We start from the raw sequence: 141569 nt of genomic DNA, 5'->3' as shown, positions 1-141569 counted from the left end.
TTTCTCTATCTCTCTCCCCAATGACCTAGATGAGAAAACACTGTGTCCTGTGAATCACGCAGGCAAGGAGAAAGCTGGGTAGACCTGGCTGGGGCCTGCCTCAGCCACACGCTGCCTCCCCCCTTCTCCCCTCAAGTCCACCACAGCTCCCGGAACAAAACCAGCTGACTCTGTTTCTGGCCCAGAGCACGGGCTGTTCTCTGCCTGGAGTGTCCTTCTCAGGCTCACCTGCCTACAGAAAGCTCTCCTGTTCTTGTTCTGAGACACCGCCTCCCCTGAGGATCCGCCTCGGCGCTGTCCTCCTTCTTTAAGGCTGTTAGACTGGAGTGCTCCGGGCCAGGGGCCTGGCGCCCAGGAGCGGAGCTCAGGGACTCTGTACTCACAGAGGCGGAGGCAGAGCTGGATAAGCCAGGGCTCCAGGGCTCTGAAGAAACATTTTGGTGACTCTATTGCATGGAGAATACAAACTGCCGTATATCTCTGTGTGTGTGTGTGTGTGTGTGTGTGTGTGTGTGTGTGTGTGTGCGTGCATGCGTACCCGTGCACCCGTGCGTGTACATGCACAACAAGTTACCTTATGAAGGTTTGGCAAGGCCTCCCTGTCTTTGCATACCCCCCCACGTCCCACCTCACCCCCACAAAGGAGAAGGTTGGTACACGGAGCCCACACTCCTCTTGGCCTCTTGCCTGGTAATTGGAAGAGAAGCATTGACCAAGTGGTATGGGGTGGATTTAATGTGTGTGTGTGTGTGTGTGTGTGTGTGTGTGTATGTGTGTGTCTTGGGGTCTGTTCAGGGACATCTCAGTGCCCAGACCAAGGCAGAAGAAGGTCAAAGCCAGGCACGGTGATGCATGCCTGTAACCTCAGCACTTGGAAGGCTGAAGCAGGAAGATCCAGAATTCAAGGCCAGGCCAAGCTGAACTACATTATCAATGACTGTCTCAAAAACAACCAAAGGTGAGAGGAGGGGGTGGGGAGTGCAATTTCCATCTTTTCCAACCTTAAAGGGAAGAGCCATGTTATGGGTTTCATTTGATTGGGCACACTATTATTATTATTATTTTTTTTTTAAAGACAAGGTTTCCCTATGTAGCCTTGGCTGTCCTAGACTCACTTTGTAGACCAGGCTGGCCTTGAACTCACGGTGATCTGCCTGCCTCTGCCTCCCGAGTGCTGGGATAATAGGCGTGTGCCACCAAGCCCGGCTTTGTGAAGTGCATCTTGCTTCCTCTCTGTTTCCATTCCAAATCCCAGACATGCACATGCTAGCCAGGCAGTGGTGCTAGCCGGGCAGTGGTGGCACACGCCTTTAATCCCAGCACTCAAGAGGCAGAGGCAGGTGGATCTCTGTGGGTTCAAGGGCAGCCTGGTCTACAAAGTGAGTCCAGAACCCTGTCTCAAAAACCCTCCCCCCAAAAAAAGAGCACATGCTAGGCTAAGTCCCCAGCCCCAATGTCACATTACTGATACGGAACGCTAGTGGCAGCTGCCTCCGTGAAGACCTCGCTGTATGGTGCTGTCAATCCTGTGATGTGTGAAAGGTCACCACCTCATAGCACTAGGGTATTCCTAGCCTTGTCTAATTCAATCCCTGACCAAGCCACCTCCATCTTCCCTTTTAGAGTTTTGTTTTACGACATTGTCTCATTTTGTAGCCCTGGCTGGCAGGCCTGGGACCCACTATGTAGATAAGGCTGGTCTTGAACCCACGGAAACCAAGTGCTAGCTAGGACTGCAGGTGTGGCTGTTGAGAATGGTCCTCCCCGGTTGACAGATGCGGAAACTAAGGTTTGGCAGGCCTTGGCCCATGCATCTAGCCTAAGTGGCTAAAATGATACTGACTGGGTGTGAATGCTGCCCCTGGTGGTGAGTAGTTGCAAGTACTTAAGTAAAAACAAGCTGCAGTTCTTGATGCTGGCTCCTCGTTCTAGCCCCGAGGAACCCCCAGCTGGGGTCACACAGACGGTAGGAGCATGATGGGGGCCCCAAGTGCCCGAATTCTGCACCCACTGACCCTCCTCTTCCAGGTACCCAAAAGGCTGTAGGGCACCAGACACTGTCCTCTGAGCTTCCGGAGCGTCTTTTTTTCTGCCTGAAGGGGAGCTAACAAAGCTAACCAAGGAAGGGGTGTTGGAGGGAAACCGGCGTCGTTTGCTTTGTGTCTAGAGCTAGGGGATAGCCCCTCTGATTTTGAAACGTCTCACAAAAGAAAAGGGACATTTACCCAGGTACCATGCTCTTCATGAGGCTGCCCACCTGCTGGCCACAAGACTTCACCGGCAGGTGATGATCCAGTAACAGAATTGGTAAAAGCCAACAGCAACAACAAATTAGAACTGACAGAGCAGGGATTCCTTCCTGGAGCCCTGGCTAACTCTGTACCACCCCTTGTATGTGCTAATCCTCCCCTCCATCCCATTTCAGAACCGTGCTTGGGTCTCTATGATAGAGATACCGAGGCTCTAGCCCCACCACTGTGCGGCCCTGGCTGGCCTGCAGTGTTCCTCCTCATCCCTCAGGGTCCTTACCCGCCTCCCCTTGCCACGGTACGAGAAGGATACCTTCTTTTGCCGCACGGTGGCGCCTCTCACGGACCTGGCTCCTGGACTGTAAAAAACGCTAGATCCTGTTGTTTTCCATTCCGCTCTGATGCTGGGTCGGGGGGTCTGGGTGAGGGTGTGGGGAGCACGTGTTCTGGTAAACTGAGCCTAGAACGCTGCCTCCTCAGGAGCCGCGCCAAGTCCGAGTCCTTTCTGCAAATCCTGTCCCACCTGGTGGTTGTGCGTACAGGTGGATGGTACCAGTTAGCAGGATCTCGTGGCTCATCTTTACGGTTAAGAGACTGAGGCAGGAGGATTGCTGCAGGATTCAGAACAGCTTAGGCTACATAATGACTTCGAGGCCAAGGTAGACTACAAAGTAAGACCTTAAATGATGATGGTGATGATGATGCGGTCTGGAGAGATGGCTCAGGGGTTAAGAGCACTTGCTGCTCTTGCAGAAGACCGAGGTTCAATTTCCAGAGCACACAGAGAGGCTCATAACCATTGTAACTCCACCTCCAGGAGAACCAACACCCTCGTCTGACCTTCTCACACGCCCACACCCCTCCTCACACACCAGGCACACCCATGGCACACATATATGCAAGTGGCAAAACACTCATACACATAAAATGAAATACATGCAAAAAACAGATGAATAAAATGTAATCAAATAAATAAAAACCTACAAGTAGTGCTGTGATTACCAACCGTGCATTACAGATAAGAAGCCTGGGCTTGGAGATACTGCATAATAGCCCCAAGGCTGCACAGGCAGCAAGGGGTTTAAACCTGAACTGACTGGTGCTCATGTCCACACTTGCAACAGCCACTGCCGAGAGTTTCATCTGTCCTCAGAGGTGAGCTCACTGTCACCGACCAGTGACCTTAGAAAAGGTGGCTCAATCTCCTTTAAAAATTAATTAAAGGCGCATGCCTGTAATCCCAGCTCTCGGGGGGGCGGGGGGGGGGCGAGGTAGAGGCAGGTGGATCACTGTGAGTTTGAGGCCAGCCTGGTCTACAAAGTGAGCCCAGGACAGCCAAGGCTACACAGAGAAATCCTATCTCAAAAAACCAAAAAAGGAAAAAAACAAAAAACAAAAAACAAAAGAAAGAAAGAAGAAAAAAAAGAGTTATAGGGGTTGGAGAGAGGGCTCAGCACTTAAGTGCACTGACTGCTCTTCCAGAAGATCTGGATTCAATTCCCAGAACCCACATGGCAGCTCAAAACTGTGTGTAAGAGTCGGGCGTGGTGGCGCACGCCTTTAATCCCAGCACTTGGGAGGCAGAGGCAGGAGGATCGCTGTGAGTTCGAGGCCAGCCTAGTCTACAAAGTGAGTCCAGGATGGCCAAGGCTACACAGAGAAACCTGTCTCAAAAAACCAAAAAACTGTCTGTAAGTCTAAAATCTGACACCCGCACACAGACATACATGCAGGCAAAAAAATCAATGCACATAAAGTGAAAATATTTTTTTTCCAAGACAGGGTTTCTCTGTGTAGCCTTGGCTGTCCTGGACTCCCTTTGCAGACCTCGAACTAACAGAGATCCACCTGCCTCTGCCTCGAGTGTTGGGATTAAAGGTGTGGGCCATCACACCTGGCTACATAAATATTTTTTTAAATAATTTTTTAAACCTGGCTCAGTGGTGCACACCTGGAGTCCCAGCACTCAGTGAAGCAAAGGCAGGCAGATCTTTATGAGTTCAAGGCCAGCCTGGTCTACAAAGTGAATCTAGGACAGCTGGGACTACAAGAGAAACCTCCTCTCAAAAAATAAAAAATAAAAAAAAAATCAAAGCAATAAAAATGCATGTATGTTTTGTTTTTTGAGACAGGGTCTCTCTGTGTAGCCTTGGCTCTCCTAGACTCACTTTGTAGACCAGGCTGGCTGGGAACTCACAGCGATTCTCCTGCCTCTGCCTCCCGAGTGCTGGGACTAAAGGCGTGCGCCACCATGCCCGGCCAAAATGTATGTATGTACATATGTATTTTGGGGTGTGAAGGAAAACATGTGCCATGGCACATATATGGAGTTTATAGACCAACTTGCAGCAATCGGCTCTCTTTCCATCATGTGTCCTCTGGGTACTGAACTTAGGTTGTCAGGCTTGGCAGCAGTTACCCTAACTAGCTGAGCCACCTTAATGGCCCTTTTCCATCTTACAGAGGAAGAAGTAACTAAGGTGAAGTGAAGTGATAGAGGGTTTCGGGCACAAAGAGCTGAAATGACATCTCTAAGCTAGATTTTGTGGCTCTCACAGCCTTCCACCCCATCTGCTAAAAGCCCTAACCTTCATATTAGTCACAGCCCAGCGCATGAAAGGACCCCGAGGATTCTGCCTCCCTAATATGCTTTCAGGCTCACAGGCAGGCAGCTTGGCAGAGGAGGGGGGCCGGCTTTGCACCCACACTTCCTGCCTCCTGGCTTTACCTTAGAGGAAAGAAGAAAAGCCGAGTTGCTGCCCAGAGCCTGCTGATAGATGGGTGCTACCGCGAGGAAGCTACTTTCTGGCTGGCTGAAGGCTGGCTTTTTATAATCTTGTTGGATCCCCTCCACCCTGCCCCAGGCAACCAATCCCCACCAGAGTTTCCATTTCCTGCACTATGCAGAGTTTTCTGGTCTCCTCTCTTCCAGCATCTGTGCCCTGCCTGCTGGCAGAAGATTGTAATTCAAGCCGGGGACCTTGGGAACAGCCAAGAATATTCAAAGCATGTCATACCACTGTGGGAGCCACCGCCCTACTGGGCTTAGCGGAGTTGACCACCAGCTTCCCTTAGGGCAGAAAGAGCTTTCAAAACCCTGACCCAATTAGCACTAAGAGCACTTATTGAGCGCTTGCTGCATGACAGACCTGCACAGAATGCTCTGTGTACACTGAGGCCTTTCCAGTTCCTCGGTGGTATGTAGGCTGTTTGTAAACCATGCAAAGCTTTGGGAATGAAGTCACTCTCTTCCGTTGTTTTCTGGTTACTTCTGATAGGCACATGGTAAAAATGTGAAGTCCAATGCCAGGGGTAGTGGCGCATGCCTTAATCCCAGCACTTGGGAGGCAGAGGCTGGTTGATCTGTGTGAGTTCGAGGCCAGCCTGGTGTGCGAAGTGAGTCCAGGACAGCCAAGGCTACACAGAGAGACCCTGTCTCAAAAAAAAAGAAAAAAGCAAAGTCCCTGTTCATATGACCACTTATATGCATATATAATATTTACTTGCATATATAAAAATATAATAGATATTTCTCCTGAAATGGACCCCTGGCTTTATTTGTTTACTTATTTATTCAGGAAGGCAGAGTCTCCCGCATGCCAGGCTGGCCTTGCATTGCTTTTGTAGCTGAGAATGACCTTGAACTTCTGCTGCTCCTGCCTCCACTTCCTGAGGCGTGCACCGCTGTGCCTGGTTTCAACTGGGGCAGGGGGTGGGGGATGGGGTGGGGGTGGGTTCTGAAGCTCAAACTTGGGTATTAAGCTTAGGGGCAAATACATTTACCCACTGAGCTGTCTCTCTGGTCCAGGTAGAGCATTCTCAGAAGCCTTTGGATGGTGCTACTTGCAGAAGCACTGTGGGTAATTTATTTTGGGGGTGAGGGGAGGGGAGAACATAGCAGTTCCTGAAAGTCAGAATCATTACTGACCCCAAAGTAGAAAGGTTCTGATGCAGCCACCCCACCACCAGGTGGCTGGCTGTTGTCTCCCAGCAACAGGGCCATAGCGCTGTTGCCGGAAGTTGGCTCTTTATTGGCAGTTGCTAGTTCAGCCTCTGGAAGAGAGAGCCTAAGCTGCTCCATCGTTGCCTCCAGAGATACTCTTTTGGTTTTTCTTTTCTATTTATTTATTTATTTTATTTATTTATTTTTTTGGTTTTTCGAGATAGGGTTTCTCTGTGTAGCCTTGGCTGTCTTTGGACTTCCTTTGTAGACCAGGCTGGCCTCGAACTCAACAGGGATCCGCCTGCCTCTGCCTCCCGAGTGCTGGGATTAAAGGCGTGCGCCACCACGCCCGGCCCATGGATACTCTTTACAAAGTCTATTGCAAAGGCGAAGGGGTGAGATGGAGAGGCTAGCTAGCATGCATGGTGGTGGTGGCGCTGGCTGGCTGGCTGGCTGGCTGGCTGGCTGGCTGGCTGTGCAACTTCTTCTGCACTTACTCTCTGTTCAGCACTCATGTGCATATGTGACAGGAGGCCACGTGCTTTGTGCCCACTCTGTGGACACATGGATATGCGCCTACATGCACTCCCTTTCCCCAATCTTCCTGTTCAGTCTGTACCCTTGACCGACTAGCCAGGACGCATGTTGCGGTTGTGTGTACGCTCACTCCCATCCGTCTCTCTCTGTGCAGAGGATGGGGAAGCACACTTCCCACTGGGCGGACTCCCACAGTCTGTGCTAGGGTGGTCCATGTCTGTCTGACTTACCTGTGAACTGGATTCAACTCTCCCCTTCCTTTATGAGTGGGTGGCCAAGATCCTTCCTTGTGGCCATCAGGGCCAGTCAAGGGTGAGCTGTGCGGGGTTGACAGCTTCGAGAGGGCCTGATTTCCTGGCGTTCAACTTTGCTCACATCTTCTGGACTCCGTTGACCCAGCTGTGAATGTACCGCCTCCATCAAATGCTAGGAATGTTACAGTGGATGTCTGGCGACATCTAGGTTGGCATGTAGCCTTAGGTGTTTAGTCACTCCTGGGGCCCAGTGGCACATCAGGCCCCTTTGTCCAAATGCACCGCAGTGAACATGGCTGAGCTCCAGGAGTCCCAGGAGTCTTTGTGGCAGATCTCATACTTAGGCTTTCAGAGACTTCCCCCAGAATTCTTAGCTCTTACAGAGACCCCCCAAAGGACCTTATAATCCTAGCCATTGGCTTGTCTTGTGATCTGAACCTCTCTGGCAGCCTTCTCTTGGCTTGAGTACTGCTCATAATTGGCACCTTCCAGGCCACCTCATTAAATGTAGGAGAAATACTTCTATGTTGTAAAAATTTTGTCTCCTGGGCTGGAGAGAGGGCTCAGGGGTTAAGAGCATATACTGCTCTTGCACAGAACCGGGGTTCAATTCCCAGCACCCGTATCAGGTGGCTCACAACTTCCTGCACCTCTAGTTCCGGGGGATCTGATGACCTCTTCTGGCCTCTGTGAAGACCTGCACTCACTCATGCACACACATACACACATGTATATCATTCAAAATAAAATACACTTAAAAAAGAAAATTCAGTCTTCAGCCAGGCATGGTGTCGAATGCTTTTAACAGGAACACTTGGGAGGCAGAGGCAGCTGAATCTCTGTGAGTTCGAGATCAGCCTGTTCTACAAAGCAAGTCCAGGACAGCCATGGCTACACAGAGAAACCCTGTCTCTGTCTCTCTCTCTCTTGGGTTTTGGTTTTTGGAGACAGGGTTTCTCTGTGCAGCCCTGGCTGTCCTAGACTCACTTTGTAGACCAGGCTGGCCTCGAACTCACAGTGATCCACCTACCTCTGCCTCCCAAGTGCTGGGATTAAAGGCGTGTGCCACCATGCCTGGCTGTAAGCTTACATCTTAATCCACAAGCACAAAACAGAGATAGTCTAGCCAACCGGGAATTGATACCTCAAACCCAGGACATCTCTCCTCCAACAAAGCCGTACATCCTAACTTTTCCCAAACAGTTCAAACCAAATATGAGGCTGTGGGAGCCGTTCTCATCCAAACAGCCATAGCTTCTCTGTTTTCACAGACCTTGACAGTTCTGCGTGTTCTTTTTCCAGCCACAGTGACCCTAGCACATGGCACAGATCATCCCATTGGGAACAGAGTGGTATTTATTGTCTATAAATGTGGCAGTACTGCACATGGTGGCTCAGGTTTGTAATCCCAGCTCTTGGGAGACATAGCAGGAAGGCTTCAAATTTAAGAATGGCCTATTTAAAAAAAGGGAGTGGGTGGGTGGGTGGGATGTGGTTCAGTTGTCAGAATTCTTGCCTACATGTATGTATAAAGCCCTGGATTTGATCCTCAGCAGCAAATAAAGCAACTGTGGTACATGTGCCTATGAAGGCAACACCCAGGAGGTGTAGACAGAGGATTAGAAATCTTCTGCATCATAGGGATTTGTTTTTTTGGTTTTTCCAGACAGGGTTTCTTTGTGTAGCCTTGGATGTCCTAGACTTGCTTTGTAGACCAAGCTGGCCTCAAACTCACAGCGATCCGCTTGCCTCTGCCTCCCGAGTGCTGGGATTAAAAGCATGCACCACCATGCCTGGCCTCCTCATAGGGATTTAAAAAAAAAAAAAAAAAAAAAAACCACTGGATCTCAGCATGATGACGTGTACCTTCAATTCCAGCACTCGTGAAGCAAGAGACAGGAGGCTTTCTCTGTAAGTTCGAGGCCAGCCTGGTCTACAGAGTGAGTCCCAGGAAAGCCAGGGCTACACAGAGAAACCCTGTCTCAAAAAAAACCAAGCCAAAGGGCTGGAGAGATGGCTCAGCAGTTAAGAACACTGACTGCTCTTCTAGAGGTCCTGAGTTCAATTCCCAGCAACCACGTGGTGGCTCACAACCATCTATAGTGAGATCTGGTGCAGGAGTACATGCAGGCAGAGAGCTGTATAGGTAATAAATAAATAAATCTTCAAACAAACCAACAACAAAGCTAACCTGGAACTGGAGCAGTGTTGTTTCTACTGCCTTTTGTTGGTAAGGGCAAGTCACAAGGCCAGTCTAGGCACAAGGACAAAGAGAAATAGACTACGAGGTTCCATCACTCTGTGTGTGTGTGTGTGTGTGTGTGTGTGTGTAAACGTGTGTGGGTGTGCTTATCTAGACATACATGGAAGTCAGAGATTGATTTTGAGTTGTTGAGGTATCTCTTTTTTTCTGGAAATAGGGGTGGCATACTGGGGACTAAACCTAGGACTTCATGTGTGCTAGCCAAGTACTGTACCACTGAGCTACATCCTGCCCCTACAGGACATCTCTTGGTGTGAGGTGTGGCATGTGCGTGAAAGGGAAAGACTTGCCCATCTTTGGAAAGTTCCTCTGAGAGGCCAGCTCTAGGCTTCTGCAAGTCCCAGAGGAGCTGTCCAAGCCAGTCCCCGTTAGCCTTATCATGTGACCTGACTGCTCTTGTCACTCTCACTGCCGTGTCCCCAAGATCAGAAGCTACCTCATCCAGGCCCTCTGACATGCAGCTTACTTTCCCAGGTTGTGTCTTCATCTGCTCCGCTCACGAGTTGCTAGGATGCCAGGATCTGAGTGTGACAGAAATAGATCTGAAGAAAGACAAATGTCCCTGCTTTGCACTAGACCATGCGTACTCTTGGGTAAGTGGAAACTGCTTTTCCCTGGAACTAGGGGAGGAGCTGCCTCCACCACCCAGAAGCCATGAGTCTGGGAGAGACTTAGGTTTACCCACATCAAAGTCCTTATCTCTGGCCTGCTAAAACCCAGACTTGGAAATGGGAGATTGCTTTAAAAAAAAAAAAAAGTCTATTCAGAGTCCTCTGCGATTCTACCTCTTAGAATCTTGTCCTGGAGTTTGTTTGTTTTGGGGTTTGGTTTGGTTGGTTTAGTTTGGTTTTTCAAGACAGAGTTTCTCTGTGTTGCCTTGGCTGTCCTGAAACTCATACTGTACACCAGGCTGACCTAGAACTCACAGAGTTCTGCCTGCCTCTGCCTCCCAAGTGCACCACTGTGCCCGGCTGGGGTTGACTTCTTGACATAAACTTTAAAATGATTCAATAAGCAGGATGTCCACTGAAGGCCATGGCTGTTCTCGCTCCTTCCATCAGCTGTGGGGTTCTTATTTGCTTTCAAGTTGCTTTTCACCACGCTCAAGTCACACCCATAAGATCTCTTTTGTGATGCCAAATGTCAGCGTAAGTTCCCTAGGAAGCAGACCCTGAGAGGAAAGGAAAGGTGGGGCTGGATGCTTTCCGGATGCTGCAATCCTTAGGGAGCAAAAGCCTGCGCTTTGGGATGGTGTTAGCTCATTCCGCTGGACTGTTGCTTGGAAACCAGAGCCTCCTCCTAGGTTCAGCTGGGTCAAACTCCAGTGTTGAAGCTGCTTCGGCCCCCATTATCACAGGCTTGATGGACAAAGCCTATAACACGACTCCCAGTGAGGCTTGATGCAGCCTGTGATGCTTGGAGTGTAGGCAGTGACGCTGAGTACTGAGTTGGAGTCACATGTGCAATCCTTGTTTATAACCCCAACCCTAAGAAGGCTGAGGCAGGAGGATTGCTGAGAGTTTAAGGATAGCCTGGGCTCCACAGTACAATCAGGCCAACCTGGAATCCATAGTAAGATCCAGTCTCAAACAACAAACAAACAAACAAATCTCAGCCTAGCTTAGTCTAGGTATGTAATTGGGCATTTACCTACAATATGAGAGGACAATGGGAGACAGGGAGACGCCTCAGTTAGTAAAGTGTGCGCAGCACAAGCATAAGGATATGAGTTCGATCCTCACTGCTCATGTGAGAAGCTGGCATACCTGCAACCATGCACTGCAGATGTTGGGACAGAGACAGGAAGACCCTCGCCTCCATGGGCTTGATGGCCAGCCAGTCTGGGCTGGCTATTGAGCTCCAGATTCAAGGAGAGGCTCTTCTCAAAAACTAACAAAGGCACTTTATAGACAGAAGAGTTTTGGGGGGGGAGAGTGCTTACAGTTTCAGAGGGTAGGTAGTCCATGGCCACCATAGCAGAGAGCATGGCAGCAGGCAGTCAGGCATGGTGTTCACACCTTGATCCACAGACACAAGGCAGAAACAGCGACACTAGAAATGGCCTGGGTTTTTGAATCCTCCAAGTCTACCTCTTCCCCCAGCGACATGACACACCTCCTCCAGATCCTAGGAAGGAGACCTACAACCCAACAGCGAAAACCAACCAACCACGGGGCATGGTGGTGCATCCCTTTAATCCCAGCACTGGGGAGGTGGAGGCAGAGGCAGATGCAGGTGGATTACTGTGAATTTGAAGTTTACACAGAGACACAGAAAGTTCTAGAACAGCCAGGGCTACATAGAGAGACCTTGTCTCAAAGAAGAGAGAAAGGGGCTGGAGAGATGCCTGAGCAGTTAAGAGCACTGACTGCTCTTCCAGAGGACCTGAGTTCAATTCCCAGCAACCACATGGTGGCTCACAACCATCTATAAAGTGATCTAATGTCCTTTTCTGGGCTACACATGTACATGCAGGCAAAAAGAGAGAGAGAGAGAGAGAGAAAGAGAGAGAGAGAGAAAAGAAAAAGCAACCAATCCACTAATAAAAATAGGACAAAGGAGTTTCGCTTGATATTTCTCCAAAGATATTCTAATGAAAATGACCACCCAGCAAACACACAAAAATGTTATATGACTGCCAGGATTATATGACCCTTTCTGAGGGGGAGGAGTTTAGAGACAGAGTCTCTCTGTGTAGTCTTGACTGTCCTAGACTTGCTTTGTAGACCAGGCTGGCCTCGAACTCACAGAGGTCCACCTGCCTCTGCCTCCCAAGTGCTGGGATTAAAGGCGTGCGCCACCACGTCCGGCTCCCGTATTATATGACTTTTAGGTGACTTTTAAATAAAGTCACAATGCCACACCACTTCACAATAAAGTGAATATTGCCAAGGGGGAAAAGGAGATATAAATGTAAGAAGGCTTGTTAGTGGAAACGTAAGAACAATGCCATGGCTATGAAAAAAGTCTGACATTCCTCAAAAAATGTACATGTTGCGGGCTCTGCTTAAATCCAACATAACTCAAACATCAGGTCAATGCACATAACAAAAATGCATCATAACCAAGCTGCTACTCATGGATCAAGGCCACAGAACAGACTCGGGAGCTGAACTGCGACACTGAGGGGATGTTGTACAGTATATTTAAAGGATGAGATCATAAACTGAGGGGGAGCACCGTGGGCTGTAGCCCTGTCCAGTCATATCTGACATAAGGGGTTGAGCAAGGGAGTATCCATCACTCAGGACAGGAGTGGGTTCCTGGGCCTGGGAACATGAACTTAATTGACCCTGCCAGCAAGATGGAGAAGTTGTCCCTGAGATGGCTGGACTCAGACAACTGTCCCCTTACAACAGAAGCTGTCAGCTACTGGGAAGTCCCTGGGACCTTGAACTTTGGTTCTCCCTATGATTTAAATGGAGTCTGCAAATGAAATATTAGTACGTAGAATAAGTTTCTTTCGCTTGTTCCTGACATACAGGAGCTAGCAAGACAGCTTAGTGGTTAAAGTGCTTGTCCTGTGGGCCTGTCCACCTGGGTCTGATCCCCAGAACTCACAATGGAAGGACAGAAGAGACCTCTCAAGGTTTTCCTCTGACCTCCACCCACCCAGACACACACCAATCATAGGGAAAGTAAATTCAACTGGGCTTGATGGCACACACCTGGAATGCCAGCACTCAGGGAGCAGCAGGCTGATCTCTGTGAGTTCGAGGCCAGCCTGGTCTACAGAGAAGATCTGATTGATTCCTTGCACAAAGAAGACCCACAAATACAAGAATCATTTGTATTTTAGAAATAGAAGGCTGGTGGTGGTGGCTCACACTCAGGAGGCAGAGGCAAGTGGATTTCTGTGAGTTTGAGGCTAGCCTGGTCTTCACAGCATATTTCTCAGAACTCAGCTCAGCTAGAGTTCTATCCTCAGGCATGTCTCAACAAACAAACAAACAAACAATAAAATGGAAAGGTTTTGGGAGACTTTCACAACATTCATAACAGCATTACTCATAATCACCAGAAGATGGTGCTGTTGCCAAATGTGTTCCTTCCAAAAGTCAGATGTAGAAACAATTTACTAGTATTAAAATGGGGGCACTGGGGTTGGAGAGATGGCTCAGCTATTTAGAGCACTGGCTGTTCTTCCAGAGGTCCTGAGTTCAATTCCCAGCAACCACATGGTGACTCATAACCATCTACAATGTGATCTGAAGTCCTCTTCTGGACTACAGATAAAGCACTCGTATACATAATAAATAAATAAATAAAGCCGGGCATGGTGGTACATGCCTGTAGTCCCAACACTCAGAAGGCAGAGGCAGGTGGATCAATGTGAGTTCGAGGTCAGCCTGGTCTACAAAGCGAGTCCAGGACAGCCAAGGCTACACAGAGAAAGGCTGCCTCGGAAAAAAAAAAAACAAAAACCCAAACAAACAAACAAACGAAAAAAACCCAAACAAATAAACAAATAAAACAACAACAATAACAACAAAAGAGATGGGCCACTGTTAAGAAGCCATGAGGTCCTGAGGGCTCTGTTCTTGTTCTCTTCAGTTAAATTAAGGATTTTATTATGAAAGAGGCTTTAGCTCTCTGTTGCCTTTTGACCTTCTTCTGTTGTGTGATGACACAGTTTTGTGTTTGTTTGCTTGGTTGGTTCATTGGTTTTTTTTTGTTTTTCAAGACAAGGTTTCTCTGTGTAGCCTTGGCTGTCCTGGACTCGCTTTGTAGACCAGGCTGGCCTCGAGCTCACAGCGATCCACCTGCCTCTGTCTCCCGAGTGCTGGGATTAAAGGCGTGCACCACCACTGCCTGGCCTCTTCATCTTTGATTAAACAAATGTCTGTTCTCTATATAAGCTACCCAGTATTAGATGTTTTGTGGTAGCAGCACAAAGTGATCTAAGACAGGTGGAAACAACTCAGAAGTTCAACAGATAAACTAAATACAGTGTATTCAATGGAATAGTAGTCACCCAAAAAAAGGAAGGGAGGTTGGACACATGTTCTGATACAGGTGAATCTTAGAAACTATGTTAAATTTGGGCCAGTGAGATGACAAGGTGGGCAAGGGCTCTTAACCCCAGCTTCAGGTAACTCCACATGACCCCACAGAGAAAGGGGATGATCAACCCTTCAAGTTGAGCTCTGATCTTCACATACATGCCATAACATGCACAGCATGCATGTGTGCTTGAAAACACAAGTGTGGCCGAGAGTGGTGGCCCATACTTGGAATCCCAGTGCTCGGGAGGCAGAGGCAGGTGGATCTCTGTGAGTTCGAAGCCAGCCTGATCTACAAAGCGAGTCTAGGACAGCCAAGGCTACACAGAGAAACCCTGTCTTGGAAAAAAAAAAAAAAAAGGAAAAGAAAGCACAAGTCTGTGCATGCACATAAGTGAATGTATTAAAATGACTTAAGCGGCTGGAGAGATGGCTCAGCAGTAAAGAGCAGTTATTGATCTTGCCGAGGACCTGGGTTCGGTTCCCAGCACTGGTATTAGGCAGTGTTGTAACTCAGTTTCATGGGCTGACCTATGTGTCTGCATGCAGCAGACAAGTTACCAGAGGACACCTTCTGCCCTTCCACCTTATTAAAATGGGATCTTCTTTCTCAGCATATTCTAGGCTTGCTGGCCCGAGAGCTTCTAGCTCATTCTTCTGTTTCCACCTCCCCCATCCCCACAGGAATGCTGGGATCACAGATGCAGGTGGTATGTGCGGGAGGCAGAGATGGTGGATCTCCGTGAGTTTGAGGCCAACCTGGTCTACGAAGTGAGTCTAGGACAGCCAAGGCTACACAGAGAAAGCCTGTTGTGAATTCCAACAGCTCAAAACCCATCAATGACCTCCTCCTCTAACTCAGAAATCCGAACTCTGTATTGTAGCCCATAGGCCTTAGAGCCTTTTTGCCTTCTGCCTGCCTCATGACCTACAGCCTACCTCCTTCCCTCCTCTAGGCTACCTACACTGCTACTGTTATGCCTCAGAAACATCTGGCTCTCCCAGCCTCAGGCCCTTCGCACTCCCCCATAGGCTCCATTTAGCCACCAGCCCCTCAGGGAAGGCCTTTCCGATAATTCTGTGTGACAGAACCTCTCTCACTGGGTTTTCTTTTCCCCCTTTATTTTTTGTCTCAGCACTTTGGATTATCTGAGAGTGAATTATACTTTTTTTTTTTTTTTCTGGTGGTTGTTGTTTTTTGTTTGTTTTTCTTTTTCCTTTTGTTTTTTGTTTTTTGAGACATTGTTTCTCTGTATAGTCCTGGCTGTCCTGGACTCACTTTGTAGACCAGGCTGGCCTCAAACTCACAGCGATCTGCCTGCCTCGGCCTCCTGAGTGCTGGGATTAAAAGTGTGCACCTCCATGCCTGGTTTTTTTTTTAATTAAATTTTTAAATTTTTATTTTATGTGCATTTGTGTTTTGTCTGCATGTACATCTGTGTCTGTGTGATGTGTCGGATCTTTGTTGTTGCTGTTTTTGTTTTTCGAGACAGGGTTTCTCTGTGTAGTCCTGGCTGTCCTCGACTCACTTTGTAGACCAGGCTGTCCTCCAGTTCACAGAGATCCACCTGCCTCTGCCACGCCTGGCGACATGTCAGATCTTGAAGTTACAGACAGGGTTTCTCTGAGTAGCCTTGGCTGTCCTGGACTCAATTTATAGACCAGGCTGGCCTCTGCCTCCCTGAGTGCTAGGATTACAGGCATGTGTCACTATGCCCAGCTAGTATTTGCTTTTTGTAAAAAAAAAAAATCCTTTTATTTTGTTTCTAAGAAAAAAAAAAACTGATAGAAACATTTTTTTTCCAGTTTTCTCAAAGTTACACCCAAGCCAATGTTGCTTAAAGACCAAGAGGCTGGATACAGCGAACGCCTTTAGTCCCAGTCCACAAGAGGAGAAGGAAGTGGAGGCAGGCAGATAGATCTCTGTGAGTTTGAGGCCATCCTGGCTTACATAGCAAGTTTCAGGCCTTGGTGAAACCCTGCCTCTAGATAAAACAAAGCACAAGGAAAGGCTTGATGGGTAAAGGCCAAGCTCTGACAGCCTGGACATTGAGCAGACACGGGAAACGCCAGCCACTATCTCAGTTCTGCTCGCTCCTTTGGCTGGTATCTTTCGACCCTGAAGCAGGCAGGGTCTAATGTCTCCAGGGTTCTGCAAAAGCAACTACCATTTCTTTCTGCACCTTCTTTCTCATGACTCTTCTGTGGGTGATCTCCTCCCTAGCTAGACTTCTGTTTGAGTTTCCTTTGCCTCAAAAAGGGCATTAAATTCTACCTGCAGATTGATGATCCTCTCAACACTCTATCTTTCAGGGCTTAGTGAGATGGCTCAGCAGGCTATAGTACTCATTGGTTTGGCAAATGGCCCATGTTTGATTCCTAGCACCCGCATGGCAGCTTACAAATGTCTGTCACGCGCCAGGTGTGGTGGTGCATGCCTTTAATCCCAGCGCTCGGGAGGCAGAGGCAGGTAGAATGCTGTGAGTTCGAGGCCAGCCTGGTCTACAAATCGAGTTCAGGACAGCTAAGGCTTCACAGAGAGACCCTGTCTCAAAAAACCAAAAAAAACAAAAACAAAACATCAAAAACAAATGTCTGTCACTTCAGGGGAGTCAACACCCTCTTCTGGCCTCCAAGGGCACCAGGCAAAGCATGTGGTGCATAGACATGCAAATGTGCAGGCAAAAAAACAAAAACAAAACCAAAAAAAAACCATACACATTAAAAACAAAAACAAAGGCTGGCCATGTAGCTTGGCAGTGAAATGCTTGCCTAACAGGCATGAAGCACTAGGTTTGATCCTGGCCACCAAATAAATTGAGCCCAGTGACTAAGGCCTAAGAGCGCAGTACTTAGGAGGTAACGGCAGGGGAATCAGAGGTCATCTTCCAGTATGTAGAGAGTTGTAAACATATTCTATTAGTAGAGGCCCTTTCTAGCACCCAGCCTAGCTCTCAGATAATGACATTGAGACCTATTACATTTATTAGTAAGCTTTAAAGCACTATAGCTGGACAGGTTATTCACCTATTGAGACTATTTCTCATGACTCCTGGTGACCCTCCTCTCCTCTCAACCTTTTCTCTTCTGGTTCCTATCTGAGACCCCCTAGACCAGAAACGGAAGTCTCACCTACTGTCTCCTCTGCCCAGTCATTGGCTCTTCGGCTTCTTTATTAACTAATCAGAGATAATTGGGGAGCAAATTTTTACACGACACTGAGACAGGAGATTGATTCTTCCCAAAAATGACAGCGCCGGGCCGGGCGTGGTGGCATGCGCCTTTAATCCCAGCACTTGGGAGGCAGAGGCAGGTGGATCGCTGTGAGTTCAAGGCCAGCCTGGTCTACAAAGTGAGTCTAGGACAGCCAAGGCTACACAGAGAAACCTTGTCTCAAAAAAAAAAAAAAAAAAAAAAAGACAGCGCCCATGACGGCAACCAGATCTTGGGGCAAGAAATCAGCATCAGAATACACAGTGCACAAGGTCATTTTCCAACAGAGAATTTGAACCTGGAATACATGAGACCCTGTCTACACAGACACACACACACACACACACACACACACACACACACACACACAACCTGTCTTCTCTGGTGAGTGGATATGTACTAAAGGGGCTGAGGATATGATTGCTAGGCAGAAGCAGAAGTGAAAAGGAGAAAAGGAGATAAACATGTTTTTGTTATGATCCCAAGTGTGGGATGGGGAACGGACTTGTGAGAGAACAGGTGAGGTTTATCCAACTAGAAAACTAACCACCTTGTGCGAGAGCTTGATTGTTACCAGCTGAAAAACATCCTTGAACAGACTCTGGGAGGAGATGTATATATGAGGCCAAAACAGGAGGCGGGGTTTTATTGGATCTTGGTATTGTTTGGCTGTTCATCGCTCTGCTTTGAGATGCTCCTTGAGAGAACCACTCCAGGGAAGCCTTCAGGGCTCCGGGCCTCGGGCCTCGGTTGCTGCTCTGGGCCTCGTAGGCTGCTCTGGGTTTCCGGCTACTGTTCCAGGTTCCAGCAGCAACTTTCATTGAGTTGCTGGTCTGTTGAAATCCTGCTAACTACGCCAGGAGAATCGTTCCTAGGAACTGATACCCAGAAGGTTTTATTCTTGTTTTCTTTAATCTCCTTTTCCTTTTATTTAGGCTAGTCGGCTTATAAGGGAGGTACGCTCATTTGATAAGTTCATAATAAAGCATAATTGTTAAGGAAATTGAGCCAACATAGAAGGTATTGGGGTTTGGTCCACAACACTGTAGAAAGCAAAACCAACCCCTTTTGTCTTCATCTCACTTTTTTTGTTGTTCTTGTTTGTTTGTTTGTTTGTTTGTTTTGAGACAGGCTTTCTCCGTGTAGCCTTGGCTGTCCTGGACTTGCTTTGTTAGACCAGTCTCAGTCTGGCCTGGAACTCCTGATGATCTGCCTGCCTCTGCCTCCAGAAGTGCTAGGTTTACAGGCCTATGCTGCTACACTTGGCTCACTTGTAAGAGCTATAAAGAGCCCATGAACTGGAACTGGAGAGATGGCTCAGTAGTTAAGAGTGCTTGTTGCTTTAGCAGAGAATGCAGGTTCAGGTCCCAGAACCCCTGTGGTGGCTCATAGATTATTGTAATTCTGGTTCCAGGGATCCAACATCCTCCTATGGCCTCCTTGGGGACCAGGCTCACTCATGATGCACCGACATACATGCAAGCAAAACACTCATATACATATGAAGAAAATAATATTTTTTTAAAAAATATTTATTTATGTATTATTATGTACAGTGCTCTGTCAGCATGTACACCTGCACTCCAGAAGAGGGCGAGCCACCATGTGGTTGCTGGGAATTGAACTCAAGACTTCTGGAAGAGCAGTCAGTCAGTGCTCTTCACCTCTGAGCCATCTCTCCAGCCTGAAAATAATATCTTTAAGGGTGAGGACTGGAGAGATGGCTCAGCAGTTAAGAGCGCTGACTACTTTTCCAGAGGTCATGAGTTCAATTCCCAGCCACCACATGGTGCCTCACAACCATCTATAATGTGATCTGATGCATACTGTATACATAATAAATGAATCTAAAGAGAGAGAGAGAGAGAGAGAGAGAGAGAGAGAGAGAGAGAGAGAGAGAGAACTTACTAACTAGATGTTCTGTCCCTATAGATGTCCCATGTGGATCAAGAACTTAACATGGCAAAACAACCCTTTTTGGTTTTGACAGTCACCTTTCTAATCTTCCCTTTGCCCCAAGTGCCACCCACTTATAGCCGGGCATATGGACTATTATATCTTCGCCTTCACTCACTGTGTCCCCGATGGAATCCATTGTATAGCCTGCCTATTCTTACCACTACGTGCGTCTTGTGTCCTTCACTTTTCTCCACTGTAACCTTTAACCCACCACCTCTAGCCTAGAAAACTGCAAGAGACTCCTAGGCATCTATTCCAACCTGGGGCAATTGCTCTCTTCCCAGACAGCAGCTGAAGGAAACCAAACCAGCCTTGACGTCACCGCGTCCAGGGGGACCCCTTAAATTTCTAATTCTCTTGTCTCCACCTCCTGAGTTCTGGGATTATAAGTGGGCACCACTGTGCCTAGTTTATGCCCAGCTGTAGACCGGAACCCAGGGCATCCTGGGTGTTGTACAAACACTTGACCAACGCAGCTATACCTCTGACATCCTGTTTTGTTTTGAAAACTCAGTCTCATATGTAACCTGTGGAACTAGTTATGTAGACCAGAGCAGCCTCAAACCTGTATCAATTCTGCCTCTATCTCAGAGAAATCTTTTTTTAAAAAAAATTCCAGGCTTAAAAAAATACCAAAAAAAAAAAAAAAAAAAAAAAAAATTCCAGGCTTACTTTGTATGTATTGAATGTTTCGCCTGCCTGCATGTATATGTCCCACTTGTATGCCTGTTGAATTCCCTGGAACTGGGGTTACAGATGGTTACAACACCATGAATATGCTGGGAATGGAATCTAGGAATCCAAATCAAGTGCTCATTGAGCCATCAGTGTGGCCCCTCAGCTAAATCTTCCAAAAATAAAAAAGATAAGGTCAATCACGTTAATTGCTTAAAACCTGCCAATAACTTCTTTCCCACTGTCTTTTGATGTTTCACTTTGATAAGAATCTGTGTGGGACCAGGTGGTGGTAGTACACACCTTTTAAGCCCAGCACGTGGGAGACAGAGGCAGGAGGATCTCTGTGATTTAGAGGCCAGCCTGGTTTATAGAGAGTTCCAGGGCAACCAGGGATACACAGAGAAACAATGTCTCAAAAGCCAAAAAAAAAAAAAAAAAATCTGGGGTCTGCCCTGCTGCACACCTGTCCTCTGCTGACTCTGCAGGCCTCTCTTCTCTCCCTCTTCTCCGATAAGGCCCTGAAGGCTGGGTCTTTTTTTCTTGGTCATACCAAGCTCTATCCCATCTCAGGGTCTTCCTGACCCTCACATCAGAACGTTTCCCCGTTTCATCATTCCACCTTCTCTAGTCCCTCATCACGGTCCTGTCCCTCATCCCTGCAAGATTTTTCTTTCTTTCTTTTTCGTTCTCTCTGTAGCCCTGGCTGCCTTGGAACTTGCTCTGTAGACCAGGCTGGCCTCCAACACAGCGATCCGCCTGTCTCTGCCTCCCAAGTGCTGGGATTAAAAGTATGCGCCACCACGGCCTGACTTGTTTGTTTTTCATAGTCAACAATGTATCTTACTGTACATCTCTGGTTTATACATTTCACATATGCTTTTAAAGCTTCATTAACAGTCCAGTACAAAATGAATATATATATATATATATATATACAAATATATATATATATATATATATATATATATATATATATATATATATATATATATATATACACACATACATACACACACAGCTGTGGTTCTCAGGCACAGGATGTAGGAGGAGGACGGAGGCCTCTTTCCTCGGCACGTACTGAACACTGTCAACCATGATAGTGGAATGTGTCCTTCTGACTTAGCAGCCTTGATTGCATTTTACTATGGCAAACAGTTGGGACAGGCATGCTATTGCTCATTGGCATGATGAGATTTGAAATTTATAGGCTGTGTTTTCATGAAGTCCTTAGGACCTAAACAATTACTTTCCCCCTAATAGAGCTCCAAGATGATCCTGTGAAAACAATGTGTCCACAAATTGTCTGGAACATCTGCCTGAGAACCACTGCCTATGGCTATTCAATGTCCTCGGGCCTCACAGGATGAGGTAATGGGATGATGGATTTCTTCCCAGTGTTCCTGGAAGAGTGCTTTCCTCATACCATAGGCACCCTCATCAGGCTCCTCATGGCTGGCTGAGTAGCACTCTATGGCTGTCCTGTAGACACTGTAAACCAGCCCTTATACATGTTGTACATGTTGACTGCGACTTGATTGGATACTCTTACGAAGAGATTAAAAAAAAAATCCACCTTTTCTTTCTGACATTTCCTCTAGTTACTCCATAAGTTGAGCAGCCAGGCTAAGATGGCAGAATTCAGGGGCGACAGAGGAAGCCGTGACATATTTGAGCCACTCCTCCCTAGCTACTGAGCCTTCTGCTTTGCCCATAATATAACCTGCTGGTTCTCCACCAGGTGCCTCCGCAACGACGAAATACTCTGGCCGCGGTGGGCAAGGTACTGTAAGTAAAAAGGAATCCCATAAGTTTCTATAAGTGGATCCAAGTTAATGTTGTTGAAGCCGAACAGGTCGTCTCCGGTGACGGCCCAGAAGTGTGGTCATCCCTCCCTTGTTTGTTTGTTTGTTTGTTTGTTTGGTTTTTCGAGACAGGGTTTCTCTGTGTAGCCTTGGCCATCCTGGACTCACTTTGTAGACCAGGCTGGCCTCGAACTCACAGCGATCCGCCTGCTTCTGCCTCCCGAGTGCTGGGATTAAAGGCGTGCGCCACCACGCCCGGCTGTTTGTTTGTTTTTAAAGACAGGGTCAGGTATAGCTTAAATTAGCCTCAAACTTGGTATTAATCCAAAGACAACTTTGAACTGCTGATCCTTCTGCCGCCAATTCCCATGTATTGGGATTACAGACATTGCGACAATGCTCAATTTACAGTTTGTCTTTTAATTTGTCAGAGCCCTTTTCGGCTGACTTGCTAAACAAAGGCAGACATCATGTCTGTCTTATTGACTGTGTGCCTAAGCCGGAATCATCACATAGTAAATACTCAATAAATGCTTATCCAACGAGGGACTGGAAAGAAGGCTCAGTGGTTAAGAGTGCATAGTTTTCTTGCAGAGGACCCTTATTCAGGTACTCAGCACCCACATCAGGCTGCTTAACAACTGCCTGGAGCCTGGCGTGGTGGCACACGCCTTTAATCCCAGCACTCGGGAGGCAGAGGCAGGCGGATCGCTGTGAGTTCGAGGCCAGCCTGGTCTACAAAGTGAGTCGAGGATGGCCAAGGCTACACAGAGAAACCCTGTCTCGAAAAACCAAAACCAAAACCAAACCAAAACAAAACAAAAAACAAACAACTGCCTGGAACTGAAGATCCAGGGGACTCCGTGTGGCTTCGATAGGCACTGCACTCATTGCACATATACACATATATTTAAAAGTAAAAATAACTTAAAAAAAGAAATAACGGTTTATTGTAGGAACGATTATAGATATTTTCTTTTCCTTTCCTTCTTCTCTCTTCCTATGCCCTACCCCCTTTTTCTTTCTCCAGTGCTGGAGATCAGTTAGCTCTGTAATGAGGGAGAGACAGATGACTCAGACAGACATGGCCAGGGGAAACTATTAAAAGGCACAGCCTAATGAAAACGGTGGACAATTGTAAAATGGCTAAACAGGAGATCTGGAACTTGAATTAGAGGCAATAGGAACACGGAGGCACCGTGATAACTGGTCTGGAGAAGGGTGTGCATGGGTGCCATGTTTACGTGACTCAAAATCTTTTCCTATTAATTTTATTTGTATTTGTGGTGTGTGTGGGAAGGTATACGCGAGTGCAGGTGCCTGCAGAGCTCACCCCTGCAGCTGGTATTAGAGGCGGTTTGAGCCTTCGTGTGGGTGGGGCAGTCACTGCGGGGGGGAGGGGCATCTCTCCAGCCCTGTTTTTCCCTTTTAGAGGGCTGAGCAGACCCTCCAGCCCCGGGGATAGGATTTCCTCCTTGGATGCCCAACGGGTTCAAACTCAGGGTGGCCTTGGAGTTCGAATCCTACGTGGCCCCCACTGTCACCCCAATCCCGCCCTCCTTCACCTAGCATGAAGGCTCCATAGTAACCCAAAGCATCACAACCCCACCAATTATCGCGAGAAGCGCTACTGCATCCGAGGCCCCCCGCGGAGAGGCGGGGCGAGGGCGTGGTCGCAGAGGGGAAGTGGGCGGGGCCATAGAGCTTCCGCGATCCCATTCGGAAGCCGCTCTCTTCAGGCGGCATCCCCGCGTGACTGCGCTTTACATAATCGCGGCCCCGAGCGTCATAGTGGCGTAGTCCAACCCAGACCGAATCAGAGCGGTCGGGACCTCCACGTTCCGCCCCCTCCCGCTTGATCGACGTCCGCTAGAACCAGCGAACGGCCTCTGGGCACCAGAGAGCCCGCCCCCGCGTCCGCGGCCCGCCCTCGCCCGCCCGCCCTCCGCAGCCCGCGGCCGCCCGCCGCCGCCAGGTTGTGCCTGAGACTGTCAGATAAAGCGGCGGGCCGGCGGGCGGGGAGGCGGTGAGCACGGCCCGGGCCGGACATGGCGGCGCTCTACGCCTGCACCAAGTGCCACCAGCGCTTCCCCTTCGAGGCGCTGTCTCAGGGGCAGCAGCTGTGCAAGGTGCGCGGGCTGGGGCGGCGGCCGGGAGCTGGGGACGCTCCGGGCGCGGCTTGGAACTCTCGGTCCTTTGATGACTCCTGCCGGGGTCCCCGCGGGCAGGGTGTGGCCGGCCCGCTTCTCCGAGGAGCGGCGCACGGCCAGCTAGAGGACTGCAGGGCTCGTAGGGGAGCCCCTGGCCGAGTCCAGGCCCTGGCAGCCGGCGTGTCCCGGTGCTTAGCAACGGCGGGGGTTTCTACTTGGACCTGGTTAGGTCGCGGGAGGGGACGGCGAGTCTCCTGTTTGTCCCTGACTGGCCCTCCCGGAAGATTCCCTTGGACCGCCTTCTCTCCTGCCCTGGTCACCCTGGGTGCCTAGGGACCCCCCTGTCCCGGCTGAGATTGAGCCTCGGAATCAGGTGCCGCCTGTGAGGAGTATTTCGGACTCGGACACTTTCTGGGTGCTTTTCAGCTAATCTCTCAGAGTCGGAGGTGGCAAGGCTTTATTAGGGAAAATGAAAAGAGTATCCAAATGTAGGCCTTGGAGCACACAAAACAAATGACTTTAGCACCTAGTTGGTAGCCTTCTGCCTTGCCCTAACCATTTTTTAACCCCTGAAATGCCAGCGTTTTTATTTGTTCCTTTGTCCCGCTTTGTCTATTCCAGCGAATGTAGGTAGCAACAATTAAGTCACCAAGCTCATGTGAAATTGCCTTTGTCAAACTATCAGCTGTTTCAGGATGTGTGTCCAGTGTGTGTAGCGCGCACACACATACACACGCGAACATGCCAACATCTTTTCCTTTGACCCACTGAGTCTGAAACAGTGTTTCAGTGCCCATTTAGACATAAAAACTATTATTATTATTTATTTTTCGAGACAGGGTTTTCTCATTTGTAGCTCTGGCTGTCTGGAACTCTGAGGGAGAGAGCTGATTGCCTCTGCCTCCCAAGTGAGTGGATTAAAGTGCGGTGCTGCTATGCTGAGCCTAAGACTGTGTGGTTATTATTGTTTCAGGAAGTTCTGTAAATAAATAAAAAGGCTTTAATGTGTTGCCTTCATTTCACAAGTAAGCCTTGTGATCCCACAATGGCAGACCTGGGCTTTAAGGACTCTGGATCGTCTAACTTCTTAGAGTTTATTCGTGCATATATTTGTTTTACAATTTATGAGTAGTTCATACAAATTCCTACTCCCACACCAACAGCAGGGAAGTGATGCAGGTATTACAGTGGAGGAAAATAAGATCCAGAGAGGTGCGTGACTCACTCACGCACAGTGGCTGTGCCGGAAGTCCTTAGTACCCTGGTCTGCTCCTTCCTCCGAAGGCTATTTCCACTTCCCAGTGCCTTTTCAAATACTGTCCTTTCCTTTCAGGAATGCCGGATTGCTCACCCTGTTGTGAAGTGCACCTACTGCAGGACTGAGTACCAGCAGGAGAGGTAGAGTTCTGGTTGGCCATGAAAGAGGTTTTTGTTTTCCTTGCTGCTTTATATCTAGGTTTCTTTGTTTGTTTTGAAGACTGTAGCCCAGTCTCAGTTTGAGACAGTCTTTATCTTCAGCTTCCCCAAGTCTGGGATTAAAAGTGTGAGCCACCACAGTTGACTTGAGAAGTGTAAATGAGTCTGGGTGTGGTGGGTCACGTCTTTAATACCCACAATCCTGTTGGCTAGAGAGATGGCTAAGAGCATGCACCACTCCTCCAGAGGACCAGACAACTCAAGACACTCCTGTCAGATTTCTGACAACCAGTAAAGCCAGTTCCAGGGGATCCAACTCCTCTGGCCTCTGTGGGCAGCTGCATAGACATGGACATACTTAGAGAACACATTAAAATAATAGTAACATTAAAAAAATATGCCAGGGCCGGGCATGGTGCTGCACACCTTTAATCCCAGCACTCAAGAGGCAGAGGTAGGTGAATCTGTGAGTTCGAGGCAAGCCTGGTCTACAAAGCAAGTCCAGACCAAGGCTACACAGAGAAATCCTGTCTCAGGGAGGGGTGAGAGAGGAATATGCCAGGCATTGTGGCTCAGGTCTTTAATCCTGGTACTCAGGAGGCATAGGCAGGAAGATCTCTAAGTTCAAGGCCAGCCTTGTCAACATAGCCAGGTCCAGGACAGCCAGGACTATCTGTATATGTAGAGAGACTGTCTTTTTTTTTTTTTTTTTGGTTTTTTCGAGACAGGGTTCCTCTGTAGCTCTGGCTGTCCTGGAACTTACTATGTAGACCAGGCTGTCCTGAAACAGATCTGCCTCTGACCCTCAGTACTGGCATTAATGGCTTATTCCACTAAACTGGTTACTTAGGCTCTATTTATTTATTTAGGTTTTTTGAGACAGAGTCTCTCTGTGTTAGTCTTGGCTGTCCTGGACTCACTTTGTAGACCAGGCTGGCCTCGAACTCACAGCAATCCACCAGCCTCTGCCTCCCGAGTGCTGGGATTAAAGGTGGGCGCACCACGCCTGCCTATGTAGGCTTTATATGAAGATGAATTTTCCGTAAACAGCTTGCTTAGTTCAAGCATTTTAGTCATATTGTGACGTTAGATCTTCACAAGGCAAAGGAAGTGTTTGTTTTGGTCAGTGGCTAACTTAGAGGAATCACAGATACTAAGTATCCACAACATCCGTGTCTGATTTCCCTGCGGAACAGAACAGAGCATGGAGGTAAGATAATGTGGTTAGTCTCATGTCTCAGACACACACCTTATACTCACCTTCAATTTCCCAGATAGTCAACTGAAGCCAAGAAAATTAACTTTCCTCGATTTTGTTTCAGTTTAATACCACATTCTGAGGGCCTTTTCTATCCATGATAATTTGATTTGGGGATACTTAAAGATATCATAATTGGGGCTGGAGAGATGGCTCAGCGGTTAAGAGCACTGACTGCTCTTCCAAAGGACCCGGGTTCAATTCCCAGCACCCACATGGCAGCTCACAACTGTCTGTAACTACAAGATCTGACACCTTCACAAAGACATACATGAAGGCAAAACACTGATGCACATAAAATAAAAATAAATTATTTTAAAAAAAAAGTCATAATTTAGCTGGGCATGGTGGGCTCACATCTGTAGCCCTAGCATTCAGGAGGCAGAAATCGTAGGCCACAGCCGTTCTCAACTGCACAGTGAGTTTGAGGCCAGATTGGGCTATAGGAGTGAAGTGCCAGCCCTGGGGTGGAGCCTGGGAGGTGGCCTGAGCTGAAGCAATTGAGTCTCTATTTACACCAGGCTGTTACCACTAGTTACTAACTGTCCAGACTCTACGTCAGCTGACCCCTAGCACCTTAGCAATGACAAGTTCCGTGGACCTTCTAGAAACGTTTTCAGATGTTCTAAGACTCCTGTGTTTTGTTTTTTCTTTAACAGCAAAACCAATACAATATGCAAGAAGTGTGCTCAGAATGTGCAGTTGTACGGAACGGTAAGGAAGATTCCTCTGCACTAAAACCCTAAAGGAGTGAGTTGTAGGTCTTGAACTTAGCCTTCCAGGGCTAGAGCAGCGGCTCCTGGCTTCAGAGTGCTTGTTGCTCGTAGAGGACCACAGGGAGTTGCTGACAACCATCTGTAACTCCATTTCCAGGGGATCTGATGCCCCCTTCTGGCATCTGCAGACAATGTACTCATGTAATGCACACATAGACATGCAAGTACCCACATACAAATAAAACATTTCAAAACCATATATATATATATATATATATATATATATATATATATATATATATATATATATATATAACTACATTTATAATATATATTTCCTTCCTTTGATTTCCATCCCCTCTCTCTCCTCCCTCTCTCCCTGCCTTTTGGAGTACTTGTTTGCTGTCACAGCATGCATATGAAGGTCAGAGGTCAGGTCTTTGGACTTAGTTTTTTCCTTTCTTCCTGAGTCCTAGGATTGGGAAGCACCTTTGCTTACTGAGTTATCTCTGGTTGTTTTTTTGTGGTTTGCTTTATTTTGAGTCAAGGTCTCACTCTGTGGCCCTGGCTGTTATGGACTCACTTTATAGACCAGGCTAGCCTCAAACTCACAGAGATCCATCCGTGTCTGCCTCCTGAGTGCTGGGGTTAAAGACATTCACCACCTACTTGGCCTGTTTTGTTCTGAGACAGTTTCTCATGTGGCCCAAGTTGGCCTCAGACTCAACTGTGTCCTATGGGGTTTTTGTTGAAGACTCATCATGGACACTAGTGGGTTTCGGTTATTTGGGTTTTGTTTTGGTTGGTTGGTTTTTTGGTTTTTTGGAGACAGGGTTTCTCTGTGTGTAGTCCTGGTTATCTTGGACTCACTTTGTAGACCAGGCTGGCCTCCACTTTCAGAGATCCTCCTGCCTCTGCCTCTCGAGTGCTGGGATTACAGGTGTGTGCCAGCACGCCCACCTATAAGGGATGTTACTAGTGCTAAGAATTGGGCTTCAGTTGAGCACTGTAGGATCAAACGCATGATGTTGGGAGCACATGTTTACCATGCATCCTGGAGTACCATGTAGGAATTATTACTGTTAAAAGTGGACAAGTGAGCCGGCGTGGTAGTGCACACCTTTAATCCCAGCACTCGGGAGGCAGAGGCAGGCGGATCGCTTTGAGTTTGAGGCCAGCCTGGTCTACAAAGCGAGACCAGGACAGCCAAGGCTACACAGAAAGACCCTGTCTCAAAAAAAAAAAAAAAAAAAAAAAATGTGGGCAAGTAGTTTATGATATACTTACTTGATCTTTTTCCCCCTTTAAGCCTAAACCTTGTCAGTATTGCAACATAATTGCAGCATTTATTGGGAATAAATGCCAGCGCTGCACGAATTCAGAGAAGAAGTATGGCCCCCCGTATTCCTGTGAGCAGTGCAAGCAGCAGTGTGCATTTGACAGGAAAGATGATCGAAAGAAGGTAAATTGCTGCATTTTTTTTTCTTCCTCTTCCTCCTCTTTCTTTTTTTTGGTGGTGGGGGTGGGAGGGTTAAATTGGGCCCAAATCAGTTAGGTTCAGTTCTGAGATTCTTTCCTGCTTCTGTTACTGACCTTAAAAAATTAGGCCTTGTTTGTTTGTTTCTTTTTTTTTTTTTTATTTGTCAGACTGTTTAGACTTGGATCATACTATTCTTCTCTTTCTGCTTGAAACCCTCTGATGGCTTCCATTCCTGCCTGCCAGGTCTTACCCAACATGCAGTTTCCTCTTGTATTCTTGGCTCACCTGTGACCATGCTGACCACCTCTCTTTTTTTTTTTTTTTTTTTTTGTTTTGTTTGTTTTTTGGGGGCAGGGTTTCTCTGTGTGGCCTTGACTATCCTGGACTTGCTTTGTAGACCAGGCTGGCCTCAAACATATGCCTGCCTCTGACTCCCGAGTGCTGGGATTAAAGGCGTGTGCCGCCACCGCCCGGTCTGACCACCTCTCAATCCCTAGGGATCCCAGCTTCTTTCCCTCTGTCTTTGTACCAGATGTTCTTTGCTTTTATGCAGCCTTTTCCAGAAAGTTCTGATTAGTTTCTTTGGTCTTAATTTGGACGACACCTCTTTAAAGAGACCTTTGGGGGCGGGTGGGATGATGACACACTACACTCAGGAGAGGAGGTGAGACAGGGTCTCATATAGCCTATGCTGGCTTTGAACTCCTGATCCTCTTGCCTCTGCCTCCCCAAGTGCTTGTTTTGTTTGCTGACACGGCTCTCACTGTGTAGCTCTGGATGACCTGGAACTCACAGCTATCTGCCTATTTCTGCCTCTTGAGTGCTGGTGTTAAGGTTGGAGCCACCACACATGACTTTTGTTTGTTCTTGAGATAAAGTTTCTTGTAACCCAGCTAGCCTTGGACTCAATAAATAAGGTTGGCCTGAATTGGTCCTCTTGGCTGTACCTTCTGAGTGCTAGGATTATAAGAATGTATCATTATACTGAGATAAATTTTTTTAATTCAGTTTTTATTTTTTATTTAAAAAGTATTTTAAATAGATCTGGGTATGGTAGCACATGCATTTAATCCCAGCACTTGGGAGGCAGAGGCAGGCCTGGTGTACAAAGCAAGTCCAGGCGAGCCAGGGCTACACAGAGAAACCCTAGGTGGGGGGGGGGGGTCGCATGCCTTTAATCCCAGCACTCTGGAGGCAGAGACAGGCATATGACTGTGAATTCGAGGCCAGCCTGGTCTACAAAGCGAGTTCAGGATAGACAAGGCTATACAGAAAAACCCTGTTTCAAAAAAAAAAAATTTTTTTTTTTTTTAAATTAGGCTAGGCAGTGGTGGAGTACACATTTAATCCAAACACTCAGGAGGCAAGAGGTAGGTGGATCGCTGAGTTTGAGACCAGCCTTGTTTACAGAATGAGTTCCAGCACAGCCAGGGCTACACAGAGAAACCTTGTCTCAGAAAAAACAAAACATTTAAACTAAAATATGCTTACATCCTTCCCCTCTTACCTTTCCCCCCTTTAGCCTCTCCCATCTCCCCTCCTGCCTTCCTCCCTCTCAAGTTTCAGGTCTCTTCTTTGTTACTGTTACAAGTATACTTATAAACACATGTGTGCATCAAAGCAACCTGCTCAGTCCATTTTGTGTTATTTTTATGTATATGATTTCAGAACTGACCACGTGGTATTGGATAACCAGTTAGCCAGTCATCCTTGGTGGACATTATTTCTCCTGTGCTCAGCATTCCTTAGTTACCCGTAGTCTAGGTAGAATTCTTTTTTGTTTGTTTGTTTGTTTGTTTTTCTGAGACAGGGTTTCTCTGTGTAGCATTGGCTGTCCTAGACTCACTTTGTAGACCAGGCTGGCCTGGAACGCATAGAGATCTGCCTGCATCTGTCTTCCGAGTGCTGGGATTAAAAGCGTGGGCCACCGCCACTCAGCTTTGAGACATATCTTAACCTGACTTGGAACTTACTTTGTAACGCAGCCTGGCCTGAACCACCACACCTGTCTTGAGTTTTGTTTTGTTTAATTAATTAAGTTATTTTTTAAGACAGGGTTTCCCTTTCTTTTTAAGCAGAGTTAAAGGGGTTTTGAGACAGGGTTTCTCTGTGTCACGCTGCCTGTCCTGGACTCTCTTTGTAGACCAGACTGGTCTCGAACTCACAAAGATCCGCCTGCCTCTGCCTCCTAAGTGCTGGGATTAAAGTTGTGTGCCACCACGCCTGGCTGAGTTAGGGTTTAATAAGAAAAGGTGTTGGGGCTTGGAGAGATAGCTCAGGGGTTAAGAATTCAAGCTGCTCATAGAGAGGACCTGGATTCAGTTCCTGGCACCCTCGTGAAAGCTCTCAGCCACCTGTAACTGCAAAGGCACCAGCCATGCATGTGATATAGAGAGCACCCATACACATAAAATAAGATAAATCTAAAACATTATTTTAAAGGTGTTAGGTCAGGTATGGTGACACATGTCTTTAATCCCAGCACAGAGGCGGAGAAGGCGGCAGGAGGCTCTCTGTGGACTACATAGTGAGTTTTTGGAGAACCAGGGATACTTGGTGAGACCTATCTGAAAAGAAAAAAAAAAGTTTCTCCATGTAGAACTCATTCTGTAGATCAGGTTGTCCTCAGACTCAGATCCGCCTGCCTCTGCCTCTTGAGTGCTGGGATTAAAGCACGAGGATGAGTTAATTTTTATGTGTGTGGCACCACATTAAGTGGCTTAAGTACACTGTCACTGAGTCCACTGTGACTTGCCCCAGGTCACACCGCTCACCAGAGGCAGGCCTGGAACTTAACCCTCGGTTCTAGCCGACTGTGCTCATGGTCTCAGCTCTCGGCCTCACCGCCTCCTCCTCATCTTGTCTCGTTTTCCAGGTAGATGGGAAACTGCTGTGCTGGCTGTGCACACTGTCCTATAAGCGCGTCCTTCAGAAGACCAAAGAGCAAAGGAAGCACCTGAGCAGCTCTTCTCGAGCCAGCCATCAGGAGAAGGAGCAGTTCAGCCGCCTGAGTAGTAGTGGCAGCCATTACAACAGGTAACCCCAGAGGACTGCGGAGGGCAATTGCTGCGTTTCTGTAGCCAGTTAAGGGTGCCATGTCAGACAGGCTTTCCTGTTGTTACCAGCCTTTAGGGAGTCTCTTGCTTGCCATATTTTATAGTTCCTGTGTCTCCAGGGCCAAGGAGGTTTCTCTATCATATCTTTAAGGTTTGTGGAACTTCTAAATGCAGTTCTGAACTTTATCATGCATAGTCTCTTAGGAATTGGACATTTTGTTTTCTAGCTAGAGACAGCATTTTTAATATATATTTGGACAAATAGTTGAAAGATACTCTACACGTTCAGGGTGGGAGCCAATCCAAAGATGTCCTTTTGATGGCTGAAGCTCCGTTTTAGAGTATGTACATAACATTGAGAATTGAGGCTTTCGGTTTAATCCTTCTGTAGCAAGTTTTCTCATGGACAATGAAGAAGAGAACAGTGTTACCTCATGGGGTTGTTGTGAAGGCAAATTACATGGTACATGAATAGCAGTGTGTTTCCTAATGACAGTATTGGGCGGTTTTAGCTGTTTTTGTTATTACTGTCATTATGGGTTTGTTTGTTCTCTAGGCATTATTAAGTACTCTCATGGGCCAGGGACTCTGCTGGGAACACAGATGAATAAAAACCATGCTGCTCTCAACAGTATGCCTTCTGGTAGAGAAGACAGACTTGTAATCAGATCATTGCAGTCTAATGCGATGGGCACCACTTTAAAAACTTGTCAAGATTCAGGCAGGAAAGGCGGTTTTAATTAACTGCCTAGGAAGTCAGGAAGACTGGCTTAGAGAAGAGCCTGCTGGGACTGCCCCAGAGGGATTGGTCTTGTCAGAAGAGGATGAGGCAGGGGCATCCTTGTAGAGGGACTAGTGCTTGCAGAGGACTGGAGGACGTGAGACCACACAGAGCCATAGAGGATGTCAGACCATTGTGTTACTGGAAACTGGAGGAGGAGGAGGAACAGGCCCTGCACGCCTCACTAGCGGCCAGTGGGCAGCCATTGAGCGTTCGTATGAGGGAGGAGCCAGCCTTTGCTCGCAGTAATCTCCTTGATTGTAGAGAAGGTACTGAAAAGAAAAGGCGGCCACAGACCGGGAATGCAGCTCAGTGGAGGGTGTGCCTGATGTCGTCAAGGCCTTGCGTTCATACCTCTTCGTACTGGAGCTGCTCCTTTCATGTAATTATAGGTGAGCTTAGAAATGTTACAGGAACCCCATCTCAGCCTGGAAGGTGTGGTGCATGCCTGTAACCCTAGCAGAAGGATCAGGAGTTCAAGGCCAGCCACAGCTACATAGGAGGTGCTAAGCCAGCCTGAGCTATATGAAACCCTGTCTTACCTGGACATACCCCAACTTCTTCCTCCCTTACCCCCACTACAGCTCGTACAAAAAACCATCCTGAGGTGATGTCTTGAGACAGTAAGAAAGTACGTTGTCAGCCGGGCGTGGTGGCGCACACCTTTAATCCCAGCACTCGGGAGGCAGAGGCAGGCGGATCGCTGTGATTTTGAGGACAGCCTCTTCTACAAAGGGAGTTCCATAACAGGCCAGGGCTGCAGAGAAACACTGTTTTGAAAAGAACCAAAGTAAATAAATAATAAAATAAAAATAGTTCTCAGGCTTCTCATGTGGATTGTAGCATAAAGAAAAACCAAGAAGTGAGAAAGAACTTCAGTTTTTGAAATGCTTTCTTTGAAGTTCTAGCAGAATTGATTATAATTGAGCCTGGAACTGAGATAATTCAGCCATGAGTCAGTAGCAGTGCGTTAAAAAAAAAATCACGTAAAAAAAAAAAATCACAGAGGCAGGTGGATCTTTGTGAGTTAGAGGCCAGCCTGGTCTACAAAGCGAGTCCAGGACAGCAAAGACACACAGAGAAACCCTGTCTCAAAAACAAAATATCACTTAAGAGTCTGGCAGTGGTAGTACGTGACTTTAATCCCAGCATTCGAGTAGCAGAGGCAGGTGGATCTCTGAATTTGAGATCAGCGTAGTCTACAGAGTGAATTCCAGGAAAGCCAGGGCTACACACAGAGAAACCCTGTCTCAGAAAACAAAAAACAGCCGGGCGTGGTGGCGCACGCCTTTAATCCCAGCACTCAGGAGGCAGAGGCAGGCGGATCACTGTGAGTTCGAGGCCAGCCTGGTCTACAAAGTGAGTCCAGGATGGCCAAGGCTACACAGAGAAACCCTGTCTCGAAAAACCAAAAAAAAAAAAAAACCAAACAAAAAAGAGGGAAAAGAAAAGAAAAAAATCACTAAGCATGGAAATGATTTTACAGGAGGAGTCCTGCAGCCCCATGCACATTTAATTCAGCAGGATGTCAAGTACCATCTAGTGTGTGCACTGTGGTCCTGTGGCTCACGACTCAGGAGGTGATCCCAGGAAGCAGCTTTCCGTCCCCTGTTAAAGCCATGCTGAGCAATGGATAACTTAAGAGCAGAGACTGGGGAATCAAAACTTCTAAGAGGGACCAAGCAGCCACTGGAGTCACAAAACTGAAGAGGGGTCAAGTAAGTGTAGTGGCTGGGGAAGTGGCCCAGCAGTTAAGAGCACTTCCAGAGGCCCTGGCTTCATTTCCCAGCACCCACAGGGTGGCTATGGTCCTGTAGTTTTTGAGCCTCTGGAAACTGGCTACCTGTGCATCCAAGTATCCAAACCTATCAAACTACCCTGGTAGATTTTACTGATCAAAAATAGTAAGCTGTTGCAGCCAGGCGTGGTAGCGCTCATCTTTAATTCTAGCACTCAGGAAGCAGGCAGGCCGTTTGCTGTGAGTTCAAGGCCAGCCTGGCCTATAGTTTGAGTCCAGGACAGCCAAGGCTAACACAGAGAAACCCTGTCTTGAAAAACCAAAACAAGGAAAAAAAAAAAAAAGTAAGCTGTTGCACAGAACAAATTATTGGTCCATTTGATAGAATTTCCTTGGAGTGCTTTATTAATCTTTGATTTCTAATGTGTGTGTCTCTCTCTTTTTACCATCAAAAGCCAGAAAACACTTTCTACATCTTCAATTCAAAATGAAATCCCAAAGAAAAAGTCCAAGTTTGAGTCAATCACAGCTAACGGAGACAGGTGAGCCAGTTGGAGTATGAGTGCACACACCTGGGATGCATACATAGTTCTTGACTATACTTGAGGGTATACCTTGCAGGTAGCCAGGGTCCCAAGTGGACCAGTTTTTAGTGCTATGCCAGTCACTTTGCAATTGATAGATAAGCAATACTGATAGTTATTTATCAATTGAACATAAGAACTTAGTGGGCATGTTGGCTCATGCTTGTAATCTCAGAATTTGGGAGGCTGAAGCAGGTGGGAGGCCTTGAGTTCAAGGCCAGGCTGAAGTCAATAGATAGTTTCAGGGCACCCTGGATTACACATTGAGAGCCTGACTCAAACAAAACCAAGAGAGTTGGGTGTGATGGCACACGCCTTTAATCCAGCACTAGGGAAGCAGAGGCAGCTGGCTCTCTGACTTGAAGCCTAGCCAGGCAACATAGTGAGACACTGTTCAAAAAAATATATTTAGAACTAGTAACTGAGGGCTGGAGAGATGGCTCAGAGGGTAAGAGCACTGATTGCTCTTCCAGGGGTCATGAGTTCAATTCCCAGCAACCACATGGTGGCTCAAAACCATCTGTAATGTGATCTGATGCCCTCTTCTGGTGTGAAGGTGTACATGCAGGCAGAGCACTTGTATATGTAATAGTAATTAATAAATCTTTAAAAAAAAAAAAAAAAAAAAAAGAACTAGTAACTGGATGAACTGCAGTTAAGTTCTTCAGTCCACTAAGGAAGTCTAGTGAGGTGCTGACCATTCTGTGTAGTCTGTGCCTGTAGCCTTCTCTGGGACGAGGACAGAGCAGAGGTGGGGTGAAGGAAGGCTGCGTGTCTGTGAGGATGTTCTGTGCTTCTTCAGAGCCTTTCTCTGCAGATGCTGGGACAGGCGAGGATGAGGTTCAGTTCAATGTTGTTTCGGTTTTGGTCTGCCTACATGCGTGTTTTCATCCTTGCTCTCCTCTCTCCTCCTCAGCGGTGCTTCCTCTCATGAGCTGCTTTGTCCTAATACCCCGAGCCCGTCTGTGTTGGTGCAGGGGGCTGCTTCCCAGCAGAGCCTTGGAGCCATCCATTTTCCTGTTCCTCCAGGCCCAGGCGTCCTGAAGTGAGACCACCTGACACTTCCCCATGGCCTTGGAATCTTCTCCATTCTGAAAACTGGCATTCACAGCTCTCCCTTCCAGCTGGTGTGGCTGTGGGAGCAACCAGCTGAGAGGGCTTCCCAGGGCTGCCTGTTGCTCTCTCTCAGAATGTAAAGTCTGTGGAGGCTGCTTCTCCTGTTGTTTATTTCCCTGATCTCAGATCCTAGCCAGGTAGCATCTATTGACACTAGTTTAATTGGTCTTCAACTTGTGAGCCTTTTTCAGTTTGTACGTGGGAGGAACCATCACACCAGGCTTCTGGTCCTTCCCCTGCTCTTATGAGCAGCTTGCCTTGCTGTTCTGAAGAAAACAGATGTGGCCATCATCCTTGATGACCCTGTAAAAACTGCTTCAAGGAACAAACTTTTTGAAGCCCTAGAAAGCAGGCCACTAAAGGCCAGACCTGTGCTTTCAGGCCCATCGCTTCCATCTGCTTACTTACAACCCAGGCTATGTCAGTGGTCCGGGAGAGCTCAGCCCCCCCACTCTTGAGCAGCTTTGCCTTTCCCAGCTTGTTTGTTCTTAGGTCCTGCCCTTAGTCTTACTGTCTGTTGCCTTGGGTGCACCAAGCTAAAACCTCAGGCGGGCTGTGCAGATGGCTGAATGCCATCCAGCCACAAGTAAGATTGGATTTCTTGATGGGATGCGAGCTAGTCCTTGCCTTAGCTACATGGTCTTTTATTAAGTCCTCCAGAGAAGACGGACAGGCTGTTTGCCCCATACTGTTCTGCTGTGTGTGATAGGAAAGTGCTCTACCATTAGCCTGAATCTCTAGCCTCATCCTAGTTATAAAAAGTGACTCATTCTTATTTTATTTGTTGTGAAGAGGGGGTTAGAGATAGAGTCTCACTGTACAATTTTGCTTCTCCTGGAACTTAATATGTAGTCCAAGCTGACCTCAAACTTGAGGTAGTCTTCTCGCCCCAGCCCACTGAATACAGGGTATGCACTCTGTTTATCATAGAGTTTGAAATTGTAGATAATTTTTTCTGCTGCTACAGCAACGTTCATTTATAAATACATTCCTTTTGAATGCTTTTAATAATTTAGTCTACTTACTTGAATTTCTTTTAAACTTAAATTCATAACACAACAGTAAGTACATTTTGTTGTCCCTTCTGTTTTTTGTGGGGTTTTCTGGTTCTTTTACTTTGGAAAAAAGCATCCTAAAGCCGAGCTGTGGTACACACCTGTAATTCCAGCACTCAGGAGGTGGAGACAGGAGAATCAGGAGTTCACGGCCATCCTCAGCTACAGAGGGAGCTCAAATCAGCCTCGAGACATGAGACACTCTTTCTTTCTTTTTATTTTTTAAATTATTTATTTTATATTTTATGTGCATTTGTGTTTTGCTTGCATGTATGTCTGTGGGAGGGTGTCGTATCTTGGCGTTACAGCCAGTTGTGAGCTGCTATATGGGTGCTTGAACCCAGGTCTTTTGGAAGAGCAGCCAGTGCTCTTAACTGCTGAGCCATCTCTCCAGTCCCTGAGACACTTTTGTTTTGTTTTTGTTTTTGTTTTTTGAGACAGGGTTTCTCTGTGTAGCCTTGGCTGTCCTAGACTCACATTGTAGACCAGGCTGGCCTTGAACTCACAGCGATCCACCTGCCTCTGCCTCCTGAGTGCTGGGATTAAAGGCATGCGCCACCACTGCCTGGCTGAAACACTCTTAAAAAAAAAAAAAAAACTAAAGAGGCATTTTTACAGTTTTTTGATATTCTTTTTTTAATATTCAAATAATACTTTATTTAAAGATATGGAAAACTCAGGAATTTGCCTGTTATCCTTGGGCAGGGGCCATGCTAATCTGTGTATTGTTTGAATTTTAGTGTGTTGCCAAAGCGAGCACTGCATATACCGTGTGTGCGTGTGTGTGTGTGTAAGTATCCCAGGCTGGTCTCATTCTCTGTGTAGTGGGGGATGACCTTGAGCTTCTGATTGTCTTGTCCCCTCTCTAGCTCCTGAGTTCTGGAACTACAAACATTGCCCCCTCTGCCAGGTTTATGTAGTACTAGTGATCCATCCAGGGCCTGGTGTGCTAGACAAGCGCACTGTCCACTGAGGTGCATCCCGAGCCCCAAGAGTAAATACTCCTATACTTCAGGGGTGGAGCAGCTGCTGAGTAACTGGAGGTGCTTCCTTAGCACATCTAAAGCCCTTAGTTTCAGTTCCAACACTAAATTTTTGCGGGGTTTTGTTTATTTTTTTCAAGACAGGGTTTCTCTGCATAGCCTTGGCTGTCCTGGACTCACTTTTGTAGCCCAGGATGGCCTCAAACTCACAGCGATCTGCCTGCCTCTGCCTCCCCTAGTGCTGGGATTACAGGTGTGTACCACTGTGCCCTACTCACTAATATTTTTTAATTATTTATTTGTATGTGCATTGGTGTTTTGCCTGCACCTATGTCTGTGTGAGAGTGTAAGATCCCCTGGAACTGGAGTTACAGACAGTTGTGAGCTGACATGTGGATGCTGAGAATTGGCCTTTGGTCCTCTTGTAGAGCAACCAATGCTCTTAACTGCTGAGCCATCCCTCCAGCCCCGACTAATTTTTCCCCCCTAAGACAGGGTCTCTGTGCAGCTCTGGCTATATTAGGTTCACTTTGTAGATGAGGCTAGCCTCGAACTCACAGTGATCTACTTGCTTCTGCCTCCCTGTGTGTTGGGATTACAGGCGTGCACCAGTGATTAAAGGTGTGCACCAATGCACCTGGCTTAATTTATTTTATTTTTTTATTTTTCGAGACAGGGTTTCTCTTGTGTAGCTCTGGCTGTCCTATAGTAGCTTTGTAGATCAGGCTGGCTTCAAATTTACAGAGATCCACCTGCCTCTGTCTCCCTGAGTACTGGGATTAAAGGTTTATCCCACCACACCTGACAATTTTTTTGTTTTTGTTTTTGATTTTCAAGACAGGTTTCTCTATGTTATCTTGGCTGTCCTGGACTCGCTTTGTAGACCATGCTGGCCTTGAACTCACAGAGATCCGCCTGCTTCTGCCTCCCCAGTGCTGGGATTAAAGGCGTGTGCCATCATGCCCAGCTGACCTTTTTTTTTTTTAATTTGTGGTTGTACTCTTTAAATGCTATTCCTTATGTTGCTTCATGACAGTTTTATGTTGGTCTTATACTGCTGTAGTCTCCTATATAATATGGAGGCATGTTTGAGTCTCTCTCTCTTTCTCTTGTTTGAGACAGGGTTTCACTGTATAGACCTGCCTGGCCTGGAACTTTTTATTAAATTGATAAGCATTACAATCGATTTTAGCCAAGAGGCTAAGAAGCAGTATTGGAACTTCCTGTGGAGACCCAGGCTTGGAACTCAGGCATCTGCCTGCCTCCATCTCTGTCCCCCAAGGGATCAGGGCCCCGCCTCCCCTCTTATTCATTGTTTTTTAGCTTTCCACATGGTGGACAGAACATGTTATCTTAAGCTTTCTTTTATGCTTTGATACTTACACGGTATTTTATTTTTCATTAGTCTGCAGAATTCACAGCCCCTGCTCAATATTTTCTGATTCACTAGTTAAAACTGTGGCAAAAACTTTATGGTTTCAGAAATATATGAATTAGACAGTATTCCTTTCTTGAGAAAATGCCCCAGTAACTCTTTAATCGCACTGCTAAGTGTTCCATGGGCAGTCCAGGAGCCAACTCAGCAGTGAGTGGCAGCTAGGCACCTATGGTTTGTCATTTCCAATTTTATTTATTTATTTTTATGTTTATTTATATGAGTGTTTTATTTGCATGTATAACAGAAGAAGGCATCAAATCCCATTACAGATGGTCATGAGCCACCATGTGGTTGCTGGGAATTAAACTCAGGACTTCTGGAAGAACAGACAGTACTCATGACTGCTAAGCCATCTCTCCAGCCCCCATTTCCAATTTTAATTTTCTTTTTCTTTTCCTCTGCCCTTGAGCTGTGCCTGTAGTATTGGGTTGCCTTGTGGACTTCGATGATGGGCTCAGGACCAGTGTGCTGTGTCACTGCAGCTCTGTTTTAATTCATCCAAGGAAAATAGTTGTCTTAAGAGTGGGTGTATATAGCACAGGGTGGCCTTGAATTTCCAGTCTCCTTGCCTTATCCTCTTACTACAGAACTTGTTCTTGTTTTAAAAGCTTTCAGAATGGGCGGGAAATGTCCTGAAGAAGCAGTAAGGTCCTTGTGTGTGGAAGTATTTGGAGAGGCCAGCTTCCTGCCTTGCTGTCTAGTTGTTGCTTTTCATTTCTACTGCTGACTAAGCTAGGATCCAGAGAGAGAGGGGTCAGGCCCTGATACAGGGCACACTGGGCTGCAGTTGTCAGCAATTGAGTAATTCCTGAGACTGGCGCGGAAGATCGGTGGTAGAGAGCTCTCCTCTAGTGCGTGAGGAGAGTTCATACCAATAGCAGCAACAACGAAGTGATCTCATAAGCAGGAAGAGCTGAGCATTTGGTGCTTTGGGGGACAATGACAAGTTATACTGGGTCAGGCCGTGTTCTGTGCCCTTGCTTGCAGTAGTAAGAGTTTAAATAGATTGTGATGGGGTGAGGGAAGACATGTTCTGGTGGGTATTGAAACAGATACAACGAAGCTTGTAGCTCTGAACCTGGAGGAGACCGATGGTACTTATCCGGAGTGCCGGTGTAATCGTTCTGCATTGGCGCTCGCTCATCGTGCCCGTGTGCGCAGGCTTCCTCCGATGATTCATGTGCATGGGGTGGGGCAGCGCTGCCATCAGTGGTGGTTGTCTCCCAGTCCCAGCCAGGGGACCATTTGACTTGCTGACTGTGAGGAAGCATGTGCAGTAGAAAGGCTTGCTGCTTGTAGTTTCTTCCTCTGTAGAGAAGTACAGCACATTAGCTGCTATGAAAGATCAGGAAAGAGCCAGGCATGGTGGGGCACTCCTGTAATCACAGTACTTAGGGAGGCAGGGGCAGGGGGGCTGCTGTGAGTTCTAGGCAGCCTGGTCTACAAAGTGAGTCCAGGACAGCAAGGCTACACAGAGAAACCCTGTCTCAAAAAAAAAAAAAAAAAACAAACAAATTTCAGGAAAGAGCAAATGCAGAGGGCCTGTGACTTGTTGCTCATTGACAAAGGGTTAGGATCAGTATCCAGATTTGTATGTTGCTTTAAAGATTCTTTGGGAATTCGCTGGAGAAAGATAAATGGCCTTTTGACAGTGACTGTGTCTAAGAGGCACCTCTGACACCACTGAAAATTTTGCATCCTCACCCACTAAACTTGCTATTGTGCACTCAGAAAAGCTTCTGCCTATAATTTCAGGGCCTTTCAGATTCTCTGAAATGGGAGAAGTTAGGAGGATCTGCTAAAAGGACATGAGAGTCACCAGTACTTTAACAAAGTGGAGAGTTGTAGAAAGCATGTGATATGGCTGGAGTTTGCCATCACAGGAATCTTTTTGTTGTTTGAGACAAGGTCAGCTCAGACTGTCCTCAGACTCATAGCAGTCCTCCTGCCTCCGCATGCTTAATATTGAAATTACTGGTTGTCATTGCAGGACAGAAGCTAGCCTGTTCCTGTGCACCCTGTCTTTTTAGGGGAAACTGGCTGCTGCCAGTGGTGGTGGGGGGCATATTTTCTTAGGAGCTGAACCTCATGATAGGACGTTAGGGCTGAGCATGTGCTCAAACTTGACAGTTTCTCCAGGGTTCTAGGAAAGTTCTCTAATCACAAACAGGCTGTGTCGGCAGTAATGCCCCGGAGAGCTGTAAGGAGCCTGCAGCACTTCCCTTGGCTTTGGGATGTGATGTCTACTTTGGTTCCATATGAGAGGTTGTGGGGTTGTGGTTTGGGTTGGCATCATTTTCTGATGACCACCTTTCCTGTGCAGTACAGGTCCTGCAGACACTGGTGAGTGTGATGTGGATGGAGCAATATGCTTGACGACGGGAATTCAGAGCGTTACTGAAGCCCCTGAGTTTACTGTCACGTGACCTGGAGTTAAGGACCGGACCTTAAGTAGAGGAAAGTTTCTCCATTCAAGTTAAGAAATTTCCCTCTCTGTTCTCTATCCAGCTTTTCCCCAGACCTGGCTCTGGATTCCCCAGGCACTGACCACTTTGTCATCATTGCCCAGCTGAAGGAAGAGGTGGCCACTCTGAAGAAGATGCTACATCAAAAGGACCAGATGATCTTAGAGAAAGAGAAGAAGGTATGACATCACCACTCACGGCTGGAGCACCCTTCCTGATGACTCTTTAGTTCTGTGTGCTTTAGTCCTGACTATCCTAAAACTTTTATAGACCAGATTGGCCTTGAACTCAGGGATCCTGCTGTTTCCTGCTCCCGAGTGCTGGCTACATCTGTTGTGGTTTGGTTTTTTTTTTGTTTTTTTTTTTTGGTTTTTCGAGACAGGGTTTCTCTGTGTAGCCTTGGCCATCCTGGACTCACTTTGTAGACCAGGCTGGCCTCAAACTCACAGCGATCCGCCTGCCTCTGCCTCCCGAGTGCTGGGATTAAAGGCGTGCGCCACCACGCCCGGCCCTGTTGTGGTTTGTTTTAAAGGGAGGAAGGGCTTATTTTTACTAATAGTTGGAGGGGATTATCTGTGGCAGGGAAGACAGGAGATGAAGGCATGATGGCAGGAGTGTGAGCCCAGCTGAGCACAGTGTACTTATTTATTTTTTAATTTATTTATTTTATGTGTATGGGTATTTTACCTATGTATGTCTGCACCGTGGGCAAGCAGTGCCCTCAGAGGCCAGAGAGGGGGTCAGATCATCTGGAGCAGCAGTTACAGGTGGTTGTGAGCCACCATGTGAGGGCTGAGAATCTAACCTAGGTTCTCTTTAAAAGCGACAAATGCTCTCAACCACGGGGCCATCTCTCTAGCCCCTGTTTTGGTTTTTAAGTTTATTATGTTTTTATTCTATGTATGGATATAGAGACTGGCTAGGTAGGTGTGCATGCATGTGGAGGTCAGAGAACAAGTTGCAGGAGTCATCTCCTACTAGGTGGCTCCTGGGGACCAAACTTAGGTCATTGGCTTTGGTGGCAAGCGTCTGTACCCACTGAACCACCTCTGACCCTGTTTTGTTTTGTTTTTTTGAGACAGGGTTTCTCTATGTAGCCTTGGCTGTCCTGGACTCGCATTGTAGACCAGGCTGGCCTCGAACTCACAGGGATCCACCTGCCTCTGCCTCCCGAGTGCTGGCATTAAAGGCGTGCGCCACCACCGCCCGCCGTTGTTCTGTTTTTCAGACAGTCTTGCAGTACAGGCCTCACTTCTTGGAACTTGCCATGTAGACCAGGCTGTACTTGAACTGCAGCAGTCCTGTTTTTGGCTCTGCAGTACTAGGATTACAGGTCCCTGCTAGGCCTGCATAGAGATCAGGCTGGCCTGGAATTTATATGCAGTTCAGGAACACTTTGGACTTCTGATCTTCTGTTTCTCTAGTTCCGGATTATAGGCATGTACCCCCATGCCTGGTTTAAATTTTGTAGACGTTTCGTATGTTCTTGTACGGTTTTCAGGGCATCCTAGAGACTCAAACCAAGGCTTTGTGTATGTTAGGCAAGCACATAACCACTTCGCATCCCCAGTTCTTGGCTTTGTTTGTTTGTTTTTTGTTTTTCAAGACAGGGTTTCTCTATGTTATCTTAGCCATCCTGGACTCACTTTGGAGACCAGACTGGCCTTGAACTCACAGTGATCTGCCTGCCTCTGCCTCCCAAGTGCTGGGATTACAGGCGTGCACCACCATGCCCAGCTCATCCCCAGTTCTTAATACCTGTCTTTTTTCTACACTGCCATGTGACCAGCAGACACTCACATTCCTTGGACCAGATGGGAATGGCGCAGGTGGACTTCTGCACAGTAGGAACCAGATGAGGCTTGCTTCTTCCTTGTTGAACCAGAGCCTTGGAAAGAGCAAGGCAAATACTGCTTGTGTCCGTAGCTTTCAAGACCAAGATCACATTACCCAGTTAGGAGACTGTTTTTGCTGCATTAAGTCTGCCTATCTGTAGCCCCGTCTACGGCTACTCTGAAGTCATCAGCCAGTGAGATAACAGCTCTTGATGGCATCTTTGGCTATGTCCGTCCATACTGTTCCCTTTGTTTGAATGCCGTTCTCTTCCCCTTCCATGCCTCACCTCAGTTTACCAATCCCTGCTCTAGCTGCCCTTCCCTGAACTAACAGTCGGTAGACACGAGATGGACATTAGCTCAGTGTTAACATTTTGGGTCCTTTTGGCTGTTTAAAGATTATTTATTTTATGTATACGAGTGCTTTATCTGCATGTACTCCTACACGCCAGCAGAGGGCATCAGATCTCATTACAGATGGTTGTGAGCCACCATGTGGTTGTGGGGAATTGAACTGAAGAGCAGCCAGTGCTCTTAACCACTGAGCCATCTCTCCAACCCCCTCTTGGCCTTAACCTCTTAAATCTCAGGGTATTATAAAGATAGACCAGAATATGAGTTAATTTTTAGCTTTGGCTGACCTGGACTCACTTTGTAGACCAGGCTGGCCTCAAACTCACAGATGTGCCTGCCTCTGCCTCTCGAGTGCTGGGGTTAAAGGTGTGCACAACCACACCTGGAGTTAAGTTTTTAAAATAATAGTGCCAGCAAGATGGCTCAACAAGTGTACATGTTTGCCATCGAACCCAATGGCCTGAGTTTGATTTCCAGGATTTATATGGTAGAGAGAGTTCTGACGTCTGTTGTACACACACTCACACACATCTAAGTTGTAAGGAACTGTAACTTACAAATGTTTTTAATAAACAAAATAATAGGTGCATTGAGGTGGCTCAGTTGGTAAAATGCTGGCTTCGAAGCCTGGCAGCCTAAATTGGATCTCTGGAACTGATGTAAAGGTGAAAGGAGAGAATCAACTCCATGTAGCTATGCTCTGACCTCCAGGTATGTGCTGTGTGCCCAAACATATGATAGACAAGTAGCATGGGATAAAAAATAGGGATAGAGTAATACATGAAGAGTGAAATAGTAAAACAGCTTTCTGAACCCAGCAGCAGTGATTATTCTCAAAAGTCCTCAAACACAGTCAACTTGTAAGTGAGGGTTGGTGACTCTGTCAAATCTTTTTTTGTTTTTGTTTTTGTTTTTCAAGACAGGGTCTCTCTATGTAGCCTTGGCTGTCCTGGACTCACTTTGTAGACCAGGCTGGCCTCGAACTCACAGCGACCCGCCTGCCTCTGCCTCCCGAGTGCTGGGATTAAAGGCGTGTGCCACCATTGCCTGGTGACTCTGTCACATCTTAAAAGGTATTGGTAGTTTCAGTATGTAAAAGTTTTTGGTGTGTATGTTCTGTTTGTTTTTGAGACCGTCTCACGTCCTACCTTGGCCTTCAACTCAAGGCAGTCCTCCTGCCGTGGCCCCGATTGCTGAGGAGATGACGCTTTTGCAGCACCATCTTGAGCAGCTGCAATGTTGCTCAGAGTCGGGAGGAGCTGTGCAGCTATGACACCTATAACGCATATCTACCTTACTGCCTACAGACCTTAGCACAGAGCGGAGACCAGAAGAACTTAGGAGGCTGAGGCAGGAGGATTCTTGACCCCAGGTTTTGAAGATAGCCTGGGTGATGAAACCTGAAATAAGGAAGAAAGAGGGGAGGGAGAGAGGTGGGAACTCGGGAGTTTATGACCCTTCAGCCTTAAGGAAAGAGTGCTGTGTGCTCTGCTGACGCGTGGATGTGCAGGACAGCCCTGGATTCCAGTGAATTGCAAGATTGTTTAGATTTGAGACCAGGACCGTTACCATTATCAAGGAGTTCCTTCAAGTCACTATGGTACTTTCCTTCAGATTACAGAACTGAAAGCTGATTTTCAGTACCAGGAGTCTCAGACGCGGGCCAAAATGAACCAAATGGAGAAAACCCACAAGGAGGTCACAGAGCAACTGCAGGTGCGTGTGGTGACCTGATGTGCTCTCAGCTGTGTTCAATAGCCGTCCCTTAGATTTCTTTTTCTCCAAGTACTGAGTTCACAAACTCCCTTTAGATGTCTTTTGTTGTTTTATTTTCTCAAAAACTGGAATTAACAAAAGGGTTATTTGCCAGGAGGTGGTGTCTTAGGAAGCAGAGGCAGGCGGATCTCTGCAAATTTGAGGCCAGCCTGGTCTACAGGGAGAATTCTAAGACAGGGCTACATGGAGAAACCCTCTTTCGAAAAACCAAACCAAACAAACAAAACCAAAGCAAAAAATAAACAAACAAACCAAATGTGTTCTTTGATTTCCTTTATACACCAGATATGAGTGCAGCTATCTGAATTATAGATCTGCTTACCCTGCTCATTGAGGCTTTGTGGTTTGTTCTTGTAATAGTAGTCCCAAAGAGAGCACCAAGTGTCCCTCTACTGGACCCTTCCTTCAAGTCCCAGAACTTCCTATCGATCCCTTCTCATGACTATCCTGCCTCTTGGTGTTCCTCCGTTTTCATCTACACAGATAGTTGCTCTTAGCTCTTAGCATTGTTGTTTGTTTTTTCGAGATGGGGTTTCCCTGTGTAGCCTTGACTGCCCTTGGACTTGCTTTGTAGACCAGGCTGGCCTTGAACTCACCTTGACTGTCCTTGGACTTGCTTTGTAGACCAGGCTAGCCTTGAACTCACCTTGACTGTCCTTGGACTTGCTTTGTAGACCAGGCTAGCCTTGAACTCACCTTGACTGTCCTTGGACTTGCTTTGAAGACCAGGCTGGCCTTGAACTCACAGCGATCCGCCTGCCTCTGCCTCCCAAGTGCCTGGAATTAAAGGCATGCGCCACCACTGCCCGGCTGCATTGTTATTTATTTTTGTTTTGTGTTGTGTTGTTTTTCGAGGCAAGGTTTCTCTGTGTAGCCTTGGCTGTCCTGGAACTCCCTTTGTATACCAGGCTGGCCTCGAACTCACAGAGATCTGCCTGCCTCTGCCCGAGTGTTGGGATTAAAGGTGCACTTGCTGCCACCACTGCCGCCGCCACCACCACTGGCTACCATTACCATTACCCATTAAACTTATTCTGCATTGAAAAACATACTGTCGCACTCGGGAGGCAGAGGCAGGCGGATCGCTGTGAGTTCGAGGCCAGCCTGGTCTACAAAGTGAGTCCAGGATGGCCAAGGCTACACAGAGAAACCCTGTCTTGAAAAACCAAAAAAAAAAAAAAAAAAAGAAAAACATACTGTCATTGCACTGATTTTTTATTTTTATTATTTTTAGGCCAAAAATCGAGAGCTTCTGAAGCAGGCAGCTGCTTTGTCCAAGAGCAAGAAGTCTGAGAAGTCAGGCACCATAACGTCTCCATGAAGACCACAAGAAGGCTCCCAGCAACCACGGCCCACTCTCGGGGTCAGGCTTGGTGACCTGGCTGTTCTCTGGAAATTGTGCTTTCTTACAAAATCTCTATTTTCTTACTGTTACCCTTCTTTGTGCAAATGTAGTGGGCTGAGTGGAAACACCTGGTTTATGCCACATTATGGGTGCATGCTGAGCGTTTGGGGTTTCAGACCTGCTCCGCCGCCTCCTGCTCTTTCTCCTCCGCTCCCCCATGCTCCATCCCCCGCCCCCCTCGTAGTGGTCACTACCCAGTGTTGCAGAGTTCCTGTCTACCCTTACACCTGCTGTCCCCATGAGCAAGCAGTCTGTCATCAACTGCATCACTGCCACCCTCTGAACCTTGAAAACTGCCACCTTGAGACTTCGTGCAGTGAGGGAGGCTGTCTCTTGCCAATAAACCTTTTGCTTCAGGGTATACTCTTGGGTTTTTTCCAGGTATATTGACATTTGTACTATGTATAGACAGAGTTTTATTTATTTTTTAAAAAGGAAGCCTTTTCTTGATAAAGGGATGATGGTAGCCTAGCTGGTTCTTGTAAGAACGATGCCTCTTCAAAAAAAGAAGCAAAAAAAAAAAAAAAAAAAAAAAATCCCATCCTGTTGCTAGCATTTAGTAAAAGAACCCAATCTTTTCTTTCTTGTTACCTTAGAGTCTTAATGCTAAGGTAAATGTTGGAAGCAGAAGTGTGGAGCTAAGTGCCTTTTGGAGGATTCCGTGGAAGAGCATTTGAGGAACCTTGCAGAGATTTGACCAGTCTGTCTTTAAGTAAGGGCAGAAAGAATGGTTGTCCAGGTTGTACTGGACACTTCCCTATTCTAGCTAACCCCCCCTTTTACATAATTTTAAATTCCCACACTGCCACTTCTTTTTTAAAAACATACCTGTTTCTTGCTTATGTCAGCTGTCATACCAGGTTGTTATCAGGATACATTTTTGTTTTTTAACATGAGCAGATTCAAGTAGGAAAAGATTTGTGCTACCTGTGTGTTTTCGAGGGTTGGTATGGGTTGCTTTGGTGCGGGCTGTGTGATGAAAGAAATCTCACTGTACCTTCCTCCCTCCTCTGACCTCATCCCGTGTGTTCCCTGATTTCAGTGGGAGCAGCTGGGCCTGCTGAGTGTGCCCTTCTCCCCACTGACCCAAAAAGTGCGTGGAAAGGAACAGGTTCCTCTGAGGAACCGCACTCTTCCATCTTTGTGAAAGAAACTAGAGATGGGTAGTATGTGTTGGGACAAGGGACAAACTCTGGAATGAGTGCAGGTGGTGCTGTAGTTAGAGCTGACCATGAAGCAGGTGACATTTGTACCACATCCACCATTGGAACAGTCCAGTGCACTTGCTCACCTGCTCTGTAGTTTGGATTGTGTTCCCGAAGATACTGGAGCAACAGCTGAACATGGCCTTGAGTGGCTCTTTCTGGCAGGACGCAAAGGACTGTGGTGTTAATGCATCATTGTGGTAGGGAATACAATTTTCCCTTCTGAGCAGGGAAAACTGCCGTGCTAAGTCATTTTGTAACTTTTTGAGAAACTTTTAGGTAAAGATAAACTATCATACATTTTTTCTTTTTCAGATGCATTTGTTCTTGGCTGTGGGGAAAAGATAGTTGAAAAAGAATGACAGCCATGGTCCCTTAAACAAAAAGTGAGACTGAGAAGTTGCGGGCATGAAGTGTGACAGCATACAAGCGCTTAGTTAGTTTTATACTAAACCTTTTTTAAGGTCTTAGCATTTAATATCCAGCAAACCTGCATATTTTCTAAACTACCATGAGATCCTGAAAGATAAAAGAGGAAACCTCAGTCTTGAAGTATTGATTTGTTAAAAAATCATGACAACATTTTACCATGAAATGGAGTAACTTTTGGTAACACCTTCCGTTTATTTGTATGTTTGTAATAATGGACATTTTAAAACATAGAATGTTTTGGTTTGTACAGACTTTGACAAATGTGTGTTAATAAAAATTCATATTGACTCAGATGAATATTTTGACTCAGTTGCTGGGCTCTGTCTGTCTCCCTCCTCCCCTTTCTCTCCCTTGCTTTCCTTTCCCATCTCCTCTCTTCTTTTTGGCTTTGAGAGTGGGCCCTGTACCTCGACTGAGCAGCAAAGTAGAGCTGGCTCCTGGTTGCTGGGGTTGTGGGTGAGCCAGCCCTGAAGGCGTGAGGGAGGGAGAAGACCTGGCTCTGCCCATAGCTGGCTGCAGCATTGCATGTCCTAGCCTGGGCAGGGCTGGAGAGCGCACCCCAGGAGAGCTGGCAGCCTGACCAGCTCAGGTACCTCTCAGGCCTAGATCCAGGCTTTTGCCTTGGACCATCCCAACATCTACCCATCCATGAACTGCTGGAGCACATGAAGGACCGGTCCTACAAATCCAAAACTACAGGGTCTCCATGACACAGAGCGACCACAGGCTATCCGAGAGGAGCCCAGTTCAGTCCCAGTACCGATAGTGTAGCAGAAGCCAGAAGCCAGAAGCCTCTAACCAGACCAATGACTCATTGAAACAAACATGGTCAAGCTAAGTGTGGACAAAGGGGTATACTGTGGGACACACTGTGACGAGTTTTTTTGTTTTCTTTTGGAAGAGAGGTTGTAGGGGTGGAGGGTGGGGGGGATGGGGAGAAGGGGAGATGAATAGGATTGGGGTGCATGATGTGAATTCACAAACAATAAAATTAAAAATTAGCTAAATTGAAAAGATAATGACTAGAAAATAAAAATAAAGTTTTGTTAGATTCTAACAGGAAGGTTTAACTTCCTTTTTTGTTTTTTAAAGATTTATTTATTTATTATTATGTATTCAGCCCTCTGCATGCATGCACACTGCAAGCCAGAAGAGGACATCAGATCTCATTATAGATGGATATGAGCCACCATGTGATTGCTAAGAATGGAACTCAGGACCTTTGGAAGAGTAGACGGTGCTCTTAACCTCTGAGCCATCTCTTCAGTCCACTTAACTTCCTTTTAAAATTAACTTTTTTTAGTCAGAGTCTTAGTATATAGTCCTGGCTGTCTTAGAACTTAAAATGTAGACTGGCCTGACTTCAAACTTAACTCCCTCTGCTGGGTTACAGGTATGCACCATCAGGCCAGGCTGAAAGTCTCAGTTTGAAGCTCAGAGTGACTTCGAATTTCACGATCCCAAGAGCTGGGATTATAGGCATGACCCACCTTGCTCAATTGGTAGTAAAAATTTGCTAGCCAGGTGTGATGGTACATGCCTGTAATTCCAGAACTCTGTGAGTTCCGGGCCAGCCTGGTCTACAGAGCGAGTCCAGGACAGCCAAGGCTATGCAGAGAGACCCTGTCTAGAAAAACCAAACATCATCATCATCATCATCATTATTACTATTTTTATTTTACAAAACAGGGTTTCCTGAGTGTTGGGATTAAAGTGTGCCACCATGCCCAGCCTGGTAGTTTTTTTCTTTTCTGTGATTCTATAATCTTTCCTGAAAGTTTGCTCTCTTACCTGCTCTCCCTCCTCTCCTCTCTCCCTCCCATACTTTGCCACTGAACTCTATCTTACCTCTGGTTACTGTTGTTTTTATTTGGTTTTTGTTCTTCGAGACAGGATTTCTCAGCGCAGCCTTGGCTGTCCTGGACTCCTTTTATAGGCCAGGCTGGCCTCGAACTCAACGGCGATCCATCTGTGAGATCCATTTGCAGAGGCAGGCAGATCTTTGTAAGTTCAAGGCCAGTTGGGTCTATATGGCGAGTCCATGACAGCCAAGGCTACATAGAGAAACCCTATCTCGAAAAAACAAAAACAAAACAAAAATCAGAATGTAGGCAGGCAGATCTCTGTGAGTTCAAGGCCAGCCTGGTCTACAGAGTGAGCGTCCCAGGGCTAAAACAGAGAAACCCTGTCTCAAAAACAAACAAACAAAAAACCAAATCAGAACTTGCTCTCTAGGCATTTGATTGGAAAGGGCAGTAGCTAAATATTTCTGGCGTGATGTTGTCTCTCAGTTTGGTATTTTTTGTTTTTTGTTTTTTGAGACAGGGTTTCTCTGTGTAGCTTTGACTGTCCTGGGCTCACTTTGTAGACCAGGATGGCCTCAAACTCAGTGATCCACCTGCCTCTGCCTCCTGAGTGCTGGGATTAAAGGCGTGTGCCACCACCGCCTGCCTAGTTTGTCTGGTACTTATGGGAGTGAACAAATATGGTCACATCGAACTAAATACTTCCTATCTGCTTCCCATTGCAAAGCAGTTCTGATTCAGTAAAGTTCTGAGAAATGCTGTTTAGTCCTAAAAGATGCTGCTGTGACGCACAGCTGGCTTGTGAACACACGAGTGTGCGCATCTTTTGGTTGGGGCTGGTAATCCTAGGCTACAGGGTATGTATAAATCCTGGCTGCCGCTGAACAGCAGTATGACACTGGGCAAGTGTCTGGAATCTCAGAGCATGCCAATTCTCTTATCTCTACCAAAAGGCATCTCACCTTAATGGGGACAATCCTGGGGAGACTACTTTTGTTAATTAACAACAGGACTAATGCCGAAGTGTTGTTTGAAAAATATGTAAGAACGGAATGTTTTATCTGGAACAGTTGGGTTACTTGGACAGAGGAGCAGCCTGGGTTTCCAAGCCAGGTGTAGAGCTTCAGATAAGAAATTTCCAATGACAGAATCCCACATTTATCTTCACGTGCTAGTTTCCAAGGAAACAGGATCCTGAGCCCTCTTGATACCTCAGGCCTGCTGATAATCCCTTTACACAGCCCGGAGTGCTTTGAAGCGATCAGAACATGGCTTCTGGTCTGGAGATGTGGGGCTGAGGTAAAGCGCTCACCTGGCAGGCTCACCCTAAGGGCTGATCCACAGTGCTGCTGAGACCAAACCAGAAGAACGAGACGAAGCTCACTACTGTTTCTTTTCATTTAACTTACACTCCCTCTTTTTCCCCCAAACACAACTAATTTTCCCTCATCTGGTGTCTGGGGACATGGACCATGGTTCCCACAGTGTCTCACTCCTTTGCAGTATCAAGGCAGGGAGTGAGACTGTCAGCCGCTGGTGGTCTTCATTAAGTATGTGTTTTCTTGGGTCACTGACTGTGTATATAAAATGTGTTTACAATGCTTGGCATCTTCTCTTCCTCCTCTTCCTCTTCCTCCTCCTCCTTCTTTGACAGGTTTTCTCTGTGTAGCCCTGGCTGTCCTGGACTCACTTTGTAGACCAGGCTGGCCTACAACTCACAGCGATCAGTCTGCCTCTGCTTCCCGAGTACTGGGATTAAAGGCGCGTGCTACCATGCCTGACTCTCCAGGTTTCTTAAGAAAGCCAAAAGTGGATGGAGGCCTGGAACAGATAGTGACCACTGAAAATCTAGGTCCTCTGGAGGACTCGGGCTCCATTTTTCAGGGATAGCACAGAAATTGGGCTGCGCTGGACATGGTAGCACATGCCTTTAGTCCCAGTACTTGGAAGGCAGAGGCAGGCAGATCGCTGTGAGTTTGAGACCAGCCTGGTAGTCAAATTGAGTCCAGGACAGCCAAGGCTACACAGAGAAACCCTGTCTTGAAAAACCAAAAAAATGAAAGTCTGTAACTACTAGTTCTGAAACCCTCACACACACATACATGCAGGCAGAACACCTATGCACAAAATTTAAATTAAGAAAAAAAAAAAGCCAGGTGTAGGCTGGGCGGTGGTGACTCACAACTTACTTTAATCCCAGAGTTTGGGAGGCAGAGGCAGGTGGATCTCTGTGAGTTCAAGGCCAGCCTGGACTACAGAGTGAGTTCCAGGACAGCCAGAGCTGTTACACAGAGAAACCCTGTCTCAAAAAGCCAAAATGAGGATGATGATGATGGTGGTGGTGATGATGATGATAATAAATCAGGTGTGGGGATGGAGAGATGGCTTAGAGGGCAAGAGCACTGACTGCTTTTCCAGAGGTCCTGAGTTCAGTTCCCAACAACTATATATACATACACAACCATCTAGAATGTGATCTGTGCCCTCTTTTGGACTGCAGGTTTACATGCAGGCAGAGCACTGTATAAATAATAATAATTAAATAAATCTTAAGAAAAAAAAAAAAAAAGCTGGGGCTGGAGAGATGGCTCAGCGGTTAAGAACACTGACTGCTCTTCCAGAGGTCCTGAGTTCAATTCCCAGCAACCACATGGTGGCTCACAACCATCTATAATGTGATCTAATGTGCACTGTATACATAATAAATGATAAATAAATCTTTTTTTTAAAAAGCCAGGTGTACTGGCACATACTTTTAACCCAGAGCTGGGGAGCCAGAGACAGATTCCCTGGGACTGACCATCCAGCCAGCTAACCAACTTGGCAAGTTCCAGGTCAGTGAAAAGGATCCTGACTCAGAACAAACTGCAGAGACAGTAGAAGCTAGGGAGTTCTCTGTCCCACTGTTCAAGCTGAGGACCCAAACCTGAATTCCCAGCACCCACATAAGAATTGGGTGTGTCCTACTTCCTGCAATTCCGGTGCTTGGAGACAGGATCCCAGGGTTCTCTGGTTGGCTTGTTTAGCCTGAATTGGTGAATCCTGTCTCAAAAAAAGATGGTGGGGAGTGGCTGAAGATGAGACTTGATGTTGACCCCACTTATACACACATACATGCATGTTCACATGAGTGCACAAACATATACACACAAATGCATACATTAGAAAAATCAAGAAGGCTGCCCACGCCTTTAATCCCAGCACTTGGGAAGCAGAGGCAGGTGGATTGCTCTGAGTTCCAGGCCAGCCTGGTCTACAAAGTGAGTCCAGGATGGCCAAGGCTACACAGAGAAACCCTGTCTCGAAAAACCAAAAAAAAAAAAAAAAAAAAAAGAATGACACCCAAAGGCTCTCCTCCATATGTATGCACACACATGTGCACACGCACCTGCACAGAAACATACACACACAATAGTAAAATTAGCTATGTACGTTAGTATCTTTAATTTCAGCCCTGGGGAGGCTGAGGCAAGAGGATTGTGGTGGATTGTGAGACCTTGTCTCAAACCTCAACCCCTCCACACACAAAAACCATGCACAAACTGTTTATTGAGGTAAATTTATACATTTCAAGAAATGATCTGGGCTGGGCGTGGTAGTACATGTCTTTCATCCCAGCACTTGGGAGGCAGAGGCAGGTGGATTGCTATGAGTTCAAGGCCAGCCTGGTCTACAGAGCAAGGCCAGGACAGGCAGGGGTGCACAGAGAAACCCTGTCTCAAACCCCACCCCCCAAAAAAAAGAAAGAAAGAAAAAAGAAAAATTTATCTGGCTCCAAAACAGAGTATATTTCATCTCCTTAGACTTTCATTATTTCAAAGCCATTGGATTAGACATCATATTTCAAGTGGCACATCATAAAATTATGAATATGAGCTGGAGAGATGGCTCAGCAGATTAAGAGCACTGACTGCTCTTCAAGAGGTAGTGAGTTCAATTCCCAACAACCACACGGTGGCTCACATCCATCTATAACGTGATCTGATGCCCTCTTCTGGCCTGTAGGTGTACATGCAGGCAGAGCACTGTATACATAATAGTAAATAAATCTAAAAAAAAAAAAAAAAAAAAAAGAACCCTGAAACTTAAGACATTAAGACAGTAGTTACTGGACTTATTAAAAATAAATAAATAAATAAATAAATAAATAAATAAATAAATAAATAAATAAATAAATAGTTGGGTGATGGTGGTGGCAGCGGAAGAGGAATGCGGGCGTGGGGGGGGGGCGGCAGGAGGAGGAGAAGCAAGAGGAGTCAGCACACAACTTTAATCCCAGCACTTGGGAGGAAGATGTCAGCCTGGTCTACAGAGAAAGTTCCAGGACAGCTGTTGGAAGGACCCTGCTGTTTGAAGTTGCAACCCTCCGGGTCCAGTCTGGATAGCCGTTTTGAGGTCAGTGTTAGGTGCAGGACGGCTTCTCCCCAGGAGGGTCCCTAGCTCTCTGCCTGACTCCATCTGGAGAGTGTCTTTAGACATAGATGCCCCTAACCACACTTGATATATGGCCCTTGACACAGCTCCCTGCCAGCTCTCCCCTCCCTGTTGTTATAGGATAATTAGGTACTGGGTTCTCCTTCATATGATAGCAGCATGTTGCCAAGTGCAAAACAAGCATCCTTAAAGCGCCTGGTTTCAACCAACTATGTACCCCTATGCCGGAAGGCCCCCCCCCCTCCACTCCCCAAGGGCTATATGGCCTTTGTTCTCCCTGAGTAAAGTTGAACTGATTCCTGGAGTGGTTCCTGGAGGCTTTGATCTCTCTGGTGCTTATGGCCCGCCAGGCTCTGCGCCTCATCTTCTGCTCTTCCTGCCTCAGTGGGCTGGTGGCCAACAGCCCCCAATGGAAGAGGAGAACCACAGACAGACAAACCAAAACCAAAACATAAAATAAAATAAAAACTACTGCTCTTTTCAGAGGACTTGAGTTCAGTTCCTAGCACCCGTGTTGTACAACTCACGCTGCCTCTAACTCCAGCTCCGGGGGATCTGATACCGTCCGTCTTCTAGATTCTGATGGCAGCTGCTTTCAGGCGCACATGCCTACAGACAGGCACATATTATACACACACACACACACACACACACACACACACACACACTACTTCAGAATCAAAATAAATCTTTAAAACATAGAAACTTTAAAGCACGCTAATTAGCTGGGTGTAGTAGCACAGGCCTGTGATCCCAGCACTCAGGGAGGCAGAGGCAGGTGGATCTCTGTGAATTCGAGGCCAGCCTGGTCTACAAAGTGAGTCCAGGACAGCCAAGGCTACACAGAGAAACCCTATCTCGAAAAACAACCAAAACATACTAATTAAAAATTCACATTTAAAATAGCAATAAGGCAATAGTGTTCTAGTATTCATAATATCAGTGGGGGTTTTTTTGTTCTTTTTCTTGTTTTGGTTTTTTTTTTTTGGTTTTTTTGTTTTTTTTTGTTTTTTCTCTTAAAGATTTATTTATTTAGCCAGACATGGTGGTGCATGCCTTTAATCCCAGCACTCAGGAGGCAGAGGCAGGTGAATTATTGTGAGTTCCAGGCGCCAGCCTGGTCTACAAAGCGAGTCCAGGACAGCCAAGGCTAACACAGAGAGACCTTGTCTCAAAAAAAGAAAAAAGAGAGAAAATTGTCCATTTCATTTAGTTTTTTTAAATTTTGTGGCATATAGGCTTTTGAAGTACGACCTAATGATTCTTTGGATTTTCTGAATGTCTGTTGTTATGTCTCCCTTTTCATTTCTGATTTTATTGATTTGATCACTCTCCCTTTGCCTTTTAGTTAGCTTGGCTAAGGGTTTGTCTATCTTGTTGATTTTCTCAAAGAACCAGCTCTTGGTTTTGTTGATTCTTTAAATTGTTCTCTTTGTTACTAATTTACTGATTTCAGCCCTGAGTTTGATCATTTCCAGCAGTCTACTCCTCTTTGGTGAGTCTGCTCCTTTTTGTTCTAGAGCTTTCCGGTGTGTTGTTAAGTTGCCAATATGGGATCTCTCCAGTTTCTTTATAAAGGCACTTAGTGCTATGAAATTTCCTCTTAGCACTGCTTTCCTTGTGTCCCATAAGTTTGGGTATGTTGTGCCTTTGGATTCAATGAATTCTGGGACGTTTTCAATTTCTTTTTTTTATTTCATTCCTTACCCAGATATTATTGCATAGGGAGTTATTCAGTTTCCATGAGTTTGTAGGCTTTCTGTTGTTTCTGTTGTTACTGAGTTCCAGCTTTAATCCATGGTGGTTTGATGAGATGCAAGGGATTATTTCAATCTTTTTGTATCTGTTGAGGTTTGCTTTGTGACCAAGTATATTCTCACACATGGCCTGGCCACATGACTGCTAGCTTCCTGCTGCTGCCCTGGCGCCTCCCCCTTTCCCACAGTAGGTCTGCAGGAAAGGCATAGGAGATGCACATGCGCCCCTACTCCCTAAATCCCACCTGCCCGAAGATGAAGGCCAGCCAGGGAAAACCAGGGGCGGAGTCAACATCCTCCATTGCAAGCAGCTCCAGGCCTTCTGACCCAGAGGACTGGCAGCTGCAGTTGCTTGCTAAATTCCTGGCTGAGAGAGTCAGATACACCACGCTCTCTACTAAAAAAAACCTTGCCTCATTTCTCTAACACAGTACTTAAAAATAAAAACTGTCTCTGAATTCCTTTTCTGCTCTCAAAAAAAAAAAAATCATATGATTGTTTATTGGATGTGATGTTTGGACCATATATAAAACCTCTTAATCATAATTTCATAATTAACCTCTGTTTATCTCCTTTTAGATAAAGAAACCAATAAGTCTCATTTTATTGTACCCTGGTTCAAAATGTTTCTTATTTCAAAGTTATAAAGGTCTATTCAAATTAACAAGATAATTGTGTTTCTCCCACAGGACCCCTGCAAGCTTCCTGGTCAGCTGATCTGGCACAATGTTCTGCTGTATTAACATTCATTTGTTTACAATGTTAAAACTTGCCTGGCATGGTGGCCCATGCCTTTAATCCTAGCACTTAGGAGGCAGAGGCAGGTGGATCTCTGTGAGTTTGAGGCCAGCCTGGTCTACGAAGCGAGTCCAGGACAGCCAAGGCTACACAGAGAAACCCTGTCTTGAAAAACCAAAAAAAAAAAAAAAAAAAAAAAAAAAAAAAAAAAAAGAACAACAAAAAAAGTTAAAACTGCCTTAAAACATGTTTAGCCTTATTTTCTAAATACGATGTTATTTATCATACAAAACAGCCAAGGCTACACAGAGAAACCCTGTCTCGAAAAACTAAAAACAAAACAAGACATTGTTCTGCTCTCTTATGAACTGTGCTATACATACCTTCAAACTATAAACAAAGTTTGTCTATGTTAATATACTTAAGATAGACTGCGGTCTCACTGCCACCTTAACTAAAAGGCTGAGGATGTTTCCTAAACCCCTAATATAGGAACTGGTAAAAGTAGTTTTAAAATATTTAAAACCCAAGAAGAGCCTTCCCAACAGGCTCCGCTACAGCGATAACTATGTTCCAGGCCTTAGCTGCTGCCCTGAGAAAATAGATATCTGCAATGCCCCCTCCTGCCAGGGTCCAGCCTAAGCCAGCTCCACCAGGGACCTGTTTCAGATGCAGCCAAAAAGGAGACACTGGTCCCACAGCTGCTGCAGCCAGAAAGGGACACTGGTCTCACATGCCTATGGATGTCAAAATGCTCACACGCAGGCTTGTCCTCTGTGCCCAGGCACTGGAGGTCCAACAGCACAAGAGCTTTAGACACTTGCAGCCTTTAAGCTCCTTGACCTGGTGGAGTACAGATGGCTCCTAGATTCAGCAGTCGCCAAACCCAGGGTAACGCTGCAGGTGTGTTTTAACCTCATGCTCGGGCGATGCAGTTACATTGCCAGCTTCAGACACCTTTCCAACCCTCTTCATATGCAGGAGACCAAATTTTAGCTGTCAGGTCTAGATACAGTCTACCTTGTTACCAGACTTCTTTTTATCACTCTCTTAGCTAAAGGACAGTGACTACTTAGAGCAATTTCACCTATGTCTTAAAGCCTCCAAAAGACGTTTTATGAATGTCAGCAGGTCTAAGAAGGTGTTTTTATGAATGCCAGAAGTTCTAAGAAAGTGTTTCAAGTTGGTAAATGCAAGTTCTAAAGGCCAACATATCTAGCAAGATGTTTTATTCATCCTGTTGCTATGGCTGTTGTTTCTCATTGTGCTAAAAATTATATGCTTCCGGTCTTCTGAACAGAGGGAGAAGGCCCTCTTTCATGATGTGTCCTGATGCTGGTCCTTCTCACTGACCCACAACTGGGACAGTTCTCACTGGGTGTCCTCCCCACCACCCGCTGCCACTTTTTTGCCTCTGAAAATTCCTACTGCACTAGGTAGGTGTCTGTCCCATCCCGTCCCCGCCCCCCCCCCGCCCACCCCCACCAGCTCAGCTCAGAGCTGTGCTCTTTGGGTCGATGTTCAGTACTGAGGAGTCACTGGAACAGTCTGTGCACCTATTTTTTTTTTTTTTTTTGAGTCACACTCCATTCTGGGGACACCCTAATGGATTACTGGGTTCACCTCCTCATGGGAAATGTCTAGTCACCTGTCCCTTTGAGCACATCTTTGGGATGTCTTTTAGAGAATCTCAAATCCCTACGCCCACATTAAGGGCTGCTAAGCTTACATGCCTCTGAGACCAAACTTGGACAGACCCGAAACTGAACCACCTTAATTATTGCCAGCAATCGGGTGAAATGGAAGGAAGTTCCCCATGTTCAAACCTTTCTCTTTGCTCTCCCAAAATTTCAAGCAGTGTCTTTTTTTTTTTTTTTTTTTTGGTTTTACGAGACAGGGTTTCTTTGTGTAGCCTTGGCCATCCTGGACTCACTTTGTAGACCAGGCTGGTCTCAAACTCACAGCGATCCGCCTGCCTCTGCCTCCTGAGTGCTGGGATTAAAGGCGTGCGCCACCACGCCCGGCACTCAAGCAGTGTCTTTTTCCTTATTTCCAACCCTTTTCTCTTTGCTCTCCCAAGAGGTTCAATTGTACACCTAAAGGGAATTTTCTCCCTAACTACTAACTTTGTCTTCTGCCCACATATATGTCCCAGTATCCTGCCAGACTGCCTACACCCAGGACATCATCAGAGCAGCTACCCACAGTTGATCCAGTCCAACCTTGCCCCTCCTAGACACAGATGTTCTCAGAGCCTGGACAGCAAATACAAGAGCTTGCTCTTCTGGACCCTGCCAACATTTCAGCCCTTTAACCCCCTGTTGCTGCCCTACTGTCAGCAAGAAGTAGTTAAGACGATTACTTCTCCCATTATCCATTTGCAAAAGGCTGAAATGGTGTGCTCCAGGCCCGGGACAGACAGCTCCAGGTTCTCCCAGCACTCCTCTGTCCCTATCTGCTGCAGAACATGGCTGACATAGCCTGCCCTCTACGCTGAACTTTCAGGGCAGAATTTTTCCTTCCTCTTCACTATATAATCTGAACATTTTGTTGCTGTTGTGTGTTTCTCTCTGTCTCTCTCTCTCTCTCTCTCTTCCTCCTAACCTACATTTATACATTTTAACTTACCTTACATAAAAACAACCCAATGTTCCTCATTTTTTTAATTATAGGAAAAGTGAGGAGGAATGTTAGGATTTGGCTTCAGTATGCCCACCTGTGTTGTCACTGCCTACCTGCCACAGGGGTGTGGCCCTGCCCAGGGCTATATAAAAGGACAGACCCACCTCACTCCCCCTCCCCTTACTGCTCTCTTCCTCTCTCTCCCTATCTCTCTTTCTGGGGTACCCCTCACCCGCTTTCCATCTCTCCCCATGCTCACTTAATAAACCTCATACAATCTAACATCTGTTGCCTGGCATCTTATTTCTTATTTCTTGTTATTAAACATAAAATCTACTTGCCTCTGCCTCCTGAGTGCTGGACTAAAGGCATTTGCCACCACCATCTGACTTCTCCATCCAGCTACTGCCAGTAATTTTTAAAAAGAACGATATAAGGAAATATCCAATTATGTGTTTATTTGTTTATTTATTTGTTCTCTTTTCACTTTTTTTTTTTTTTTGAGACAGGGTTACTCTGTGTAGCTCTAGCTATCCTGGACTTGCTTTGTAGACCAGACTGGCCTCGAACTCACAGAGATCCACCTGCCTCTGCCTCCTAAGTGCTGGAATTAAAGGTGTGAGCCACCACACCTAGCCCTTTTTTTTTTTCTTTTTGAACTTGTCCCATAAGCAAAGATGACCTGCAGAGCTTCTGATCTTCCTCTTGCCTCCTCTACTTCAGGAGGGCTGGGATTGCAGGCATGTTCCACCTAGCCTGCTATTTGTTTTAAAGATTTACTTATTTATTTATGTGAGTGTTCTACCTGTGTGTATACCTGTCTGCTAGAAGAGGGCACCAGATCACAGTATAGATGGTTGTGAGCCACCATGTGCTTGCTGGGAATTGACCTCTTTGGGAGAGCAAACAGTGCTCTTAACCTCTGAGCCATCTCTCCAGCCTCTGTTTGTTTTAAAGTTAACTTTATTATTTTATTTAGGTGAGTGCTTTACCTGCATGCACACCTGCACACCACCAGCGTGCCTAGTACTCTCAGAAGCCACCCCTGGATCCTCTGAAATTGGAGTTAGAGATAATTGTGAGCCACCATGTGGGTGCTGGCCACTGAACCACTGCAAGGGCTGGCCTGGAATTCACTATTTGGCCTAGGCATGCTTGGAACTTGTGATGTTCCTAGGAAGAGAGGAAAGCATGGCTGTCAAAAATGACCTTACATAGAGCCGGGCGTGGTGGCGTACACCTTTACTCCCAGGACTCAGGAGGCAGAGGCAGGAGGATCGCTGTGAGTTCGAGGCCAGCCTGGTCTACAAAGTGAGTCCAGGACACCCAAGGCTACACAGAGAAACCCTATCTCAAAAAAGAAAAATAAGAAATAAGTGCAGTTCAGTTTATGCTGTCTCTCTAGTTTTTCCATAAACACAGCTTACATCCATTCTGGTCCAGTCCTTTGGTGAATGTTTTTGGTCTGTCCTGAAATACCGGTGGGTCAAGTGCTGGGCAAAGAATGTAAACATCATATTTGTGCCCTGGGGACCAGGGATGATTTTTGTTTTTTCTTACAACTATCCCCATAATCTTTTGAATCAGGAAACTCTTTTCTTCCCTGTCACGCCATGGGAGTCTGGCAATCATCTGCTACAAGAGGAAGGCTTCTGGTGTGGCCGGAGAGATCGGAGAAGGCTTCCCAGTTTTTAGGTGTGGTGCACATTGTACATTGATGGCCAATCAAATGCTGGCAGCACATATCTCAAGACTGAATTCTGCAGGAAGGGAATGTTTTTGTTGTTGTTGTTTTGTTTTCTCTGAGACAGGGTTTCTCTGTGTAGCCTTGGCTGTCCTGGAACTCACCGGGTAGACCAGGCTAGCCTCGAAGGAAGGGAATGTTATCGGCAATGTTCCAGAATCCTTTGAAACGCGGAAGCATGGAGTATATACCGTGTTGGCGGTGGGTTTCAGAAGTAACTTTATTCTTGTCAGAAATTTAGGTGTTGAGCAGTTTTTCACCACAGAACCCTGTCCCGGTACAATCGCACTTGTACTGGTCCAATCCCACGCTTATGCATTCACCTCGGTTTTGACATGGGTTGGAAAAGAGTTTTTCAGGGTGGCTGAGCATCGATGCCGTGCCAAGTAGCAGGATGCAGATGAGCACGTTGGCGGCCAGCAGGCTGTCGAGAGCCGGGCGCGCCTTCTGCTCAGCTGGAAGAGTTCGATCCTGCGCAGACACTCTGTGCAGGCAGTTTGAAAACTCTCAAGAGACTACCCTCCATTGGGCTAGTGGCGCACGCGCACTGAGGAATGGCAGACCGCGCACGCGCACGGTTTGTGGGCGTGGCCAATGCCCAATGCGCACGCAGTCGCGGATTCTTTTCCCCGCCCTTTCTCTTCCCGGTTTTCCTCTCAGCTGCTGGGCCCGTCCAGTGGCGGCTTCCGGTAGGAGCGCCTTGAAGCGCCACCGGGTCTCTGCTTGCTGTCATGTCCTACGGTCCTTTAGACATGTATCGGAACCCCGGGCCCTCGGGGCCTCAGCCCCGGGACTTCAACAGCATCATCCAGACGTGCAGTGGTAACATCCAGCGGATCAGCCAAGCCAGTGAGCGAGGGGACCCACTTGGGAACGGGGGGAGGGGGGCGACCTGAGAGACAGGCCTGGGTGAAGCTGCCAAGACGGGGAGCTGGGTCCGGGTCGCAGCCAAGGCCACACCTGAGGCCGCCGCGAGCCTCCACTCTGGGCGCGGCGAGCTGTCTTCCCCCGATGGGTCAGGCTCGGGCCCTTTATGTCCACACCCCTATCTTGTGAGTTCACCGTGTTTGGGGGTCAACAGAGCCGACACCCCGAGAGTGGGAAGGGAGTGTGTGTCACCTCCAGGACTGTGAGCAGTCTTGACTGGGCGCAGTGGTCAGCCGAGTTTTTCCTGTCATCGCCGCCTCCCCACCCACCTTGTTTTCCTCATCAGATCGGGGGTAGCTTACTGGTTGTGACTTTAGGGTCACAGTCTGCTCAGCGGTTGGATCCTAGGACATCAGCAACTTTCAATTAAGGGAAGTGGCGAATGCGTGTGTTTGGGAGACTTAATACACTGTGCTTCCTGTAATTAATTTGGAAGTCAGTCAGTGTCTGGTATTTTAAGGGATGGGAGGACTCCTGTTTTATTATGGAGAACGCACCGGGAACATTTTAATTTAGGTTGTCTTTTGTAGCAAAGACGTTTTAAAATTTTCTAGCATGAAGACTTCATTTTCTGCCTTTCTGTTCAACTACTCTTGGCCACAAGTACCTACCAGGTAGAGTCAGTACTAGTCTAAAATTGTTTTTCTTAAAACTCTCCTTACCAGTAGAGTACAAGGTTGTAGTTGAGAGTCATTTTCAGGCCCTTTCTTGGACTTCAGAAACAGCCCAGAGCTTTGTAAACAGAACAACAGGCAACTTTACTTTAAAAATGATGACAAACATATGTGTTGTTTATTATTGCGTTTTTGTGAGCTCTGCTAATAGGTAGAGTCAGTTCTGAATTACAATTATGTTCTAAACTTTAAAGCATGAGCTATGGCTGTTTTTGTTTTGTTTTATTTTTGAGACAGTTTCTCTGTAATTCTGGCTGTCCTGGAACTTACTATAGGCTGGCCTCAAACTCAAGAGATCTACCTGACTCTGCCTCTTGAGTGTGCACCACAACACCCAGCTAGTCACTCTGCTTTTAAAACTAAATGTATATTGTAGAATTTGCGAGGTAGAAGGTTTCTGGTGGGGAGGGTTAGGACTGGGTGTTTGGAGGTCGGAAGACTATCCAGCTTGTTAAACCCAGATATTAAAAACATGATTGGTGATTAGAGAGTATGGTACTTTGTGTTCATTTTCCTTTTGTTAAGGAACAGTAATACAGGTTAAATCAGAAAATTCTTTTTCAAGGGGCTGGCAGGATGGCTCAGGTAAAGTGCTTGACCCAGGTGAAGGTGGAAGTAGCAAATTAACTCCGCAAAGCTGTACTCTGACCTCCACACTCAAACACACTTGTTCCCTGGCATGCCCAATGTGTGTGTTTACATTAGTTTATGTTCCACATATACACGCAATAATAATAAGGAATTAAAAATTTTTTTGTGCCAGGTTTTGGTGGTGCACACCTTTAATCCCCTCACTCAAGAGGCAGAGGCAGGTAGATCTCTGAGTTTGAGAGGTTAGCTGGTCTACAGAGTTACAAGACAGCCAGGGCTACACAGAGAAACCTTGTCCTGAAACACCAAAAACAAAACAAAACAAAACAAAAAACAAAGCTGAAGTTTTTTCATTGGGACTAAACCTAATTTGAATATGTGGAAAATTTTATATTTGAGTATTATGTTGTGCAGCAAGCATAGGAAGTGATATAGGTTCTTTTACCAGCAAATCTTTGTTTACTTAAATCAAAATTGGAGTTAAAAGTGGAGCTGAGCATAGTGGTATACTCTTATAATCATGGCATTTGAGAGGCTGAGGCAGGAGGATTATCATGACTTCAAGGCAAGCACAGTGAGCTCAGGGCAAGCCTGGGCTACATAGTGAGACTCTTCCCAAAAGGAAAGATGGAGAGAGGGAAGGAAGAATAGAGAGTGAGTTTAAAGCCAAAACATGGGTGCGATGAGTCAGACCTATAATCCCAACTCTCAGGAGGCTGAGGCAAGACAGTCTCCATGGGTTCAAGGCCACCGTGAGCTATAGAGTGAGTCTTAAAAGAACTAAGAAGGTGGTGGTGGGGAATAGGAGCAGTTTCCTTGGTGACAGATACCGACTTAGCTGTTGATTAGGCATCAGACTCAAGGGAACCATTAGTCAACAGTTAGTAATGTTGCTACTAGCTACTGTCTAAGTACATAGTGCGCCACCCAGTATGAAAAGTGCATTACATGTGATGTCTTCATTCATGGCAACCCTGTGGAATAATTACAAATATTCCCGGTGTATGGGCTAGGAAACAGACTGAGAAGGGTTAAAGAATTGCCGAGCTGAACGTGTGCATTTGTCTGTGTTTACTGGAAGCTGTGGTTCCTTGTGATATGCTCATCTTCCCTCCTAGATTGTTCCTTTGAGGTAGGAAACAGGGCTCATTCATCTTTATTTTTCTGCTGTTTATCTCAGTCCAAGTATATGATAGGCTCATTCAGTTAGGATACAATAAGCATTTTTGTTTGGTTGGTTTTTTTTTTTTTTTTTTTTTTTGAGACAGGGTTTCTCTGTGTAGCCTTTGCTGTCCTGGACTCACTTTGTAGACCAGGCTGGCCTCGAACTCACAATGATTCGCCTGCCTCTGCCTTCTGAGTGATGGGATAAAAGGCGTGGGCAACAACTCTTGGCTTTATTTTTATTTTTTTTTAAAGAAAACCATTAGTACTGAGGCTGGAAAGATGGCTCATCAGTTAAGAGTATTTGCTGTGGCCTGGAGAGATGGCTCAGAGGTTAAGAGCACTGTGTGCTCTTCCAAAGGTCCTGAGTTCCCAGCAACCACATGGTAGCTCACAACCATCTATGATGAGATCTGGTGCCCTCTTCTGGCGATCAGAATGTTGCATAAATAAATCTTTAAAAACAAAAAACAGAAAACAAACAAACAAAAAAGAGTATTTGCTGTGACCTGTGCTCACTTCCCAGCATACATAGGCATACAGGTGGTGCACATACATACATGTAGGTAGAATGCTCATATAATTAAAATGAATATAAAAAAAGGAAATTGTAAAAAAAAAATCCTCCTCGTTATTATTAGAGATAGCATATCACTTTGTAGCCCAGGCTGGTCTTGAACTCATGGAAGCCTCCAGCTTCAACTTCATGAAGACAAGGATTACACATATGAGGTGCTACCTCCAACTCTGGTCGCTTTTGTGTTTGCTCGTTTTATTTTGAATTTTTTGTTTTGGTTTGTTTGTTTGTTTTTGAGACAGGGGTTTTCGGTGTAGCCCTAGTTGTCCTGGAACTTGCTCTGTAGACCAGGCTGGCCTGGAACTGGGAGAGCCTCTGCCTCCTGCGCGCTGGGGTCAAAGGTGTGTACCACCACCACTCAGTGCTTTTTTGTTTTTTTGAGACAGGATCTCACCGAGTAGCTCGGGCTGGCCTGGAACTCACAGAGATCCACCTGCCTTGGCCTCCAGAGTGGTGGGACTAAAGGGGTATGCCATCATGCTAGGCTCTGCATTGTTTACAGAAAAGCTAAGAAACCTTTGAGCTTTTAAATGTTTGTGAACTAAATTTGGATTTTCCCTCAGCGTCTTGCTAGTTTCCTAAGTGTCTTGGTGAGTTTTTCTTTGCCTCTCCTGCTCAGTTTCCTCATCTGTGGTTGTAAACTAGGGTTTTGAGGCCTGAGGTAACTTATGCGAAGTGCCAAAGCAGTGCCTGCTACAACGTGGGTTCCTGGTGCTGGGTGGTGGTGCCGCATGCCTTTCATCCCAGCCCTTGGGATGCAGAGGCAGGCCCAGGACAGCCAGAGCTATACAGAGAAACCCCATCTTGAAAAACCAAACCAGACCAACAGACAAAAACCCCAAGTAAGTTCCTGTAATCCTCACCTTGGGAGACAGTAATCAGGAGTTCAAAGCCAGCCTCAGCTACATAGCAAGTGTGAGACCAGCTTGGCTATGTGAGACTGTCTCAAAAAGACAAACAGTACGTGCTACCTACTGAGTGAATACATAAAACATTTTAGCTGTCATTTGGTCCCTTTTCCTTAAACATAACAAGCAATTTCCCCCCACAGTTTAATATCTACTTATATTCCTAATTAAGCCATGTGTTTTGACCTTGTCACTAGAGCAATACTAGTTTTGTGGGACAAAGGGCCATGTATTATACATGTCTCTTAGACAGTGCCTGGCGCAGCAGGAGGTGTGTTGGCATTCAGTATGTACTTAATTGATTTTTATCATTGCTAAGTACATTTTTCTTAGTCTTAAGTTTGATAATAATAGCTACCCTTAGTTGAGTGTTTTTATGTGCCAGACAGCATTCTAAACTTAGCCTCATATTGTCTCGTTTCATCAACCATATGAAGCTTCTCCTGTTACTCCCATTTCTTAGGTGAGGAAACAGGCAGAGGAGATGGTCATCGTTTACTCTCGATCCCTCAGCTAGGAAGTGCTGGATTCAAGAATCAAGCCTAAGTCGGGTGTGGTGGTGCAAGCCTGTAATCCCAGCACTCAGGAGGCAGAGGCAGATGGATCTCTGAGTTCCAGGCCAGCCTGGTCTTCAAAGGGAGTCTAGGACAGCCAAGGCCACACAGAGAAACCCTGTCTCGGAGAGAAAAAAAAAAAAGTACCAAGCATAGACAGTCTTGCTGGTCATAGTGGTCTACTCCTGTAATTCTGTCACTTGAGGTAGAGTCAGGAGGATCACCACATCAAATTCAAGGCCAGCCTGAGCTAATTAACAAGTTCCTGGTCCAATGCTACATGCCTAGGTCCAGGCTATGCAGAGGTACATATCAAGAACCTGTCCTCAATACAAGAACACAGGGCTGAAAAGATGGCTCAGAGGTTAAGAGCACTGTCCTTTCAAAGGTTCTGAGTTCAATTCCCAGCATGGTGGCTTACAACCATCTAGAATGAGATCTGGTGTCCCAGGCACACATGTGGGCAAAATACTGTACAAATAATAAATAAATCTTAAAAACAAACAAACAAACAAAAAAAACACAGTCCTAATTCAGAGCCTGTGCTTTTAACAATGGTACATGTTGTTACTTTTGTACAAAATGGACTATTATATCATTAATTGTTAGTACTCATTCTGAGTTTAGTTTAGAGATTTACTATTTAGTGTTTAGTCAGTGAATTTTTGTTGTGTGTGTATGTGTGAGTACTACAAGGTTTCATATAGCCCAGGCTAGCCTTTAACTCCTGACCTTCTTGCCCCTGCCTCTCAAGTGCTGGGGTTGTAGGGAGACAGCAGCACTCCTGACAAGCTATTTTTTTGGGGGGGGGTTGGTTTTTAAAAGAAAAAATATTTTTTAGTCATTTATTCAGATTACATCCTGATTGTTAGCCCCTCACTTGTATCTTCCCATTCTCCCTTCCCTCCCTCTTTCACCCCGTTTCCCTCCCCTAGACCTGTGACAGAGGGGAGCTCCTCCCCCACCATATGATCAGAGCCTATCAGATGTCATCCTGGTAGCCTGCTTCCCCTTCCTCTGAATGCCACCAATCCTCCCCACTAAGGGGAAGTGGTCAAATAGGAGGCACCAGAGTTCATGTCAGAGTCAGTCCTCTCTCTCCACACAACTGTGGAGAATGCGCTGTCCATTGGCTAGATCTCAGTAGGATGTCTAGGTTTTCTGCGTGCATTATCCTTGGTTGGTACAGCAGTTTGTGCAGCCCCCACTGGGTCCAGGTCCGTCAGCCTTGATGGTCTTCTTAAAAGGTAAACCCCAGCCTTCCAGAGGCTAAGGCAGGAGGATCAGGAGGAGTTGGAGCCTATCCTGGGAGTAAATACCTTTTCCATTTATAGAGACTCTTGTCTTTATGATGAGGGTTGTAGATGTAGCTCAGTCTCAATACGTGTGTGTCTATGTGGCATGTGTGTCTATGTGACGTGTGTGTCTATGTGACGTGTGTGTCTATGTGACGTGTGTGTCTATGTGACGTGTGTGTCTATGTGACGTGTGTGTCTATGTGGCGTGTGTGTCTAGTCTATGTGACGTGTGTGTCTATGTGACGTGTGTGTCTATGTGGCGTGTGTGTCTACGTGACGTGTGTGTCTACGTGACGTGTGTGTCTATGTGACGTGTGTGTCTACGTGGCGTGTGTGTCTACGTGGCGTGTGTGTCTACGTGGCGTGTGTGTCTGTGTGGCGTGTGTGTCTACGTGGCGTGTGTGTCTACGTGACGTGTGTGTCTGTGTGGCGTGTGTGTCTGTGTGGCGTGTGTGTCTGTGGCGTGTGTGTCTGTGTGGCGTGTGTGTCTGTGTGGCGTGTGTGTCTGTGTGACGTGTGTGTCTGTGTGGCATGTGTGTCTATGTGACGTGTGTGTGTAGTAGGTAGTTTTCACTGTTCTGTGTAACATCATAGTATGAGCTTAATTTTATGCACAGAACACTGGGTTGACTTCATTTTCTTTTTTTTCCCCGAGAGAGGGTTTCTCTGTGTAGCCTTGGCTGTCCTAGACTTGCTTTGTAGACCAGGCTGGCCTCCAACTCACAGCGATCCACCTGCCTCTGCCTCCCAAGGGCTGGAATTAAAGGCCTGCATCATCACTTCCTAGCCGACTTCATTTTCATAATCAGTGCCAAGGTTTTTTTTTTTTTTAATTTGGTCTAGATAGTTCTTTGGGTCTGTGGATTTCTTTTGTCTTATTATCTGTCTATCTTTATTTTTAGCTTTTTGAGACAAAGTTTTACTATGAATCTTTGGTCTAGAACTCACAGAATTCTGCCTACCTCTACCTCTTGAGTGCTGGGATTAAAGCCATGTGCCACTACACCTGGCCCTGTTTTATGTTTTAGTGTGATTAATGCTTCTTACAGTGAGTATGTTTATTGATGCGTGTTTGCCTGCGTGTATGTTTGTGCATCATGTGAGTGTGCATATCTGGTGCCCTCATAGGGCAGAAGAGGGGAGTCAGGTTCCCCAGGAACTGAAGTCACAGGTAGTTGTAAGCTGACATGTGTGTGCTAGGAACTGAATCCAGGTCCTCTGCAAGAACAAGTTTTCTTAACTGCTGAGTCATTTCGCCATCCCCTGAATGTTTTTAGTATATTGAATTAGAGCATTAGATTGTCTCCAATAAAGAGAAGTTTTGTCCTATCTGTGTGACAGAAAAATTGCTTTCACTATGATTAAATAGATTTGGACTGTGGCTCATGGGGACATTTAGATTTTGCTGATATCTGCTAAAAAGTGCATAAGGAATGTTCAAATTAGAGTTGTCTTGGTGTCGATGTTAGCGGCAATGTATAATAAGTTGATTTGCTTCATATTCTTAAAAAAAGGAGAGTTTTAGCCAGGACAGGCTTAAAAATGATAGGTCAGGGGCTGGAGGGATGGCTCAGAGGTTAAGTGCACTGGTTGCTGCTCTTCCAGAGGTCCTGAGTTCAATTCCCAGCAACCACATGGTGACTCATAACCATCTATAATGAGATCTGGTGCCCTCTTCTGGCTGGCAGGCAATACACGGTGTACATATTAAATAAATATTAAAAAGGATAGGTCAGTGATAGGTGAGGTTAAGGTCTAGTGGTTTTGGGTTTTTTGTTTTGTTTTGTTTTTTGTTTGTTTGTTTTTGCTGCTGTTGTTTTGTTTTTCCCAGACTCTCTATAGATATCTGAGATTGGCCTTGAACTGACTTTTCATGCTTTTATGAACCAAGTTCTTGGATGACAAGCTTGTGCCACCACGTTAAACCTAGGCATAGTTATTGACAAAATTGCTTACACAGAGCAGAAGGGTTTGTTTTACATTTGGCATAGTTTCCAGTATTAGGTAACATTTCATAGGAGGCACTCATTTGTCTTTATTTAAAATGTTTTTAAATTTTATTTATGTTATGTATAAGAGTATTTGGCTGTATGTATGTGTACCATATCTAAAGAGACCAAAGAAGGTAGGGTGTTGGGTTCCCTGGAACTGGAGTTGTGGACAGTTGTGAGCTGCCATGTAGGTGCTGGGAACTCAACCTGGGTCCTCTGAAGAACAGAAAATGCTATACTCTACTGAGCCATTTCTCCAGCCCATATCCAGAGCATGTTTAACAAGGGTTGGGGATGTAGCTCAGTGGTAGAGCACATGCCTAGCATATGTGAGATCCTTGGTTCACTCCCCAGATGATCTATACATGCAAAGTCATATTACAAAACATTATAAACGATGATCTACTTCACGTGCTGGCAATCGAGCCTAGGACTTTACATGTATGTGGTAGACAAGCATCTACCATTGAACCATATCCCTAACATTAACATGTGAATCAAAAGGGGCGGAGATAGCTCATTTGAGGACCCGAGTTTGGTCTCCATAACCTAGAGGTGGTACTTCAAGTGCCAAGGAGACGAGACAAGTGGATCTTTGGGGATCAAAGTATATAGCACCTGAGGAGTGGCAGCCAGGATTGTCCTCTGGCCCACACACTCCCACACCATCTTCCTCACCCCCAAGTGAAAACTTTCATTTGCTAAAATTCTTAGAAAAGGAACATTCAAATTTAGAGGGTTGGCTCAGGGATTAAGAGTACTTACTGCTCTTCTAGAGGACCTGGTTCAAGTCCCAGAACTCACTTGGTGTCTCACAACCACCCACGAGCCCAGTTCCAGGAGATGATGTCCTCTTCTGATCTCCTCGGGTACCAAGCACATATGTGGTGCACAGACATACATGTAGGCATACCCATACACATAAAATGAGAAAAAAAAAATCAAAGAACAGTAGTGTTCACATTAACCAAGTAGACAGAAGATCCTTTTAGATTTAACTCATTTTAATAAAAATATTTTCAAAATGTGTCATTTTGACTTTTTTTTTTTTTTTTTTTTTTTTTAAGTTTTTTGAGACAGGGTCTCTCTGTGTAGCCTTGGCTGTCCTGGACGCACTTTGTGACCAGGCTGGCCTCGAACTTACAGTGATCCTCCTGCCTCTGCCTCCTGAGTGCTGGGGTTAAACGCGTGCACCACCACGCCCGGCACGTCATTTTGGCATTTTAAGCACACTCAAGTGAAAATAAATGTTTGTGCAATCGTTCCTGTTTTGTGCTTTAAGTTTCGGGAAGGCTCCATCTCTTGGGTGTAAGCTGTGTGAACCCGTGGTGGCTAGTGACTAGTGGCAGTTCCTCATGCTGTGCTTGCAGAGGGCAGTCTGCGGGAAGCTCTGCTGTGGGCCAGGCGAAGGGGAGACTCCGTCCTTAGGGTTTGGATTTTAGGGTCTCTGAGGAGTCTGACTGGAAACTGGGAGGAGAATATTTTAGTGTTCAGAAATAAGGAAGAGCCAGTGAAGGCTGACATTCCTTCTGCTGCTTGACAAGCAGATGACTCCAAAGCACTCAACCCTGCTTCCCCAAACTCCTTAACCGGGAAGTCCATACGATTTCAACAAGGAAAGCCAAAAAGTCTAGATGGGGAAATGTTGCACGTCATCTGAAACCGCACAGAAAACAACTGATTATTGACTTTTCCTATATTCTGTCAAATCTCCACAGCTTCCTAAAGTATTTAATGTTTTGATAGGTAATGAGTAGCTAGCTCCCTACCTTCTACCTCACCTACGTAGGGTCTCTCTGTGTAGCCCTGGCTGTCCTGGAACTTGCTCTGTAGACCAGGCTGGCCTCGAACTCAGAGAGCCTCTACTTCTCAAGTGCTGAGGTTAAAGGTGTGCGTCACCACCGCTTGGCATCAGTTCACTTTCAAACAGTCTCCCTCTGTAGTTCAGGTTGGCCCTGAAGTTCAGATTATCCCCATCCTGAGTGCTGGCTGCCAGTACAGGTGTATGCCACCATGTTAGGCTGTTCTACTTTTGTATTTATTTGGTCTTGCTTATGTGGCCCTGGTTGGCCTGGAATTCACTCTGTAGGCCAGGCTGGTCTTGAACACACAGAGCTCTCCCTGCCATGGCCTGCTGAGTGCTGGATTAAGGCATGTGCTACTATGCCCTGCTTGCACCTTGCATTTACAAGATTAAGAAAGTAACCAGGTGCATGCCTTTAATCCCAGCACTTGGGAGGCAAAGGCAGGTGGATCTCTGAGTTTGAGACCAGCCTGATCTACAGAACAAGTCCAGGACAGCCTGGACTATGTAGAGAAACCCTGTCTCAAAAAAACAAGAAAAAAAGGAAAGTTGCTGGGAGTGGTGGTGCACTCTTGTAATCCCAGCACTCAGGAGGCAGAGTAAGATTAAGAAAGTCACAGGTAAACCATCTCTGAGCCACACATGTGGACTACAGAAAAACTATGGTGTCTGACCTTGGGCTTCAGCAGTATAGGAGTGCTTGCGGATCAGTTAGTCCTCAGTAGTAGCAGTGTCTAATGAGAGGGTTGGGGATGTAACTCAGTTGGCGTAGTATAACACACACACACACACACACACACACACACACACACACAAACACACACACACACACACACACACACACACACACACACACACACACACACACACACCCTTGGTTTAATCTCTAGCACTGAAAAAACTTGGGCATGGTAGGTGAAGGTGGAGGCCAGAAAATCAGAAGTTCAAGGTCATCCTCAGTTATGTAGGGAGGCCAGCCGTGGTTATGTGGAACCCTGTCTCAATAAACTACAAGATTAAATGAGAAAAAGTGAAAACTGCACACATAGAAGAAGTACTCAACAAACACTAGCTACTTAAATTTGGATGTAATCTTCAAGTGGTGAGAAAGGTCCTTCAACATAAACCAGCATGCCCAGTTCCCTGCATTAGTTAATGGTTAAGTCTGCCTTAGGTGGTAAGTCCCCATATCCCCAATGTACCTTGATTCACAGCTTTTGCCTTCATGTGAATGCCATGAAGTTGATGGGAAGAGGCTGACTCAGCCAATATCCTTGTACCCACCGAGTGCCTGGCACTCTGCTGAGGAAAGAGGCGTATTCCCAGAAATGGGAGGGTGCTGGGGAAGGGAGCAGGTTAGAGCAAGGATATCAGTCTATCTGGAGTTAGCTTTAGGCACTGTCAGATAAGCAGGGTGGGGCAAAGTGGAACCCTGGGAAATCCAAGCCAGCCCTGTGTGACTTGCATTCTATTTCCTTGAAGACTCAGCCCTTTGAGAGCAACACTATGTGACTCAAAGCATAGAGCCTTCGGAGCCAGCCCTGCGTTTGAATTCTAGTTATGACATGCTGTTCATAGCCCAACAGTGGCTTGCCATTTAATTAAAGTCTTGTTATAATTGCACAAGGCTCTCTATAACCTGGCTCCCCACTATCCCTTTGGCCAACACTCTTATCTCTTACTCACTCAGCTCTAGCACCCTAGCTGTACCACAGCTCTTGTTTGAGGACTTTGCCCTGGTTAGTGACTGCCTGGAATACCCCTCCCCATAGGTGCATGGCTTGGCCTTGCTGTTTCTTTAGATCTGTGCGCATTGTCTCCTTTAGATCTGGCCACTTGTGTGAGTGAGGTCCTCTACCCAGTACTTCACCCTCACTTGAGTTTATTTCCTGTGGTAGGACTGTTACCCCCTGGTGTGCTTTTATTATCCACCATTGAGAACAAGCTTCCTTCAGCATGCGCCAGCTAGTGTTTAGGGCAGTGTGGAGTAGCTGCTGTCCTCTGAATGAACAAGGCAGTCCTGTCCACATGCAGCTAAGCAAGAAATCTACCAACTGAGTACATCTCTATCCGTAATGCCTGCCTTTTGTAAATCATTGTTACAGCATCCAGTTGATAACTTTAGTGGTATTATAATTCTCATTTAACTTGAATAAGGACCATCTGCGTGTTAGAGATAAAGAAAAATGGTTATTTGTATTTCAGTAGAACATAGCAATTGCAGCACTGATGGTTTCCTATGGAATTACTGAGGTATAAGTAATTTCTACTAACAAGAATAGAATAGAAATTTTTTTCTTTTCTTTTTTTCTTTTTTTTTTTTTTTTGGTTTTTCGAGACAGGGTTTCTCTGTGTAGCCTTGGCCATCCTGGACTCACTTTGTAGACCAGGTTGGCCTCAAACTCACAGCGATACGCCTGGCTCTGCCTCCCGAGTGCTGGGATTAAAGGCGTGCGCCACCACGCCTGGCTCAAATAGAAATTTCTTAGGAATTTTGTCAAAAGGTAATGGGTACAGCATTTTATGTAGCTCAGAGTGGCCTCAAACTTGATATATAGCCAGAGCTGATCTTGAATTCATGGTCCTCCTACACCCACCCCTCAATGCCAGGGTGCAGGCAGATGGCATCAGCTTAGCTTTGGTGTTTTGTTTTGTTTTGTTTTTGAGAAAGGGTCTTGCTATATAACCCAGGCTATCCTTACCCACAGTATGTAGACCAGGCTAGCCTCACATTAATCTTCTCGCCTAGCTTCTTGACTGCTGGAATTATAAGCACAGGTCACCAGGCTGGGCTTAACACTTTGTTATTTTAAAGGGCACCATTACTGAAATGTGAATTGGAGCAGGTTTGTTTTTGTTTGGGTTTTGGTTTTTTTGAGACAGGTTTTTGTGTGTAGCCTTGGTTGTCATAGACTCACTTTGTAGACCAGGCTGGCTTCGAATTCACAGTGATCTTCCTGCCTCTGCTTCCTAGAATACTGGTATTGCAGGTATTTGCCACCATGCCCGATGAAGGAACATCATCATCATCATCATCATCATCATCATCACCATCATCATCATTATTATTATTATAAACAGGGCCTCACTGTGTAGTCCTGGCTATTCTGGAAGTCACTATGTAGACCAGGGTGGCCTTGAACTCACATAGAATCTGCCTACTGCCATCTGAGTGGTGGGACTAAAGGTGTGTACCACTTATGTCCCACTAGGTTTTGTTTTTGTGTGTGTGTGTGTGTGTGTATTAAAGATTTGTTTATTTTTATTATTTATACAGTATTCTGCCCCCATGTGTGCCTGCACTCCAGAAGAGGGTACCAGATCTCATTAAGATGGTTGTGAGCCACCATGTGGATGCTGGGAATTGAACTAACGACCTTTAGAAGAACAGCCAGTACTCTTAACCTCTGAGCCATCTCTCCATCCCCCTTACTTATATATTTTTAATTTTTTTTTTTTTTCTGTATTTTTAAGACCTCTGTAGCCCTGGCTGTCCTGGAGCTCACTGTGTAGACCAGGCTAGCCTTGAACTCACAGAGATGTGCCTATCTCCACCTGGGCTTAAAGGCGTGTGCCACCACTGCCCAGCTTATTTTTATTTATTTTATTTTATTTTTTTAATTATTTATGTATTATTATGTATACAGTGCTCTGCCTGCACATACACCTGCAGTCCAGAAGAGGGCATCAGATCACATTATAAATGGTTTGAGCCACCATGTGGTTGCTGGGAATTGAACTCAGGACCTCTGGAAGAGAAGTCAGTGCTCTTAACCGCCGAGCCATCTCTCCAGCCCAATGCTCTGGGCCTTTTGTTTTGTTTTTGTTTTTTGTTTTTTTGAGACAGGATCTCTCTATGTTAGCCTTGGCTGTCCTAGACTCCCTTTGTGGACGAGGCTGGCCTCAAACTCACAGCAATCCACCTGCCTCTGCCTTCCTTGTTTTTATTTTTTAAAAACATTCACTTATATGTGGGAGTGTATGTGCTACCTGTTTGGAGGTCAAAGGATGGAAATTGCTTCTTTTTCCTGTGTGGGTTTTTGGGCTCACACTCAGGTGTCAGACTTTGTAGCAGGAGCCTTTACCCACTAACCTGCCTAACTGACCTAGAGCGATAGATTTTTAAATTTCTAACTTGTAGTAAGTAGCCATCCTTTTTGGTTAGCTCTGGAAGCATGTATGTGTGTTACCTGTGTGACACTGACCGACGACAGCACTGGCTTCCTCGCTTGCTCAACTAAGCTTGTTCTTGTCTGGCAGCATGAATGAACATTTGACATTAATCCTGAGGGAATAGGAAAGCCCACATCTGTTGAAATCATGCTGCAACTTGAAAATATGTTTTCTTTGTTTTTATCCTTCACCACTAGGTAAGTGAAGCAGCGAGAGGGGAGAAGGAGCAAAAATACTTGGAACCAGCTGTGATCAGTCAGTTGTAAACATCAGCCAGGCACTGTGGTGAAGGCCTTCAATCTCAGCTCCCAGAGACAGAGGCAGGCAGGTCTCTGAGTTCAAGGCCAGCCTGGCCTATAGCGTGAATTCCAGGATAGCCAGAGCTACAAAAGAAACCCTGCCTTGAAAAACCAAAACAAACAGCAAACAAAATTAGTTGTAAACACCACTTCACTTGGACCAAGAGCAATCTTATTAATGAGTTCTGTTCTTTAGGTGTCATGAGTTAGCGTGTGTGAGGTCCTGGGTTCAGTTCACAAGGAGGCACACACACACACAAGCATGCACTCATGCACACATTCACACACCCAATATACAAATCTCCTTTAACTTAGTAAATCTTCTTCCACCTTCTCTGACAACCAGGGAAAGGAAATAGAAAGCAAGGCAAGAAGAGGTCCAGGGCTCTGTCTCTGTTCTGCAGAACCCAGTGAGGGACAGGCACAGCAGGGTTCCAGGCAGGCCAGCACTAACATATTCCCTATTGATAGGCCTGCCTTCTTTCCTGGGCCAGAAAAGGATTTGGGTGTCAGGGTTCAAACATGAGCATTCCCAGGCTACCCGATATCTAGGAAAGGAGAGGGCTGCACAAAACTATGTATCTGACTGTGATGCCATACAGAAAAGAACACTCTTGGTTGGAGTTTATATGCCCAGAATTGAATTTTATGCTGTGTCACTTACTGTGTGTGCATAGATAAGATGCATATATTGCCTCATATACCTATTTCAGATATTGCTATGAAAATCAGGAGGCAGAGGCAGGCGGATAGCTGCGAGTTCGAGGCCAGCCTGGTCTAAAAAGCTAGCCCAGGACAGCCAAGGCTAACACAGAGAGAGTCTGTCTCGAAAAACCAAAACCAAAACCAAAACCAAAAAAAAAAAAAAAAAAGTCAGAGGGCGTGCGCACAACTTAATAGAGTGCTTGACACAAGAAGTGCTTAGTTTCATCTGTTACTAAACATCTGTTCATCATCTTCCTAAAAGCATTTACTGTAGAAAAGCTAGTTTGATTTGGTGGATAAATTTTTGTTGCTGTTTTTGAGGTAGCATCTCATGTATTCCCGGCTGGCTTTGAACTTGCTGTATATCCCTGCAGTGCTAGAGATTAAACCAAGGGTTTAAGGCATGTTAGGCAAGCTTGCTTCCAAGTAAACAACGTCCCCTCCTGCCCCCATGGATTTGAAAGCTGGTGGAGTGACTTACACCCCCCCTTTGGTTTTTTGAAACAGTGTTTCTTTGTGTATCCTTGATTGTCCTGGACTTGCTTTGTAGACCAGGCTGGCCTGGCCTTGAACTTACAGCGATCCTCCTGCCTCTGCCTGCCAAGTGCTGGGATTACAGGCGTGCACCACCACACCTGGCTGACTTACACTTTTAATGTCGAGAAAAATGTAATTTAAAAAAAACCAAGAGTTCTCCCACCAGGCCACTTATTCTCTCCCTTATGATCCCGTTGGATTGCTGAGAATGTTTTTCTTTTTTTTATTTATGGTTAGAAATCTAGACTAAATCATCAGGAATCTAACTCATAAGATGTTGAGGCAGGAAAATAGGAGACTGAGGCTAGCCTAGGCTACATATTGAGATTCTGTCTCAGAAAAACAAGTCAGAAGATATTGTGGTAGATTGTTGTAGCTTTGAGACTCCAACAGTGGTGAGTGCTTCCTTCCTGTTTTGTGCTCCTGGGGTGGACACCTGGGCCTTGGTGCATGCAGTACCAGTTTACTACCTTCCTAGTCATAAGGCGGATGAATGCTTAGTGTCATGGGACATCTGGAAGAATTATTTGGCTCTTTGGAGACGATAAACAGAATCACCTTCTACTTAGTAAACCTTGTAAAGGCACCATGGAGGAATGTGTGTGCCAAAATTTGGGCCTTAGCCTGGTTCCTGTTGGCTGCATGTATGTAGGATATGGGTGACTAGTGCTCTGTGAAGTAGGGTGCTCATGATAAATGGTTCGTTTTATATTTTATATTTAAAAAAATTTTTTTTTGTTTTTGTTTTTTGAGACAGTGTTTCTCTGTGTAATCCTGGCTGTCCTGGACTCGCTTTTAGACCAGGCTGGCCTCGAACTCACAGTGATCTGCCTGCCTCTGCCTCCCCTAGTACTGGAATTAAAGGTGTGCACCACCATGCCCAGCTAATGTGTTTATTTTATTTTGTGTTGTTGGGGTTTTTGTGTGTGTGTGTTTTTGTTTTGATGATTTTGGTGTTTATTTTCTTTTTAAAAATCTTTCCCTCTTCTTTCTAGCTGCTCAGATAAAGAATTTGATGAGCCAACTTGGAACTAAGCAGGACTCAAGCAAGCTCCAGGAAAATCTGTGAGTACCTTCCCGACAAGGTTGAGTTTTGTAAGGGTCCTGTGAGGATAGTGCCCTTCCACCTCAGGCCTGTGAGGTCGGAATGGGAGGCAGTGGTCAGGTGGTAATAGCTGGACCTGGAAGAGGGAGGGGTGCAGAGTGTATTAGTGGGTTCAGATTTCTTTTCTTTTGTTTTTGTTTTTTGAGACAGGGTTTCTCTGTGTAGCCTTGGCTATCTTAGACTGGCTTTGTAGACCAGGCTGGCCTCGAACTCACAGCAGTTTGCTTGCCTCTGCCTCCCAAGTGCTGGGGTTAAAGGCGTGTGCCACCATGCTCGGCCTCGGATTGGCTCTCTCTTGTTGTCTCTCTTATTTTCTAATCCTAGAAGCCCGCTTGCCATGAAAAAAAAACTTGGTATTCTAGCCATTAAGGCTGCTGCAACAATAGACCATGGACTAGGCAGTTTCTAAACAATTGTAATTTATTTCTCACAGTTCTGAAGCCTAAGAGGTTGAAAATCAAGCCTCTGGCATAAACAGTATCTGATGAGGGCCCTCTTTTTTCTTTTTCTTTTTTCTTTTTTTGGTTTTTTTGAGATAGGGTTTCTCTGTGTAGCCTTGGCTGTCCTGGACTCACTTTGTAGACCAGGCTGGCCTTGAACTCACAGAGATCCACCTGCCTCTGCCTCCCAAGTGCTGGGATTAAAGGTGTGTGCCACCATGCCCGGCTTAAGAACCAGTTTTTTAAAGCAAGAGCTTGGGAATGGATCTTTGGAGTTTTCCTAGGTGTATAGGAAGCTATGGTTTTAACACCTTTTATCTATCCATTCTCATCAGTGGACTGTGGCAGATACTGACCATGCAGAGCTCCTGGGAAATCAGTAAGGGCTTTAGAGTGAGCTCAGAGTGTTAAAGCTATTAGGCTTGGGTGCAGGTGGTAATTCCTCCTCTGTTTCCATCAGGATACTGACATGCTCTTCTTTTAAACAGCTGAAATTCCTGCTCTGTGCTTCCTTCAGTAGGTATCACTGAGTGAGCATCTTTCTGCTCAGTGGAGCCGCTTCAGTCGTGGGGAAGGCCTCGCTCTCAAGAAAGCACAGCATCCTAACACCTGTCTTCTCTCTTAGGCAACAGATACAACACTCCACAAATCAGCTCGCCAAGGAGACAAATGAGTTGCTGAAGGAGCTAGGGTCCTTGCCCCTACCCTTGTCGGCATCAGAGCAGGTTGGCATTTTCTGTTTATATAGTGATAGAGGAGGACTTTGTTCTGACAGAGTTGCAGGATGCAGCTATGCAAACGCTAGTAGGGGAGCTGGGCGTGGTGGCGCACAGCTTTAATCCCAGCACTCGGGAGGCAGAGGCAGGCGGGTTGCTGTGAGTTCGAGGCCAGCCTGGTCTACAAAGCGAGTCTAGGATAGCCAAGGCTACACAGAGAAACCCTGTCTCAAAAAACAAAACAAAAAAAAAAGCTAGTATGGCTTTGTTTCTTTCTTTTTGTTTTGTTTTGATTTTTCAAGACAGGGTCTCTCTGTGTAGCCTTGGCTGTCCTGGACTCACTGTGTTGACCAGGCTGGCCTCGAACTCACAGAGATCCACCTGCCTCTGCCTCTTGAGTGCTGGGATTAAAACTGTGTGCCACCACGCCCAGCTTGCTGCTTTGGTTCTTGACAGATAATTCTCTGGACCTTAATTTCCTTACCATGTGTCCTAGTTTCATTTCTGTAGCTGTGATAAAATACCACAACAAAAAGCAAGCTAGAGGAGAGTGGGCTTTTTAGTTCAGAATCTCAGTTCCACTCTGTTATTGTGGGAAAATCAAGGGAGTAGGAACTTAGTAACTAGTCCCAAGTAACGCACAGTCAAGAGAGGCATGAATGCCTGATTCTCGTTCTTTTCCTCACTTGCTGTTCTTAGCTACATCTCTCCTCTCTTACCCAGTTTGCAATCTTCTACCAAGGGAATGGTGCGGCCTACAGTGGGTAGGATGCTCCCACACTAACCAATTTAATTAAGACAGTCTCCCATAGACATGATGACAGGCCAGCCCAATATAAACAATCCCTCATTGAGACTCTGCTCCCAAGTAATTATAAGTTGTGTAAAGATGACCATTAAAGTTATTCACACTACCTGTACAGAGAGGCACAATGTGACTATTGTGGCAATAATGTATGTACCAGATGTTGTACAGTGCCTGGCATCCAGCTTGTACTGAGTGTGTGATAGCTACTGCTATTATTAATAACACATTACAACTGTTTAGCCTAAGAGGGTCTCAGTGCTTGTGTCTGTCTGGGGTTTGGTATCAGGCTAGGTCTTTAGTTTGTTTTGTGCCTCATATCTATAAATTTCAGTTAAGCGTCTTTTATATTTTGCAGTCATTTTTATATCTCACCAAATGTCACCCATAGGCCTTAGGATAAAGGAAGACGTTTTTCCTGCTGGATGTGTCCTGTCCTTGAGCGCTTACCTGACCTGGGTATAGCCTTTGGTTTGATCCTCAGCGTCACTGACTGAAAAACATCTTAGTGCACAGGTCCCCTGCTCTTCTCTGTGTGGCTGCCTTGGTTTTACTAATGCTGATGCTTCAGTGATGGGCCTGCTTCTCCAGATGCTTCCACATCATCCCTTTCTGTGTGCTGAAAGAGTACGCACTTGCCAATGGTTTTCATAGTCATGACCTAATGACCAAATGCAGAGTATTCAAAGTGCTTAAGGATGAAATATTAGCCCAAGCAAAGTATAAATAGAAAATTAGGTCTCCTACAAAAACCTTCATCTAATGTGTTTTAAAACCAAAGACAAGTATATTTTTGGATTATGCATGCTTCTGTTTTTCTTCCATTAGCCTGAATCATTAAGCACACAGACTAGAGCTGCAGACATGCTCTCTCAGTGAAATACAATCCGACGCTCCCTGTTGTGCTGACTTCCCTTTCCCTTTTCTGTATCTTGTCTGTCTCAGCCCCATCACCCGCCACATCTTTTCATCAGGGCCAGAAGCTCTCAACCTATGGGTTGTGACCCCTTTGGAAGCCAAATAACCCTTTCACAGGGGTTAAATATGAGATATACTGCGTATCACATACTTACATTACTATTCATAACAGTTATGAAATTGCAACAAAAATAATTTTATGGAGCCGGGCGTGGTGGCGCATGCCTTTAATCCCAGCACTTGGGAGGCAGAGGCAGGCGGATCGCTGTGAGTTCGAGGCCAACCTGGTCTACAAAGTGAGTCCAGGATGGCCAAGGCTACACAGAGAAACCTTGTCTTAAAAAACCAAAAAAAAAAAAAAAAAAAAAAAATTATGGTTGGGGCCAGCACAGCACGAGGAGCTGTATTAAAGGGCCATGCGTTGGGAAGGCTGAGAGCCGCTGTGCTAAGCCCTGTCTGCTTTCCATTGCCCATGTGTGCATCTGTTGGCAGAGCTCTATCGGCTGCCACCTCCTGTGATCGTTTTGAGCCCCTTCTTTTGAGACAGGATGTCACTGAGCAGCCCAGTTTGCTCTTGATTTTGTGGCAGTCCTTCCACGTGTGCCTCCCCACTGCTCCTAGACAGGTGCCACCACACAGCTTCTTTGTTTCCCTTGATCTTCTTTGTCCTGTCTCTTCTGAAACTTGCTCTTCCATGGTGCTCCCAGCTCTGATGTGCTCCCAAGATGAGTTTCAGCTTTCCTCACTGTTTCTTCTTCAAAGTTGGCATGCCCCAAAGTTCTGTCATTGGATCTCTGATTTCCCCACTTCGTCCTTTCTTCCTTAGGAGCCTTGATTTTTGTTTGTTTTGTGTTTTGTTTTGTGTTTTTAATGACTTCAGTGTCATCTTTCTAATGATATAATATAGTGATGGTATTTTCCCAACTTCATCTCCAAAGTTTCAGGCGTTTGATTGTGCTGCCAGCTGCTGTTGGCAGTCCCTGTTCTGTTCTCTCCAGCTTACTTGTGATTCTGAGAATGGAATCCAGAGCTTTCCAGCCATTAGCTGTCTGACCTACCAGTGAACTATATATCTCTCCAGGCCTTGCCATCTCCTCTTGAATAGCCTACCACCTACCTCCCTATAAAGTATAATAATAATGGTCTTATTCTGAATTCCTCATTTAAGTCTATGAAATAAATCCACTGACTGTACTTATCATCATAGAAATAATTTGCACATAACGGGTGGATTTACATAGCCCAGTGGTGTCGCACTTACCTTAGCTGGCATGAGCAAGGTCTTTGGTTCTATACCCGACACAGGGGAGGGGAAATGCCTTTTGATCTGACTTCACTCTTTTATACAATATTTGGCCTGCCTGTGAGCCAACAGGCCAGCAGAGGGCGCCAGATCTCACTATATGTGGCTGTGAGCCACCATGTGGGTGCTGGCAATTGAACTCAGGACCTTTGGAAGAGCAGCCAGTGCTCTTAACCTCTGAGCCATCTCTCCAGCCCCAGTTTGTTTTTGTTTTGTTTTGTTTTTTATTTCTCATCCAGCTGGCACACCATCACAGACTAATAATTCTCTCTGCTAGTGGTTGTGCTTGTCAGGCTGTGTCTGCACTCAGCAGTCATTGCTCTGTTCCTTAGGGGTACTTAGGGGTGACCCTTGAATTCACCCATTTGATGTTGAGAATTGGTTAGTTAGTCCTTTCCGGCTTTCCAGTTTTAGTTCTTTTATGAATACACCTTTGGATCCAACCAAACTACCTCTTCACCTCCCCGCTCCCCTGGGACAGGGTTTCTCTGTGTAGCCTTGGCTGTCTTGGACTTGCTTTGTAGACCAGATTGGCCTCGAACTCACAAGTGTGAGGATTAAAGGCGTGCACCACCATGCCCGGCCTACCTCTTTTTTTGTTTTGTTTTGTTTGTTTGTTTAAGTTTTGATATTTTCTAGCTTTATGATGTAGGAAAATAAGCTATTTTTAAAAATACAATACTTAGGTCAGGTGTAGTGATGACTGGAGCATTGTCACAGCATTCTGTATTTTTCTTTCTTTTCTTTTCTTTTTTTTAAATTTTTATTCCCAAGACAGGGTTTCTCTGTGTAGCCTTGGCTGTCCTAGACTCGCTTTGTAGACAGGCTGGCCTCGAACTCACAGCAATCTGTCTGCCTCTGCCTCCTGAGTGCTGGGATTAAAGGCGTGCGCCACCATGCCCAGCCTGTATCTTTCATGTACAAATGGATGGTGAGCTGCTGAGACTGGGGTGCCTTTCCCGGTCTGTGTAGCCCAGGGTGGGTTCGCTCAGTTGGTAGTTTCTGAGAGAGATGAACAGTAACTTAGTGAAGGTAGCCTATAGGTAAATAAAGTAGTTTTCAAGTTCTTGAAGTTTTAAAATTCAAAAAGAAAAACTGTTAAAAAAAAAAAAAAGATAGTTTTTAGGAAAGCTAGTAATTCAATCGTAGGTGGGCTTTTGACTACTTTGTTCTTCTATTTATCACCTTTCCAGCCCTTATTTTACCCTAATCCCTTTGAACCCAACAGTAGGTAGGAGAGACAGAAGGTGCCGATTAGGGGTGTCAGATTCCTAGGGGCAAGTCTAGTCTTAGTCATCAGAATATCCAGCAAACCAGCAATCCAGCAGTAGCAAACACAGCAGCCACCTCTTTGGAGCACACCTTAGGACTCTCCCATTTATGCCTTCTCCAGTGTCCCCAGGATTAAACTATTTGCAGCTGTCAAAAAGCATGCACGAGACAATCAAAATTAATGGCTGTGGACAAACTAAAGCAGCCCTATATCCCACGCCTGGGATTAAAACAAAAACATATTCACATAACAAAACTTGGTTTTTAAAGAATCCAAAATTCTCACTACACTCAATATAGCGAACTAGAGTTTCAGTGTTTCGGGGTGGACAGGAAGTAACCGATTTAGACAGTCTGAGCTCAAAGCCTTTACTGTGTATTTAGATTCTCCGGGAAACAAATATAAATTGCAATTCCCTTTGAGTTATGTGGTAAATGACACCTCGTTCTCAGATTCATTAGCGTGCTTTGACCTGGTCCATAGGGTTAGCTGGGGATTTGATTAGGAAGGAACAAATTTACTAATTTAAGGAAGAGCCTATTTTGTAATAATTTTTGTACTTTGAAAACTCTTACATATATAATTGTGCTTTTAATAGTTATTAAAACAAAGTGCTTCTGAGTTTATTTCAAACTCCAAGTTCTTGTTTAATTTCTTCAGCGCCAGCAGAAGCTTCAGAAGGATCGCCTCATGAACGACTTCTCGTCAGCCTTGAACAATTTCCAGGTTGTGCAGAGAAAGGTGTCTGAGAAGGAAAAAGAAAGTATAGCCAGAGCAAGAGCCGGGTCTCGTCTTTCTGTGAGTTTACTCCCAAGAGAGGCCTTTACAGTCCCAGAGTTGACCCCAGCATTTTCCCTTTCCAACCACTGGCCTTGTTCACTGTCCACCAGACAACAGACGCCAGCCCCGTCCTGTGCAGAGTGCCCTCTGTTCTCAGGTCTAAACTGAAAGGCAGATCTGTTCTCACCCATTTCGTACTTGTTTCTTACTGAAGACAAGTTGCCTGTGTCATCTCATAGATGCAGTTGGAGTGGAGGGACACCACTCCTTGGGGATGTAGCTAAGGCAGCTCTTTGTTTTGTGTGTCTCTGGCATGTTTTTGGATAACAGCAGTGATAATGCCATCTGCTTTCTAGGCAGAAGACAGGCAAAGAGAAGAGCAGCTCGTCTCATTTGACAGGTAAAGAATCACTCATCCAGCCTGCTGGATAGTTACTAAGAGTCCACACCTTTGTGTCTATTATTATCACTCTTTTTCTATGTTTGTGGGGGTTCTGCTTGCATGTAATTCTGTGTACCATGTGAAATGTCTGGTGCCTACAGAGGCTAGAAGAGAGCTTTGTGTCTCTTGAAACTGGAGTTTCAGGTGGTTGTGAGCTTTCATGAAGGCGCTGAGAATCAAACCTGGGTCCTCTGCAAGAGCATTCAGTGCTCTTGACTGTTGAACCATCACTCCCGTCTCTTTGTGCCTATTTTTACTTAAAAAAAAAATCAGGGCTGGTTGTAGTGGTATACACCTTTAATCCTCACACTTGGTAGGCAGAGGCAGGTGGATGTCTGTGAGTCAGGCCAGCTCGGTCTACATAGTGAGTTCTGGAATGGCCAAAGCTATGTAGTGAGACACTGTCTCAAAAAAGACAAAAGAGAAAATAAATAAGAAAGATCAGGGAGTTGATCCAGGCATACTAATGCATGCCTGTAACCCCAGCACTCTGGGTGATGAGGCAGGAGGATCAAGAGTGTTGGAGGATAACCTAGGCTACATAGCTTGATTGTCAAATAAGTAAGTACATGAATAAATAATAGAGTTGGAGAGATGACTCCGTGGCTGAGAACCCTGGCTGCTTTTGCAAAGGACCAGGTTTCATTTCCCAGTATTCATATGGTGGCTCACAACTGCCTGTAGTCCAGTCCCTTAGGAGCCAATGCTGTCTTCTGGCCACCAGGCACCATGCCCAACTCCAAATATTTCTTTTAATTTAATAAATAGCATACTTTTCTTCTAAGTACCCAAAACAAATCAAATTGCAAACATTTTTTGTTTGTTTGTTTGTTTTCAAGATAGGGTTTCTCTGTGTCACCCTGGTTGTCCTAGACTCACTTTTTAGACCAGGTTGGCCTCGAACTCACAGCAAGTGCTGGGATTACAATGCCCGGCTCAACTTACAAACATTTTATTAGATTTTAGTTTGGTTTTCTGTTAAGTGGAAGAATCTATTCCAAAACATAGTCTCAAGGAAATGCCTGAGAACTAGGCATGGCTCTGACAGATGAGCTGGTGAATCCCTGTTTGCTGGTTGAGTCTGCTTTCCTGCGTGTAGTGCTCCTGGGACCAGCAACACTGCTGTACTGTGAGAGTGCCCTAGAGAGCAGGGTCAGTGCAGTCCAGTGAGTGCTAACCTCCGGGTGTGTGTGTCCCTTGTTTAGCAAGTCCTAACAAGACTGCAGTAATACCCCTATGTGGAATAGGCAACGAGGCCTGTCCATAATTCTGCCTCATCACATTCTGCCCATGGCTGGAGTTTTACTTCCTTGGTGTCATACTTTTTCTTCTGGTTAGGAAATATGGCCTTCAGGGGCTTCGATAGCAGCCGAGTTGGATCCTGAGTAACATCTGCCTAGGTTCTGCTGTTAGCAGACATGTAGCTATGTCTCCTCGTACCTTAGAGGAATGAACTGGAGTGCTTGTCTCCCTGTAGCCATGAGGAGTGGAACCAGATGCAGAGCCAGGAGGATGAGGCGGCCATCACTGAGCAAGACCTGGAGCTTATTAAAGAGAGGGAGACAGCAATACGGCAGCTGGAGGTGAGCAGCAGGCGGGGCTGTTGTTGGGCTCAGTCAGGTGTCTGCAGATATTTGGAGATTATCAGTTATGGCAAAATTGAACCACTGCTGTGTGCTGCTGCCCTGGGCATAAAGAGTACCCAGCTTCTTCCTCAAACTCTGTTTAGCATATGGTCTCCGTGAGAGACACATGCATGGAAAACAGCAGGGCAGACAGTACTGTGTTGCTTTCTGTAATTTTCCCATCTCAGTGGCAGTCTCCAGGTTAAGGGCTCTGTAGAAAGCTCCTTTTCATAGTCTGAATAGACATCAGAAAGGCGGCTCAGCAGCTAGGAGCACTGGTTGTTCAGAGGACCTGGGTTCAATTCCCAGCACCCACACGGCAGTGCACAGTTGTCTGTAACTCCTGTTCCAGAGGACCCAACACCCTCACACAGACATACATTCAGGCAAAAACATCAATGCACGTAAAACAAACAAACAAACAAACAAAAAGCACTTGCTTTATTTTTGTACATTCTAAAGTCCAATTCCAAGTATAGTTCTTGTCACTTCAGTGGATCCGAGTTGGAACCATTTTTGAAGTGGGATGGAGGGAGAGTTGTAGTGACTGTTCTTGGCTCCTTGAGCACCATCATGACCAAGGCAACACATTTTCTTCAAAAACATTTAAAAAATTCTGTTAAAGGTATGATCATATGGTATGTCAGTTTAAATAAATACTGCCCTGGTTGGTAGACTGTTAAGTAGGAATTAGGAGGTTTGGTTTAAACTTTTAAAATTTAGTTCATTTTTTAATTTTTAAGTTTATGAATGCTCTTAGGGACCAGAAGAAGGGGTCAGACCCCCTAGAACTAGAGTTCTGGGTGTTTGTGAGCTGCCATGTGTGTGCTCGGAACTGAACCTGCATGCTCTGTAAGAGCAACAGGTACGCAAGTGCTGAGCCTTCTCTCCAGTCTCTAAAAGAAAGCATTTAATCAGCGGCTTGCTTACAGTTTAGGTAGGTAGGCATGGCATCGCGGCAGTGGCTGAGAGCTTACATCTGATTCACAAGTTGGAGGCAGAAATAGAGCGAGACTGGGCCTGTCATGGGCTTTTGGAACTTCAGGGCCCAACCCTCCACCCCTGTGGCACACTTCCTCTAACAAGGCCACACCTCCTAATCCTTCCTAAATGGTCCACCAGCTGGGGCAGTACTTATTTAAACCCTCACACCATATATATGAGCATGCCTTTAAGAGGCCAGACCATTGCTTTTCTACCTGACATGTGTCAGGCCATGGCTTATTAGCTTTGAGTAAGTAAAAGCCTGAACATAAGTAATCTTATTTCCAGGCCGGGTGTGGTGGCACACGCCTTTAATCCCAGTACTTGCTAAGCAGAGGCAGGTGGATCATTGTGAGTTCAAGGCCTGCCTGGGTCTACAAGGTGCATCCAGGACAGCCAAGGCTACACAGAGAAACTCTGTCTCCAAAAAAAAGAAGAATCTTATTTTCGTCACTTCCAAGAAAACCGTGCAGTTTAGTCCACCACCCTGACTGTTATTAAACTTCTTCAGTCAGAACAGCAGACTTCCAAATGATGTCTTTTCATGCTACTGACTGCTCTCCACCGTTTGAGCTCTTTGCCAGTTGAAAGCTGTTACTAGGGCATCATGCAAGTGACAGAATCCAGCAGTTCCTCACATACCCTGAGTCCACTGGGGAAAACCAACCTTGGTTGTTTGTCCTCCATGTGTTCCCCAGGCAGCACAGGACTATAGAAGCCATTTGAATTTTCTGGTCCAAAGTCCTAGTAGTCACTGACATTAGTGTGCTCCACCTAGGGCCATCACGGGGAGCATGTGTCCATCACTGCACTTCAGGCTCTATTGGATACAGTTTAGACTTTTTTGTTTTTGTTTTTGTTTGTTTTTTCGAGACAGGGTTTCTCTGTGTATCCTTGGCTGTCCTGGACTCGCTTTGTAGACCAGGCTGGCCTCGAACTCACATCGATCCACCTGCCTTTGCCTCCCGAGTGCTGGGATTAAAGGCATGCACCACCATGCCCGGCTTTACAGTTTAGACTTAATGATCTTACTGGTTCCCAGGTAACTTGTGTGATTACTGTTGCTTGATGCGCGGGTTTTATGTTTTTGTTCTACAATATTAGGTAAGCAGCAATAGATAGTTTTCCATTTGTAGAGAAAGCTTTAAAACACTGCGATTGTTAATCTTCAGGGAAGGAAAAAGAAGAAATCTTCTAACATGTTGCTTAATATGAGGTAACTGTTTTGTTGTGTTTTGTGTTTTAATCTCCCTTAGGCTGACATATTGGATGTTAATCAGATATTTAAAGATTTAGCTATGATGATCCATGACCAAGGTGATATGATTGGTATGTACTATTATACCTCTAATCTTGGGGTGAGTACAGAGACCTCAATAAGATGGGTTACCAAGAGTCCTAAAATTAGCAATACATATTTTTTAAACTATTGAATTCATTTTCTTTTTTGGAGTGGAGGGAGGGGAATGGGTGAGACGGTTTCTCCATGTAGCCCTGGCCGTTGTGGAACTTTCTCTGTAGACCCGGCTGGCCTTGGACTCACAGAGATCCACCTGTCTCTACCTCCCTAGTACTGGGATTAAAAGCTATCACCACCACTTGGCTCTGAATTAATATATTTTTGTTTTTCAAGACAGGGTTTCTCTGTGTATGCTTGGCTGTCCTGGACTCGTTTTGTAGAATACGCTGGCCCCTAACTCACTGAGAACTGCCTGCCTCTGCCTCCATGAGTGCCTGTGCCTCACCACGCCCAGCCAAATTTATTTTCTTTTTCTTTTCTTTCTTTTTTTTTTTTTTTTTTTTTTTTGTTTTTCGAGACAGGGTTTCTCTGTGTAGCCTTGGCCATCCTGGACTCACTTTGTAGACCAGGCTGGCCTTGAACTCACAGCGATCCACCTGCCTCTGCCTCCCGAGTGCTGGGATTAAAGGCATGTGCCACCATGCCCGGCTCGAATCATTTTCTTATATAGTCAATGTAGAGGCCAGAGGTGTCCTGTGGTCAGGCCTGTTCTCTCTTTTTTTTTTTTTGGTTTTTCGAGACAGGGTTTCTCTGTGTAGCCTTGGCCATCCTGGACTCACTTTGTAGACCAGGCTGGCCTCGAACTCACAGTGATCCACCTGCCTCTGCCTCCCCAGTGCTGGGATTAAAGGCATGCGCCATCACGCCCGGCCCTGTTCTCTTGTTATAGCATGTAAGTCTGTTAGAGAAGAGTTTTCAGTGCCCCAGCTTTGAGCTTCAAACTCCTGCAGGATTGTGGAGTTAGTAACTTTAAAAAGCTTTCTAATATGGAAATGATCTCAAGTTTATAAAAAGCTGCAAAATAAAAACAATACAAGGAATCTTTTATATCCCTCCCATGCATTTTCCTGGTTTAGTAACATTTGTTCCATTTACTTTGTGATGTGCCCTCTTCTGTGTGTATAGACAAATATGTGGCATGCATGCCCCCATACAGCTTTATTTTTCTTGAACCCTATATAGGTAAATTGCATAATTAGTAACCCTTGCTATTAAGTGTATCAGTGTTTATTTCTGAAGCATGGTGCTGTTCTCTTACCAAGTTAGAAATTGTAGCTGGGAGTGACAATGACAGCTGTAACCTCAGTGCTCAGCTGGAGGCATGAGGAGCAGGAGGTCAAGGCCAGTATCAGCTACGGAGCTTATTGTTGAGGATGTTGAGGTCATCTTAGACTACATGAGACCTTACCTAAAAAAAAAAATAATTACTTAAAGAAAGACAAAGAAGTACATTTTACTTTTTATGTCATGACTGGCTGGTCTAGATGCTGCTTATCTAGGCTCACAGTTAGACCTGTGGCATCAAATCAGTGCAGGGAGCTAGAGCGATGGCGCAGCGACTAAGAGCAGTGGCTGCTCTTCTAGAAGACTCTGTACACAGCACCTACACAGAGCTCACAGCCACCTGTAACTCCAGTTCCAAGGGATCCAGCACCCTCCCGTGGGCTCCAGGCATGCACGTGCTGCACAGACACACATATAGACAAAACACCCACATACACTTTTAAAAAAGAGAGAAATGTGTGTGGGGTTTTGTTCTGTTTTGTTTTTGTAGTATTGAAATGCCTGAATATGCTGAAATGTGCCTTGTATCTTTTACAGATAGCATAGAAGCCAATGTGGAAAGCTCAGAGGTGCATGTGGAGAGAGCCACTGATCAGCTACAAAGAGCTGCTTACTATCAGGTAAAAACCAATACCACAGAAAGTCTCTCTATGTTGGAGACATAGTGAATCCCCAGGCTGTGTTGACACATTGCAGACAGCTGCTACCTTTTGCCTGGGTTTATGCTGGAGGCAGGCAGCCATAATTTGTAGCCCCTGTCCCATTTTTAGTATTTATCTTTGCAGTCAGATCTCCAACATCATCAAATCTTGAATAACTTACTCAGAAGCTGTGTGGATGCAACACTAATCTCGTGAGCTAGCTTGATGTCTAAATCTAGCGTGATGCTAATCTTTTATCCTAAATGGCAGGGCTGCTGGGAAAGTAAGACCTGCAGGGAGAGCGGAGCTCCCGAGACACCTTATGTGGACTGTTGACCAGAGCACAATGTCTTAGAGTCAACTACGAGACAGTTCTGTGTACACAGCATTTAATCATTATGGAGCCGAGCCCATGAAGGGAAGTCTTCTGGCTTGATGACTTTTTTTTTCCACCCCCAGAGCTGAGAACCGAACCCAGGGCCTTGTGCTAATCCCCAACCCCTAGCTTGATGACTTTTATGGGTCTTTGTTTTGTTTATTTGAGACAGGGTCTCACTATGTAGTCCTGACTGGCTGGGAACTCACTTGGTAGACTAGGCTGGCTTTGAACTCATAGAGATCCTCCTGCCTCTGCCTCTCAAGTGCTGGGATTGCAGGTGCGCCACCGTAGCTCATTCTCTGAGTCTATAATTCAGGTGTTAGATATTGGAAATGAAGTCCTTATTTCCCTCAGCTGGTACTGCAGAGCTGTTCAGAATTAATTAGCATTTTATCATTTTCTGTGTTCCTGGGATAGCTGTATTTTACATGGGAGTACGCTTGAGGAAGTTGTGCTTCATAACAGTATTTCCTTGAAAAAACTGATTGTAATTTACAGCAGTAAAAATTACATCTACTCACTGTTGTATTATGTATGTGGGCACTAAAAGATGTCAATGGGGTTATAGCAGAAAAGGAGAGTTTGTACTAAATGTTAAGTGAGAAAAGCATCAAATATTCAGTGTGACCCAGTTACACCAGACAGGAATGTGCACAGATGAAAAAGCAAAAGGGGCACGGTGTACTGGCACGGGCCGCTAACCAGCATTCAGGAGGCCATGGTTGTGGATCTCAGTAGATTAAGCTAGCCTGGTCTGTAGAGAAAGCTCTAGGCTAGCCACGCCTATATCTTGAGACCCTATTTCAGACAAACCCAAGAGAACAGAAAGAAATAGAATCCTATGTTAGCAGTCTTATCTATGGGTGATTATTTTCCTTCTACTGCCTGTATGTTTTACAGTGAACATACAATTTGTGACAGGTATGAAGTGGTTATTAAAACACAATCACAAGGGCCTAGAGAGAAGGCTCGGTGGCTAAAGAAAACAGGAGGCCTGGTTTCCAAATCTCAGGTCCCACAGGCGGTGTGGCAGCTGTTTGTAATTCCAGCCGTGGAAGTAGAGGGGGTCTAGGAAAAAGTCTAAGACAAAGGCATAGCTCCTTTGCAAAATTGTATTTGGGGACAATTAAAACATGCACTACTACTTAGAACTGGTGGGTTGAGATTTTTGAGAAGACGTTTGCATCTTTGTGCATGGTAAGAGTTAATTATATGCTGGGATGTGACTCAGTAGGCAGGTGCTTACCTAGCACACACACAAGGCCCTGAGTTAAATCCCAGCATTGAAATATAAGAATTTTATTCTGATGCCAGGGGTGGTAGTGCACGCCTTTAATCCCAGCACTTGGGAGGCAGAGGCAGGCTGATCTCTGTGAGTTGGAGGCCAGCCTGGTCTACAGAGGGAGTTCCAGGACAGCCAGGGCTATACAGAGAAACCCTGTCTCAAAGAAAGCAAAAGTTATGAATTTCAAGGACGCAGATTATGATGCACTCTGAATCTTACGTATAAATTTTTTTGGCTTGTTTCATGAGTGTCTTTAAATATTTCTTTCCTCAGAAAAAATCTCGCAAGAAGATGTGTATCCTCGTGCTTGTCCTGTCAGTGATTATTACAGTCTTGGTAGTTGTTATCTGGGTTGCTTCTAAGTGAAGTGTGGTTGCCTCAGAGCCTTCTCCTGCTGAGTTGTTTTCGAGGGCAAGTGCTTGATGGAGTCTTGCCAGCACAGAGAGACCACAGAAGAGAGCGTGTACCAGAGTGTCCTGTGATAATTTAGCTAGAAACTAACTACTAACTAGTCCTTGGAATTAGTGACCATGGAGACAGTATTTATCAATTTATGCATACATTCTATTGATTTCTCAAATAAGGAGTTAACTTATTTGTATCTTCCTTTCCCTTGTATTTTGATTGCCCTTTATCTCATGTTTATTGACAGTTCCATTGTGAATATTCTTTTTGACAGATGACACTACAGTCTCATAATATTGTCTTTTTGTATATATACAAGCTACCTTTTTATGAGTATCTGAGATAAATTTCCTTCTGGAGCCAGCCTTTTGGAGTCCGAGAAACTGTACGATATGCCAGCAGTTTTTATTATTTTACATTTTGATGTGAGTTTCTGAGGGGTCGCTTCTCTGTTCAGCAAGATTTTGGTACTGTATATAACTGGGGAGTAAGAACACTGCACGAGTGACTTCAGATGAAATGAAAAGAGCCTGTCAGAGTGGGCCCATTGCCAGGGTGTGTGTGAAAGTTTGGGTTTAAGTTAAATTGACTTTATTGTCTGCTGGTGTCGTTTACAGTGTCTATCCTCACACACTAAGCCATCCCACTCCTGTTTTAAAGAGGTTCTTTTCATTAACATTGTTATAATCAGTCGGGTCCCTCTCCCACCTATCTGCATAGAAAGGGAGAGTTAGGGACAGCATGATCTTGGAAAACAAATAGGAATTGTTGGAATGAGTCCTTCATGTTCACTTGTGGTTTGCATTCTGGTGAATGATAAATGTTGCTGTCATTGGCTGTTCCCAACCCTTATAAGGTTTGCCTGGCTTTGATGGCAAGATTTTAAAATTTAGATTGGAGTGGGCAGGGTTTAAAACTTAGGTCTGTGAACCTACTGATAAAGCAAAGAGGAGGTTCATGTTTGTAAATAATACTGGTTTAGTGATGTTAGACTTACCTAATTTATGAGCAAGAGAGCAAACTGTGTAGTTTTAGACAAAAACAATTTTAATAAAAGGTTGCTGTCTTGTAATATAAATGTTGTCCACTGCCCTTTGTTACAGGCCTAGAACAGTTAGAGAGCGTGTAACTGGGTTAGGCTCTCAGATAAATGTGAACTGAGGCTGGAAATGTGAGCTTCACTGAATGAGAGGGTTTGGCTACTGTGGGTGTGTTTATGTTTGTTTCTTCTATTCCTCTTAATGTTACCTAATTTTGGCCTGTGCTAATATGATCAGTAGGGAAACAAGGGTCCAAATGCGTAAGTTTCTTTGCACTTTTGCACCATCCCACCTACTTAGTACAAATAAACATTTAAACACTTTTGTAGTTATTTTTATGAGTTAACATCCTGGTGATGTAGGCATTAGATACTGTACTGCAGTGAAAGAAGAGACCTCAAGAAAACTGGAGAGCAGGTAAGGACTGACTTGGGAATTGCTGTCTTTGGAAGACATGGCGAGGGGCTGGAGAGATGGCTGCATGGTTAAGAGTGCTGACTGCTTTTCCAGAGGATCCAGGTTCAATTCCAGCAGCCACATAACAGCTCACAACTGTCTGTAACTCCAAGATCTCACACCATCACACAGATATACATGCAGGCAAAACACCAGTACGCATAAAATAAAAATAAATTAATTTTTTAAAAAAGGACAAATCAAAAACTGTACATACTTTTTTTTTTTTTTTTCCGAGACAGGGTTTCTCTGTGTAGCCTCGGCTGGGCTGGCCTTGAACTCACAGTGATCCTCCTGCCTCTGCCTCCCAAGTGCTGCGGTTAAAGGCGTGCGCCACCACTGCCCAATCCTACACTTCTAATCCTAGTAAAAGACACGACAGTCAGCCTGTGAGCTTAAGGCCAGACTGGGATACACAACAGGTTTGAAATCAGCTTCTGCTTAAGGTAGAGAGGGAGGGGCTGGAGAGATGGCTCAGAGGTGAATAAGCCTGGTTGTTCTTCCAGCCACATGGTGGCTCACAACCATCTATAATGAGGTCTGGTGCCCTCTTCTGGTGTACAGGTGAGCATGAAGGCAGAGCACTGTATACATAATAACTAAATAAATCTTTCAAAAAAGGGGGGGAGAGGAAGAGAATACAGCTGTCGGCGTGACAGAGGTCCACATGGACCACATCTGTTCACAGAGAAACCCCTATTTTCAGACTGTGGCTGGACTTGGATACATCATTTGTATCCAAGAAATAAAAAAGGGGTCTGTTGTGGCAAGCTATTGGGAACAACAGAGTGGCTGCAATTCCAATAATACCTTGTCATTGATCCAGCGGTGTTTATTACGTGGCTATGGGAACAAATAGGAACTTGATCTAGAATGTGTAGCAATTGTCAGGAAGCCCCAACAAGCATATTCCTAGAACCTGCTTGTACCTGAGGATATCGGGAGGCACCAGGGTCTGGACAGTGACTCTTGCCTTCATGGTAAAAATGTTTTTAAAGTGCTGAAGCTGGGGTCTCCCTGCCCTTAGCCCGGTGTGTTTCCTGGACATAAGAATCCACTAAAGCTCCATGTGCATATTGTGTGCAACCACAACTGAGAACATTGCTTGTAAGTCAAAAACTAGACCGGAGTAGAAAAGACTTGAAGATTCCTGGCCTACCGGTGACTTGCTGAGGGGATTTGGACAAGTCGCGTTAGCCCATTAGTTCCATGCTTTCTCATTTTTTTTTTTTTTCACTATAAAACTCCTAACAGATGTCTAATTTAAACATACAAATTGTAAATATGCTTTTGTATTCCTTTCCATTTTGCATCTCCTGTTTCATTTTGCATCTTGCTGTATTGAAGTTGAAATGTTTTAGGAGCACTAGGTTCTCCCTACTACTGGGTACTCTTTTAGCCTTGGCTGTCCTGGTCTCCCTTTGTAGACCAGGCTGGCTTCGAACTCACAGCGATCTGCCTGCTTCTGCCTCCTGAGTGCTGGGATTAAAGATGTGTGCTACCACCGGGCATGGTGGCGCACGCCTTTAATCCCAGCGCTCAGGAGGCAGAGGCAGGCGGATCACTGTGAGTTCGAGGCCAGCCTGGTCTACAAAGTGAGTCCAGGGCAGCCAGGGCTACACAGAGAAGCCCTGTCTTGAAAAAACAAACAAAACAAAACAAAAAAATGTGTGCTTCCACGCCTGGCCTAGGTACTCTTTAAAGAGGAAAAAAAATAGGTTTTTTACATTTTATTTTACATGCATGAATGTTTTGCTTGCATGTCTGGCTGTGTCCCATGTGCATGCCTGGTGCCCTCAGATTCAGAGCAGAGGTCAGATCCCTGGAACTGATGGTAGAGATGAGCCTCCATGTGGGTGCTGGCAACTGAACCCTGATTCCCTGCATGAGCCACACATGCTCTTAGCTACTTTGCTGTCTTTTCAGTCCCTCTAGCAGTCTCTTAAACTGAATGAGTGCTACGTAGAGTAAATAAAAGTAGTCCGGCCACTTCATGGGTAATGTTTCACAGTAGGAACGTGAACGATAGTAGATTGGTGCTCTCAGCGCAAGGGAATGTGCATGTGTGTTCAGGTGCACGTGCCCACATGCACACACATTTTTTATTTTTACTAAGGGAAGCTTACCCACAAGGTGTGCAATATGTTATATTCAAACTAAACTTACACTGCTTTGTACTATTGGGCAGACATTGAAGTGAGATTACCAGGCAGACATGGTAGCACATGCCATGAATCTAGCACTCAGGAGGTAGAGGCAGATGGATCGCTATGAATTCAAGGCTATTCTGGGCTACATAGCATGACTCTGTTTTTTTTTTTTTTTTTAAAGGAAAATAAATTACTATTCAAAACCACATGTGGAGGTGTACATAAAGACCAAGTTTTTAACCTGTGGAGAAATGAAATCTAAGAGATAAAATTAAAATCATTCCAAATTGGGGTGGGAGGCTGAGGGAAATGCATGTATACATAGGTGTGCGTGTGCATATATGTAGATCGAATACATGTATCCATCATGGGGCAAACCTTGGATGTTCTTCAGTTGTCTGTTATTTTTGTTTGAATCAGTCTCTTGCAAACTCGTTTTGCCAAGTAGGTGAGACTAGGTGGCCAGTGAGCTTCCAGTTCTTTGCCTGGCTGCCTCCCATTCTCCCCCCACTTATAATTTTTTTGTTGATTTTGGGGGGGGGTGAATTTCACATCATGACCCCAGTCCTATTCATTCCCCAGTCCTTCTATGTTTACTCTCCACCCTTGTAACCTCCCACCAAAAGAAAGTAGAAAATAAAAAATGTAAAGTCTTGTGGAAGCTGTAGTGTGTCATGCAGTACACCCTTCTGTCCAAACATCTGTACTTGCAAATGTTCTTTGAGATGAGTCATTGACCGAGTTTGAGGCCTCTGCTATCAATACTGTATCCTCAGTTCAGATTCCTGCTGTTGCGCTGTGTCGTGGAGACGCTGCAGCTTTGGTTCTGCAGGACTGGCCCCATCACTTACAGATGGGGTAGGTGTTGGGCGAGTTCAAAGCCCTGGGTCTGTCTTCTTCCTATTCTTACGGTCATTCACCATCTTCCCTGGCTGTTTGTTTGGGTTTTGGGGACCTAAACTTAGGGCCTCAGGCTTGCAAAGCAAGTTCTTTACTGACAGACTTCTCTGCATTTCCCACCCACATCTTTGGGGATGCCAGAGAACGAACCTGAGACTGCACAAGGACCTGGATTCTGGATTGAAGCCTCTGTGCTACAAAACCAATTTTAAAAACTTATTTAAATATTATTAAAATGAGAAGATGGAGCTCAGAGGTAAAGTGCTTGTTCAATATAAGTGAAGCCCCGAATTCAACCCCAAGTATTGGTGGGGAATGGTGATATTACATGGCAACTTTATTTGTAACACTCCATTGTCTCAGTTAGCAAAGTAAAAATTGACACACCTATCACACTCATGTACACACACACACATACACACACACTCCAAAGGTCCAAGGTAGGAATGGTAGCCTGAAACAGAAATGTAAAGGCTTGTGTGTGGATGACATTTGTGGAATATGAGCCGGGCATGGTGGCGCACGCCTGTAATCCCAGCACTCGGGAGGCAGTGGCAGGCGGATCGCTGTGAGTTCGAGGCCAACCTGGTCTACAAAGTGAGTCCAGGACAGCCACGGCTATATAGAGAAACCCTGTCTCGAAAAACCAAAAAGAAAAAAACAAAACAAGATATTTGTGGAATATTTGAGCCATTAGTGCTGGCATGCTATTATGCTAGATTTTTAAAAATATTTATTTATATTAATATTTATACAGTATTCTGCCTGCATGTACACTTGCCAGAACAGAGCACCAGATCTAATACAGATAGTTGTGAACCACCCTGTGGTTGCGTGGAGTTGAACTCAGGACCTCTGGAAGAGCAGGCAGTGCTCTTAATCACTGAGCCATCTCTCCAGCCCCTACACTTAATATACCTAGAAAGCTATTTGGAACCGGTTGTGGTGGCGTGCACCTTTAATCTCAGCACTCGGGAGGCAGAGGCAGTTGGATCGCTGTGAGTTCAAGGCCAGCCTGCTCTACAGAGCAAGTCCAGGACAGCCAAGGCTACATAGAGAAAGCCTGTCTTGAAAAACAAAAAAAAAAAAAAAAAGAAAGAAAGAAAGAAAGCTATTTGGGAGATTTATTGTACCCCCTTTATGTTTTTTATGTTTTTATTTTATGTGTATGAGTATTTTGCCTAAATGCATGTCTATGCACCACATGCATGGCTGGTGCTGGGGAGTCTTAGAAGGGGGAGTTGGATCCCTTGGAATTAGTTACAGATGATTGTGAGCTGCCATTTAGGTGCCAGGAATCAAGCCCAGGTCTTCTGCAAGAGCAACAGGCGTTCTTTATGGCTGAGCCATCACTAGACAACACCCCCCCCCCCCCCCCCCCCCCCCCCCGTGTAGGAGTCAGAGGACGACTGTTCTCTCCTTCCACTATCTGGTCCTAGGGATTGAACCCAGATTGTCAAGGTTGGAGGCAAACGCCTTTGCCTGCTGATCCATCTTGCCAGCCTTTCTGTATTCTTTAAATGAATCAAGAAGCTGAGTCAAGCTTGCCCATGATCAGACAGTGGTCATCCTGAGTTCTCATACGTCAGGCCACCATTACAGAGGATATACAGTCTGCATCACTGACAGGAGCTGTCCTGCTCACCACCACCTCTTTAGAGTGCTCTCTGTCTCCGGAGAAACAACAATTTCTACTTCTGTCTTCACAAGCATCATCTCCTTCATAACACCTTGTGCACTTTTCAACTATCAACCTGCTAAATGAAGTATCCTGTTTATAATAGCTAGCCACATAATTTTTCATTGTCTTCATTTGATCATACCAAAGATGTTTTAAGATTTGTTTTTATTTATGTGTTTATGTATATTATGTGTGTGTGCAAATGAAGGCCAGAAGAGAGTATTGGAGCCCCTGGAGCTAGGGACATGGTTGGTTGTGTGCTGTTTGATATGAGTTCTGGGAACCAAATGCAGGTCCTCTGGAAGAGCAGTGAGCGCGCTAAACTGCCAAGCCATCTCTTCGGCTCCAAGTAGCTTTTTCTTCTGACCAGGGAGTCTTGTGTAGGCTGTTCAAGCTTCCAACTCACAATGTAGCAAAACTGGTTCTTCTGCCTCTTACCTTCAGGTGCTAACCTTAGACATAACGTCACATCTGGCCATTTTAAGTTGTTTTTTGTTTGTTTTTTGTTTTTGTCTTTTGTATCTTTTTTGACAGGAAGCTTTTAACGTGGGTTTGGTTTTGTTTTGTTTTGTTTTTTTCTGTAGTTGTTTTGTTTTCTCCCACAAGATAGGGTTTCTCTGTGTAACAGCCCTACCTGTCCTGGAACTTACTCTGTAGACCAGGCTGTCCTTGAACTGACAGATTCTCCTGCCTCCACGTCCAGAGTGACTTAGATGTAGAAAAATCTGTCAGAGCCCTAAAATATTAATGTCTTTAGACTCTAGTCTAGAAAAGTGTGTCAGAGAGTTAAGAAATTAGCTTTTCTTTGGCCAGATGTCATGACAGCTAACCTTACAGCCTTTATTTCAAAGGGTTAACTGTGTTTGCTGTTGTATACTGACACCATTGGCGCCCAAACAAAAGGCAGTTTTCTTTTTTTTTTTAAGGTTTGTTTATTATTATGTATACAGTGTTCTGCCTGCATGTACACCTGCACACCAGAAGAGGGCATCAGATCACATTATAGATGGCTGTGAGCCACCATGTGGTTGCTGGGAATTGAACTGAGGACCTCTGGAAGAGCAGTCAGTGCCCTTAACCTCTGAGTCATCTCTCCAGCCCTAGAGTAGAGAATTATAAGGCTAAGAATATACCTCTTAGCTTTCTTGTGGATGACACAGATTGAGAAATTGAAAGTTGAACTTTATCTAAGATTTTATCCAGTCATTGATAGCTAGAGATGACTTCAACACTGCCTCATGCCTGAAAGGGAATTCAAAACTCAAAAACCCATACAAGTTGCCAGATAAAAGTATCTTTGTTGGGCCTGGAGAGATGGCTCAGAGGATAACAGCACTTTCTGTTCTTCCAGAGGTCCTGAGTTCAGTTCCCAGCAACCACATGGTGGCTCACAACCATCTACACTGGGATCTGATTGCCCTTTCTGGTGTGCTTAAAGATAGAGCACTCATACATAAAATGCATGAATGAATAAATGTTTTTTAAATAAAAGTATCTTTGTGGAGCTATAGGGCTATAGGGATGGCTCAGTGGTTAAAAGTTCTGTCTATTCTTCCTAAGGACCCTGGTTCAATTCCCAGCACTCACATGGCAGCTCACAATTGTCTGTAACTCTAGTTCCAATGCATCCAACAGCCTCATATCAATATACAATAAAACAAAGCCAGGCGTGGAGGCGCACGTCTTTAATTCCAGCACTTGGGAGGCAGAGGCAGGCAGATCGCCATGAGTGCCAGAAATGTCTAACCTCAAACTCACAGAGATCCACCTGCCTCTGACTTTCAAGTGTGTGCACCACCACCACCCAGCTCATAATATTTAAAACAATCTTTAAAAATATAGTATACTATGTTACATAAAACATTTTTGCTGAGCCAGGCATGGTGGTGCATGCCTTTAATCCCAGCACTCGAGAGGCAGAGGCAGGCAGATTGCTGTTCAAGGCCAGCCTGGTCTACAAAAGCCAGTCCAGGACAACCAAGGCTACACTGAGAAATCCTGTCTCAAAAAACAAAACAAAAACACAACAACAAGAAAAACATTTTTGCAACTCTGAGTACTTCTCAGAAATCATATCCTGTGCTCCAAGAGGGGAGTCATAGGATTATTTGCTTGCTTGAAGCCAAGTTTAGAATTAGGATTTATTTTTTACAGCCAGGCATGGTGGTGCATACCTTACTCCCAACACTCAGGAGGTAGAGGCAGGTGGATCTCAGTGAGTTTGAGGCCAGCCTGGTCTACAAAGTGAGTCCAGGACAGCCAAGGCTGTTACACAGAGAAACCCTGTCTTGAAAAACCAAAATAATAATAATTGGGATTTGTGTATGTGTGTGTTTGTGTGCTCTCAGCTTAGGATTTGGGATAAAAAAGCTGAAAGGGGATAGTAATAATCCTTTTACATTTTATTTAATTTTATTTTCCTTTTTGAGACAGGGTTTCTCTATAGCACTGACTATCCTGGAACTGACTGTATAGATTAGACTGGCCTGGAACTCACACAGATCCACCTGTCTCTGCCTCCCACACACTACCACGTCAGGCTTGATACTTTATTTCATTGAGACAGGGTTATCTGTAGTCCAGGCTGGCCTCCAACTGGCTATGGGGGTGACAGTGACCTTGAGCTTCTGAACCAAACTTGTCTTCTTCCTACATGTGGTGTTATGCTTTGTCCCTTTAGAGACCAAACCTGACCAGGAGGTCAGAGTGGATAGAGCATACAGCTTGTGTTTTATTTAATTTTGGAAAACAAAACAAAACAAAACAAAACTCCAAGAAACCTGTAACAACTATTTGAACACATCCATGCATGCCCTCCTCCTTTCCCCCCAATATCCCTTGGAATTTAGTCCTTCTGGCCTGTCAGGTGGCAGGTAGAGAGGCCACTGTGCCCAGTGGAGAATGACAGCAAAGGCCACGGTCTGTGCCATCCCACCCAGTGGGGGGTTGGGTTGTTTTTTTTTTTTTTGGTTTTTTGAGACAGGATTTCTCTGTGTAGCCTTGGCCATCCTGGACTCACTTTGTAGACCAGGCTGGCCTCGAACTCTCAGCGATCCGCCTGCCTCTGCCTCCCGAGTGCTGGGATTAAAGGCGTGCGCCACCACGCCCGGCTTCCCACCCAGTTTTATGTAGTACTGTGTACTGGATCTAGCTTTCCGTGTTCGGGGCAAATCCTCTTCCAGGTGAGCTGCATCGCATCTGAGCTACATTCTCAGCCCTTACTAATTCCTTTGATAAGTGGCCTGATTAGTTGCCATTCTTTCTGGATAAATCGATTGTGCTTTGAAGGCCCAAGGATCAGGCTGACCTCAAACTCAGAGATCTGCCTACCTCTGCCTCCCTGAGTGCTGGGATTACAGGAGTGTGCCACCACGCCTGGTTTGAGCATCTGTCTTGAGTGTTGGGAATACCATGTGAGATGATCCGGATAAAACTACATACCAGTAAACATTCAACAGACAAAGCCATTATAACCAGCAAGCTAGTGGCGTAGAAGATGACAACCCTAATGCTTCAGCGTACAGTAGAGTCACTATGACCCAAGCAGAAAAATCCTAGGGGGCCATTTATTAACCATTTGAAAATTGGTGAAACCAGTGAAAAAATTGAGGCCGTTTTTCTGTTTGAGCCTGTACCCAATTCTCATAAACAGACTACATTATTTCTGACACAGACTCCTTATCTATAGAAGCCCTCAAACTTCAGAAAATTACTGGTTCTGGGGATTAAACCAGTTGGCCTCATTCGTGCATGCGGAGCTAGGTGTGGTAGCTCAAGCCTTTAATCCCAGAGGGTGGGGGTGGAGGGTGGGGCGGGCAGAGGCAGACGGATCCCTGTGATTTCGAGGCCACCTGGTCTACAAAACGAGTTCAGGACAGCCAGGACTTGATACACAGAGAAAACATGTCTTGAAAAAAATAAGAGAGTAAGCTGTATGAGAATAAAATAAGGACAAATGAGTAAGGATGCTGCTTTCCGGAGGAGGGCTGGGAGGAAAAAAAGCAATGAACCACCACATCTCTAGCGATCACTGGCTTATCGCTATGTGAAGCGCTAAAGGCTGGAGTGCTGGGAGTTAATGCAGATTAGAGTTCAAGAGCTTTTGGAGGAAGCCGAACTTCGGAAAACCGATACCTCGGTTCAAACCGCTTCTGACCCCAACCAAAGAGAAGTCCTAGGCTCGAGTCTCCCAGCAAACAACTCAAACACTGCCGACTTCAAAATAAACCCCCAGTCCCGCCCCCGCCTCCCCCTCCCCGTACCGTCCCCACTGTCCCAACAAGAGGCGCTCCCTGGCGAGCGCGCTTGCGTTACGCGTGCGCACGCGCACGCACAGACTGCTGGGATTCCGCCTCTTCCCTCCCGACCTCTTAAATTTCCCGGCGTGCTTCAGGCCCGCCAAATGGGAGGGGGAGACGCAAGATGGCGGCAGTCGCGAACTCCGGCTCCAGTCTCCCGCTGTTCGACTGCCCGACCTGGTGAGTAGCGGGACTGCTGGGGCTGGAGCGGCCTGGTGTGACCTAGCCGGAGCAGAAAGGGAGGCTGGGATTTTCCCCCTCTTTTTTATTTTTTCCTTTTGCGATAAAATGAGCGGCTCAAAAAGATCGTGGAATGATTGAGGGAAAACTGTCCGCTGTGAGGGGCCGGGCGACGTGTGGAGGAACCTGGAGCCGGGGCCCAGTCTCTGAGGAAACCCCAGGTTTGGGGCCTCGATGGCGTTCACTTTAGACAGCTCTTGGGAAGTCAGCCGCTCGCCGGGGTGCTTAAGGCCTTGGCCCCTAACTTGCCCCAACTCCTCAGTGAGTGCCTACTGCGCTCGGGAAGCACCATACCTGCCCCCCCGGTTGTTGAACGTCCCGAGCGTGCACGAGCTAGCTTCCCCCTACCAGAGTCCAACCTGATGCTGCGTCCCATCGTGGATGCTGCATCCTCCAAGCGGTGCCCTAGCCTCCTCGGGTGGACTGGGAGCTTCCTGAGAGCAGGGATGGCGGGGAACTATTCCCTCTCGTTCTTGACCAGACCAGCACCCAGCCCGGCACAAAAGACATCATAAGTTGTTGAAATACATCGTTTTTATCCCTTGGGAAGTTCGTAGGAGTTAAAGGATGATTTCGGCTTTGAGCGGGGTACAAGATGAATAAATCCCCTTTGCTCGGGTATGCATCTGAGTTGGAGCCGTTTCTGTTGTGGCTTTTCACGCTTGTTAACATAGTACTTCTCAGTCTTCTGTTACCTCGAGATCCTCAAGGACAAAAACCCTTGCATCATTCTCAGCTCCTAGGCCGGCATCAGGCACACGATAGGATAGGCAGAAAAGATATTTTGGCTTTAACGTTCATTTTAACCTGTTTCTCGAGCAAAATGGGCTTTTCTCCAAAGCATTGGCCTTTTAGCTACTGCCATAAAAGATTGAGGCAGAACTGTGAGATGATTGTGTTGAACCTTCCATTAGACAGGATCCGTTTCTTCCGTCCAAATGTAAGGGCCCTGGAAGGTTCAAACGAGCAAGCCTAGGAAGCAAATATTTGGCTGTTTTTTTTGGATTTCCTTATACTTATATCCGTGTGCTGGTAAAGACCCTGCCGTTGCCTCAGAATCTGGTGCATACCAAGAATTGTGTCAGGTGACTTGACATGCATTCCCCTTGAATGATAAAGCAAAGTACAGGGGAAAGTTTGATTAATTATATTTTTGCAGAAAGACCCGTTCAGTGTGCCACGTCACCTCGGTTCATTTGGAACTTGGTTTTGTGGGCATGGTTTTGATTTGCTCTAGTTCCCTAATTCCACATTTCTGATTTGGTATCAAGAGTTCATTTGGGTAATAGTTTCTGCTTATTTTGTGATGAGACTAATATTGCTGTTTGGTTGTTCTAACATTTGTTTATTTGTCTTGAGGCAATATCTCCATATGTAATTTTGGCTGATCTGGAACTAGGGTGGCCTTGAACTTGGAGTGATCCCTCTGATTGAAATTCACGTGTGTCCTTCTGTACCCAGCAAAGGAGCTGGTTTAGTCCGCCTTTGTTACGTCCGGAGTAGTAAATCTTAGGTTAATAACCCAGGTTAGAGCCGGGCGTGGTGGCGCACATCTTTAATCCCAGCACTCGGGAGGCAGAGGCAGGCAGATCGCTGTGAATTTAAGGCCAGCCTGGTCTACAAAGGGAATTCAGGACAGCCAGGGCTAACACGGAGAGACCCTGTCTCGAAAAAAAAAAAACCCAGGTTAGACCAGGCATGGTGGCACATACCACAGTGTAACTCAGCGCATAGAAGATGGAGCTGGGAGGCCCAGATGTTCAAGGTCACCCTCAGATCCAAACCCACTAGGGTTAGAGCCTAGCCTGGGGTACATGTGAGACCCTGTCTTCAAAAACAAACAAGAAAGCAAGAAGAAAAATCCTTTCCAGGTGACAAGACATTGTCTCTGAGGTGCAGAGCCAGTGTTAAAGCGTGTGTGTGGAGGGGTGGGGTTTGGGGTGCAGAGCCAGTGTTAAAGCGCACGTGTGTGTGGAGGGGGGGGGTTTGAGGTGCAGAGCCAGTGTTAAAGCGCGCGTGTGTGTGTGTGGAGGGGGGGGTTGAGGTGCAGAGCCAGTGTTAAAGCGCGCGCGCGCGCGCGTGTGTGTGTGTGTGTGTGTGTGTGTGTGTGTGTGTGTGTGGTGGGGGTTGTTTGTTTGTTTGGTTTTGGCTTTTCTAAATACAGCAACAAATGATCAATGAATTGCTAAGAAAGAAGATCTAACAGTGAAATACACGACATTTCATTTTGAACATGAAAAATTATAGGCTGGTAGGAGCACGTCAGCGGTGAATGAGACATGGATTGTAAAAAACCATTTATGGACTCATCCTGAAGAATGGCTTTTCACTCTTTTTCAGGGCAGGTAAACCTCCACCTGGCTTACATCTGGATGTGGTGAAAGGAGACAAACTAATTGAGGTACCGAAACACACCCCCATTCTGAAGGTGTTTGCTAAGGACTCGCTTCTCTACCTCCTCTCCTTTGCTTCAGCGGTGTTACTCTTCTTTTCTTCTTTTTCTTTTTTCTTTTAAAGACAGGGTCAGTCCTAGATCTCACTATGTAAACCAGGCTGGCCTTGAACTCACGGAGAACTGCCTGCTTCTGTCTCCCAGTGCTGTGATTAAAGGTTTGTGCCACCACAGCTTGTTCTTTTTTTTTCTTATTTCTTTTTGTCTCTTGTCCTTCTGTTAAAAGCTCACAGGGCCTGGATGGTGGCTCACACCTGTAATCCCAGCACTCAGGGAGGCAGAGGCAGGATTACTGTGAGGACAGCCTGGCCTACAGAGTGAGTCCAGGGCAGCCAAGGTTACACAGAGAAACCCTATCTTGAAAAACCAGGTGGTGAGAAAAGCTCACAGGGACTAGGAATGTAACTCTTGTGATGGAGTGGCTGCTTAGCCTTTGAAAAACCCTTTTGGATTCCGTCTCTGGCACTGAGTACTTCTCTCCCACAGATACTCTGTTTTTCATTATTAATCTCACCTTACAAATGAAGTGCTTTGTTTTGTTTTTGTTGTTGTTTTGTTGTTGTTTCTGTGTCTAACAGCCCTAGCTATCCTGGAACTTGTTTTGTAGAACAGGCTGGCCTCGAACTCACAGCGATCCACCTGCCTCTGCCTCCTTCCTGAGTGCTGGGATTAAAGGTGTGCACCAAGCTGGCTGTGGTGGCGCAACACTCGGGAGGCAAGTGGATCACTGTGAGTTTGAAACCAGCCTGGTCTACAAAGTGAGTCTAGGACAGCCAAGGCTACCCAAAGAAACCCTGTCTTGAAGGGGAAAAAAAAAAAATGGTGTGCACCACCATGACTGGCTTAAATGAAGGCACTTCTTTAACAGGTCATGGACCTGAGGGGCCCAGATAAACTGGAAACCCACTAGCTTGGAGTTTGCAGAATACATAGTTCATAATAACTAAAGATGTTTATGATATAAACATTTAACATTTAAGTTCAACATTTAAGCTGCTTCTATGAGATTCAGGATTAGTTCCTTCAGAGCAGTGTGGTTAGGAAGGGCACTTGTCAAAACAAATGAAATGGAGCTAAAATTTATTCATTTAGAACTAAGGGGAAAGCCGGGCGTGGTGGCGCACACCTTTAATCCCAGCACTCGGGAGGCAGAGGCAGGCGGATCACTGTGAGTTCGAGGCCAGCCTGGTCTACAAAGCGAGTCCATGATGGCCAAGGCTACACAGAGAAACCCTGTCTCGAAAAACCAAAAAAAAAAAAAAAAAAAAAAGAACTAAGGGGAGAGGCCAGGTATGATGCCGCATACTTTACATCCCAGCACTCTGGAGGCGGAGGCCACAAATTAGAGGCCACACGGGCTATCTATACACTGGGGCCCTGCCTGAAAAAAAACAGAGACAGAATCACACACACACAAAATATAATTACAGTTAAGGATTATAAAGGAAAGAAAAGTTCATTGCAATTACAGCTTCTGCACAGTTTCTAGAGTCACATCAGTTGATTTCAGAGTGCAGTGGCTAGTTGTTAGATTATGTTAAGGTTTCGTTCAACTGGTGTTAAGACAGGCTCTCACTACATAGCCCTGGCTGGCCTGGAACTCAGAGATCCACCTGTTTCTGCCTCTCAAGGGCTGGGACATTCTCTTATATTTGAGATAGCATTCCACTCTGTAGTTCATACTGGCCTGGAGCTCACTATGTATCCCTAACTGGTTTCTGACTCTATGGTAGTCCCACCCTGGTCTCCCACCTGCTGGGATTGTGCGAGTCATCATACCTGGATTGTTTACATTAAGATACATATTTACAAGCCAGGCGTGGTGGAGCACGCCTTTAATCCCAGCACTTGGGAGGCAGAGGCAGGTGGATCACTGTGAATTTGAGGCCAGCATGGTCTACAAAGGGAATTCAAGACAGCCAGGGCTACACAGGGAAACCTTGTCTCAAAAAACAAACGATATATATTTACTAAGAAATAAAGAATAAACCCACTAGCTTCATAGTTAGAAATTAGGTTCAAAGGTCTATTAGTGTGGTTATTTTTCCTTGGTGTATATAATAAAAAATATGACATTTTACAGATGCTAGCTTGAAAAATGAGGGGTGCTGGACAGTGGTGTCGCACACCTTTAATCCCAGCACCTGGGAGGCAGAGGCAGGTGGATCGCCGTGAGTTCGAGGCCAGCTTGGTCTACAAAGCAAGTCCAGGATAACCAAGGCTACACAGAGAGACCCTGTCTTGAAAAACAAAAAAAGAAAGAAAAAAGAAGAAGAAAGAAAAAAATGAGGGGTGGTTTTGGGGTGGTGGCAAGAGAATTAGCCAGTCTCAGACAGCCCCTTTGTCATGAGTTCTTTCTTTTTTTTTTTTTTTTTAAATGGAAAAAATACAAGAGCACAAATCCACTTTTATTATTTATTTTTTATTAGTTTAAATCTGAGAAGGGTACAGCATCACACGGATTCTGTGTCCAGTGGCCTTCGCAGGAAGGTTGCTTCGGAATTTGGCGTGAACCATGCCACTGTTTCCATGGGCCCGAGTTACTTTCCCCAGATCACTCTGGTTTTGTTTGGTTTGCCTCCAGGAGTCACTGTGTTTTGTTTTGTTTTTTTGTTTTTTCTTTATACACATAAGCACATCTCTTGCCTAAGTAGAATTCAGTTTACACCTTCAATTTTAAGAAGAACTGTGTGCTCTCTTTGGTTCCAGAGACCTCGTTTGTAGCCAGCAGAAATGGCTTTGCACCCGAGCCTTCCAGACATAGTCGCATTTTAGAAGTCCTGTTCCCAGCAGGCCTCCACAGGCGCCAAGATGGCGGAGAGAGCACGAGTTCTTTTATGAAAAACAAAACCCAAAACTCAGATGGTTATTTAAGGAAATAATTTAATTAAAAATACCTGGAAACCTCTTTTACTGCTGGTGGCTCTATTGATAGGAAAAAAAAATTGGTTGCTGCATAGACTAGTGTGAACTTTGAAGATTTACAGAAACCTCTCTGTGGACTGAAGGGGTGTCTAAACGTGTAAAGGGCTTGCTATTCAAGCCTAACAACTTGGTTTTGGTTTTTTGTTTGGCTTTAGACAGGGTTTCTCTGTGTAGCTTTGGCTGGCCTGGACTCCTTTGCAGATCAAATTCACCTGAAACTGACAGAGATCCACCTGCCTCTTTCCTCCCAGAGTGCAGGGATTACAGGCGCACGCTACCATGCCCAGCTCAAGCCTGAAAACTTGAATTGGATCCCTAGAACCCATGTAAGTGTGGACGAAAAGAACCAGCCACACAAGCTTGTCCCCTGACCTCCCGCACTGCCTGTGTGTCCAATACACACACATACACACACACACACACACAGAAATAGTAATGATAAATTAAACAACAAGATCTGTTTTGTTGTTTGAATTTAGTAAGTCTATAGGTTGCAAACGCGTAAGCAGTCCAAGAGGCCCAGCGATGCTGTCACGTTCCTTTGTGTAAAGGACCTTTACCTTACTCAGCACCCTCTTGAGTGCTGGTCCCCAGCTGCTGCTGCTGCTGCTGCTGCTGCTGCTCTTATCTTGCGATGCTCCTGCGTGTGCTGAATTGCACACCATTGTCGAGTTATAATTCTTAGATGTTATTGTATGGGTCTTAGCAGAGTAGGCCTGAATGTGTGCGCGTGCGTGTTTATTTTGCCATGCTGGCAGTCAGACAAGGGTCTCATGCTCCTGGGCAGGTGTTCTGCTGCTTAGCTAGAGCCCTTAGTGTAGGTGTAGTTACCTTAAGGATTTAGATTTGACCAGCACTTGATACTAACCGAGCTATCTATATCCTGGTCTTGTTTCAAAGGCTTGTGATATGTTGTGATAGTTGGGTTGAAGAAGTGCGATATTAAAATAAAAGCCATGAGTCTTTTAGGCCCAGTGTGTAAAGACACATTCTGAGTTATAACTCAGAGGCACATCTTGATAGTGATCAGCCATAGCTAGCCAAAAGCCACAGCTTTAGTAACAGAAAGAGTAATGCATGATTCATTTACTTTTTAATATATTTCCTTAATTCTAAGAGGTATTATTTTCGATTAAAATTCCCTTTTGATCTTTCTGTGGTTGGGATGCTGGTTGTGGTGAGTGTGTACCTGTAACTTGAGACTCCTTTCTCTTTTTTTTTTTTTTAATTTTTTTTTTTAACTCAATATCTGATACGTCTTTTGCACTCTAGCATCATTGCTTGTGACCCACTATGAACATTGGTTATTAAGTCTGGGTCCCCATAGTAACATGGCTCTGAAGTGAGCTATAGCAGCAGCAGGTAGGCACTGCAGGATGAGAGTCCACAGAGGTGACACCGCTTGAATTGACACTTAAAGCTAAGCTTGGCAGAAACTGAGGGAAGGGGAGCCAGACGTGGTGGCGCACGCCTGTAATCCCAACACTTGGGAGGCAGAGGCAGGTGGATCGCTGAGTACAAGGCCAGCCTGGTCTACAAAGCGAGTCCAGGACAGCCAAGGCTACACAGAGAAGCCCTGTCTCGAAAAAACAAAAAAGAGGGGGAGGGTTGGGTTTTTTGTGTGGTGTATGTGTGTGTTTTGTTCTTGTTTTGAACTGAAGACCTTTAGAAGAACAGACAGTGCTCTTTACTTTTAAGCCATCCCTCCAGCCTTTTTTTTTTTTTTTTTTTTTTTTTTTTTGGTTTTTCAAGGCAGGGTCTCTCTGTGTAGCCTTGGCTGTCCTGGACTCACTGTGTAGACCAGGTAGGCTTTGAACTCAGAGCGATCCACCTACCCCTGCCTCTTGAGTGCTGGGATTAAAGGTGTGCGCCACCACAGCCAGCACCCTGGACTTGCTTTGTAGACCAGACTGGACTCGAACTCAGAGATCTGTCTGGCTCTGCCTCCCAGAGTGCTGATAATAGGTATACACCACCACGCCCAGCTGTTTTGGAGTTTTTTTGTTTTGTTTTTGAGAATATGACCCCATGGTACATACTTACTCAAAGTGTTCATTCCCAGATGGCTTACCTTTTAGTATTAGTGGAATAAGGAGATTATATAACGTAGATTTAAAAAATGCACAGACTATGGGGTGGTGGTGGAGAAATGGGCCAGTAGTTGAGAGCCCACCCTGCCCTTTCAGAGGACCTAAGTTCAGTTCCATGCACCAGGTTGGGCAGGTCTAACTGTCTGTAAGTCCATATCCAGGGGATCAGGTCTCCTCTCTGGCCTCCACAGGTACCTGCTCACATGACATACATTGCACAGAAGCCCATAAAATGAAAATAAACTCAATAAATAAAGAAATAAACTTTTTTGGGGGGGGACTGGGTCCTATTACATAGCTCTGGCCTGGAACTCTGTAGACCTCTGTATCCTTGAACTCACAGAGCTCTACTTGCCTCTGCCTATAAGTGAAGGCATTCACTACTATGCCTGGCATTCTTTTGTTGTTTTGTTTTTTAAGACAGTATTTCTCTGTGAAGCCCTGGCTTCCCAGGAACTTGCTCTGTAGACCAGACTGGCCTCAACCTCACAGAGATCCATCTGCCTCTGTCTCCCAAGTGGTGGGTCTAAAGGTGTGCACCACTACTGTCCAGCAATGCCTGGCATTCTTTTTTGTTTGTTTGTTTGTTTTGTTTTGTTTTTCGAGACAGAGTTTCTCTGTGTAGCCTTGGCCATCTTAGACTCACTTTGTAGACCAGGCTGGCCTCGAACTCACAGTGATCCGCCTGCCTCTGCCTCCCGAGTGCTGGGATTAAAGGCATGCGTCACCACGCCCGGCTATGCCTGGCATTCCTAAATGCTCAGATTTAACTGGGTTTGTTGGTACATGCATGTAATCTCAGCACCTAGGAGTTAGAAAGAATCAGAAGTTTAAGATCATCCTGAGTTACATAGCAGGTTTGAGGCTAGCTGGAATATATGAAATCTTACTTTTCAAAAAGGAAAGAAGAAAAGTTTATAAAATTGAAATTTATTTATTGTATTCTGTGTGGTATGTTCCAATATTGCATCTCTAAAACTGGAAAGGATGTCAACCCTAGGACATTGTCCTCACCAGTGAAACAACATAAAACTTACAGCAAGTGTATGTCAGGTGAGTGCATAGCAGTTGTCGCTGCTAATTGCCAGCAGTCTTCGAGGACACTAATGCATATGTCCTGAATAGTGAACCTCCTCCCTGGGGTACAGCCTGTACATTCAAGGACTTAGCCAGGGATGAGTAGCTCTTGATTTCTAGCCTTGTGCTAGTTTCACTTGGCATTTCTTCTGAGCTTTTGTGCGAGTTTTTCTCAGGGGTGGGGTGTGTGTGTGTGTGTGTGTGTGTGTGTGTGTGTGTGTGTGTGTGTGTGTACAGGGCCTTACTGTGTGTAGCCCAGGCTAGCCTTGAACTTGGAATCATCCTGCCTGTGTGTGTGTGTGTGTGTGTGTACAGGGCCTTACTGTGTGTAGCCCAGGCTAGCCTTGAACTTGGAATCATCCTGCCTTAACCTCTGAAGGATGTTTTTGGTTTTTCAAGACAGACAGGGCTTCTCTGTGTAACCTTTCCTGACCTGGTCTCACTTTGTAGACCAGGCTGGCCTTGAACTCACAGCGATCTGCCTGCCTCTGCCTCCCAAGTGCTGGGATTAAAAGTGTGCACCTCCACACCAGGCTCAATTTTTTTTTAATTTTAATATATTTTTAAATACTTTTTAAAAAATATTTTTGCTTTATGTATAAGGTTTGCCTACATTTATGTGCCCTGTGTGTATCCCTAATGTCTGTCTGTAGAGGGCAGAAGTCACATCCCCTGGAACTGGCGGGACAGACAGTTGTGAGGATCAGAACCTGGGTTCTCTGTAAGAGCAGCCTGTGCTCTTAATCCCTGCGCCATCTCTTCAGCCCTTTTTCTTTTTCCTTTGAGACAGGGTCTTACTATATAGCCTTGGCTTTACTGGAACTCACTATATAGACTAGGCTGGCCTCCAATTCTGAGATCTCCCCTAACTCTGCCTCCTGAGGGCAGGAGATACTCAGCTGTCACTCCGGCCCTTGGTAGGAGTCTTATTTCAAGCCTTTAACCCTAACATTTAGGAGGCAGAGGCAGGAGGGATCTCTGAATTTGGGGCTAGTCTAGTCTGTATAGAGTTTCAAGCCAGCCAGAGTTACTTTTTTTTAAAAAAAAAAGAAGTGGGGCTGGAGAGATGGCTTAGCCAGTTAAAGGCTAGGCTCACAAGCAAAAGAAAAAGAAAAAGAAGACTATAAGGCATGGTGGCGCACGCCTTTAATCCCAGCACTCGGGAGGCAGAGGCAGGAGGATCGCTGTGAGTTCGAGGTCAGCCTGGTCTACAAAGTGAGTCCAGGACAGCCAAGGCTACACAGAGAAACCCTGTCTCAAAAAACCAAAAAAAAAAAAAAAAAAAGTCAGTCTAGGGGGCAGCTGGAGAGATGGCGCATAGGTTAAGAGCACCATCTGCTCTTCCAAAAGTCCCGAGTTCAATTCCCAGCAACCATGAGATGGCTCACAACCGTCTATAATATGATCCAATGCCCTCTTCTGGCCTTAGGTGTACATGCAGGCAGAACACTATATACATAATAAATAAATCTTTTTTTTTTTTTTTTTTTTTTTTTGTAATTTAAGATCTATTTATTTATTTTTGTATATGAGTACACTGTCTTCATGCATACCAGAGGAGGGCACCAGGTCTCATTATAGATGGTTTGAGCCACCATGTGGTTGCTAAGAATTGAACTCAGGACCTCTGGAAGAACAGTCAGTGCTCTTAACTGCTGAGCCATCTCTCCAGCCCCATAAATAAATCTTTTGAAAAAAAAAAAAAAAAAGTGAGTTTAGGACAGCCAAAGCTACGCAGAGAAACCCTGTCTCACAAAACCAAAAAAAAAAAATTTTTTTTTTTAAATCTCCGGCAGGGGCAGGAGAGATAGCTGCTCTTCCAAAGGTCCCAAGTTCAACTCCCAGCAACCACATGGTGGCTCACAGCCATCTATGATGAGATCTGGTGCCCTCTTCTGGTGTACATGCAGGCAGAGCACTGTATATGTAGTAAATAAATAAATATATTTTTTAAAGAATTCTTACCTGACAAGGAAGGGCTACTTGACATCTAATAGAACTAAAAACAGTTTTAGGGTTCTTTTTATTTTTTAATTTTATACCAGCACTACAAAGTGGACAATTTCATTTGGAGAGATGAAATTAATTCTCCACTAAAAAAATGTTAGCTTAGTAAACTGCTGTGGGTACACAGAGGTGGGCCTGTACATAGAGCCTGTCCGTGAGGTAAGTTTATGCCACTGACTCGAAAGGAGTACTTAGAAATGCAAAGCCATTTTTTTTTTTCCTGCTCCGTTGTCCTAGGGAAGAGCTCTCTCATTTGGGATTCCAGTGGCTAATGTCCCCTAGGCGCTAGGGTGAACTGGTGGGCGTGCGTGCTGTTATCCTTAGCTGGAAGTGAGAAGAATGCATGCTGGCCATTTAGGAGCTAGTGCACGTCTCATGGGAAAGATGTCCCCACTCTGGGTCTTAGGGTGGTCAGAAGCGTGCCTGGCTCTGCCTGGGGCAGGCGGGGGGAGAGCCCCGCACTGATCTCACTACACCCCGGAGCTTGACAATAGGAGATGCTTTTCTCAGTTGACAGACATTTTACCTACTCAGGGTCTACCTGCGTGACTGGAAGCTTTGCTAAGCCCTGCTTGCAGTAAGAGTGAAGTAACATTTCATTTCATGTTCATTTAGAAGCTGATTATTGATGAGAAGAAGTATTACTTATTTGGGAGGAACCCTGATCTGTGCGACTTTACCATCGACCACCAGTCCTGCTCTCGAGTCCACGCGGCACTGGTTTACCACAAGCACCTGAAGAGAGTTTTCTTGATAGACCTCAACAGCAGTAAGTGCCTGCCTCCCATTTCCTGCTCCCCGTGCGGACGGAAATGCTGCTCGGGCTCTGGGCTTGGGGAACTCTGAATCAGCTCTTCATTATTTCTGAGATTCTCTTATTTTCCTGAAATAATTGACTAAAGGGAAAAGATAGTTTGGGGTGACTCTTCTGGGAGTCATTTGTATAGAGAGAGAATGAAAGTGGCACGAAGGAACTCAGTACTGACGTTCAGGACCTCGTCATGCCGTGGTGAACCGCGATCCAGTTGATCCAGTTAAGCTGAAATCCTGACTGCATCATGGTATGCAGCAATACAGGATGTTCACAGAATGCTTGTTTTGAACAACATTTATTATTTACAGGTTATTATCCCAATACACTTTGCTTTAACTGAATTACGACAATTTTAGGTTCATAAGTACGCTGCAATTAATAAGATTTTTAACTTTGCTTATAGTCTACAGAAATGCAACTGAGACTGGGCAGTGAGGACTGCTAAAGCTTACTCGTTTGCCATGATAAATAGAGTAAAAAACACAGTTGTATGCAGGGCAGGGGTAGCACACGTCTTTAATCCCACCACTTGGGAGGCAGAGGCAGGCAAGTGTGTGTGTACACACACGCACGCACACACACACGCACACACATTTGTTTTCTCTGCTCGCCATGTTTGGTCCTCCCACACAGAGGCATACCTCCCCAGTCTGTTTACAAAGGACTCCGTAAGCCTTGTCTTACAGGTACCTGCTCCATCTTTTCTTTCCATTTCATAACAGGCAGAGTGCTGATGTGGAACAGTTCAGAATCTCTGGTAGGGTTTTGGCTTGCCTTGGCATTGACATTGCATCTGTGTTGGCCCGCCTTCTCTCCATCCTGGGGAAAAGTCCAAGCACAGTGCCCCCAGAGCAGCAGTTCCCTGCTGCTTAGAGCTGACGCTAGAGAGGGCAGACCACACCGATGTGTGCCTCGTGCTTTGGAGAGCATGGCTTCTGCTAGGTTGGAGCCATTCAAGACAGGATGAGGTAGACTCAGTTGACATAGTCATCTTTAAAAGTTTTATTTTTCAGCAGGGCGTGGTGGCGCACGCCTTTAAGCCCAGCACTCGGGAGGCAGAGGCAGGCAGATTGCTGTGAGTTCGCGGCCAGCCTGGTCTACAGAGCGAGTCCAGGACAGCCAAGGCTACACAGAGAAACCCTGTCTGGGGGAAAAAAAAAAAAAAAGAAGTTCTGTCTTTCTGCAAACATAGTGGCACATGTCTGTATTCCCAGCATTCCAAAGGATGAGGCAGGAGAGTCATGAGTTCGAAGTCCATCTGGTTGACATAGTTGAGTCCAAACTGGTTACAGAGTAAGTTGAAAGCCAGCCCTAACTACGTAGTGAGACCCTGTCTCAAAAGCCAAGGGCTGGCTGAAGCTCAGTGGTAGAGTGCTTGCCCAGGATGGGCAAAGCCCTAGGTTTGACCCTCCTACTGGAAAAAGAGAACAGCTGTGTTGCATTAAGAATGTATCGGTTCAACCTATGGTAGCTAGTAAATGACGCAGAGTCTAAAGAGTACTTGTAAGCTGCCAGCACTATACGCCGGGCAGAATCTAAACTGGTGCTGATCTATTCCTAAACTATGGTAAACAAACTACTCTAAACTGATATATAATACATACACCCCAATCATTTGCCACTAAGATGCTCATCCGCTCATCCGGCCATTCTCCCCTTCCTCTTCCTACCCTGTCAACTGTCTCTCTCTCTTCAACTGTCAAACCTCCTGGCTCCCCTCCAGAAGGTCCCGCCTTCCACTTCCTGTCCTTCTGCCCAGCTGATTGGCTAAACAGCGCCTTATTGATGGTTGTTACATCCACTCAGCATACCTCCACACAGCTGCTTTTGTGACTATGGTCCTGAATGTGACATTTGTTATCATCAGTTCTAACGATCAGGAAAGCAGACTTGTTGCGCTGGGGGAGCTGACACCTGAGAGTCAGAGAGGACGCGTTCCCTTCGGAGGTCTCGGGCTGCTTTTGATTTCTTGCCTTACACTTGTGATTTGGTTATTCCCAGCTCATGGCACTTTCCTGGGTCACATTCGGTTGGAACCTCACAAGCCTCAGCAGATCCCCATCGACTCCACGGTCTCGTTTGGTGCGTCCACAAGGGCGTACACTCTTCGCGAGAAGCCACAGGCCTTGCCGTCAGCCGTGAAGGGCGACGAGAAGATGGGCGGAGAGGATGATGAGCTCAAGGGCTTGTTGGGACTTCCAGAAGAGGAGACCGAGCTTGACGTAATCCCATGTCCTTGTCTGTCAGAACCCTTGTTTGTGCAATGTGCGGCTGTTCTTCCTAGTTTGAAAGGACAGCATTGTAGTAGCAGGGGGCTCTTTTCAGGCTGATACTGAGCCCTGAGCAATGCATATGGCCAGCTCTGGCCAGGTTCCTCTGCACTCTCTCTTCAGGGGACCATGTGCTGCTGCTTTAGTGTGGGGGGGAGGGCCTAGCTTTTTTGTTTTGTTTTGTTCTTAATGTATTTGAATCTTTTGCCTGCCTGTACAGAATATGGCGTAGATCCCCAGAAATTATAGTTGCAGACAACTGTGAGCTACCGTGTGGCTATGGCAGGGAATCACACACAGGTCCTCTGGAAGAGCAGCCAGTGCTCATAACTGCTGAGCCTCCTCTGCAGCCCCTGTTTGCTCTGTTGCTCTATTGAGCTTTTTTTGTCCAGTGCTGTAGTCACTGACCACATTTCGTATATTCCATCTTCACACAGGGAGATCAGTGAGCTGTGTCAGGAGAGTCTCTGTAAACAATATAGCTTCATACAACAGTCACACGTGGCAGGTGTTACATGTTCTCATTAGGTAGGATCTACAGTTGCCTGTGGGAGATGGCCTAGGCACCTGAGAATCTGCATATTTACATGGTCACGTGCATGCTCGGTACCAAACAAAACCCAAAAAACCAAAGTAGAAGCCATTTTCTTCAGAAGTCGCCTCTTAGCTAAGGGCCGTGGTGGTAGTCAGCCTGTCTGTTTCTCCTGGGCTAGTGTGCGTCCCCATGTTTCAGTTCAGTGTGCTGGGTCCTTTCTGGGCTTTTGGAATATCTCAAGCTGCAGTGCAGGTTGGAACAGGTCCAATGAATTGGAAAGAAGCAGGAAGCAGTGCTAAGGCCAAGTTACTCATGAGATGAAAAGAGGGGTGACTGTGAATGCACTGGGCCTGACGCAGGAAGGAGAGTCTAGCAAAAGATTAATGCCAAAGCTAAGTGCACTGCCAGCGTCCTTAAGAATTCTAAGGAAAAGCAGGTGTGGTGGCTTATCCCTGTGATCTCAGCACTGCAGAAGCTGAGGCAGGAGGATTGTTATAAATCTGAAGCCAGTCTAGTCTAAAGACAGTCTTGTCTGTGTTTGCACTACACACACACACACCAGCTACTGAGAAGCATTCAGTTGTCTTTTTCATCTGTTTTATTACTTTAAAATAAATTTTAGTGTTCCTCCCAGTTAAATTTCCTTTAATTCTTGGCATAGAGTTGTGATAGTGTTCTATCAAAGCCAGAAAAGTAAACAGCCACACCCTCACTTCACGGGTGGCCTGTTCTCACTCGCGGCCTTCACCTCCTTTTAAGCAGCACTCTCATGGTCAGGGGGGATGCTCCGTGTTCTCTCTGTTAATAGTCTGAATTAGGACAGAGTCCTGACTACAGAAGGCAGTCTCGCTGCCTTAGGAGAGCAGCGTGAGCTCCAAATGCTTTTTTGCCCTTTGTTTGTTACATTCTCCATGAAACTCCCTGTGTGCTGATTCTAGTCTTTCCTGTGTGAACTTTGGATAGAACCTGACAGAGTTCAACACTGCCCACAACAAGCGGATTTCAACCCTCACCATCGAGGAGGGAAACCTGGACATTCAGAGACCAAAGAGGAAGAGGAAGAACTCACGGGTGACTTTCAGTGAGGATGATGAGATCATCAACCCAGGTGAGATGGGAAGGCGAGGGTCTCAGTGGCGGACAGCCTGTAGGCCACTGGGGTCGGATTGCGGGAAGGACGTCTCAGTCTGCCACTTTGCTGGGTCACTGTGCTCATGTTACATCACAAGTGCTCTGATAGATGGATGGCACAGAGTGGCAGCGCATGCTTAGTGGGTGCAAATGCTGTCAGAGTAACTTCCAAGTTCAACGTTTGGTTCAAAATAACAATATTTAAACGAAAGGTCTAGGGCTGGAGAGATGGCTCAGCGGTTAGGAGCACTGGCTGTTCTTCCAAAGGTCCTGACTTCAATTCCCAGCAACCACATGGTGGCTCACGACCATCTATAATGTGATCTGGTGCCCTCTTCTGGCCTGTAGGCATTACGTGCAGGCAGAGCACTATATAACCCTTTAAAAATAAACAAAACAGCCTGGATCATTAGGGTATATAGAAACCAGTCAAGTGAAATTCAAAACTGCATTAAGAGAAGGTTGGGGATAGTCACCCATTTACCAGTGTGCTGATTAGAACTCTCCAGATGTGTTCTGTAGTCGTGAATGAGCTCCCGGGCCCTGGTTCTCAGCCATGTATAGAATCCTCTGGATCCTAGGAGTATGTGGGGGCAAGGGGAGCTACAGCTCCAATAGGCCAAAACCAGAGCCTGTGGGTACCAGGGAGTTAGCCTACACAGAAAAAGAAGCCAGCAAGTCTAAGGCTTATGTTTAGAAAGAGAATTAAAAGAATCCCTGGGTTAGTAAGATGGCCAGCCAGGTAAAGGCATTTGCTACCGAACCTAAATTTGGTCCCCAGAACCAGTGGAAGGAGAGACCTGGCTTCCATAGACTCACCATGGAATGTGTGTATGTGTGTGTCTCACACATACACAAATGTATACATACATAAATGAAAACGCCTTTAGGGAGTCCTGTGATAGATACTGGGGCATTTGTTCAGTGACAAGTGCACCTTTTAATAGGGCATGAAATGGATTGGATTCCTTCTCAGAATCCAGTGGGTGTTAAAGGGAAGACTCGGGTGGAGCCTGTCCAGTCTGAGAACCCTGCTCATGGGTCATCCTAGTTTTAGTACTAGGGATAGAAACTAAAATGTGTGTTCTAGGCTGTCTTGAAAAAAGAAATCAGAAATCAGCCCCCTGGAGCCTTAACTGTGTAGTGTGTTTAGTCAGGACAGCATAGTACTTAAGAGCAGGGGCTAAGGCCAGGCGTGGTGGTGCACACTTTTAATCCTAGCACTCGGGAGGCAGAGGCAGGCGGATCACTATGAGTTCGAGGCCAGCCTGATCCACAAAGCTACTCCAGGACAGCCAAGGCTACATAGAGAAACTGTCTTGAAAAACCAAAAGAAGTGGGGGGGTGGGGAGGACTAGCCAGGTGTGGTAGTACACTCCTGCTTGGGAGGCAGAGGCAGACAGGTCTCTGCGAGTTTGAGGTCAGCCTGGTCTACATGGTGAATTCCAGTCCAGCCAGGACTATGCAGAGGGAACCTGTCTCAAAAAGGGAAAACGACCAGGGACTAGAGCTGGACATGGTGTGTGCTCCTGTAATCCCAGCCCTGAGGATGCTGGGGCAAGAAGAGTGTGCTTGTTTTGTTTGATGTGTGCATGTGTGACCCTGCATGAGTATATACACACCTCGTGTTGCATATAGACTCAGGCAGGAGCCCTGGGGTCCAGAAAAGACCTGAACCTCTGCAAGAACAGTAAGCATGACCAACTGCCTATTGGGCCATCTCCCCACCCGCCTAGAAGCTGAGTAAGCTAGGCTATCCATCCAGTTCATGTACCATCATGGGTGTGTGGGTGTGCTGTATGTGCACGGTTTATGTGTAGGTACCTGCAGAGGTCACTTACCCACACTTACATACAACTAGAAACCTAAGTTTTCTTTTTTTGAGACAGGGTATCACTATGTAGCCCCGGCTGGCCTGGAACTGTATGTAGGCCAGCCTTGAACTCATAGAGATCTGCTTGCCTCTGCCTGCCTTCCAAGTGCTGCGATGTGTTGTAGCCTGAGTTGTTGCTGTGGAGTCCTCAAAGGCAGAATGGTATCTTGCTCTCCTGTGCACTGACAGCCAGTGCTTGAGGCTCGAAAGAGTGATAAAAATGAGTCCCTTACCTACCTTGACTGCCCCTCCCTGCAGAGTGAAGCCAGATGTGCTCTAGGGTAGCAGTGTGTGTTGCCAGCCATGAGAAGCTGCTGCTTTGATGAGCAGCACACACCCTTGAGCAAGTGACTGCTGCGAATGTGAAGCCCTGGCTCTGAGTCCTAAATCTGAGCTTGCTGACAAACATAGATCACTATGTGTGCTTATGGCCACTTGCCGTTTTATTCTTTTTTTTTTTTTTTTTTTTTTTTTTTTTTTTTTTTTTTTAAGATTTATTTATTTGGGGCTGGAGAGATGGCTCAGCGGTTAAGAGCACTGACTGCTCTTTTCAAAGGCCCCGGGTTCAATTCCCAGCATGCACATGGCAGCTCACAACTGTCTGTAACTGTAAGATCTGACATCCTTGCACAGACATATATGCAGGCAAAACAGCAGTGCACATAAAACAAAAATAAATTTCAAAAAAAGATTTATTTATACAGTATTCTGCAAGCATGACAGAAGAGGACACCAGATCTCATAGATGGTTGTGAGCTACCATGTGGTTGCTGGGAATTGAACTTAGGACCTTTGGAAGAGCAGACTGTGTTCTTAACCTCTGAGCCATATCTCCTGCCATCATTTTATTCTTATCACTAAAATAGTAATGTCTGCTGTTGTATCTACCCTCAAAACAGAAATGCATGGAATAGGAAAGAAAGGGGGAAAACAAACAAATAAACAACACCCTAGGAGCCAGGTGTGGTGGCGCACGCCTTTAATCCCAGCATTCGGGAGGCAGAGGCAGGCAGATCGCTGTGAGTTCGAGGCCAGGCTGGTCTACAAAGTGAGTCCAGGACAGCCAAGGCCACACAGAGAGACCTTGTCTCAAAAAACCAAAAGCAAAAACACTAAACAAAAAATACCCTGGGAAGGCATCGCAGTGACCTGCAGCACAGGCCTGTTTGTGGTGCTTGGACTGAGTCCTGGCTCCTCCCCTCCAGCAGGTAGACTGGCCTAGTGCTGCTCCTCATCTGCCCTGTGCCTGGTGGGCTGTTGGGAAGGCTCAGATGAGCACCTGTGGCATTGGCTGTATTTCCCTTTGGAATGAGCAGGTTGTTTGGTGGGCAGCTTGATCCCTGTTCTCCCAACCCTGTTTTCATCTCCTTTTGCAGAGGACGTGGATCCCTCTGTTGGCCGCTTCCGGAACATGGTGCAGACTGCAGTGGTTCCAGTCAAGGTAAGAAGCATCTTTTGAGAGTGTTTGAAGTGCCATACAGTGTGGCACCAGACGCCCACCTTAGGATATACCTCTGTTGTTGTACATGAACTTAGCAAAGTCCTGGCTTTGATCCCCAGGACTACCAAAAAAAAAAAAAAAAGGAAAGAAAAGCCTGTTACCCTGTTAGGTATAGATGAGTGTTAACCTGTGTGTAATTTTAAAACGCATTCTGAGATGCTCTCCCTATGTATGTCTGTGCACCACATACATGCCTGGTGCCCTGGAGACTGAGGGGGCATTGGATTTCTTGGAACAGCTGAACTGCCGTATAGAACTAGAAACTGTTAATTTTGGGAACCCATCCTGGGTCCTCTGGAAAAAGAGCTAGCGCTCTCAACCACTGACCTATTTTTCCAGCCCTCCTTTCCCATTTTACTCTTACCCACACCTATTGTCTCAGAACTGTAGAGTAGCACAGGTCCTGGGGTGGCCAACCAGAATGCCGCGCGCTGCCCACTCACTCTGAGAGCGCAGCCATCTTCCCAGAGGCTGTGGAGACACCCACCTTCCTCTTGTCCTCTCTGTGGCTCAGAGTGAAAGGGGAGCATTGACATGCGTAGCCTTGGCTGTCCTAGACTGATTTGTAGACCAGGCTGGCCTTGAATTCATAGAGATCCACCTGCCTCTGCCTCCCCAGTGCTGGGATTAAAGGAATGCGCCTGGCTTTTTTTGGTTTTTCTTTTTTTTCCTCCTTTTTTTTTTTTTTGTTTTTGTTTTTGTTTTTTGAGGCAGGGTTTCTGTGTGGCCCCGGCTATCCTGGACTCTCTTTGTAGACCAGGCTAGCCTTGAACTCACATCGATCCGCCTGCTTCTGCCTCCTGAGGTGTATTGTCACACCTGACTTTTTGTTTGTCTGTTTTTGTTTTTTTGGTTTTTCGAGACAGGGTTTCTCTGTGTAGCCTTGGCTGTCCTGGACTCACTTTGTAGACCAGGCTAACCTCAAATTCACAGTGATCTGCCAGCTTCTGCCTCATTGTGATGCCTTTTTAGAGGTTTTGTTTCCTTGTTCTTTTTGATGTGTGTTTCCCTGCGTGTATGTATGTGCTCGATGTGTGTGCCTGGTGCCTTCACATGTCAGAAGAGCGTGTCTGATCCCTGGGAACTGGAGTTACGAATGATTGTGAACTGCCATGTGTGTCCTTTACAAAAACAACTGAATCTCTCCTAAACCCCTGGCCATGCCCTTATTTTATGCACAGGAGCGGCACAGATTGAGGACCCTCTCTAGATCTCAGGGCTAAAGGTCAGGTGTGTTTAGGAATGGAGAAGCAGAAGTCACCAAGATTGCCTGATTCTCAGACTGTCAGGCTTGCTGTGGGCAGGGCTGCCTAAAAGGATGCACATTAGCCCTCACAGTGACAAGATGCCCATGACAGAGATGCCCAGAGTGTTTGCAAGAGGCTAAGCAGTGCTGCTGGAGGAGATTTTAGTCTTTAGAAGGCAGTAATCTCTGATACTGTGAGGCACGCTCTCAGCCAGGCTATAGAGCCCGCAGGTGCCCACATCCGTTGCATGAGGACCTGCTTGTTTCTAACCTGCACGTCCTCCCAGACGCACACTACTTTCATAGTGTTGAGGATGGGACCCAGGACCTTGTGTTCTCTAGACAAACTCGTCACTTACACTGTCATCAACTTGGCTGGAGAGGTGGCTCAGAAGTTAAGAGCACCATTTGCTCCTCCAAAGGTCCTGAGTTCAATTCCCAGCAACCACATACATGGTGGTTCATAACCATCCATAATGAGTTCTGGTGCCCTCTTCTGGTGTGCAGGTGTACATGCAGGCAGAACACTGTATAAGTAATAAATGAATAAATCTGTTTAAAATTTATTTTTTAAAAATTTGTTCATTTATTATATATACAGTGCTCTGTCTGCACGTACACTTGCCAGAAGAGGGCACTAGATCTCTATAGGTGGTCATGAGCCACCATACAGTCGCTGGGAACCAAACTCAGAACCTTTGGAAGAGTAGCCATACTCTCAACCTTGGAGCCATCCCTCCAGCCCCCTCTAAGTTACTTTTTTGTTTCTTTCAAGACAAGGTTTCTCTGTGTAGCCCAGTTGGCCTGGAACTCAGCTCCACCTGCCTTTGCCTCCCAAGTGCTGCCCTGCCACCTTTACCAGACTGAGTTATTCTTAGTACTTACTACATGGCAAGTCTCTGAAAGAACTGCTAGCCGGGTGTGGTGGCGCCCGCCTGTAATCCCAGCAATCAGGAGGCAGAGGCCGGCAGATCATTTGCTGTGAGTTCGAAGCTAGCCTGGTCTACAAAGTGAGTCTAGGACAGCCAGGACTACACAGAAAAACCCTGTCTCAAAAAGCAAAAAAAAAGTTGCTAGGCTAGCTCAGCTGTAGAGCATCTGGGCTCAGTCCAACAGTGCAAAAATAAATCAACATATTGTTACACTTTTATGTAAGTAATAAAAGACTACATATTCCCAGGACAGATGTCAGATGCTTCTTGCCTCAACTATCCACAGCTTTTTGAATCTATGCATGTGGAGCCCATTCCAGCTTCAGCTTTAAGTAAAAAGAGAAAGGAAGAATACAACTCTAGGAGATTTTATATTTTTATAAAAATAAAACTCTAGGGTATGGTGGTGTTTATAAGCTAGTACTTGGGAGATAGAAGCAGGAGGTTCAAGAGTTCAAGGTCATCCTCAGATGCATAATTTAATTCAAGGCCAAGCTGGCTACCTTTACTCTTTCTCAAAACGGTAGGTAAGATTGCCCAGTGTGCAAAGGTATTTGACACCAAGCTTGGCACCCAATGCCTGCAGAGTGGCAGGCGAGCACTGGCTTCTGAGGTTGTCCTCTGAACACCACATGTGCATTGTGGGAGACTTGCACATGTGCGCACATAAAAATTAAATTTTTAGATGCCACAACAAAGAGTGTCGGAAAGGCGGCTCTTTCCTACCTGTGGCTCAGTGTGATAAAGCAGTGTGCGAGGTTAGGTTAACGTGTGGGTGCGTGAGCTTTAGCTGCCACCCCAGCTGGGACAGGGCAGGCATTCCCCAAACCTTCAGAGCCAGTCACCTCCTACTCAGCTCAGGCACCGCTGACCCACATCCTTGACACAGATTTGATTACTCCTGAGTTGTTTAAAAATTGTGCACCTGAGGGCAGGCATTTGTGATGGCCCACAACTTTTAAAAAAGTTTTCAGCTAGGAGGCAGAGGCAAGCAGATCTCTGTGAATTTGAGGCCAGCCTCAGTCTGAGTGAGCCTCAGAGTGAGTCCAGGACAGCCAAGGCTACACAGAGAGGTCCTGTCTCAAAAAACCTAAATAAAAGCTGGGCGTGGTGGCGCACGCCTTTAATCCCAGCACTTGGGAGGCAGAGGCAGGTGGATCGCTGTGAGTTCGAGGGCAGCCTGGTCTACAAAGTGAGTCCAGGATGGCCAAGGCTACACAGAGAAACCCTGTCTCGAAAAACCAAAAAAAAAAAAAAAAACCTAAATAAATAAGTTTCCAGCCAAGGCAGAGGCAGGCCTAGTCTACAAAGCGAGTCCAGGACAGCCAGAGCTACACAAAGAAACCCTGTCTTGAAAAAACAAAAAACAAAATAAAAATTCAAAAAAGAACAACAAAAAATCACATGTTAAGGCAGCTTGGTCTACATAGTGATCCTGTCTCAAAAAAAGTTTCCAAAAGCTGGATGTCATGATGTGCGCACATGTTTTAATCCCAGCACCTAGGAGGCAGAGCCAGGTGGATTTCTCTGAGTTTGAGGCTAGCCTGATCTACAGAGCTGGTTCCAGGACAGCCAATACTGTTACACAGAGAAACGCTGTTTGGGAGTGGGAGGAGAAAGAAAAAATGTTTCAAAGTCATTGGGCACCAACAAGGACTTAGCACTTTTTTATGCCTACCCTTCAAATAAGTGAATTACCACTTTAATTTCCTACATTAGCATCCACCTAAGAGAGGATGGGTTGCCCTTTAAAGAATGGTTGCCGGGCTTATTGGCATACGCCTGTAACCCTAGCACTCGGGAGGCAGAGGCAGGCAGATCTTGGCGTTCAAAGCCAGCCTGGTCTACAAAGTGAGTCCAGGACAGCCAAGGCTACAAAGAGAAAACCCTGTCTCAAAAAAACAAAAAAGAACGGTCACTTGCTCTTTTATTTTTAGTTATGTGTGTCTGTGTGAGAATGTTCACATGTGTAGGTTTGTGCCCTTGGAGACCACAGGTCTAGGACCCCCTAGAGCTAGCCTTAGAGGTGACTGCGGCAATACAGCAGCACCCTGTTTTTCTCAACGCGAGAACTGCTTTGTTAGCCAGACGGTGTCGCATACCTTAATCCCGCCACTTGGGAGGCAGAGGCAGGCAGATCTCTGAGAGTTTGAGGCCAGCCAACCTGGTCTACAGAGCAAGTTCCAGGACAGCCAGGGCTGTGTAAGAGAGACTCTGTCCCAAAAGAAAAAGAGCTGTCATTAGATGGCATTAGACCCCGAGATTTCAGAAATGCTCTAGGCTCCGTGGTGGGAAAATTTCCAAATGTTTTCTCTGGCTAGCATGGAAAGAAGCTAGAGCCTCACCTCACATCTCCTCTCTGTTCTCCCTCCCTGTGGCAAACCACAGAAGAAGCGGATGGAAGGCTCTGGCTCTCTGGGCCTGGAGGAGTCAGCGAGCAGGCGCATACAGAACTTTGCCTTCAGCGGAGGACTCTACGGGGGCCTGCCCCCAACACACAATGAAACAGGCTCCCAACCACATGGCATCCATGGGACAGCGCTCATTGGTGGCTTGCCCATGCCGTACCCGAACCTCGCCCCTGATGTGGACTTGACTCCTGTTGTGCCATCAGCAGTGACCATAAACCCCACACCAAACCCTGCAGTCTATAACCCTGAAGCTGTAAATGAACCCAAGAAGAAGAAATACGCCAAGGAGGCGTGGCCAGGCAAAAAGCCCACACCTTCCTTACTGATTTGATATTTTTGGTTATGGAGAGGGCAGGGATGGGTGGGGATGGGTGGAGGGGTGACAAGGGGAGCTAATGAACTAGGGAGAAAACTTTCCGTGTGTGCAGTATGTCTTTCAGAAAGTCTCCTGGGGTCCTAACTGTAATGCTCAGACTAGGTGGGGCCAAGTACCAGGTAAGACTTGAATCACAACACTTGAAGCTTTACAGAAAGGCTTCCCAGTCCTTCTGAGCAGGCTGCCCTGGGGTGCCTCTTCCCAGGACTGTTTTCATGTGGAATGGGTAGAGTCCAGGGCAATGGAGGGGTGGGGCCTCATTTGCATTCATTCCCCTCCCCTCGTGAGTCCCAGGTAGCAAAGCTGTTGCCATGGATCCCAGGTTGGTTGACCTTGTTCATTTAAACCAAGGTGTAAACTCAAGCGTTGTCTTGGGTCCATGGTTTTGAGGTCCAATAGTTAGGCCTTTCTGCTGGAGTGAGGCCATTTTGAGTTCCTGTTGTCTGTGGCCAGTGTCACAGACACAGGGTTATGGGGTTTACAGTATTGTTGGACTTGATCTACTGTCCTTGTCCGCACTGAAACCTCCACTTGCCTCGTTCCCATTTAGTTCAAGCACTGCTGTCCTCCCCGTGGCAACACCTGTTGTGTGCTGTGAGGCAGTTTCTTAGGGATGGCCAGTGGGGGCAGTTCCCGTAGAACAGGAAGACCACTTTGCAAGGACCAGGTTTGTGGTAGGAGGACATGCTCAGCGGTTGGTTTAGAGGCTTCTCTGACACTCCCCTCCCCCGTGAAGAGTTCTGGTTATTCAGAGCTCTAGGCTAGACCTGGCTAACCGGAGACAAGGTAGGAACCATTGTGTGAGCTTTGTACAGATTTGTACATTTGTGTAATAGGCTTTTTCTGCTTTAAGTGTAGCTTTTTACCTGTAACCTTTATTACATTGTAAATTAAATGTAACTTTTGTCATTTGGGTGCAGTCTTGAGTCTTATTGCCAGGGGATACTTGTTAGGGGACTGACTTGTCCTGGGAGTTGGAGTTCCACCCCCTTCTTAACTCCCCCCCCCCACACCGATTAGTTATCACAAATAAAAGTAGCACACACCTTTAATCCCAGCACATGGGAGGTAGAGGCAGGCGGATTGTTGAGAATTCGAGGCCAGCCTGGTCTACAAAGTGAGTCTAGTACAGCCAAGGCTACACAGAGAAACCCTGTCTCAAAAAACCAAAACAAAAATTGTAATCCCCAACCAGAGACCAGAGTTCAGGTTGAAGAGGTCCTGCCGCCCTCTGTCAGAGGTGTGAGTAGCATTTAAGCCTGGTGTGTCTGGAGTCTCAAGTCACTGTGCAGAGATGACGGCGGGTCCAAGTCCCAGTTACAGGTTAACTCAACATCTAAAGACCAAGGACAGTAGGACCAACAGCCCAGAATCATCCTTGGCTACATAATGAATTCAAGGCTAGCCTGGGCAACACAAACCTTCAACAACACAACCCAGGATTAAGATGATTAATAGACATCCTATTGGAACTCTAGATGAGAGAAGCATGGGAGAATAGCAAAGTAGAAGGATCCAGAGGGTCCTAGAAACCTACAAGTAGAACATTGTGATAGGCAGATTTGGGCCCAGGGGTCCCGCTCAAACTAAGGCACCAGCCAAGGACAATACAGGTGGTAAACTTTAAACCCCTACCCAGATCTAGCCAACGGTCAGAACATTCTCCACAGTTGAGTGGAGAGTGGGATATGACTTTCTTACGTACTCTGGTGCCTCACATTTGACCATGTTCCCTGGAGGGGGAGACCTGGTGGCACTCAGAGGAAGGACAGCAGGTTGCCAAGAAGAGACTGGATACCCTATGAGCATATACAGGGGGAGGTAATCCCCCTCAGTCACAGTCATAGGGGAGGGGAATAAGGGGAAAAGGGGAGGGAGGGAAGAATGGGAGGACACAAGGGATGGGATAACCATTGAGATGTAACAAGAATAAATTAATAATAAAAAAATTTTTTTAAAAGATGATTAATAGCCTTCTAAAGAGTGGAGACCTGTAAAGCATATGGTACAAAGATTGGCTTCTCCAGTCCTCATGGAAATATCTTCTTCCTGGCAAAGTCTTACGACGCCCTTCCTACGTCCTTCGGAGCCATGCACACCACGTTGACCTTTCTATCCTAAAGAGAATCAGGCTGAGAGATGAGTGACTTGTCTCATCACCGTGGGGAAGTGAGACTTCTCAGAACAGGTTTACATGGCTGCCTGGGCAAGGGCAGCGAAGGGATCTAAGCTGTCTGTTGCTAGCATCCATTATCCCTGGCTGTGTCCCAAGTTTAAAAACATCCATTGGTGGACCCTCAAGATGACTCAGTGGGTAAGGCACTTGCTGCCCAGGCCTGGTGGTAGTATGATCCCTCAAACCCACTTTGCACAAGTGTCCTCTGCAATGCACATGGTGCCAGAAACACTCAGGTGGGTGGGCTGGTTGCAAAGGTTGAAGTCTAGCATATCTGAAAAACCAGCTGAGCTTGGTCTATTACAGTGGACTCCCCTTCTCAGCAGGGTTCTCTCTTCTACTGATCTGGAGAACGCCAGATCTTGTAAGGAGGGTCACATAATCCTCAGAGGGAAAAAAAAAAGTATAAAGGGCATACTCAAAAATTTAGGAAAAGATTTACACCTCACCTCACCCAGGCTGGGGGAGAGCTCCCTTGGGGAGATTTCGGGTTGAACAGTGGCTGACTAAAGGTGCTAAAATAGCAGCCTGGAAACGGGTAAGGCCTGGCCTCTGAGTCTCTCCCAAGTAGAGGACAGACAGATGTTCTCAATTGTCTGTAAACCCAAATATTGAGAAATGAAAAAAATATTTCAAACTCTAGCTAGCAGACGGGGAGGAGACAAAATAGAGAACATTGTGAACTCTTTCAAGGTGGGTGACAGTTGCTGTCACCAAGCTGTGGAGGGGAGGCCACTTCACTCTGCAGGAGCAATGATAGGACTCACTGGTAAGTGGGTGAGTGGGAAGATCACCTGGCCTGTGTGTCCTGGGGTGGGGGTGCAGTACCAGATGTCACCAGCAGGAGGGGCCCTGTGCTCACTGTTGGACCAACTCCGCAAACATTGAGGTTCCTGAGGCAAGTGCTGGGCATGGAAATTGGAAGTAAAAAAAGAACCAGAGGGCTGGAGAGTTGGCTCAGTGGTTAAGAGCACCATCTGCTCTTCCAAAGGACCCAGGTTCAATTCCCAGCACCCACGTGGCAGCTCACAGCTGTCTGTAAATCCAAGATCTGACACCCTCACACCAATGCACATAAATTTAGAAAATTAAATAAAAATATTAAAAAAAAAAAAAAAAAAAAGAACCAGAAAACACCCTGCCACTTGTGTTCTGCAAGTGGGGACTGCTTCTCTCTGTCCCTTGAAGTCAGAAAGCCAAGGGCGGCCACCTTGATGTCTTGAAGAGAGTTCTATCCACACGGTACGGGAAATGAGCCCAGCTCTAATGGTTGGACCCAGGTACCCCGCAGACCAACTGCGACGAGCTGGGGTCAGAGTGGGACTAGAGTAGATAGATCTCCTAGCCAATGGGGAAAAGACCTGGAGAGCACAGTGGAGCAGAGAAGTGGGTGAGGTGGTTTCCCAGAAACCACGTGGTGGCTCACAACCATCTGTAATGTGATCTGATGCCCTCTTCTGGTGTGCAGATAGAGCACTGTATACATAATAATAAATAAATCTTAAAAAAAAAAAAAAAAAAACTTACTCTGAGAAAGCCTCAGGCTTCTGGCTTCCCTGGGAGCCCTAACGCTGGTGTAGTCACTGGCCAGCTAATACTCTATTGGTTTACACCCATGTCCAAGCAGTCTTCTCTGGTGACTACAACACTAACCTGACCTTTGTTACCCTCCTTGCTAAACTGGCTCAATCCAGCCTCTTTCCCTGATATCCTGAGAAATAGAACTCTGCGTGTGCCACGGTGTCCAGCTAAGGCTGGAACTGGAGGTGCAATTAGAGGCTAGCCAGGCCTAAGAGTGAAAAGTATCCCATGGTCCAAGGGAGTCAAGAACACCTTCCAGGATAACAAGCATGTGCTTCAAACCGAAGAGATGGGTTAATGGGTAAAAGGCTTATAGTGCAGGCATGAGGACCCGAGTTCAAATCTCCAGTACCCGTGTCAACATCTATATGCACACTGTAACCCCAGGGCCTCATGGTGGAGACAGGTAGATCTCAGGGGCTCGATGGGCAGCTAGTCTATCCTAAAGTGAGCCCTAGGTCAGCGAGAAGGTGTCTCCAAAACTAAGGTGTAGGAGCCAGGCGTGGTGGTGTATACGCCTGTCATCCCAGCACGCGGAAGGCAGAGGCAGGCAAATTGCTGTGAGTTCGAGGCCAGCCTGGTCTTCAAAGCGAGTCTAGGACAGCCTAGGCTACACAGAGAAACCCTGTCTCGAAAAAAAGAAAGAAAGAAAGGAAAAGAAATTGGGCTGCAATGAATAGTCCGCAAAGGAAGTCCATGTCAGCAATCACCAAATCTCAGCATGGCTGAGGGGACAGCAGCACTCTGGACAGCCAAAGCTGGCAGCCACGTATCTTGTGACAGCCCCAAGCATCCCAGCCTCAGATTGTGACCAAGGCAGGAAGCAGCCTGAAAAGGGCAGGAAAAGTGAGCACCTAACTCACGCCCAAGGTCTGCCTCCTCACTCAGCATCTGCCTGCAGAGATGCCTCTCCCACCTGCCCCGTCTCCCCGCCCCAGCGACCCCCCAAGCTGGTCCTCTGTGGTGCCTCCTCTGAGTCACTCACCTCTCCAGCCTCCATCCTGCCTGGGCCGGCTTATCCAGCCACTTCCCACAACAGGACCAGTGTCTGTTTAAAACCCTATGGGCTTCCTGCAACTTCTCACTCAAATCAAAATGGGGCACACATCCTGCCCCACCCCACGCCCTGATGAAGGCCAAACTCTGCTTCCACGTGAAAGGAAGTTCTTTTGGTTCCTCACTGGCCTCTGGCCTTGCTTCCTGTTGGCCCCCCTCTCCCCTCCCCCACGATGATACTTCCCCTGGCTAGCCTCTGGTGCCCAGGCTGCAGCACGGAAGGTCTCTTGAGTAACCTTTACGCACTGAAACTGTCTTGTCTGTTGTGACAACTGTTCCCCTGGGAACTTCACCTTAAATAGGCCCAGGGGCTCCTCCCTCTCCTCTTGGTCCCTAGGGTCCTCCATCTCCCTCCCAGCCAGGAAGAGCAGGCCAGAGTCCAGCTTGGTAGTGTATAAACTGACAAGGCAAAAGACATTTGAATCCCTGCTAACCTGAATCCAGTGATCAGAGAGAAAATTTGAGCTTTAGCTCTCATAGTAGCCATGGCGAGCAGCAGTGGTGGATTTGGGCCTGGGTGGGGGTAGGAGGTAGAGGGCTGGGGAGTTGGGCGAGAGGTTGTGGGGGTGGCTGCCCAAAGCAGTACATTATGGTGTGCTGTGGAGAGGAGTGTCCACATTTTTCCCAGCCTGGATGAGTGGAAGTGATGGTGTAGAGGTGGCCTTCATCCACACTGTATTAAGGTGTGTCTCTGTATTTTTAGGTTTTTGCGGGGGGGAGGGGTGTTTGTTTTTCGAGACAGGGTTTCTCTGTGTAGCCTTGGCTGTCCTAGACTCGCTTTGTAGACCAGGCTGGCCTCGAACTCACAGTGATCCGCCAGCCTCTGCCTCCCGAGTGCTGGGATTAAAGGCGTGCGCCATCAGGCCTCTGTATTTTTTATTGTGAATTGCTGAACCGGCAGGGAGCTAAATACTAACAGATTCTGGTATTGTCATTGCTACTGAGGAATCGCCTGTCTCAATGTTGTGTAAAAAATGATGCCCCAGTTATCTCTGATTGGTTAATAAAGAAGCTAAAGAGCCAATGACTGGGCAGAAGAGAGAGTAGGCAGGACTTCTATTCCCAGTATGGGGTTCCCGGGTAGAGAGAGAGAGAGAGAGAGGATAAAGATGGAGCAGGAATGGCTGGGGTGAGACTAAATAGCATCTAGCACAGGGCGCATGGCTGGGAGTAACTAGACTAACCGACGGGAGGGGCTTAGATCAATATCTGCCCAGTTATGGTGCTTGAAGCTTATCAATGAATCTAACAGCTTTTGTCTCATTATTTGAGTTCTAGAGTGGGCATAGAAAAGAAAACATTAGCCGGGCGTGGTGGTGCACGCCTCTGATCCCAGCACTCGGGAGACAGAGGCAGGCAGATCACTGTAAGTTAGAGGCCAGCCTGGTCTACAAAATGAGTCCAGGACAGCCAAGGCTACACAGAGAAACCCTGTCTCTAAAAACAAAAAACAAAACAAAACAAAAAAAAAAACATTAATTCCCGCGTGACAGCCACTAGAGCTTGATCTGGCTCCCAGGTGTGCCTGTACCTGCAGAAGAGTAATTGCGTCACAGAAACACATACATGGAATGGAGACAGAAAAAACCAAAAAACAACAACAAAAAAAAAACGAACACAGAAGACAGAACTTACAACAGACCAAGGCACTGAAAATGAAAATGAAACCAATACAATAGCAGAGTGGCGACAATGGGGTCATTCAAAGGTTCACAGGGTTAACCAAAGCTCTTTTTTCTATTGTTTTGGGTTTTTTTGGTTTGGGTTGGTTTGGTTTGGTTTTTTTGAGACAAGCTTTCTCTGTGTTAGCCATGGCTGTCCTAGACTCGCTTTGCAGACCAGGCTGGCCTCGAACTCACAGCGATCCACCTGGGATTAAAGACATGGCCACCATACCTGGCTTGGATTTTTTGTTTCTTTGGTTTGTTTGTTTCTTTCTTTGTTTTAACAAAGAGGAGGCCTTTTCTTGAACGCCTCATTGCACAACCAGGTCCTGGGGACCCACCAGAGGCTTCCTAAGTTTCAGTTCAGTTACCCTAGGACCCTCTGATTGCTGTCTCAGCTCCTGTTTTGTGCTGGGTTTATCCAATCTCTTGCCTCCCACCCCATCATGGAAAGTCCTCAGGGTTTCTCAGTTTCTGCTGTGCAGTCTAAGTGTTGAAACCCTGCCAACCCCAGGGCCTCCACAGACATCATGCACGTATCTTTTTAAAAAAAAAAAAAAAAAAAAAAAAATATATATATATATATATATAAAATTAAAAATAAGCCGGGCAGTGGTGGCGCACACCTTTTTAATCCCAGCACTCGGGAGGCAGAGGCAGGAGGATCGCTGTGAGTTTGAGGCCAGCCTGGTCTATGAAGTGAGTCCAGGACAGCCAAGGCTACACAGAGAGACCCTGTCTCGGAAAAACTAAAAAAAAAAAAAAAAAAAAAAATTAGAGCCAGCCTGATTGTTGTCAGTTCGAGGCCAACCTGGACTACAAAGAGAGTTCCAGGACAGGGCTACCCAAAGACACCCTGTCTCAAAACAAACAAACAAACAAAACAACAAAAAAACCAAACTTAGGCCTTGGGGGAAGTGAGAGCAATCAGGAAATGCAGAAAAGAGTTGTGGGAGGCATCTGTGGCCTGGAAAACGGAACTTGACAGGGGTCTTTCCAGTCCAAGACACACCCAGAACCTAGGCTACTGGACTCCGCAGTAAATTTATCCTGCCTGCCCAGCGGGTTCACTGCTTCCAAGGAACTGGACCAGCAAAAGTCACCGTGTAAGGGGAGAGATAAAAACCGTGTGTTTAAAAAAAAAACAAAAAAAACCGTGTGTGTGTGTGTGTGTGTGTGTGTGTGTGTGTGTGTGTGTGTGTGTGTGTGTGTGTGTGTGTGTGTGTGTGTGTGTGTGTGTGTAGGGAGAGCGGAGTACATAAAGAGAGGGGAACCATAACAAAACATCTAGATTATATATAGCCCTGCCCTTGGGCTGGAAAGTTCAGAGTAGGGGGTGGGTATACCAGCCACACCCTGTAACAGGCAGGGACTGAGGGATGCTGAGAGAACTGGGAGGCCAGGTCCACTTTGGTTAAAAAGGCACCTCAGCTGCCTGTCTGGAGTCTGAATCCTAACACTGGGTGTTAAGTCTAAGGCACACTCCTCACCCCCTCAGTATGGCAATGTGACTGATAATGTCCTGAATGACAGCCTGGCTGAGCTCAGGGTAGGCTTTGGCAGGGTAAACAGACGGACTACTGGTAGACAGACACATCTCACACTGAGCCATCCTTCGAAGTCTATCAAGCCTAGCGTGGTGGTGCATGCCTTTAATCCCAGTACTTGGGGAAGCAGAGGCAGGTGGATCTCTGTGAGTTCGAGGCCAGCATGGTCTACAGAGTGAGTCCAGGACAGCCAGGGCTACACAGAGAAACCCTGTCTCGAAAAAACAAAAAAACAACTAAACAACAACAACAAAAACAAAACAAAACAAAAACCAAGCCGGGCATGGTGGCGCACACCTATAATCCCAGCACTCAGGGAAGCAGAAGCAGGCAGATCTCTGTGAATTTGAGGCTATCCTGGTCTACAAAGGGAGTCCAGGACAGCCAAAGCTACACAGAGAAACCCTGTCTCGGGGAAAACAAAAAGTCAGAAAGAACCACCACGTCCCCTGTCTTCCCTTACCTCAGGCAAACGCAAATAGTGAATACACCTATTGGCACATACCTGTAATAGTCAGGGCTCCCACACTAGCTAGCTTCCTGGCTCTTCAGGCCTGCAAACAGCCCCCACTGCTCCTCCAAAGTGCAGGCTGCCTCCGGTCACTGTCTCTCTCCCATCTCAGCCTGTTTTCTTTCTCACTGCTGAGGTTTCCCCCCACCTTTTTAGCTATTGTCTCTGCTCCTCAGAAGTGAGCAATGGAAGCTTTGAACTTCTGCAAATAAACCCTCTTTCTACCCCTCGAGTGGCCTAGTTTGATGGGTTTGCTGCATCTTCGCTTCCACTGGGAAGTCCTAAGGACAGAGCGGAAGGGACTGGAAACCGAGTGTGAGAGGGAACAGTGGGGGCTGTCACTGAATCTAAGCATTACTTGTTGAGGCCTGGTTTGGTCCCCTGGGAAGGAGCTGGATGGGAGACAGGACAGGTACCCAGGCTCTAGGTGGAGGAGTGAGGGGACCTTACATTCCAGAATCTTCCCATTCACTATTCTATTCCGAAAACACCAGGCTCTGTGGGTGTAAGAGTAAAAGAAATAGTGCAGGCCTCGGGAGCTTGCAGTGGAGTGGAGTGAGAAACCATAGCTGTATGTGCTGACTGAGGAGACGGCAGGAGAGAGGTTCTACTACGGCACAGGACTGAAAGAGGTGGTGCACGCCTTTAATCCCAGCACTCGGGAGGCAGAGGCAGGAGGAACGCTGTGAGTTCGAGGCCAACCTGGTCTACAAAGAGTCCAGGGGCAACCAAGGCTACACAGAGAAACCCTGTCTCAAAAAGTAAAGAAAAAAAGAAAAGAAAAGAAAAAGAGGGGTGTTACGCAAAGACTGGAAACGCTGATGGTGTCTGTGTAGCCCTAGAAAATTCCTCTTGTCTCCAAAGCCCTTTTTGGCCCTGTCTGCTTTCCCCGATCCTCAGGAACCTTTACAGCCTCGCAGGCTTCCCCTTTCTCTCCGCCCCCTTCTGCTCGCAGGTTCTCTGACCATGTAGGGTGGTAATTGTGGGAAACACCGGTTCTCAGCTACCAGGTGTTTTCCCTTTACCAACAGCGCTTTTTGCTTTCCGAACGCTTCAACCTCTACCCGAAAAATCTCTAGTTGTGCAGCCAACTCTGCAATCCTTTACTGACCCTTCCGGCTTTGTTTGTTTGTTTTGTTTTTGTTTTTGTTTTTCGAGACAGGGTTTCTCTGTGTAGCCTTGGCTGTCCTGGACTCACTTTGTAGACCAGGCTGGCCTCGAACTCACAGCGATCCGCCTGCCTCTGCCTCCTGAGTGCTGGGAGTAAAGGCGTGTGCCACCACCGCCCGGCTTTGGTTTTCGTAACTTATCGGTCTTTCTTCCCATCTTTTAAAAAATGTAATACAGTAAAAAGACAAAGAAAAAACAAAAATTCCCTCTGGGTATAAAGCAGGAAAGAACTTTGCTGCAGTAGCTGTGATTTTGCTGACACAGCATCTCTGCATCTTCAAAACCTGCATCTTCCTCCACAGCATTAGAAGCTAAGTTACCCACTGTGCCCAAAGCACGTTGGGCACCACCTGTAGGCTTCAACCTTTTCCAAACCTACTCTATCTGGGGTGCTTTAATGCTTACACCTCCCTTCCAACCCGCCTACCCTACATAGGAGAGAAGAGGTTAATGGGAACAGGAGAAGTAGACCTTTTTGGACTCAGTTCCTTGGAGCGATTCCCCTCGCGTAGTCAGTCAACAGGATTTCAGCAGACCAGCAATTCAGCCAAAGTGGCTGTGAGAACCTGGAACAGCAGCTGGAACCTGGAGGCCCGAAGCCTCCTCTGGCACAGTTCTCTCTAGGAGTGTCTCGAAATGGAGCAATGAACAGCCAAACAATACCAAGACCCAAAAAGCCCCACCTCCTGTTTTGGCCTCATATAAATATCTCCTCTCAGCGTCTGTACTAAGATGTGTTTCAGCTGGCAAAAACCAAGGCACTGCAGGAGGTGGTTCGTCTTCTAGTGGATAAACCTCACCTGTTCTCTCATAAGTCTGTCCCCCATCCCACACTTGGGATCAAAACAAAAACATGTGTACATCCACTACAGAGTGCGTTTGCAGGGTCAAGGAAGTCAGTGTGACACCGAAGTTGAAACTGTAAGGATAAAAAAGGTGACCTGCAGTCAGGCGTGGTGGCGCACGCCTTTGATCCCAGCACTCGGGAGGCAGAGGCAGGTGGATCACTGTGAGTTTGAGGCCAGCCTGGTCTATAAAGTGAGTCCAGGACAGCCAAGACTACACAGAGCAACCCTGTCTCGAAAACCAAAATAAAACAACAACAACAAAAAAGAAAAACCAAAAAATAAAAAAGAAGAGGCGGGAAAGCATTTCCTTTTTCTTTCTCCAAAATCACCCCTACCCCCCACCCTACTCCACCTCACCCCACCCCACCCCCAAGTGAGAACAAGAAACAGGAACTTCATCTTCTATCTAGGGAGAGTTTCTGTATTATTCTGTGGGTTTGTTGGTTGTTTTTTTTTTTTTTTTAGACATGGTCTCACTGTGTTGCTTAGGCTGGCCTCAACCTTCTGGGCTTGAGGTGGGAGCCATGACTCAGGGTTAAGATCCTGTGCTGTTGTTGCAGGGGACCCAAGATTGGTTCCCAGCATCTCAGTCAAACAACCTGTAATTACAGAAAAGAAAAACCCTTTTTGCTTCTGTGGACACCTGCACTTACATACACTCACAATTAAAAATAAAACAAATCACTGGGTGTGGTGGCACACGCCTTTAATCCTAGAACTTGCCATGTAGACAGACCAGTCTGCACTCAAATGGGCCTGCCACTGCCTCCCGAGGTATGCCACAATGTCAGGCTGATTAAAACAAAATCAAAACAAAACAAAAAGAACTTGGCTCAAGCAGTTCTTGCAAGCACATAGACCATAGGTACATACCTGGCAAGGAAGATCTTTCTTTCTTTCTTTTTTTTTTGAATTTTCAACACAGAGTTTCCCTGTGTAGCCCTGGCTCTCCTGGAACTTGCTATGTAAACCAGGCTGGCCTCAAACTCAGAGATCTGCCTGCTTCTTCCTCCCAAGTACTGGGAACAAGACATTTTTTTATTTTTATTTTTAACCTTTTAAGGAACCGGAGAGATGGCTCGGTGGTTAAGAGCATTAGCTGCTCTTGCAGAGGACCTGGCTTGAATCACAGCATCTATATGATGGTTTACAACCACCAGTTGTAACTTCACTCCACGGATCCTTCTGGAATCACTGGGCATCAGGCATGCACATCATGTACAAATTTACATGCAGGGAAAACACCCATCCACATGCACAAAATTTTTTGTTGTTGTTGCTTGCTTTTATTATTTTTATTTTTATTTTTGTTTTCTGTGACAGGCTTTCTCTGTGTAATAGCCCTGGCTGTCCTGGAGTCACTTTGTAGACCAGGCTGGCCTCGTACATACATCTACCTGCCTCTGCCTCCCTAGTGTTGGGATTACAGGTGTGAGCCATCACTCTCGCACACACGAAAAAGTTTTAATTAAAAAATTTTTATAACAATTTAGATGTAATATGAATACATTAATAAAAAATATTTTTAAACAAAAATTTTTTATGCCTGCATGCATGCATGTCTGTGTGAGGGTTTGGAGCCTCCAGAACTGGAGTTCCAGACAGGTGTGAGCCGCACTACACCTGTGTGGAGGTCAGAAAACAACCCGAAGGAGTCGGTTCCTTCCTTCTACCATGGAGAACCAGGGATCCAACTCAGGCTGCCAAGCCTTTCCCACTAAGCCATCTTGCCAGCCCAAGGAAGATAATTCTTTATATTTGTTTGTTTGTTTATTGGGGGTCAGCTGTCTCCTTCTACCGTGCAGGTCCTAGGAACCCAACTCAGGATGCTTTGTTCTTTAAAATATTTACTGGGTTCCTTTTGGACTGGCCATCAACTACTGGCTGATGAGACTCCATTGGAGAAAAACTTAAGTTTCCTTGGCGAGCAGATGTCAATTGGAGATGGTATTTGGGTTAAGGATAAGAACCCTCTGGCTTGATCCTGTGTGGCTTTTCTTAGTCATACAGAGACGAGGATAAAAATCACAGACGCAAATCATCATGGCTAAATTAATTAAAGCAAGCTTTTTATTCATGTACACAGAACTGTCTCTCCCTAAGGTGGGATTTAAGCGATCAGCACTGGGCTAGGGAGATGGCTCAGAGGTTAAGAGCATTGACTGCTCTTCCAGAGGTCCTGAGTTCAATTCCCAGCAACTACAGGGTAGCTCACAACCGTCTATAATGAGATCTGCTGCCCTCTTCTGGCCTGCAGGTGTACATGCAGGCATAATAAATAAATCTTAAAAAATAAAAATATAATCTTAGTCCTTGTGAGGCAGAGGCAGGCAGATCAGGAGGATCCCTGTGAGTTCGAGGTGAGCCTGGAGTGATTCCAGGACATCCAGGGCTACCCACAGAGAAGCCCTGTCTCAAAAAACTTAAAAATAAAATAAAATAAGCTATAAAAAATAAAGATCAACACTGGCTATAGGGAA

The 141569-nt window shown here is 46.1% G+C and overlaps 3 protein-coding genes, 2 non-coding genes and 3 pseudogenes across 6 annotated transcripts; 4 read left to right on the top strand and 4 right to left on the bottom strand.

Moving 5' to 3' along the window:
* Window positions 1-21435: 21435 nt before the first annotated feature.
* Window positions 21436-23647, bottom strand: LOC127211240 (N-alpha-acetyltransferase 20-like; annotated as a pseudogene).
* A 215-nt stretch (window positions 23648-23862) lies between these two features.
* Window positions 23863-47667, top strand: Fam76a (family with sequence similarity 76 member A). 2 transcript variants are annotated; one of them, XM_051171256.1, is made up of 9 exons: window positions 23863-24030; window positions 25385-25449; window positions 27385-27439; window positions 28751-28903; window positions 31797-31957; window positions 34952-35038; window positions 42181-42316; window positions 45941-46042; window positions 47337-47667. In XM_051171256.1, exons 1-9 carry the CDS (start codon window positions 23950-23952, stop codon window positions 47421-47423), a joined length of 927 nt encoding a protein of 308 aa, XP_051027213.1. In that variant the 5' UTR covers window positions 23863-23949; the 3' UTR covers window positions 47424-47667. The 2 variants fall into 2 exon arrangements, with proteins under 2 accessions (XP_051027213.1, XP_051027214.1); XM_051171257.1 differs by lacking the exon at window positions 34952-35038 and having other exon boundaries at window positions 23864-24030.
* On the bottom strand, window positions 37913-38015 carry LOC127212143 (U6 spliceosomal RNA). Its single transcript, XR_007833521.1, has one exon. It is a non-coding gene; the product is annotated as a U6 spliceosomal RNA (small nuclear RNA).
* A 14221-nt stretch (window positions 47668-61888) lies between the features above and the next one.
* Window positions 61889-62755, bottom strand: LOC127211238 (prostaglandin G/H synthase 2-like; annotated as a pseudogene).
* Window positions 62756-62846: 91 nt separating this feature from the next.
* Stx12 (syntaxin 12) lies at window positions 62847-95209 on the top strand. Its single transcript, XM_051171065.1, has 9 exons — window positions 62847-63093; window positions 79442-79511; window positions 80617-80716; window positions 85667-85804; window positions 86143-86186; window positions 87706-87811; window positions 90094-90166; window positions 91959-92041; window positions 94000-95209. The coding sequence occupies exons 1-9, from the start codon at window positions 62976-62978 to the stop codon at window positions 94090-94092; spliced, it is 825 nt and encodes a 274-aa protein (XP_051027022.1). The 5' UTR covers window positions 62847-62975; the 3' UTR covers window positions 94093-95209.
* A 9488-nt stretch (window positions 95210-104697) lies between these two features.
* On the top strand, window positions 104698-128536 carry Ppp1r8 (protein phosphatase 1 regulatory subunit 8). Its single transcript, XM_051171732.1, has 7 exons — window positions 104698-104836; window positions 107237-107297; window positions 116063-116216; window positions 118263-118483; window positions 120030-120174; window positions 123447-123511; window positions 128138-128536. The coding sequence occupies exons 1-7, from the start codon at window positions 104781-104783 to the stop codon at window positions 128489-128491; spliced, it is 1056 nt and encodes a 351-aa protein (XP_051027689.1). The 5' UTR covers window positions 104698-104780; the 3' UTR covers window positions 128492-128536.
* Window positions 109779-110158, bottom strand: LOC127211695 (60S ribosomal protein L35a-like; annotated as a pseudogene).
* Window positions 111125-111290, top strand: LOC127212092 (small Cajal body-specific RNA 1). The gene has a single exon (XR_007833477.1). It is a non-coding gene; the product is annotated as a small Cajal body-specific RNA 1 (non-coding RNA).
* Window positions 128537-141569: the final 13033 nt, after the last annotated feature.

This window comes from Acomys russatus, chromosome 29, assembly GCF_903995435.1.
Source record: "Acomys russatus chromosome 29, mAcoRus1.1, whole genome shotgun sequence".
Lineage (NCBI taxonomy): Eukaryota > Metazoa > Chordata > Mammalia > Rodentia > Muridae > Acomys > Acomys russatus.
This window is presented reverse-complemented; position numbering and strand designations above follow the sequence as displayed.

Coding starts and splice junctions, on each gene's coding strand:
- Fam76a (XM_051171256.1), top strand. CDS start 23,950: ATGGCGGCGCTCTACGCCTGCACCAAGTGCCACCAGCGCTTCCCCTTC. Junction 35,039..42,180: donor ATCACAGCTAACGGAGACAG/GTGAGCCAGTTG, acceptor TTCTCTATCCAG/CTTTTCCCCAGACCTGGCTC. Junction 42,317..45,940: donor TCTTAGAGAAAGAGAAGAAG/GTATGACATCAC, acceptor ACTTTCCTTCAG/ATTACAGAACTGAAAGCTGA.
- Stx12 (XM_051171065.1), top strand. CDS start 62,976: ATGTCCTACGGTCCTTTAGACATGTATCGGAACCCCGGGCCCTCGGGG. Junction 63,094..79,441: donor CCAGCGGATCAGCCAAGCCA/GTGAGCGAGGGG, acceptor TCTTCTTTCTAG/CTGCTCAGATAAAGAATTTG. Junction 80,717..85,666: donor CCTTGTCGGCATCAGAGCAG/GTTGGCATTTTC, acceptor TAATTTCTTCAG/CGCCAGCAGAAGCTTCAGAA.
- Ppp1r8 (XM_051171732.1), top strand. CDS start 104,781: ATGGCGGCAGTCGCGAACTCCGGCTCCAGTCTCCCGCTGTTCGACTGC. Junction 107,298..116,062: donor AAGGAGACAAACTAATTGAG/GTACCGAAACAC, acceptor ATGTTCATTTAG/AAGCTGATTATTGATGAGAA. Junction 120,175..123,446: donor TGATGAGATCATCAACCCAG/GTGAGATGGGAA, acceptor CTCCTTTTGCAG/AGGACGTGGATCCCTCTGTT.